This window comes from Haliotis cracherodii, unplaced genomic scaffold, assembly GCF_022045235.1.
Source record: "Haliotis cracherodii isolate W230 unplaced genomic scaffold, xgHalCrac1.p SCAF_10, whole genome shotgun sequence".
In the NCBI taxonomy this organism is placed as follows: domain Eukaryota; kingdom Metazoa; phylum Mollusca; class Gastropoda; order Lepetellida; family Haliotidae; genus Haliotis; species Haliotis cracherodii.
The window spans coordinates 40,445,366-40,567,297 of record NW_027266265.1 but is presented as its reverse complement, the minus strand read 5'-3'; the positions used below and the strand labels follow the sequence as shown (position 1 = coordinate 40,567,297).

At 42.8% G+C, this 121,932-nt stretch overlaps 6 protein-coding genes and 1 non-coding gene across 7 annotated transcripts; 3 read left to right on the top strand and 4 right to left on the bottom strand.

Moving 5' to 3' along the window:
• Positions 1-3,640: 3,640 nt before the first annotated feature.
• LOC139453818 (sodium- and chloride-dependent glycine transporter 1-like) lies at positions 3,641-42,840 on the bottom strand. The gene is made up of 15 exons (XM_071235277.1): positions 42,536-42,840; positions 22,384-22,601; positions 21,407-21,538; positions 20,227-20,424; positions 19,012-19,054; positions 17,590-17,722; positions 15,104-15,238; positions 14,488-14,591; positions 14,162-14,286; positions 13,048-13,160; positions 12,264-12,404; positions 10,716-10,815; positions 9,168-9,268; positions 5,460-5,621; positions 3,641-3,919 (listed from the first exon to the last, which is right to left on the bottom strand). Exons 1-15 carry the CDS (start codon positions 42,838-42,840, stop codon positions 3,641-3,643), a joined length of 2,289 nt encoding a protein of 762 aa, XP_071091378.1.
• A 934-nt stretch (positions 42,841-43,774) lies between these two features.
• Trnaq-uug (transfer RNA glutamine (anticodon UUG)) lies at positions 43,775-43,846 on the bottom strand. The gene has a single exon. It is a non-coding gene; the product is annotated as a tRNA-Gln (tRNA).
• Positions 43,847-43,990: 144 nt separating this feature from the next.
• LOC139450555 (WW domain-containing oxidoreductase-like) lies at positions 43,991-75,666 on the top strand. Its single transcript, XM_071232313.1, has 9 exons — positions 43,991-44,143; positions 53,483-53,547; positions 53,944-54,001; positions 55,454-55,632; positions 57,188-57,383; positions 60,497-60,682; positions 62,516-62,774; positions 67,222-67,430; positions 74,966-75,666. Exons 1-9 carry the CDS (start codon positions 44,040-44,042, stop codon positions 74,967-74,969), a joined length of 1,260 nt encoding a protein of 419 aa, XP_071088414.1. The 5' UTR covers positions 43,991-44,039; the 3' UTR covers positions 74,970-75,666.
• LOC139453817 (trichohyalin-like) lies at positions 75,659-78,216 on the top strand. The gene is made up of 2 exons (XM_071235276.1): positions 75,659-75,693; positions 76,404-78,216. Exons 1-2 carry the CDS (start codon positions 75,659-75,661, stop codon positions 78,214-78,216), a joined length of 1,848 nt encoding a protein of 615 aa, XP_071091377.1.
• A 633-nt stretch (positions 78,217-78,849) lies between these two features.
• Positions 78,850-79,914, top strand: LOC139453816 (putative per-hexamer repeat protein 5). Its single transcript, XM_071235275.1, has one exon. It carries the CDS (start codon positions 78,850-78,852, stop codon positions 79,912-79,914), a length of 1,065 nt encoding a protein of 354 aa, XP_071091376.1.
• A 15,862-nt stretch (positions 79,915-95,776) lies between these two features.
• On the bottom strand, positions 95,777-98,953 carry LOC139453815 (uncharacterized). The gene is made up of 9 exons (XM_071235273.1): positions 98,942-98,953; positions 98,471-98,521; positions 98,191-98,259; positions 97,754-97,809; positions 97,614-97,669; positions 97,075-97,308; positions 96,748-96,981; positions 96,220-96,489; positions 95,777-96,126 (listed from the first exon to the last, which is right to left on the bottom strand). Exons 1-9 carry the CDS (start codon positions 98,951-98,953, stop codon positions 95,777-95,779), a joined length of 1,332 nt encoding a protein of 443 aa, XP_071091374.1.
• A 9,547-nt stretch (positions 98,954-108,500) lies between these two features.
• Positions 108,501-112,888, bottom strand: LOC139454384 (transcription factor MafB-like). The gene has a single exon (XM_071236050.1). The coding sequence runs from the start codon at positions 111,997-111,999 to the stop codon at positions 111,103-111,105; it is 897 nt and encodes a 298-aa protein (XP_071092151.1). The 5' UTR covers positions 112,000-112,888; the 3' UTR covers positions 108,501-111,102.
• Positions 112,889-121,932: the final 9,044 nt, after the last annotated feature.

The following is a 121,932-nucleotide window of genomic DNA, read 5'->3' as shown; positions in this document are numbered from 1 at the left end:
CGACTATATAGGTCGCCGTGATGTAAACTACCGGTCAAAAGAAAGTACACCCCTGGATGGTGGCTAATGTGAAACAGATAGGGCAGCCTAATTGGTCTCCTATGTTTCTAGTTCAGGTGGGTAAATCAGGGGAAGGGAATTGGCTATTTGATTGTTATTGAATGATATCAGATCATCGATAAACCTGAACCTTAGGCTAAACTTCTTGGGCACATAAACCTTGTTTTGACTTTGCCAATCCCAACAGACATTCCGGTTCATATGCATAAAGAAACAGTTCCGCAGGAAGGGGAGCACAATGTGCTCTAGGGGATGCCTACTTCTTGCTGAAATGTCTTACCCCAAAATTTTACATATATGTTGTCAATGAGGAAGTCCAGCATTTCACATATTGATTTCTCAGTAAACTTCAGATGGCATTGGCTTTCATGTTTTACAAAGTGTCCTGAACCTCTGAATATAGATACGTAACTGTATCTGTGGTAACAACCTTTGGTTACAAAAGCCCCATGGATCTAGTTATGAAGTTTTTCCCTAAGTTTGTCATGTGGGATAGTGGTGTACAAAGTTGATAAATCAAATGTTTTGATATAAAGGAACTTGGTTCTTTTCTGAGATTGCAAAATGTTAGGCAAATTCTTCGAGAATTCACATGATATTAATTCCACTTGTCTCAAATACTTTCTGTGAATACAAAGAATGTCCTTCCTTGATTGTATTAAGGATTATGGATAGTCTTTGAGACAGGGATTTAGTGGTACAGTTGCTGGACACAGCAATATACATGTATCTCTCCTTGTATGGAATTTTTATGGAGTTTTGTAATTCAGTACAAACGAGGAATTGACATGTCTTCAGGTTTTAGAGTCAAGTCAAAAGTTGACAGAACTGATAAATGGTTTTGGCAGATTTCTTCCTCAGGTAAGATACTGACCTTATATGTAGCATTATTTGATATGTCATATCAAGTTCTTTCATCAAACAATTAATGTGGTGATTACATATAATGGCTATGTTATTTGAGGCCTTGTCAGTGGGAACAACTACAAATGTTGCATGTAGGGCAGCCAGACCTTGGATGACGACTGGCTGGGACAGAGTGGGTTTATGTCAATTCCATTTCCTCTTTTTATGTTTGTCGCACCTACCTATGACCACATCACATACTGAAACCCACTCTGAAAGACGTTCAACAGGTTCCACTTCTCTTTTGGCCCAATATTTTGGCACATTCTTCGACAGCATCCATAATGATTTTAAAGTTGTGAATCCAATTGGTAGGAGGGTGCTCACAGTATTTTGGTCCATATCTGAATAACTGACGAAGGTTGTTATTGTCAACAATAGAGAAGTCACCTGCAATTATATGACCTACAGGTTGACAGAAGTATGATGAGGCTTGGCAGAGACAAGTAGTAGAATTGACATTCTGCAACACGTGCCTATAATTGAAGAACCTGGATAAAATTGTGTTCGTATAGGAAAATGAAATTGTTGCTTGTTCCTGAAATTTTGGGGAAAATGATTTTTGTCTGATAATGTTACTTAAATTTAAGACATCAATTCCCTTGTTTGCAAATTAAAATTCAAGAACATGCTGTCTTTGTCTGATTTGGTGGAGTCTGTTTCTGGTTTGGCCAAACGTTTGAAAGCGATAACAAGAACTACACTCTATCGTCGACACTGTGGACTGTTTTGTTTGAAGACCCACCCATTTGCAAAAGTTGCTGGAGTCTACTAATTTCTTTCAATGAAACAGAGTATAATCTTGTTCTTACTTTGTAAAAGTCCCAATGGTTCTTGAAGGAGCGACAACAATTCTTCCAAACGAATGATATCATTTGGCCTTCGTCCTTTCTTTCCATGGCTGCGTCGACGTCTGTGAGATGCCGGAAACAGACTCAGTTCATTGACGTTGGCAGTTCCTTGGTTGGAAAGAGTGCCAACGTCTTTTATTTTGTTATTACATCCATATAGCATTGCTGTACACGACAGGGAACAAATGGTATCCAGTTACATCCGAGTAGTACACAGTTGTTCTTACTTATCTTTGCAATTGACTTTTTTTTCAAGTACTATCAATGGTCTACAGAGACAAATTGGTGAACTGGAGGGAATGGAAACTAACAGTAAACAGACATATCAAGAAAGTTTAGAACCCTGCTCTCTCTCTCTCTCTCTCTCTCTCTCTCTCTCTCTCTCTCTCTCTCTCTCTCTCTCTCTCTCTCTCTCTCTCTCTCTCTCTCTCTCTCTCTCTCTCAGTCTCTCTCTCTCTCTCTCTCTCAGTCTCTCTCTCTCTCTCTCTCTCTCTCTTTATATATATATATATATATATATATATATATATATATATATATATATATGTTTACTTTACTAATCATCTTTCTTGGCTATTGCATGCAAGACAAGCATCAGTGCAAGCACAACAGGTGTTGATGGATATATAAAAGTACATAAATATTCTTGGTGACATTACGTACAAATCATTTTTCAAGATATTTCGTCAATAGAAGTCGAGTATAACTACACGGAGCTAAGGCTCAGACTAAACAATTTTGATTTTTTTTCATAAAGTAGGAAATGTTGGAAATGATCCTCTTCTGTATTATGTAACTAACACAAACAGTGAAGGCAATATATTTACAAAATCTTTGTAATTCAGTACAAACGAGGAATTGACATGTTTTCAGGTTTTAGAGTCAAGTCAAAAGTTGACAGAACTGATAAATGGTTTGGGCAGATTTCTTCCTCAGTTAAGACACAAAATCAAAACACATATATAACATTATTCATTTGTTTTAATTGTAAAGAAATATCGTAAAGCTTTAGATACATTTAGGTGTTTTTTTGCATAAACCTCTGATTGATACAGAGCGAATTTGTCTGTTATGAAATTTAAATACAGTCGAGGATGAATATAATTTATCTTCTTGTATGTCTGGACTATGTATCATTAAAGAAATTAGCATATATGAGAATATTACCTTGTCCATTCCAGTGTCTTTAAATTTGAATCTCTGTTACATTACTATTACAGCGTAATTTGGCAATAATTGTCAATGTTTATTTATGATGCCACTCTATAGACTTTATTACTCTGATATATTTTGGTGTACTACAGCCCTGGGGCCTCTTCAGTGAAGTTATACAACATGATCATAATACTATTTACAGCAATAAGACGTAAATACATTTTTGCAAGAGCTGGTTACAAATATTTCTGTAAATGTCCACATAGCATATTCTAAACGAAATTATTTAAAACAAATCATTATTATAAAACATATTATTCCAAGCAAACACAGCAAAACATATATATGTAATATATGCACGCGTAATTAAAATGTTGTGATGTCACATCGTTAATTGGTAGAAGAGTTCCTCATTACAAAGGTATTAAAACAATAAGACGTGAATACAAGTTTGTACAAAAATGGCTATAAAAAGTTCAGAAAAAGAAGAATCAAGAATAAGGTGGTCGTTCTTTAGAGGCGCAACACTGCTATATATCCCCCTGTCGGAGGCTGGCTTAATGGCAAACGCAATCTACAATGTCCACGTCCATTCAGCTTTTATCCAGAAAGTCATTCAGCTGGTATTCAAAAAGTTCAGCAACCCCGATAACATGGTGGGGCATCCCTTACATCTTGGTGAATGTCTCCTGGTAAGACGGGGGCTCGTCCTCCTTGGTATACCCCAGATTGTCCTGTCCAGCATCCTTCTTGTCAAACCTGAGTCTTTCCTGACCACCAGTCTTCGGATCGTACCCGTCCATTTCGCGACTTACGTCCCTCTCGTCATCAGTGTCTTTCCGGATCTCGATCTGCGCAAGCTCACGTGTTCCTGCGTACCGGAACTTCCGGTTCTGTTCAAGAGCAGGGCCCCATCCTGGGAGTGGGATAGACAGCTGCTTCATCAGCTGCAACATCGTAAACGTCACACGTCAGATGTAAAACGCAAACATGTTCTGAAGGGGTGAAAATCAAATAAAAGCATTTGTTATGAATATGTTTCCAGTCGCCGAATGTGCAATGTTACAATATTGCTGGAAAGGCCAAGTTGGTCAAGTCATTATATATTTTTCGTTTGTTTGTTTGCTGTTTAACGCCGCACTCAGCCATATTACAGCAATATGAAGGCGATTTGTGAATAATCAGGACAGGAGTCAGGACCAGACAACCTAGTGACTGACATTATGAGCATCGACCAGCACAACTTGGATAAGAGTCAAAGAGCCTGACCACCTGATCCGGACCAGCATGGTCGCCTTTTACGACAAGCATGGGTTGCTGAAGATGAATTCTGACCCGAATTTTCACGGGTCCAACTGTGGAGAATCCTGGTACGAATATACCGCATCCGTGGTCTAGTTGTAGAGCGTATGCCCGGAGAGCGGAAGATCAGGGGTTCGATCCCCGGCCGCTTCATACCAAAAGACGTTCAAAAAGATGATACTTGTTGTTACCCTGTCTGGCGCTCGGCATAAAGGGGCTAAAACAAGGACTGGTCGGCTAGGAGTCTACTGTGTCTGAGTGGGGTATTCATGTGAAACTGCGGCGAGGGCTAGCACTATGAACTCGGCATTAGTCCGAACTGGCACAAGCACACACACACACACACACACACACACACACACACACACACACACACACACACACACACACACACACACACACACACACACACACACACACACACACACACACACACCATGCACGTCGCTGTATAAGAGCAAGAATCTTGAACGCGACGTTAAACCCAATTTCACGTCCCCTCCCCTCCGGATTAGAATAGGTCCCCAGCAACCTATGCTTGGCGCACTTGCACAAAGCGATCTTATCGCTACGATTATCGTAACGCCCATACTCTAACAATGACTTAAAATAGTCGTAGCGCTAAAATCGCTTTGTGCAAGTGGGCCCTGGTCTTAAGATGCGACTTGATGGATCGGCTGGTCAGGGTCTGTGAATTGGTTGATAGCGTACCTCGACTTGGATTGTTACTCATAATATCAATCACTGGACTGTCGGGACCAGACTCGAGTATTTACAGGCTGCCCTCATATAGCTGGAATATTGCTTAGTGTGGCGATAAACAACAAACAAGCAAATTATATATAACAGTGGTACTGATATCAAGATGCCGACCATGTTCCGATGGGTATTAGATCTTGATTTTGTCCTGGTTAAGTAGACAGTTGTAGTAGATTCCCGCCCAAGTCTGTACCTATCACGAAGTTCACTGTCTGTGTAGTTCATTAATGCAAAATTAACAGCTCGGAATAGCTTCTGTTTAACTTTTTAAAGGGTGTTTAACCAGTCGTTAAAGTTAACCATACTTTGGGAAACAACATAACCATTTGGTTAAATTTAACGGAGAGTTAACACTGACTTAACGGCTGGTTAACACTTAACTGGATTTTCAACAACCCGGCCCAGGTATGTAACCTTGATACTTACATCCCAGCCGCCGTTCCGAAGAAAGTAGAAGAGAAACCATCCGGGGATAGCGCCGATGGGGAAGAGAGCCACAAGCCAGCTCAAAGCCTGCGCCCAGTCCGGATAGACGTAGTCGCCGTAAGTCAGTGGCTTGTACTGGATAGACTTGAACACTATCACTGTCTGCAACATAGGGTGTACTGGATAGACTTGAACACTACCACTGTCTGCAACATAGGGTGTACTGGATAGACTTGAACACTATCACTGTCTGCAACATAGGGTGTACTGGATAGACTTGAACACTATCACTGTCTGCAACATAGGGTGTACTGGATAGACTTGAACACTATCACTGTCTGCAACATAGGGTGTACTGGATAGACTTGAACACTATCACTGTCTGCAACATAGGGTGTATTGGATAGACTTGAACACTATCACTGTCTGCAACATAGGGTGTACTGGATAGACTTGAACACTACCACTGTCTGCAACATAGGGTGTATTGGATAGACTTGAACACTATCACTGTCTGCAACATAGGGTGTACTGGATAGACTTGAACACTACCACTGTCTGCAACATAGGGTGTACTGGATACACTTGAACACTATCACTGTCTGCAACATAGGGTGTACTGGATACACTTGAACACTATCACTGCAACATTGCAACATTGGGTTTACAGGATATAACATAATCTAACGCTCAAACACGATGGGCAGGAGGAAGGTGCCATACTCACAGACAAAAACAACATGGCGTGAGTTAACGCAGACAACATGGCGGTTGTCACAGTTAATGCAGACAACATGGCGGTTGTCACAGTTAATGCAGACAACATGGCGGTTGTCACAGTTAATGCAGACAACATGGCGGTTGTCACAGTTAATGCAGACACATACAACATGGCGGGAGTCATTGTACAACGCAGACAATCAAAAACAACATGACGGGGTAACAATCTAACGCAGACACCCTCCAACAACATGGCGGAGTCACAATTTAACGCTGAGTCTCACAAACTATATGGCAGAGTCACAATTTAACTCAGACTCTCACAAACAACTCGGCGGGATCACCGTCTAACGCAGACTCTCACAAACAACATGACGGGGTCACAATTTAACGCAGACACTCACAAACAACATGGCGGGGTCACAATCTAACGCAGACACCCAACACGATGGCGCCATAATTTAACGCAGACACTCTCAAACAACACGATGGCGCCATAATTTAACGCAGACACTCTCAAACAACACGATGTCGCCATAATCTCACGCAGACACCCACAAACAACACGATGTCGCCACAATCTAACGCAGACACTCACAAACAACACGATGGCGCCATAATCTAACGCAGACACCCACAAACAACACGATGGCGCCATAATCTAAAGCAGACACCTACAAACAACACGATGGCGCCATAATCTCACGCAGACACCCACTAACAACACGATGGCGCCATAATCTAAAGCAGACACCTACAAACAACACGATGGCGCCATAATCTCACGCAGACACCCACTAACAACACGATGGCGCCATAATCTAACGCAGACACCCACAAACAACACGATGGCGCCATAATCTAAAGCAGACACCTACAAACAACACGATGGCGCCATAATCTCACGCAGACACCCACTAACAACACGATGGCGCCATAATCTAAAGCAGACACCTACAAACAACACGATGGCGCCATAATCTCACGCAGACACCCACTAACAACACGATGGCGCCATAATCTCACGCAGACACCTACAAACAACACGATGGCGCCATAATCTCACGCAGACACCCACTAACAACACGATGGCGCCATAATCTAACGCAGACACCCACAAACAACACGATGGCGCCATAATCTAAAGCAGACACCTACAAACAACACGATGGCGCCATAATCTCACGCAGACACCCACTAACAACACGATGGCGCCATAATCTAAAGCAGACACCCACAAACAACACGATGGCGCCATAATCTAACGCAGACACCCACAAACAACACGATCGCCATTATCTAAAGCAGACACCCACAAACAACACGATCGCCATAATCTAACGCAGACACTCACAAACAACACGATGGCGCCATAATCTAACGCAGACACCCACAAACAACACGATGTCGCCATAATCTAAAGCAGACACCCACAAACAACACGATGGCGCCATAATCTAACGCAGACACCCACAAACAACACGATCGCCATTATCTAAAGCAGACACCCACAAACAACACGATCGCCATAATCTAACGCAGACACTCACAAACAACACGATGGCGCCATAATCTAACGCAGACACCCACAAACAACACGATGGCGCCATAATCTAACGCAGACACCCACAAACAACACGATCGCCATAATCTAACGCAGACACCCACAAACAACACGATGGCGCCATAATCTCACGCAGACACTCACAAACAACACGATGTCGCCACAATCTCACGCAGACACCCACAAACAACACGATGGCGCCATAATCTCACGCAGACACTCACAAACAACACGATGTCGCCACAATCTAACGCAGACACTCACAAACAACACGATGGCGCCATAATCTCACGCAGACACCCACAAACAACACGATGTCGCCACAATCTAACGCAGACACCCACAAACAACACGATGGCGCCATAATCTAACGCAGACACCCACAAACAACACGATGGCGCCATAATCTAAAGCAGACACCCACAAACAACACGATGGCGCCATAATCTAACGCAGACACTCACAAACAACACGATGGCGCCATAATCTAACGCAGACACTCACGAAAAACACGATGGCGCCATAATCTAACGCAGACACCCACAAACAACACGATGGCGCCATAATCTAACGCAGACACCCACAAACAACACGATGGCGCCATAATCTAAAGCAGACACCCACAAACAACACGATGGCGCCATAATCTAACGCAGACACTCACAAACAACACGATGTCGCCATAATCTAACGCAGACACCCACAAACAACACGGTGGCGCCATAATCTAACGCAGACACCCACAAACAACACGATGGCGTCATAATCTAACGCAAACACCCACAAACAACACGATGGCGCCATAATCTAACGCAAACACCCACAAACAACACGATGGTACCATTATCTAACGCAGACACCCACAAACAACACGATGGCGCCATAATCTATCGCAAACACCCACAAACAACACGATGGTACCATAATCTAACGCAGACACTCACAAACAACACGATGGCGCCATAATCTCACGCAGACACCCACAAACAACACGATGGGGCCATTATCTAACGCAGACACCCACTCACAACACGATGGGGCCATAATCTAACGCAGACACTCACAAACAACACGATGGCGCCATAATCTAACGCAAACACCCACAAACAACACGATGGTACCATTATCTAACGCAGACACCCACAAACAACACGATGGCGCCATAATCTAACGCAAACACCCACAAACAACACGATGGTACCATAATCTAACGCAGACACCCACAAACAACACGATGGCGCCATAATCTCACGCAGACACCCACAAACAACACGATGGGGCCATTATCTAACGCAGACACCCACTCACAACACGATGGGGCCATAATCTAACGCAGACACTCACAAACAACACGATGGCGCCATAATCTAACGCAGACACCCACAAACAACACGATGGCGCCATAATCTAACGCAGACACTCACAAACAACATTGCGGGGGTCATGAAGCACCAGCAGAACCTCCAGTAGACGGACGGACGTTTCCCCAGCATCATGGAGATGTCCTCGGAGAACCGACTGTAACCTGCAGCAGACACCGCATAGTCAGAGAATTCCATTCCATTGTGTTTACAAACAATTCCTTCGCCCTATCGGCTGTTTTTTTTCTAACTTTAAAGGATCGGGTAGTCAGGCTTGGCGACTTGGTTACCAGCGTTGCGTCGTACCCCAACGGCGTGGGTCATTGCTCATGATGCTGAACTCTGGATTGTCTGGTCCAGACTTGATTATTACGGACAGACGTGGTATAGCGGGGGTAATGCTGGGTGCGGCGTCAGGAAACAAAGGCACACTTACTCTTTTTTTCAAAATTGTGAAGGTAGCTGCCGGAAGAGAAGGACATGCTTACCCTATTTATTTCGCAAGAATCTGGTGTCATCACTGATTTTCAAGGACCCGTTCATATATTTTTCATGACTACTTTACCTTTTACGACAAATGGAATCTGTTTCGGCAGAAATTTATTTGGCTTTGACGTTTCGAATTGTTACATCAATGGTGGAACTTTGACAGACGAGACAAGGTGTATATTGAAAGACTTACTTTGGGAGAGGATATGGGATTGTCTTTGGCTGTAGATCCTGAAGAGTTTTTTTACGGGAAAGATACTATAGTATTTAGGGTTTCTGTAGGAGTAGATATTGGAGAGGTTGTTTGGGGGAGTAGAAATGCGGTTGTCTTTGGGAGTACACATGCGGTTGTATTTGGGAGGACATTTAAAGTGTGGTTCTTTGGGAGTACATAGTGAGAGTGTTCTGTTTGAGTGTTGATATGTAAAGAATAAAACACGACTCGGGGGTTTCAATTGGAATGGTAAAGCCGCGAGCGAGGGAAAAGCCCGATGAGTAACATTTTCAAACAAAACCTCGGTGTCGTATTTTAGCCAAACTTAAATGCAAGAAATACTAGTTAAAATCAGAAAACATCGAGACACCTTATAGAGAAACAATACAGTGTGTCGCGGAATAAAAGGAATTCGATCAAAGTGTGCAAGAGAAAAAACGTGCAGCATGGACCAACTGGAGTCATGACATGTAAAATTTAAATTTTCTTCACCTGCCCTGGTAGCTCAGTGGGAAAACAGTAGGTTACAAAACTTAGCATGATGTGTGAGGTTGCAGGTTCGATTCACGTAATGAAATTTTCATTTAAAAATGACCTTTAACCAACAAAAAATCAACATTATATTAATATCCAAAAGGCCAGTACATAAAACGTCAATTGTAAAAGCTGGGTATTACAACTGTTTTGTAAAAACTAAAATCAGTTTTAGAAGTGACCGTTTGTGCATTGTAAGATGAGCTGGTTACTGATTTACTTCCCAGATTGTCAGGAACCTTCAGCAGTATAGGGTAATAGGGTGACAGGCCTATTAGGATATTGTCTGAAGGGTTAAATAATGATAGTGTTATCTCTTAGGGTACATGATGTGAAGACGAGTATGTGTTCAGGTCCACAAAACAAGCATTTACCGTAGGCGTAGTTGATGGCCATACACTCCAGCAAGCCGACAAATAGGAGCGGGAAGCCACTGACGGTGCTGTCTACAAGCTCCAAGAGGTACATTCCGCCCTATATATCAAAAACATATATCACAATAAGCATTCGGTAAAACGTCTTGTATGCCATACAATTAAAGCCGTCTTGTTTAAAGTTTACGTATTTTGGGGTTGTATACTGAACAAAATATGTAAGGGGCCATGAATAATTTTTTTTTTTTTTTTTGTGGTGAGAATGAGTTCATCTAAATGTGTACGGTATATCGAGATAGGTCATGATCCCACACGTATTTTGTTAAGCATACAACCCCAAAATACGTAAACACGACGCCTCTGTAGTCTGATACAGCTTTGTGGTCGCATGTGGTCCTGTGTTTAGCGCACAGGTCACAAATCATGCGAAATTAAGCAACGGTGGCTGCGGAGAGTAGGTGGATGGGTGACCGTGTTTGGCAGCTTGACTCCTGAGAGTTCCCAGGGTTTCGGTCCTGCCCCACATTTAAGCAACTTTTACCTGTGGTGTCTCCTAAGTGACCTTGTTCGATATATGCCTCTGTTCACCCAGCAGTGAAATGGTACCAGATAGGATGAGATGGTAATGGAACTGTTAACCTTGGGTTGTATACTCCCCAGGGAGCTGATACTGAAAGGGATTATTGCCTAACCGCTTATTTTTGTTCATATTATGTTTTAAGCCATTTTGAATTACTTATCAAACAACCCGTAAAGATACAGGTGGAAAATAGGTCTTCAGCAACCCATGCATGCCGTAAAAGGCAACTATGCTTGTCGCGAGAGGCAACTTGGTTGATGCATGTCATCGTTTTGATGCTCATGATGTCAATCACTGGATTGTCTGGTCCAGACTCCATTATTTACAGACCGCCGTCATATAGCTGGAATATTTCTGAGTACGGCGTTAAACAACAAACAAACAAACTTATGAAACAGTGAGAAATATATCAGTAACTTGATTGTTACTTTAATGGATTATTATACATTCGACAAAGTTTTTGTTATGCGTGTGTCTCCAATAACCAACAATGAGGTCTTCTGTTACTCATCAACTTGCACTATGCCAGAATAGTTTATGGTGGTGAGCTCAGGTAAAATACGACACAGACAATTTCTAGTAGGAAGAGGACTGTGGACCATATTTCATGTGCACTCTTCAAGTACTCACATTTATAGCCATATGCACAGGTAAAATACGACACAGACAATCTCTAGAGGGAAGAGCACTACGGACCATATTTCATGTGCACTCTTCAAGTACTCATATTTATAGCCATATGCACAGGTAAAATACGACACAGACAATCTCTAGAGGGAAGAGGACTGTGGACCATATTTCTTGTGCACTTTTCAAGTACAGTAAAATACGTTTATAACGAACTTATTTTTTGTCCCCGCCATTTGCTGTATAGATGTTGTATGTATGCTTATAACGAACTACGGCTATAACGAACTTAAATAAGTAGTCCATTTGAGTTCGTTATAACCGTAGTTTATTGTACTCACGTTTGTAGTCATAGGCAAAGCCATGAGATAGAAGGCGACACAAAGAGACACACGAAAGAGGGTGGAGTTCCGGAAACTTTTCCGGAGAATCCAGTCGTATTCGTCAGAGATGGACGAGATGATTGTTTCTATGATGGAGAACTGAAACAGATAAAAAACACCAATATTATCACTCGTCATAAGATCATCTAAGACTTGTTAGATCAGGTAATAAACATGACATGCTTGTCACAAGTCATTCAACTCTGATTACCCCTTACCTGCTAGAGGTGAGGTGAAATTGGGTTTAACGTCGCGTCCAAGATTATTGCACTTATATAGCGACTTGCATGCACGTGTGTGTGTGGCTGCTTGTACTAGTCCGGACTGATGCCGATTGATAGTGCTAGCCCACTGAGATACCATGCCGCAGTTTAACATGAATACCCCACTCAGACACAGTATACTGATTCGGAGCCGACCAATCCTTGTTTTAGCCCCTTAATGCCGAGCGTCAGACAGGGTAACAACAAGTACCATCTTTGAACGTCTTTTGGTATGACGCGGCCGGGGATCGAACCCCGGACCTTCCGCTCTCTGGGCGGACGCTCTACCACTAGACCACTGAGGCGGTCCTTACCTGCTAGAACTCATATTAAATATATGTTACGAAAGCCTGTAAGTAGTCTCGACCAGGCAAACCAGTGATCGATAGTTTTAGCACCGTCTGGGTATGATAACTCATACCGTGCAATGTCATGTATAATGGCCCCTTGATCCTTCCCATTGTAGAGTCAGTTCTGACCTGAGAGCTGAACCCGATGATAACCATCATGAAGAAGAACAGGATTGCCCAGACGGTGGGGGCCGGCATGCTGGCCAGAGCCTCTGGGTAGGCCACGAATGCCAGACCAGGACCTGTCAAAGAAAACGTTTGGCAGTTAACACCCAATAGTAAGTGGTGGACATTGACATGTAAGTGGTGGACATTGACATTTTGTTGTCACGGGTGAGTGAGTTATGTTTGACGTCATCTTAATGTAAGAGATTAGGACAAAGTGACGAAGGTCACAACCGTCAACCACTTTGTTTAAACCTATGTGGGTTGGTGATTACAACCCAAGGTCAATAAATAGTCACGACCGGCAGATCCTGCAGCTACCAAGGGGCGTAAGCCTTCAAAGTACACTGTGTCGGATTAACGAAATTAATGAGAGATTTCAGCAATTCGTTGCAAATTAGCTGTGTCGGAGTCGGAGTGCGAGTCTGTCGGATCAACGGGTTTAAATAGCACTGATTTAATCTGTTCCTATCACTAGTGTCGGATAAAGCCGACTGTCGGATTAACGAGCGTCGGATTAACGCGACTTGACTGTGAATGATACAGCCTTTGACCACTGGGCTTCACGTTTCTCGCCTTTGCATAACAGATGTAATATTACATCCTGGAAATTTCACTTCATGAACAATGTAGGGAGACGCTCACAAAGTACGGCAATGAGAGGCCTTTTTGAGAAAGGTAGCAGCACCCTTATCAAAAGGTCTATTTCGCAAATAAACTCACTGATAATAATTAAGTCTGAGTATACCTCTAAAGAGTTAACGAAGAAACTGGTAATTGTAAAGTTCGGTTTTTGAACAGTATTCCAGTTATATCAGGGCGTGTCAGCTTAATGTGGGAGGAAAGCCTGAAGTGATGCAGGTCTCAGACGTTTACCACTTCGGTAAAACCCACGAGCACGGGTATGGTGCTGACAAACCTAGAAACATAATCGGGGCGAATCGGGATTCGAACCCACAATCATAGGTTTCTGGCACTTCATATATTTTATTCATTTGCTTCACCTTTAGCGAACACCTACCATACAAGTAGAGAACACTAACCTACAGCAACATCCATTGCCTGAAGCAACACCTACCTCCCGCGGCAACATCGGCTACGCTGACCTGTTTGTTGTACGCCATGAACCCCAGCACAGTGAACACCACAAATCCAGAGAAGAAGCTCGTGAGACAGTCCACGAGAGGAACAATCAAGGCGTCCCTAGGATTGAAAAAAAACGGTTGTCAAGTGAACGAAATGAACACCATAACAACTAGAGAGTTGGGCATTACTACGTGGAACAGTTACAATGAGGAAGGGAGCCCACGCATCTCAGTTGGTAGACCCAATCATGTGGACAAATAAAGGATCATTATCGGGACGAATACGGGATTCGAACCCACAGGGATACTAGAGGCATACCTCAAGCAATTGTTGTCAAACTTGTTGAAGCTGGCCATGAGTACCAGGCCCCCGGAACACGCACTAAGGGAGTAGAACACCTGAGTGGCTGCGTCACTCCACACCTGGAAGCAGCCATAGTCAGAGGATGAAGATGAACAATGGTGCTCAATCTGACCAAACATAAATTACTGAGCCTTTTTCTTCATTTTCTTCCCTTTCTTTAAGTGTGTGTGTGTGGGTGGGTCGGGGGTGGGGGGGGTGGGGGGGGGGGGGGGGGATGGGGGGTGATTGGGGAGGATGGGAGGGATCTGTATTGAGACAGAATAGTTTTCCCCTGTTCACAGCTGGGTTTTTAGGAGAAGTATCAGCCTAATTCATTTCTCGCATAATGTTATTTTGGTGGCAGACAATTTCAATTTTTCGTCGGTCTGAAGCATAATTATATTTTCAAGCATTTTCTGTGGCTTATATTTTCGATTAAATCCCTTTCCCCCTGCCTCCAGGATATCTAATGGTCTTTGGTGGCGTCTGTTTCATGTGGAATCTGTTCCACCCCCTTCATAGTTATTCGTGTGAGTGACGATGGAAACTTTTCTGATTTGTGAACCACAAATATAACCTAAAGCATCGTCACCTCTGAGTCGGCCAGCCGGCTCCAGTCGGGCGTCAGGTAGAACTTGATGCCATCTGAGGCGCCATCTAGTGTTGCACCCCGGATGAGCAGCGCCGTCAGCAGAAGGTAGGGGAAGGTGGCGGTGAAGTAGACGACCTGCAACATACACCATTCTCAGTCAGGCTAGGACAGGGAACACACTAGTCACAGTCAGGCTAGGACAGGGAACACACTAGTCACAGTCAGGCTAGGAGAGGGAACACGCCAGTCACAGTCAGGCTAGGACAGGGAACACGCCAGTCATAGTCAGGCTAGGACAGGGAACACGCCAGTCATAGTCAGGCTAGGACAGGGAACACACCAGTCATAGTCAGGCTAGACAGGGAACACACCAGTCATAGTCAGGCTAGGACAGGGAACACACCATTCTCAGTCAGGTTAGGACAGGGAACACACCAGTCATAGTCAGGCTAGGACAGGGAACATACCAGTCATAGACAGGCTAGGACAGGGAACACACCAGTCACAGTCAGGCTAGGACAGGGAACACACCATTCTCAGTCAGGTTAGGACAGGGAACACCCCAGTCATAGTGAGGCTAGGACAGGGAACACACCAGTCACAGTCAGGCTAGGACAGGGAACACACCAGTCACAGTCAGGCTAGGACAGGGAACACAGCAGTCACAGTCAGGCTAGGACAGGGAACACACCAGTCATAGTCAGGCTAGGACAGGGAACACACCAGTCATAGTCAGGCTAGGACAGGGAACACACCAGTCACAGTCAGGCTAGGACAGGGAACACACCAGTCATAGTCAGGCTAGGACAGGGAACACACCAGTCACAGTCAGGCTAGGACAGGGAACATACGAGTCAGGGTCAGGCTAGGACAGGGAACACACCAGTCACAGTCAGGCTAGGACAGGGAGCACACCAGTCATAGTCAGGCTAGGACAGGGAACACACTAGTCACAGTCAGGCTAGGACAGGGAACACACCAGTCATTGTCAGGCTAGGACAGGGAACACCCCAGTCATAGACAGGCTAGGACAGGGAACACACCAGTCATAGACAGGCTAGGACAGGGAACACACCAGTCACAGTCAGGCTAGGACAGGGAACACACCAGTCACAGTCAGGCTAGGACAGGGAACACACCAGTCATAGTCAGGCTAGGACAGGGAACACACCAGTCATAGTCAGGCTAGGACAGGGAACACACCAGTCACAGTCAGGCTAGGACAGGGAACACGCCAGTCACAGTAAGGCTAGGACAGGGACCACACCAGTCACAGTCAGGCTAGGACAGGGAACACGCCAGTCACAGTAAGGCTAGGACAGGGAACACACCAGTCACAGTCAGGCTAGGACAGGGAACACGCCAGTCACAGTCAGGCTAGGACAGGGAACACACCAGTCACAGTCAGGCTAGGACAGGGAACACACCAGTCATAGTCAGGCTAGGACAGGGAACACACCAGTCATAGTCAGGCTAGGACAGGGAACACACCAGTCATAGTCAGGCTAGGACAGGGAACACACCAGTCACAGTCAGGCTAGGACAGGGAACACGCCAGTCACAGTAAGGCTAGGACAGGGACCACACCAGTCACAGTCAGGCTAGGACAGGGAACACGCCAGTCACAGTAAGGCTAGGACAGGGAACACACCAGTCACAGTCAGGCTAGGACAGGGAACACGCCAGTCACAGTCAGGCTAGGACAGGGAACACACCAGTCACAGTCAGGCTAGGACAGGGAACACACCAGTCATAGTCAGGCTAGGACAGGGAACACACCAGTCATAGTCAGGCTAGGACAGGGAACACACCAGTTATAGTCAGGCTAGGACAGGGAACACGCCAGTCATAGTCAGGCTAGGACAGGGAACACGCCAGTCATAGTCAGGCTAGGACAGGGAACACACCAGTCACGGTCAGGCTAGGACAGGGAATAGTCCAGGGTTGAATGCAATATTATAACATGAGCCTGCGTTGACCTGAATTTCTTTTCTTTAATATATCATAGAAGAGGTTGTAACGTAGTGATGACAGGGCCTCAAGTAACACTAATTTCGACACCAACTCGTCTCGTAAAAAGGTTAAATCAAGACTCCGTGGTCCCTAGTTTTACAGGTATAAGACACAGATACCACGAAACAGTATAGTCATTCCTATAATAGTAGCATACTGTTTGAATCCATGTATCTTTGTTTGTTTGTTTGTTTGTTTGTTGTTTAACGCCGCACTCAGCAATATTCCAGCTATATGACGGCGGTCTGTAAATAATCGAGTCTGGAACAGACAATTCAGTGATGGACATCATGTGCATCGATCCACGCATTTGGGATACGATGATATGCATCATGACATGACCACCCGTTAGTCGCTTCTTACGAGAAGCACAGTTGACTTTTACAGCAAGCATGGGTTGCTGAAGACCAATTCTACCCCGGATGTTCACGGGTCTCACGATAAGTGTTCGTATATCATATATATGCAGCTACCTTCCCTAGTGACTTGATTCCCTTGATGAGTACTCCGAAGACAACAAACCACGCCAACAGCAGGCACAAACTAAGGCGCCAGTTGAGGCCACCCATGTTCTCCAACCCGTCAGACATCTTCAGCACGTAATTCCTAAAACACCGGGTGTCAGGGTATTAGACACTGTGCAAGAGATAACCCCTGTTGTCATGATACTGCCAAATGTAGGACATATGCAGGCAACGATGGGTGAGTGAGTGAGTTGGCTTTAACGCCCCTTTTAACAGTATTCCAGTTATATCACGGCATGTCAGCTTAATGTGGAAGGAAAGCCCGAAGTGATGCAGGTCTCAGACGTTTACCACTTTGGTGAAACCCACGAGCACGGTTATGGTGCTGACAAACCTAAAAACATAATCGGGGCAAACCGGGATTCGAACCCACAATCATAGATTTCTGGCGTACGCCAGGGGACGCAACTCTGCACAGGGAATCGCGGCGCCTTAAACGACTGGGCCGCCCGTGCCCCCGTCGCAATAATGATAGTTGTAGTAGAGATGCGGGTATGGCATAATATTAGTTATGGTGTTTTAGGTGTCATATACGGTGTCATATTAGGTAAGCCGAAAAAACATTGGGCGAGGCTTCGGCCGAATATATATATTTGATTCCATCGCAACCCTTTGCATATGAGACTCTACTTGGACTCAAATAAGTCGTTTCTTGGAAATCAATATGCCACCTTCCAATGCTGGGCTAACAGACTGCAGAAATGATGACAAAAAACGAAGCTGATTTATTTATCAACAAACTTTTGATAGCCGAATTTCAACCATTGTAGCAGTTGGTTTATGATTCTATAGAATCAGTATAACATATTCAGAATGATCAACTTTCCTCCCCGAACTTTACCTAAATCGGTTACACTTCATTGTCCACCGACACAGTATTTTGTGTATATGTTACTTACCTTATTCGACGTAATAAGCGCCCCGCTCTAATAAGCGCCCACGGCGACATTTGCTAAGATATTGGCTAGTGAACAATCCCAATTAGCACCCCTTCCGATTGATCAACGTACACACGACTTATTTATTCGCGTATAATACGCACTCGTGTGTTATATGCACCCTTAATTATGGGCATTTAATTCTGGAAAAATATATCTGTCGTACATAAACATTTCAGGCTGTCAGCATAAACCACGAAATTTATCTTTCAACTCAACAACAAATATATTTTTTTCAACAAAATAACATTCTAATAAGAGCTCCCTATTTCTAATTTTGAGAGCGCCCTAGGCGCTTATTACGTCGAATACGGTAATTAGATTTCATCATGTTTCAGAGCACGTAGAGCACGTAGTCTTTGAACGTGGAACAGATATTGACGCATGTTCGATTAATAAGATTTGCCGCACATCGGTGCAGGGACATACTCACAGAAAGTAGTCCTCGCTGGCTGAGATGGTTGTGTTGTACATCGCTGTGGAAGAAACATGACACCAATGCTATACAACCATTGTGACTAAACGGTGTTTTCTGTAAGTATGATTGTATTCTACACACAGACAGTGCTACATGAATGTACCGCCAGACAATGGTTAAACTCCACCTACTGACACTGACAAGGTGGTTCCTACACCAGACAATGGTTAAACTCTGCCCTCTGACACTGTCAAGGTGGTTCCTACCCCAGACAATGGTTAAACTCTGCCTTCTGACACTGACAAGGTTGTTACTACACCAGACAATGGTTAAACTCTACCTTCTGACACTGACAAGATTGTTCCTACCCCAGACAATGGTTATACTCTGCCTTCTGACACAGACAAGGTGGTTCCTACACCAGACAATGGTTAAACTCTGCCCTCTGACACTGATAAGGTTGTTCCTACACCAGACAATGGTTAAACTCTACCTTCTGACACTGACAAGATTGTTCCTACCCCAGACAATGGTTAAACTCTACCTTCTGACACTGACAAGATTGTTCCTACCCCAGACAATGGCTAAACTCTACCTTCTGACACTGACAAGGTGGTTCCTACACCAGGCAATGGTTAAACTCTACCTCCTGACACTGACAAGATTGTTCCTACCCCAGACAATGGTTAAACTCTACCTTCGGACACTGACAAGATTGTTCCTACACCAGACAATGGTTAAACTATACCTTCTTACACTGACAAGATTGTTCCTACCCCAAAAAATGGTTTAATTCTGCCTTCTGACACTGACAAGGTTGTTACTACCCCGGGCAATGGTTAAACTCTACCTTCTTACACTGACAAGGTGGTTCCTACACCAGACAATGGTTAACCTCTACCTTCTGACACTGACAAGGTTGTTACTACACCAGACAATGGTTAAACTGTACCTACTGACAAAGTGGTTCCTACCCCAATTAATGGTTAAACTCTACCTTCTGACATTGACAAGGTGGTTCCTACCCCAATCAATGGTTAAACTCTACCGTCTGACATTGAAAAGGTGGTTCCTACCCCAGGCAATGGTAAAACTCTACCTTCTGACACTGACAAGGTGGTTCCTACCCCAGACAATGGTTAAACTCTACCTTCTGACACTGATAAGGTGGTTCCTACCCCAGACAATGGTGAACGGTACAAATTGATAATGACAAGGGTGGGTACCTACTTATATTGAGGGTGGCATTAGAGTTGTTTGCGGCCCGGCTGTCTACGATGCAGTTGGGGCTGTTCCATTCATTGTTGCAGTGAGACCAGGGCAACGTTCCCTGCATCGAGGAGAAGAAGTAGAAGAAGCACCAGCCGATGATGACGTTGTAGTAGACGCCGATGAGACCCGACACGATCACCATGCTGTAGCCGAGCCCTGCAGTGAAGGACGTCACAGATACCTTCGATAATAATATCACAGCCAGCATGGGAAGCGTGCTACATATGCCTATCATCTTAATAACACAAACTATATGGCAATTACTTTACATGTAACACCCATCCTGATAAAACAGTATGCATGTACATGTATGATTTATATTCAGACAGACAACACATACTTTATATGAAGTACGCTACACATACCTACTATCTTGATAACACACAAAGAACACGTAAAGTACCTTAATTATACCTTGAGACAACACAGACGACGTAGGAAGTGTGTTACATAAACCAACAGACTACATAAGAAGTAGGCTGCATGTGCCCACAGACACCATAAGAAGTAGGCTACACATGCCTACAGACTGCATAAGAAGAAGGCTGCATATGCCTACAGACTGCATAAGAAGAAGGCTGCATATGCCAACAGACTACATAAGAAGTAGGCTGCATATTCCTACAGACTACATAAGAAGTAGGCTACATATGCCAACAGACTACATAAGAAGTAGGCTACACATGCCTACAGACTACATAAGAAGTAGACTACATATGCCAACAGACTACATAAGAAGTAGGCTACACATGCCTACAGACTATATGAGAAGTAGGCTACACATGCCTACAGACTGCATAAGAAGAAGGCTGCATATGCCAACAGACTACATAAGAAGTAGGCTGCATATTCCTACAGACTACATAAGAAGTAGGCTACATATGCCAACAGACTACATAAGAAGTAGGCTACACATGCCTACAGACTATATGAGAAGTGGGCTACATATACCAACAGATTACATAAGAAGTAGGCTGCATGTGTCAACGGACTACATAAGACATAAGAAGTAGGATACATATTACATTACATAACAGTATAATTGAAGAACTCCAAAATACAGGCCTGAGCCCAGTTGTACAAAGTGATCGATTGCTTTGTGAAACGGGTCCATACAATGAGTTAGCAGTGATACTACCTTTAAACAGAGGGTTGACCTTCCAGACGGTGATGGGGCCAAGACTGGCGAACTGGCCGAATGACAGCTCCATGAAGAACAGAGGCATCCCCACAAACAGCTGCATGATCCAGTAGGGGATGAGGAACGCACCTGTACAGCATTTGCTGATGAATACTTGAGGCGGGAAAATGGGACTTAGACTAGCGTTTTAGATTCGTTCACTCGTTTAACGACGTGTGTGTGGCTGCTTGCACTGGTCCCGACTTATGTGGGTTTTCTATTGCTAACCCACTGAGATACCATGCTGCAGATTCACATGTATGCCCCACTCACATACGTAATTGACTCCGAGCCGACCAGTCCTTTTAGCCCCTAATGCGGAAAGTCAGGAAGGGTAACAACAAGTACCATTTTTTAACGTCTTTTGGTACGAAGAAGCCAGAGGATGGAACCAACAACCTTCCACTCTGCGGGAGAAGCTCCATCACTACACCAAGGAGGCGTTGCATGAATTCTTGAAATACATCTCTCGCAATCCATCTTGACATAGACTACTCACCTTATGATAGGGATATGCACTTAACATATTATGATGATCAGATGAATCATGGAAGGCTAAAATATCCCTATCAAAAGTAAAGCAGTACACCAAGGTAACATTTCCATCTTATCAGATTTCGACCGCCTCCGTGGTCTTGTGGTCACAGCATCCGCCCGGAGGGCAGAAGGTCCGGAGTTCCATTCCGAGCGTGTCATACCAAATATGGTACTTGTTGTTACCCTGTCTGGCGCTCGGCATTGAGGGGCTTAAACAAGGACTGGAATTCATGTTAAACTGCGGCATGTTATCTCAGTGATCTAGCACTATAAATCGGCATCAGTCCGGACTAGTACAAGCAACTACACCCACACACGGGCATGCACGTCGCTTTATACGTGCAATTTCGATAATCAATGATTACGCAGGAAAGGCCAATAAGGTTTCTGTATCGTACCTCCCCCGTTCTTAAAGGCCAGATAGGGGAACCTCCACACGTTGCCGAGGCCCACAGCGTAGCCGACACAGGTGAGGATGAACTCCAGCTTGCCGCCCCAGTTGCCGCGCTTCATCCCTTCCTTCCCTGTCTCGGAGTCAGCCACGCCCCCTTCCGCAGTCGCCACATCTTTGGGTGTCTTCTGAAAGAGTGAGTGAGTGTGTTCGAATGGACTGTTCCTGTTTGTTGTTAACGATCAAGCCTGACATGCTCATAAACATCAACCAGGGACAGATAGCTCCAACCACTCGCTGCTACCGACAGCGCTCGACATTTTACTACCACTTCAATCAATCCGCTGCCACTGACTATCACTACAAAAACATTTACAACAGTTTCTACTGTCACGAATATTATTAACACATAACAATACAGTAAACTACGGTTATAACGAACCCAAAGGGAACACTACTTTTAGTTCGTAATAGCCGTAGTTCGTTATAAGCATATATACAGCATATATACAACAAATGGCTGAGACTGAAAGATAGGTTCGTTATATCGGTCAGTTCGTTATAAGCGTGTTCGTAATAAACGTAGTTTACTTTATGTTATAATTAAACACGAGACTTATGCAGGCAAATAACACCATAATATTGTAATCAAGCACGTGGAGGATATCGCATGTACTTTTAAGTGGTTATTTATCATATCAGAATATTATTAAGACAAAAGATTGGCTTCGTAGGCCATTAAGACTTTTGAGGTTTGGTTTGAATTGACTTTCAAAGAAACGCAAGTGTTCTTTTACATGCCACCAGGACGTGTATGTTGTGTCCTGGTTCTGCATACAAGCTTCGTTATTTCCAATTCAAATCAGCAATATGGTACAGTTTGAAAGCGAAAATAATTTCAGTTGGGACTTTCTTCTTTACACAAACACACCTTTAAGGGTCCTTGAACTATTTAAAAGTTTGTTGGTGTTTAACGCCGCACTCAGCCATATTCAACCTATATATGACGGCGGTCTGTAAATAATCGAGTAAAGACCAGACAATCCAGTGATTAACATCATGAGCATCGATCCATGCAAGTGGGATCCGATGACATGCATCAACCAAGTCAGCGAGCCTGACCACCCGATCCCGTTAGTCGCCTCTTACGACAAGCACAGTCGCTTTTTACAGCAAGCATGGGTTGCTGAAGACCTATTCTATCCCGGATCTTCACGGGTCTATTTTGACAAGTGGTACAGTGTACCGAGTTAACGGTTGACAAAGAATTATGATCAAAATTAGTGTTAAATGTTCAGTTATTAGCTCAAATCAAGTTACTGTTTCCGCCAGTAAATTATTGTCATCCCAGTTATATGTTTATTTAGTGTCTACGCAACTGTCGAGCATAATGTATTTATTGCTGTCGTTATCTTCCTTATGACATTTGAATCTGACCACACAGATGTGGGTATGTGTGCTTTATCACCTTTATCAGGGTGAATGATATACACACAGATTGTCCCGTCTGAGGAGGTCTCAGGGTGCTTGGAACAGCTTGTACACCATGTCATAAATACATTCCATTGTTCTCATACAGGCACAATGAGGTCAGCACATTCTAGTCAAGGTGCTGCTTCTATATGTATAACAGTCGCACTTTTCAGCAGCGCAGCAGGAACAGAATACATTGTTCTCATACAGGCACAATGACGTTAGCACATTCTACTCAAGGTGTTGCTTTTATGTACAACAGTGGCACTTTTCAGCAGCGCAGCAGGAACAGAATACATTGTTCTCATACAGGCACAATGACGTTAGCACATTCTACTCAAGGTGTTGCTTTTATGTACAACAGTGGCACTTTTCAGCAGCGCAGCAGGAACAGAATACATTGTTCTCATACAGGCACAATGACGTTAGCACATTCTACTCAAGGTGTTGCTTTTATGTACAACAGTGGCACTTTTCAGCAGCGCAGCAGGAACAGAAGACATTGTTCTCATACAGGCACAATGACGTTAGCACATTCTACTCAAGGTGTTGCTTTTATGTACAACAGTGGCACTTTTCAGCAGCGCAGCAGGAACAGAAGACATTGTTCTCATACAGGCACAATGACGTTAGCACATTCTACTCAAGGTGTTGCTTTTATGTACAACAGTGGCACTTTTCAGCAGCGCAGCAGGAACAGAAGACATTGTTCTCATACAGGCACAATGACGTTAGCACATTCTACACAAGGTGCTGCTTTTATATGTATAACAGCCGCACTTTTCAGCAGCGCAGCAGGAACAGAATACATTGTTCTCATACAGGCACAATGACGTTAGCACATTCTACTCAAGGTGTTGCTTTTATAGACAACAGTGGCACTTTTCAGCAGCGCAGCAGGAACAGAAGACATTGTTCTCATACAGGCACAATGACGTTAGCACATTCTACACAAGGTGCTGCTTTTATATGTATAACAGCCGCACTTTTCAGCAGCGCAGCAGGAACAGAATACATTGTTCTCATACAGGCACAATGACGTTAGCACATTCTACTCAAGGTGCTGCTTTTATATGTATAACAGTGGCACTTTTCAGCATCGCAGCAGGAACAGAATACATTGTTCTCACACAGGCACAATGACGTTAGCACATTCTACTCAAGGTGTTGCTTTTATGTATAACAGTGGCACTTTTCAGCAGCGCAGCAGGAACAGAATACATTGTTCTCATACAGGCACAATGACGTTAGCACATTCTACTCAAGGTGCTGCTTTTATATGTATAACAGTCGCACTTTTCAGCAGCGCAGCAAGAACAGAATACACTCCAATGGAGGATCTTGGATGATACTATCATCTTGAAATGCGGTGTCGAAACATAACGGCTCAATACAAGTTTGATTCAAAACTATAAATGTGTGTGTTTCTATACATTTCCATCTGTCTATATAATATCGCGTTGCAAACAAAATATTGTTTTCATTTTCTAATTTCACAATAACCGTGGCAGCTGTAAAATGTAGTTGATAAATAGCTTCTTCCTCCGAAAACTATTAAACAATATGTTTAAAAACGTTGGTGGGATGATTATAAAATATAACATATTAAATAGTATTAATTATATTTAGGGGATTCCACGACAGTTAACTTTAGTTATTTATTCGTCAATTCCATCGGATACATTTCCTTGATTTGATAAATTGACGATTGAGAGATCATCCTGTGATAGTTTTAAACACCCACATCAGCCATGTATCATGCAAGCGTCAAAACAATGGTCTATTACAATTTGAACGAAAATGGGGGAAAATCCTACACAAATTTAAATATTAATCATGCCCTGTACAATAATGCTATAGATCAGTAACGCCTCTAATAGCAATACTATCATTACTGTAGGTACAACTTTTCATGTTTTTCTTGAAACAGATCATGTGTATAAATATATATATATATTTCAGTTATACATGCTATATTTATATCACAAGAAAGAAATGTACATCCATGTAACGTAAGTTCACTACAATTGATTAAACCTACTATACAACCTTGGAAGCTGATGTGCAACCCTCTGAAAGGAGTAATAATTGTCAACAACAAAAAATCTTATCTTTCCGGTGAAGTGCTAATATATGGACAAAACAAGTTGGCTTAGTGTAGTTATACATTTGGTTATAGTTCTGGCATGCAAGATTTTAAAATAACGGGACTCGAACCCAGAGGCAGCAAATTCCGATATTTTGAGATTGCACCACGGTATAGATGTACAAAAGTCGGGTCAGTATTGTTGAAGGCAAACTGGTAACACACCGTCAATATAATTCCATTTTTTTAAAGTTATTTACGAGTAGTACAATAAAACACTTTAGGCAGGGCGTTGTTATCACTTGGTCAAAGTCCAGTCGTTAAACTTATTTCAGTAGAGAAATACACACCAAACTAGGAGAGTGAGTGAGAGAAAATGGTTTTACGCCGCTTTTAGCAATATTCCAGCAGAACATGATTAGGAAAGTAACATTTGTCTTTTCATTTTTAAAGATACATATTTATTTTATTATTTTATTATTTCGTCAAAAGAAGAATATGTTATGAGATGACGCAATAGATTGATACATTAGTAGTTTGAATCCATAATCGGGGTACCGTTTCACAAAGCAAAACTTAGGGCAGCGAGCGTCATTACTCCCAAACTTTAACATAAACTTACGATCGTATTGAGCGCTAAGATCGCTTATGCTACTATTCCACACAGAGCACGAATCCCACGAATCACCACGATTTGTAAATTTTAGGATTCGTGGAATTTAGCAAATATTCTGGTTCAATTCGTGACGCTCTACGATCTAGTCACGATAGAGTTACGATAGAGTTACGAATATTCGTTGGATTCGGCTGGATTCGCATGAATATTTTCAAGAATTCACTACGATTTACAAGAAGCTATTACGAATACTGCACGAAAGTTAGGAATCAGTTACGAATCAGTTAAGAATACGCCGAATGCATGTACGAATAAGGTACGAATAAAAATGACATCGTGACTATTCTTGATAAATTGTGGGGTTTTCCCTCAAGATATCTATAAAAAGTCCCCCACCCATGGTCGGGCATCAGCTTTAAAATGGATGTCCAACGTAGAGCAGCTGTATTATTGGCCCTGGAACTGGAGTATCAACAATCGCCAGCAGCTAATGACCTGAAATCAATGTTAATTTCCTTATATGCCCAATTTGCCGGCAATCGTAGCTGATTCGTGATTGGATCGTGAGCTTCATACCTGCTTCGGCGTGTATTCGTAGGATTCGTGACAGATTCGCAGCCGATTCGTCGTAAAGCCACGAATTCACGAATCCCCGAATGAGTTAAGAATACCTACGAATGCCTACGAATCGATAACGATTCAGTTATGATGCCTAAGAATGCATTACGATTTTCTTACGAATTAACTAAGATATTTTTGAATCGGGAGTGGCCAAAACTTGAACAGCTCAAAACTTTTGCCACGAATTCCCGATAGCTCAAGAATTGTAAGAACTAACTACGAATATATGCAAATCAGTTAAGAATTTCACGAACTGATAACGATTCAACAACGAATCCTAAAATTTATCAATTCCTGGGATTCGTCGTATGTGTGGAATAGTAGCATTAGCCGCAGATCGGTAAGTAAAGAGCTTTACGAAACTATGCATCTGCTTTGCCTAAACGTCCATTCGTGACCATTTCGTGCCATTCCGGACAAGACGAATGAACAATCGTGTCTCTCTTGAAGGATTTCATATTGGCGTATGAACAGTAAAAGCTTTTTAAACTTGTTTGAAGACCAGGATTGGCAATTCGTCTTGTCCAGGATTGGCACGAGTTTCTGTTACATGTGAGATTACTATTCAAATAAGATCTGGAGTTTTCATCATAAGATTTCGTATTTATATGCGAAACAAATGTACGAGGCCTCAATTAATTTAACTTTTTTGTTCATTTGTTGTTTCATGCTGATATCTACGAAAATCAGTGATTTGTGTTTCAAATATTTATAATATGGAATTCAATTTGAGATACCGCTACTTTATTCATGTTTTTATCATATCATAATCATACATATGCCGCCACCTTGATACTTAGAAATAATGTGTCACCATTTTCACTGCAACAGATGTTTTATCTTGGCTCTTTTCTCGAGGGACCATTGCCTAGTCTTGTTACGCATTCATTGTCTTCTCATTCGATCAGTATATGAATAATATTTCGGCAACGAACCTTCCTAAGAACATTTATTTGCATTAGTTTACTTTTCATCTGAAAAGTTGGAGTAAACAGCCCAGGTGTAATATATAGACCTTTGTACTTGGAGCATGTCTTGTCTGTGATAACATGTGCTTACACCGTCATGCTTACCTCCATCATGTGAAAGCGCCTGCTCCTCGGGATACCTCAGTACGTCGACGGGCACCTGCTGACTCAAGACGCAATACTTCTATCAACGGGCACCTGCTTACTCGGAACACCTCAGTACGTCTAGGGGAACATGTGACAGCACCGGATGGAAGGAGCCGGGGGTTGTGTGTCGACACCTGTAGCGTTCTCCACGTACTGTCGTCTCGCGCAGTCTTCTGTCCATAGACAGTCAAGAGAAGAAACAAGAGGGGTATAAATCAGACCTCAATAACAGGCAGCATGGTTCAATACAAATTCTACCTAAATCGGGGTGCATGGTGGTTAGCAAGCGAGCATGCCGGGTGCTTTGAGTGGAAATAGAAGGTGGAGGGGGTGCAAAAGCTTTTTGATAATGTGGAAAATGCACGTACATTTTTTTAATTTATTTTTTTGGCGAGGGTGTTGTCCCATTGATTTCCCTCACCTTCCATAAATTATTGACATTCGGACATGGTTCAATCAAGTGACTGAGGTTAACGCCGCTTAGGATAGTATTTCAGTTATACCACGGCGGACCAGCTTACTGTGTGAGGATCGCTGTAAACAATGCAGGGGTATCCGTACAAAATAACTACATGCGGAAATCACTGCAGTTTAAAACAACAAAGTTAATGGTCCAGTGGACAGCTAGTCCCCTGCCTGTTCCCTTTATCCCCCAGTGGACTGGTCCATAAAGATGAATTATTTAAATAGAATGACTTATTGATGAGTCAGAAGATTTTCATATTACATCTCCGGTATCTCGAATTTAAATGAGTTTAAATTCGTAAAAATTCAATGCGAGCGAAAATTTGATATAAAATCATTTACAAACTCGATAAACAGGCGATAAATTTTACCCAAATTAATTATCCATGTACATTATTATAGAAAATAAAGTTAGATATTTAAAAGGATTGTAATAGCGGGATCACGATGCATGTGGAGTTTACCGCGTTGCCATGATTGTATCCGTTTCATCCAATCGATGATGTATCGATCCAGATTGTTATTGTTTATTATTAATTTAACCGAAAGTTGCTTATTTTCAGAAATAAAGAACCATGAGTGTTTTCTTTTCATCAACAAACAAAATTTATGATCAAATGAAAATGATAACATTTTAAAGAAAATATCAGTCTCCATGCCTCAACTCAACAATGGTCGTTGTGTGCCTAGATACTTTTTTAACTTTTCTTTTTTCGGTACATAAACTACTTGAGCGAGCGTTTATGCATACCATAAATAATTTAAAAGATATTTTAAGCTTCTTGGTAAACAGTTATTGCGAGTTATTTACGGGTGTCCTTATGCTTTTTTCCAGTCGAATAGCTTCAATAGTAGCGGCACGGCAAGCGAGTCGTTGTGCGACTTAAATACTGTTCAAAGCGGCCTTAAATCACTCCGCCTACAATTATGACGATGTTATTTTATAACAGTTAATACAGAGACCACATCATATCATATGGTCTCTGGTTTATAATATACATTTATTTCTGTTATATTAGTTAGTCAAAATGTGTAGGTCATAAGTCTGTTAGTTCAACGCTACATACTGTTACATACATCGTAGATACACCCAGCTTAATTTCAAAAGGCGTGTAAATAGAATGTTGTGAAATTAACTATTACATATTTTCAAATGTTTATTTAACCCTTAAAGTTTAGAATATAATAATGGGGTGTTGCAGAATGTTACCAATAACGGTGGTCGTGGAAAAGCAATTAGAAAACTAAACGTACAGGAGACTCATACAAGTCTTTCATCAGGCCTCATAACTGCATATTCGCTCGCCACGCCGAAGACCCGGGTTCGATTCCCGACATGGGTACAATGTGTGAAGCCCATTTCTGGTGTCCCCCGCCGTGATATTGCTGGAATATTGCTAAAAGCGGCGTAAAACCATACTCACTCACTCACTCACTCATAACTGCATATCACCACCATAATTGTTGATACAAAATATTGATACTATCTTGTAAATAAATTTAGTACCTCGCGGCGGAGCTTGGATCACATGTATCAACTGCATAACACACATTTTACATGCATCAACAAAGGACGACTTACACATCAACCAAGGACGACTAACACATCAACCAAGGACAACAAACGCATCAACCAAGGACGACTAACACATCAACCAAGGACGACAAACACATCAACCAAGGACAACAAACGCATCAACCAAGGACGACTAACACATCAACCAAGGACGACTAACACATCAAACAAGGACGACTAACGCATCAACAAGGACGACTAACACATCAACCAAGGACGACTAACACATCAACCAAGGACGACTAACACATCAACCAAGGACGACTAACACATCAACCAAGGACGACCAACACATCAACCAAGGACGACTAACACATCAACAAAGGACGACTAACGCATCAACAAGGACGACTAACGCATCAACCAAGGACGACTAACGCATCAACCAAGGACGACTAACGCATCAACCAAGGACGACTAACACATCAACAAGGACGACTATAACATCAACCAAGGACGACTAACACATCAACCAAGGACGACGAACACATCAACCAAAGACGACTAACACATCAACAAGGACGACTATAACATCAACCAAGGACGACCAACACATCAACCAAGGACGACTAACTCACCAACCAAGGACGACTAACACATCAACCAAGGACGACTAACACATCAACCAAGGACGACTAACTCACCAACCAAGGACGACTAACACATCAAACAAGGACGACTAACACATCAAACAAGGACGACTAACACATCAACCAAGGACGACTAACACATCAAACAAGGACAACTAACACATCGAACAAGGACGACTAACACATCAACCAAGGACGACTAACGCATCAACCAAGGACGACTAACGCATCAACCAAGGACGACTAACACATCAACCAAGGACGACTAACGCATCAACCAAGGACGACTAACACATCAACCAAGGACGACTATAACATCAAACAAGGACGACTAACACATCAAACAAGGACGACTAACACATCAATCAAGGACGACTATAACATCAACCAAGGACGACTAACACATCAACAAAGGACGACTAACACATCAACCAAGGACGACTAACACATCAACCAAGGACGACTAACACATCAACCAAGGACGACTAACACATCAAACATGAACGACTAACACATCAACCAAGGACGACTAACACATCAACCAAGGACGACTAACGCATCAACCAAGGACGACTAACGCATCAACCAAGGACGACTAACACATCAACCAAGGACGACTAACGCATCAACCAAGGACGACTAACACATCAACAAGGACGACTATAACATCAACCAAGGACGACTAACACATCAACCAAGGACGACGAACACATCAACCAAAGACGACTAACACATCAACAAGGACGACTATAACATCAACCAAGGACGACCAACACATCAACCAAGGACGACTAACTCACCAACCAAGGACGACTAACACATCAACCAAGGACGACTAACACATCAACCAAGGACGACTAACTCACCAACCAAGGACGACTAACACATCAAACAAGGACGACTAACACATCAAACAAGGACGACTAACACATCAACCAAGGACGACTAACACATCAAACAAGGACAACTAACACATCGAACAAGGATGACTAACACATCAACCAAGGACGACTAACGCATCAACCAAGGACGACTAACGCATCAACCAAGGACGACTAACACATCAACCAAGGACGACTAACGCATCAACCAAGGACGACTAACACATCAACCAAGGACGACTATAACATCAAACAAGGACGACTAACACATCAAACAAGGACGACTAACACATCAATCAAGGACGACTATAACATCAACCAAGGACGACTAACACATCAACAAAGGACGACTAACACATCAACCAAGGACGACTAACACATCAACCAAGGACGACTAACACATCAACCAAGGACGACTAACACATCAAACATGAACGACTAACACATCAACCAAGGACGACTAACACATCAACCAAGGACGACTAACGCATCAACCAAGGACGACTAACGCATCAACCAAGGACGACTAACACATCAACCAAGGACGACTAACGCATCAACCAAGGACGACTAACACATCAACAAGGACGACTATAACATCAACCAAGGACGACTAACACATCAACCAAGGACGACGAACACATCAACCAAAGACGACTAACACATCAACAAGGACGACTATAACATCAACCAAGGACGACCAACACATCAACCAAGGACGACTAACTCACCAACCAAGGACGACTAACACATCAACCAAGGACGACTAACACATCAACCAAGGACGACCAACACATCAACCAAGGACGACTAACTCACCAACCAAGGACGACTAACACATCAAACAAGGACGACTAACACATCAAACAAGGACGACTAACACATCAACCAAGGACGACTAACACATCAAACAAGGACAACTAACACATCGAACAAGGACGACTAACACATCAACCAAGGACGACTAACGCATCAACCAAGGACGACTAACGCATCAACCAAGGACGACTAACACATCAACCAAGGACGACTAACGCATCAACCAAGGACGACTAACACATCAACCAAGGACACTGACTAACACATCAAACAAGGACGACTAACACATCAAACAAGGACGACTAACACATCAATCAAGGACGACTATAACATCAACCAAGGACGACTAACACATCAACAAAGGACGACTAACACATCAACCAAGGACGACTAACACATCAACCAAGGACGACTAACACATCAACCAAGGACGACTAACACATCAAACATGAACGACTAACACATCAACCAAGGACGACTAACACATCAACCAAGGACGACTAACGCATCAACCAAGGACGACTAACGCATCAACCAAGGACGACTAACACATCAACCAAGGACGACTAACGCATCAACCAAGGACGACTAACACATCAACCAAGGACGACTAACGCATCAACCAAGGACGACTAACGCATCAACCAAGGACGACTAACACATCAACCAAGGACGACTAACGCATCAACCAAGGACGACTAACACAGTATAATAACGGGATCGGGTGGTCAGGCTCGCTGACTTGGTTGATGCATGTCATCGTATCCCAATTGCATGGATCGAAGCTCATGATGTCAATCACTTGATTGTCAGACTCGATAATTTACAGATCGCTGTCATATAGCTGGAATATTGCTGAGTGCGGCGTTAAACAACCAACCAAACAACCAACCAACCAAACCAACACAGTATAATACACACAACTACGACATTTTATCAGTTACAGGATGCTGATGTAATTAAAAGTTGCTATTTTTTACATCATAACTAGAATTACTGATATGAATTGGATTAATGATATCATAAATTGATAATAACATATTTAATTTCAATTCATCATTAATTAATTGGCTATTAAGACTACCGTACGTTCTCGCCGCCCTGATAATCGTCTGTTGATAAGCGAATATGAAATTTTGGTTGGGAAACGTGCGGTAGTGACTGAAATACTGAAATCACGAATTCCTTCGTTTTATATATCAGTAATTCGTTTATGTCATATCAGTTATTCAATAAGGGGCGGTGTGTTAGCCTAGTGGTCCGCTCGTCACGTCGACGATCCGAGTTCGATACCATTCATGGGTACAATGTGTGAAGCCCATTTCTGATGTCCCCCACCGTGACATTGCTGGAATATTGCTAAAAGCGGCGTAAAACTATACTCACTCACTCACTCACCCAGTTATTCAATTAATCAAATTACTGATAATTCATGTAAGGATATCAGTATATAGATAATTATATCGATAAAACATTATTGATATCATGACAAGAATTAATGAATCGGTAATAGATGTTTGCTATACGTCATGCTGACGTTTACAACACCGTCTGTCGAGTAGTTCTATAATATGACCTGCAATATAACGGTCATGTTTCAAACTGGAATGCCCGAGCCACTTGTCCAATTTACAATGTTACCTGCAAGTAATGTGTAGACTCTGGTTACGTATGCTGTGTGGTGTCTGCATCTCCCGTACCGGCAAAATTAAGTCAAGAGTTTACCCTACTCCATACACTAAGTGAAGAATTATACTGCTTGTCCATCTTGAAACCACCACACGCCCACCCGCTGCGTAAGGCCGACAGGAAGGTGGGGACGGCTAAGGTACGTATCGTTTAGAAGGTTTAAGATTCATAAGGTTCGTTTTGTGTTGCCTGTGTGTAGACATGAGCTATAAATAAAATAGGAAAGAAAAGATTATTTTTTTTAAATCTCTTTCGTTAAATTTGTCTTCTAATAATATAATACATTTCGATAGGAGCCCACAGAATCGCTTCCTTGTCACAGGCCGAATCTAGACTTGCCAAAGTATTGTCTACTTGGGTTCGAATGTTTTGAATATTTCTTTTTCCTGGATCTGTATGAGAGACTGCCCTATGGACGGCATAGGCCATTGCCTATTAAGAGGTCGGGGGCACGGGTTGCCCAATCGTCTAAGGCGCCGCGATTCGCTGTGCAGAGTTGCATCCCTGGGACACGCCAAGAAACCTATGATTGTGGGTTCGAATCCCGGTTCGCCCCGATTATGTTTCTAGGTTTGTCAGCACCTCACTCACTCACTCACTAACCCAAGACCAACCCACACTCACTCACTCCAGGCATTTTTTACATCTGGCCTACCCACCCGCTCCTCTAGGTTGAGCTCAATGATTTACTGTTTGACTACTACATGTTTGATTGATCTATTGCTGACAGTGACTTAAGGGTGTGGTCTGACTCGGCGTTACCTTCAACAGTACAGCAGTATAACACTCGGGACAAAAACTCTGCTTCTGTTGTTCACGTTGAATAATATATCCATGGCACAACCAGTGTACACTGATATTTAATTATCATACCACTCAAATTCCGTCATATAGTTACAGTTAATCTGTCATGCCATGCCAGATTAACCATAATATGAAAGAATCGGTAATCCTTAACTTCTTTTGAGTAGTATATACTGAGAAAATTCTATATCGAACTATGGACAAATTCAATGTAGATATATTCATAACAATCGTAATACACATATGATACATATGTTTCCATGTGTTGGTGCGGGTGAGGTGCGTGTGTGTGTGTTGGGGGGGGGCGGGGGGGGGGGGGGGATATGCTGGGCGGGAGCATGGGTTACTATGGAGGAGAAGGAAAGGGGGTAATAAATGTATAGTAATTTTATATCAAGTTATTCCAGTTTCATAGGGTCTTCTTATTTATTAATCTCATTTGGGGAGGAATATAGGATTATATTATTGGAGATATTGTTTTCGGTCACTTCTTTAAAACATACAATTTGTGTTCATAACAAATTCTTGCCAGACTGCCAGCATATCCTCCGTTCAATTATATTATTTTTCCAGTATTTTCGTTAACACATTATGTCCACCCCGCATCCACAGCCATCCCAATCCCAACTTGTTTAGGCCTCACGCACGCGTTTAAATTATGGGACAACAACATTTTTTTTAAATTGTTAGAATGTAAATATTTGTACCGTGTTGTGCTGCGTAGAATAGATATATAAATTAGGAACAAAAACTTAGCGATGCAACTCACACACACATAACTCAAAACGCGAACAAAGTGCGGCGTTAAACAACACACACACAACTCAACACGCGAACACAGTGCGGCGTTAAACAACACGCACATAACTCAACACGCGAACACAGTGCGGCGTTAAACAACACACACACAACTCAACACGCAAACACAGTGCGGCGTTAAACAACACACACATAACTCAACACGCGAACACAGTGCGGCGTTAAACAACACACACATAACTCAACACGCGAACACAGTGCGGCGTTAAACAACACACACATAAATCAACACGCGAACAAAGTGCGGCGTTAAACAACACACACATAACTCAACACGCGAACACAGTGCGGCGTTAAACAACACACACTTAACTCAACACGCGAACACAGTGCGGCGTTAAACAACACACACACAACTCAACACGCGAACACAGTGCGGCGTTAAACAACACACACACAACTCAACACGCGAACACAGTGCGGCGTTAAACAACACACACATAACTCAACACGCGAACACAGTGCGGCGTTAAACAACACACACATAAGTCAACACGCGAACACAGTGCGGCGTTAAACAACAAAGAAAACAAAAAACTTGGTATCGGGAATAACTGAATATCAAGCAGTGAGAGTCGTTAGCTTATAGATATATTCACATACTCGGTGGACGAAGTATGCATGAATCATGTGTGTACAGGTACCTTGTGATTCACACCCGCACATAGTATTACAGATTGAACAGTATTTGTGACAATGAGTGAAGAGTTTCTGCCGGTTGTGAAAATTGTAAATTCAAACTTATTCCGAGATAAAATACTGATCATCAGATGATAATATTGAATTGCAGGGGAACGAATTTCAAAAGTGGGATCAATAATTTGTTGTCAAAGAATTAATTGAATTCGTTGACGGTCGTATCAGAGAAAAACAGTATGTAGAAACTGGCAGAGGACTCGACGCATAGAGGCGAAGTGAAATTGATTAAACGTCGTGTTCATGATTATTGCGCTTACATAGTGATGTGCATACACGGGCGTGCAGAGGGGTGTGTGTCTGCGTGTACTAGTCCGGATAGTCCTGCACCATGACCGTGGAATATATTTATTTTATGAAAAAAAATAATCTAGAAATGCATACAAAAGCAAGTCTAGCCAGTTCAAGCTAGCTCTATTTTTTTAATTTTTAGAGTCAAGAAGGATATTGTGTAATATAAGATTTCAGAGACCAAATGTTAGTCTATAGTCCGGACTAATGCCGGATTTATAATGCTACCCCAAAGAGAGAGCATGCCATAATTTAACACAAATACCCCACCCAGACACATATATTCTGACCCACTTGCTTTATCCCCTGAATACCGAGCGCAAAGCAGGGTGACAACAAGTTGAATTTTTTCACGCCTTTTGGTATGACGCGGCCAGGGGATCGAACCCACTACCCTCCGCCCTCGGGGGAGGCCGAGGTAGGGTGAAGGGGTCGGGTTCTACGCCAACTAAGATATTCCTGCCATATCACGGCGATGGACACCAAGAATGGACTTCACACCTTGTACCCATGTTTGGAATCGATCCCGGATATCTGGCTTGAAGAGCGAACGCATCATCCTCTCGACTATCCCCTCAGCCAAATGTCAACTTAAAGACATTGGTTAAACAATACTAGACATTGACCTACCTCCCTGAAATAAGGAACTTTATTTTTTAACATCATGGTGGACAACAAGAAAAAGAAAAGCTATAAAAAAGAAATGGAGAAATACATAATGGATATTGACTCAGATTTGACAAAATCACTTTGTAAAAAGGAGAAGAAAATCTTCTAGACGTGAAGGGGAAGCCAAAGAAACAAAGGAGTGAGTGAGTGAGTGAGTGAGTGAGTGAGTGAGTGAGTGAGCGAGGGAGTGAGTGTAGGACTAACAAACCTTGGCAGTGTCCCAACAATGGAAGGAATATGCCTGCTGTATTCGTCAGCAGTATTCATTGACTAATGTATGATGACTATAGGCACTGGATACAGTAATAAACCAGTGAGATATATTCCATGACGTGACACGACTTTATGAAAGCCATCACGAAGATACAATCGAGGCCGATGCAGAATGACAAGAGTCAAAATGTCTAGCAGGTATGGAATACTGTAAGGGACACTCTCGCGTAACAGGTATGGAATACTGTCAGGCGCATTTTCGCGAAACAGGTATGGAATACGGTCAGGCACATTCTCGCGTAACAGGTATGGAATATTGTCACGGCACATTCTCGTGTAACAGGTATGGAATACTGTCAGGCACATTCTCGTGTGGCAGGTTGGAATCCTGTAAGAGACACTCTCGTGTAACCGGTATGGAATACTGTATGAGAAATTCTCGCGTAACAGATATGGAATACTGTCAGACACAATTTGGCGTAACCGGTATGGAATACTGTCAGGCACATTCTCGCGTTACAGGTATTGAATACTGTCAGGCACATTCTCGTGAAACCGGTATGGAATACTGTAAGAGACATTCTCGCGTAACAGGTATTGAATACTGTCAGACACATTCTCGCGTTACAGGTATTGAATACTGTCAGGCACATTCTCGTGAAACCGGTATGGAATACTGTAAGAGACATTCTCGCGTAACAGATATGGAATACTGTCAGGCATATTCTCGCGTAACAGGTTTGGAATATTGTCAGACACAATTTGGCGTAACCGGTATGGAAAACTGTCAGGCACATTCTCGCGTTACAGGTATTGAATACTGTCAGGTACATTCTCGTGAAACCGGTATGGAATACTGTAAGAGACATTCCCGCGTAACAGATATGGAATACTGTAAGAGACATTCTCGCGAAACCGGTATGGAATACTGTAAGAGACATTCTTGCGTTAAAGGTATGGAATACTGTCAGGCACATTCTCGCGTAACAGATATGGAATACTATAAGAGACATTCTCGCGTAACCAGTATGGAATACTGTAAGAGACATTCTCGCGTAAAAGGTATGGAATACTGTAAGAGACATTCTTGCGTTACAGGTATTGAATACTGTCAGGCACATTCTCGCGTAACCGATATGGAATACTATAAGAGACATTCTCGCGTAACCGGTATGGAATACTGTAAGAGACATTCTCGCGTAAAAGGTATGGAATACTGTCAGGCACATTCTCGCTTAACCGGTATGGAATATTGTCAGGCACATTCTCTCGTAACAGGTATGGAATACTGTCAGGCACACTCTCGCGTAACAGGTATGGAAAACTGTCAGGCACACTCTTGCGTAACCGGTTTGGAATATCGTCAGGCACATTCTCTTGTAACAGGTATGGAATACTGTAAGGGACACTCTCACGTTACCGGTATGAAATACTGTCAGGCACATTCTCGCGTAACAGGTATGGAATATTGTCAGGCACATTCTCGCGTAACAGGTATGGAATACTGTAAGGCACACTCTCGCGTAACAGGTATGGAATATTGTCAGGCACATTCTCTTGTAACAGGTATGGAATATTGTCAGGCACATTCTCTTGTAACAGGTATGGAATACTGTCAGGCACATTCTCGCGTAACAGGTATGGAATACTGTCAGGCACATTCTCGCGTAACAGGTATGGAATATTGTCAGGCACATTCTCGAGTAACCGGTATGGAATACTGTCAGGCACATTCTCACGTTACCGGTATGGAATACTGTCAGGCACATTCTCACGCTACCGGTATGCAATACTGTCAGGCACACTCTCATGTAACCGGAATGGAATACTTTCAGGCACACTCTCACGTTACCGGTATGGAATACTGTCAGGCACATTCTCGCTTAACAGGTATGGAATATTGTCAGGCTCATTCTCGCGTAACCGATATGGAATACTGTCAGGCACATTCTCGCTTAACAGGTATGGAATATTGTCAGGCACATTCTCGCGTAACAGGTATGGAATATTGTCAGGCACACTCTCGCGTAACAGGTATGGAATATTGTCAGGCACATTCTCGCGTAACAGGTATGGAAATTCATACTATCAGGCACATTCTCGCGTAACAGGTATGGAATACTGTAAAAGACAATCTCGCGTAACAGGTCCCACTATACATGCGTTTTACAATTCACAAAAGTTCTAAATTATATCTGCAGTCACGCAGGGTCTCCTAACAAAAAAACTTGGAGACATTTCGACCGCTTGTTGGGAAATGTGAAGGCAACTGTATAAATGTGGAATATAATTGCAATTGAAATAGAGAATACTAAACGAGCTCCCGTGTAATACCCTATTTTATGAAACGAGTGAATAGTTCTGGTATCCGACGAGTCCGTTTCAAAACACGACAGGAACTTCCATGCATCATCAGTACACAAATATCAAAATAATCCTGGTAGACACCCCAACAAATCTCTTTTCATAAGGAACCAATCACTGGACATTGTGGAATAGGAGTGCGGATGGGGTAGGAGATTCTCTATTTAATTGGTCGACTCCTCCATTAAGCGAAAAAAATGTATGTCTTGAAGCAGAAGCCGACAGCATTCCTGTCTCACAGGCACCCGGAAAATAAAAAAAATAACCCACGTTTGATGTGGCCAAGCATGAAACAAACAAGAAATGGTTATTTGATGGTGATGTATGTGATACGGGTGTCATATAGTTGTGTTTTGGACTTTAAAGTTGTTATGTTTCGGCGACTGCTTTCAGCCTTTTAACGTTTTGACAACGTTTGAAACTTTTTTGTCAAATCCAATTCTCAAATCTATACATTCTAATACATTATCTTGTTTTTTGTTCTAATATCTTAACTTCAAAACTATTACCGTTTTGCTTTTTTTAGTTGTTTGGGAGAGACACAAGATCTTATCATGAGGGAGAGACATCGCTCTCGACAAAAGGAGAGACATAACTCACCACTGAGTCCCGTCCAGTACAATGTCCGCTCACCGCTCACCACTTCGTACAGTGTCCATACGTTGTCCGCTCAGCACTTTGAACACAGTGTTCCTCTCAGCGACGTGATATAAGGACAAATCTTCATCAGAGTGTTTTTACCTGGCATTATGTACTCGCTACACGTATGAAGCTTATTAGTATGCCCAGTACATTCACCAATGACAAATGTCTAGAAACAGGGATTATTTATCTATGGTCATAGGCTCTTCAAAAACGCCGTGTACTGGAATACTGTTAAAAGCGGCGTTAAACCCAACTGAATCACTCACTCTTCAAAACAAGTAGGACATACTCGGAAATGACTTAAAATTTTCGCAATTGTAAGAGATATTTGTTTCTAGTAATAATTGTTTGAAAATAATAAATGAATTGGGAACACGTTACAACCGGTCGTAAAGTACGCCAGTCGATGTTATGACCGCCAACTATCATTTAGGACGATCGGGGTAGGATGAGAAATTTCAAAGTTTTTGGATCAGTACGTAATACCGCCACGATTTGTAAACATTCATTCACTCGACGAGGCATACTGCGTATGAGTCTCCCAATGGTAATTTGATGGAGTCTGTTCCACTCCTCTTGCAGCGCCTGGCCAAGTTCGGTGAACGATGGTCGGCGGTCTATGACGTTGACGCACATGTTTCCTTATCATGTCTCAGGTGTGTTCAATAGGAGAAGGTCTGGGCTGATTGCTGGCCATGTCATTCCATAGATTTTGTGCTGCTGGATGTGAGCCTTGGCGATTTGTGCACGGTGATCACGGGCGTTGCTGTCATGAAAGAGGTGAGGTTTTACGTTGCGTTCAAGATTATTGCCCGAATATAGCTACGTGCATGCAAGCCCAGTGAGATATCATGCCGTAGTTTAACATGAATACACCACTCAGACACTGAATACTAATTCCGAGTCGAGTGCTTGTTTTGGTCCTTTAATGCCGAACGCCAGACAGGGTAACAACTAGTACCATCTTTTTTACGTCTTTTGGCATGACGCGGCCGGCGATCGAACCCCCGACCTTCCCCTCTCCGCGGGCAGACGCTCTACCACTAGACCACGGAGGCGGTCCCAGTCTGGAAGACAAAACGCCGACCCACACGGCTCACATCTTGCAAACGGAACAGAAAGGGTGCCAGGGACCCTTCATTGCACAATATGAAGTGGGGTTCGGTCAGTCGAAGTGAAGCCATCCCACACCATAACCGATCCACCGCAAAATCTGTCGTTAGGTTTTAGGTTGACTAAGCTAGACGTTCACTTTGACGTCGCCAAACACGACCACGCCATTACAGGAAGTTCAAAGGGAAGGACCGGATACATGACACGTGACTAGCGACGATTCTTGATAATGTCAATACATTTAAAGATGTTTGGATGACTTGGGTCCGATTTCTTCAGCTTGGAGTGCCAGCCAGTGATTGGTTGTCCTGGAACCCAGGGTCCCAAAATGGTTCCACACGTCTCTCCTGTCAGCTTCCATGCACCCACCCATAATCCTCAAACTTAAGGATTCTTTCATCTTCAAGATCAGCATCTTGTAATGCATTCAGCCAAACGTCGTCTATGTCACAAGGTCGGAGTAGAGGCTCGTTGAACGAAGAGCTTGGTTCTCGGGTCTCTCTTGAATAGTGTCTGCAGTCCACATTTTTGGGCGTTTCTCCATGTCAATACTTTCACAATTATTATATGGAGTGATAAGACTAACTGGACTATCACTAATATTTGACACTTACCAGTCAGCTCTTCTTGGTAGATGGTAGGAACAGGTCTGCTCTCTGTCCGAACTGTCATTCAGATTTGCCAGGAACTCTTGAACGACAACATCTTTGTTGTCTTCTGGGTGGTTCTGGACGTCACGATAGATGGTGATGATGTTGTGTGCAGTGTTGATTGTCGCCGGACAGTCCTTCCTGCAGCAACGCCAATGTATGGTGGTGTTTCTTCTGTTCTTAATTCGGAATCTGTGTTCGTTGTAAACTAAGTTCTCTACACCTTTGGAGTAAGCAACAAATGGAACATTAACTTGAGCATTAGCCATTTTGTTACGGCAGTATGACTTGCAAATGCCATTTTATACACTTCCAAGATTGACATCAATCACTCATATATAATTTTAATCATCCATATGCATTTAATAATGTACATGAGAAAGCTGTTCACCTATTATCATCAAATAACAGTTAGACACTAGCTGAACCGAGTTCACACTCAGAAGAGGGTTCACTTTAATGACACAGACTATACCAAGCGATTAAGTGATCTGTGTCTCTTAATCCCCTATAATCCACGATAACAACATTTGAGGTGAGGGCACAGTGAGGTTAAACCAAATAATTGTGAATTGTCAATCGCCTTAAAACAAGTTTACATTAGAAATTAGCTTCTACTCAAATTTACTCGCCGACTCTGATTGGGAGGCGCAACTAAACTTATTGTGAAAACATAACATGCTTTGAAGTTTTAAGTACCTTTACTCAAATTAACTCAATGTCAAGCTGAAACTGTATTATCTATTATTATATAATATCTGTTATTTATTATTTTATTATGAAACTGTGAATAACTGTGGAAGACAAGACAGTGAAAATGTAAATAAATCATAAAGACTACAACACAACATAAGAAAGCGTGTAAATAAATACTACATAAATCGTTCTTATAGTTATTGAAAATAGAGGTACCATTTTCGCACGACAATTAGTAGCCGTTTTCGTCAAATGAGGACGTGCCGTTTTAGCTTGCATCCCAAATTCCCCGGCCATTTAATGATATGGTAATGAAATATTAATCAAAAGTACGTTATAACCACTCTCTCATCTTGCGAATTCGAACGAACCACCATTATGTACCATTTTGTCAATGGCCGCGCCATGTGTTATTCACAAATTTCAGAACTGCAAGATGACCTCATTTTTAGGTATTTACACTAGATATGTTTGATGCGATTGTTGTGTTTAAATGAAAACCAAAACAGGTCCCACCGAGATTTGAACTCGGATCGCTGGATTCAAAGTCCAGAGTGCTAACCATTACACCATGGGACCGATACTCCTCGCAGTGCCCTAATGTGTGCTATAATCCCGCAAATTGTTCAAAACTTCACACACTGCCATAGTTTCTTGATCTTCTTTATGTATGAATATCGCTGTGTGGAGTTATGCAGCTCCTTGCATAGACCTTCACCTGCTGATCAAAACACAGCCAGCAAGATTCGACTACCTCATCTTACGGACGAAGATGTCTCGTCCAGCAGCCGAAATAATGGACACTGACAGCGAGGACGAGTTACCTCCTGGCTGGGAGGAGCGAGTGACGCTGGAAGGAAAAGTCTACTATGCCAAGTGAGTGCAGTACTGTACCGTCACTGGCGTTCCAACTTGATGATCACAACACAAGCAAATCTTGGACTATTTCCGGAGAGCGGGTGTGGGGTGTTGCTGGGGTAGGGAGGGGGGTGCGGGGGGAGAAGGGAGGGAGGGAGGTGATAATTCAGTTGATGTAATAAGACGTTATACGTTTTCATTTACGAAGAACAATACTTGACGCCACGAGATATTATCGATAATAATACGTCATCGCATGGAACGCTATATTAAAGCAGTTGTTAATTCATAAAGGATCGTAATGGTAAACGCTTACTAACTTATTGACTGCATTGATTGATTGATCATGATTTTCTTTATGGAGTTTGGTAAACAAAGTACCTGTCATGAGCGACTCAAGGGCAGGCAACTATATTATCGCGGTATCACTATTTTGTGGTTTGATATGTGTGGATTATGTGGTTTACATCACTTCCTGTTTTGGATTATGCATAATCACTATGCATACGACCTAGGTTGGGTAAAGGGTCATCGTCCAAACAAATGGGTTCTTTTCTAACAAATTTCGAGTGGAGGTGGATTAAGAGATTTATAGATACCGTGATAATATGGAGGACGTGATACTATAATTGTTGTCATACTTCCAATATCTATTGTCATGGTACCATTACCTCGGGCAGAAATGTGGTAATAATCATGGTGATATTTAGCCGAGAGCTGCGATGGGGTCATGTCTTGACTGTAGGACCCCATCACGACTCTCGGCTAGGTGATATTGTAATTAAAGTTTGCATAAACATTTTTACGAAACTAATGTAAACTCCGAGTCCTGTGAGATGAAAAGTATTGTTTCAAGTTGTAGTTTTGTGGGTTCCAAGCACAAGTACATTGTCACCAAGGAAACAGTAGTAGAGTTAATCAGACAACTTTTCTCTGTACCGTGATATGATGGAGTTCTCTCCCTTGTCAAACAGAGTGCGAGGCCCGGCTTTTACTCGAGCTACTAATGTAAATAATGAACTTTTATCAGTAAAATATGCATTGTTTGATAACATGAATGATATCTGATACAGAGAACAAGAATAAACATAAAGGTTAGTGAGTGCATTTTGTTCCGTTTAGCATACATGACAAGTACCGCGATACCCCGAGGTTGCAGGCTACAAGTCAAAAGGAATGTCTGCATCGTCAGAAAGAAATGTGAACATTAGCGACTTGTAGTAACCACTGAGTTTTTGTCATTAAACAATATATCACGTGACTGACCACGGGTCCGGGTAGTCCTCTGAGTACCCGGGTCTTACTCCGAACCCACCTGACCCGGGTACCCGTCCCAGCCCTACACCCAATGGGCAGTTGCACAGATTGGGTGTAACATATGCGCTGCCTAGCCATCAATGAAAGTGACGGAATTCTAAATTTGCAACTTTCTTTTGCAGTAATTGTAATACTGAAACACCCCAATGTGGCAAGTAAAGTCGAGCAAGCGCCCTTGTTTGAAATCTGGATGTCCAATAATTCATACAATTGACAAGTTCATATCCTGATGATGATAGACATATAATTATATGACATTTATGTCAAAGTACACATTCATTGAGAATTGTCCATGAATTTGGGGGCGGTCAGGTAGCCTAGTGGTTAAAGCATTCGCCCGTCACGCCGAAGACCCGGGTTCGATTCCCGACATGGGTACAATGTGTGAAGCCCATTTCTGATGTACCCTGCTGTGAAATTGCTGGCAGTTTAATTTACTGATAATGAATCCTGATCAATTGTCAGTGCTTTTGACGTCAGAACAAAACTGACGGAAGTGGTCGTGATAAGTTCATACTCAGACTGTTTCAAAGATTATGTTACAATACGAATCACAGTTTGGATTATTTATCTTGATGAAAATAAACTGGTTACGTCCAGATGGGTTTCAGGGCCAGTGATCTTTCATAAGTGATAAAAACAACTTCGGTGTAACTGGCATCGGACATTTTCAAAGGACAAAATGTGAAAGATGGCTAAGCAGCCCTAACAATCCTCAAATTGACTTTGTTCAATATCGGTCATCATTTTTATTTCTTAATAATTAACAACATTATAGTACCATACTATTACCCAAGAGAAAGTACACGTACATTAGATAGATCCTTGCAAAGATTTACTGTAAACCTTCCAACCCCAAATGCTGCTATATATAGTTTGCATACCATGACAGATGTTTTTGAAGACAACTTATTTGTTCTTGTGAGTGAGTGAGTGAGTGGCCTTTTACACCCCTTATAGCAATATTCCATGGATATCATGGCGTGGGACACAAGAAATGGGCTTCACATATTGTGTCCATGTGGGGAATCGAGCCTGGGTCTTCGGCGTGACGAGAGAATACCTAACCACTAGGCTAACCCTCCGCTCCTAGTTGTTCTTATGAGAAATTATGAATTCACTACAGCCCTACTCCTAGCCTTGCTCCATTTCCTGAGAGACTTGTAGAAGTCTACCCTACACCCTGCAGTACTAGTTCCAGCAATAGATTTCTAGGAATGGGAGGAAAACCAGATTGTTGCTATGATAAAAAATAAAATAAATCAGAATGAATCATCCTCACTACACTTTAGAATCAGCTGTGTGCCGTGAGCCGGAAGCCGGGAGCCCTGTGCCCTGTGCCCTGTGCCGTGGTTATTAATGACATTTTGTCTCATTCAGTGAATATTCATCATGTTAATGGGTTTATTATGTATTCATTGGAAGGATGGTCTCATAGATATTGCGAATACAGATTAAATGGAGAGTACTTGATCTCGTCATGTTTTGTACTCGTTTCAAAATTACAAGCAGGTTTGTTCGTAAGTGTATTTGTACTTATCTTTGTCTTGAATAAGGGTGTTAGGTATTACCAGTATATAGGTAAATTGAGGTTCATTCTTTCCACGATACGTATCAGAATATCATTTTTTCCTGTTCGATATATTGTTTGATTTCAAATTGGGCTTTTTATCATTTGTTTAATGTTATGTACTTGCAAAATGCCTTGGTGCCCAGGCGCAAGCTTCCTTGGCCCCAAGATGGCAGCGCCTTTTTTGAAGGAGGAATCATTATGTTGTACCAGCATCTTGTTTTGCTCCATTTATGAACTTCAGTTCATACCTTAATGTATCAGATTGCTTCTCAATTAAAAATTTAGAATTATACAATATATTGTGATACGTATTGCAATACAGCCCTGTGCATTGGAGAATATTGTGATACACTTTAAACCTCCAATACCCATCCCTAGTCTTGAAGTGCGCTTATAGGAAAGTTGATTTAGGTGTTGTACCTTCTGTACATCATGGTACATCAAAGAGAGCTTTAGCATTTAGTTTGATACTTGTAAGTTTTATTTGAAACTTCTAAACTGATTGCAGAGATCACTGGCTACAACTGCAGTGATAAGTGAATGGTTGTTTTTATATGCTCGTACAAACCAGGGGGCAGGGATGGCCCAGTCGTCTAAGACGTAGCAATTCAATGTGTAGAGTTGCATCCCTTGGGCACACCAGAAATCTAGGATGGTGGGTTCAAATCCTTGTTCCCCCTGATTATGTTCCAGGTTTGTCAGCACCATGCTTGTGGGTAAATGCTAAGACCTGCGTCACTTCAGGCGTTCCTCCCACATTAAGCTGACATGCAGTGACATAACTGGAATACTGTTCAAAGCAGCATTTAAACCCAACTCACTTGCTCACTCTCTCACTCAACAAACCATAATTTTCTCCTTTATGCCTGAAACTCACATCAATATACATGATAAAAGGTAATATACTAGGTAGCACATAGTCGGACTAATGGCAAAGAGTAGTTTTTTTGCAAGTGGTTGTCAATTAAACCAAATTTGACTTTGAACAGAAATGGTTCAAGCAACATTAGAAGAGCTGTCAGTAGGATGGTGAAGGAAAAGTTTCTCCTCATGATACAGGAGTGAATGAGTGAGTGAGTATTTTTTTTATGCCGCTTTTAGCAATATTTCAGCAATATCATGGCGGGGGACACCAGAAATGGGCGTTTGACTCTGTAGGTAAGCTATCTATTTGCTTAAAATATGCAAAATAAATTAATTCGAGTTGCTTGCATACACATACAAAGGAGAAATTCTAAGACCCCAATAGTATAACAACAACTTGCATGCCTGTATTTCCTACAGATCTTTATATACAGGAATCACACATCAATGAACTCTACAGTGAATAAGACACTTTATCATGCATCCATGTCAGAATGATAAGATCTGATTGGTCCATGTGATCTTGATAAAATACTGTGTAACCAGCCTTGGAGGGGAATAAATTTCTCAGGTGGAGGGGAATAAATTTCTCAGGGGGGAATAAATCTTTTATTCCGCGCCATGAGCAAATCAGGCTGCACATGGATATCTGAGAGACAGAATAAATGCCATATATCCAGTTTCGGGGTAAATGGGCCGCACGTGAGTCAATGGAAGACACATGACATTGCGCAAGCTAACCTCAGCTTAATCAAACAGCTTTTTTCTATCAATTTGGAATTTGTTTGGATTCTTTTACAATGTCATAAATTCCTGCTCATATAAAACCTAAACGCAGGCCGCATAAAACCCCATGTACCCCTCGTAATCATGCAACAACTTATGATGCCTTTCTTACTGTTAATTAGTCATATATACTCAACAACAAATGTTCCTGTGACACCAATATTTTAGTGTATTTTTCAAACAAGTAAAGTTTGGATTTCAATATTGTAGTACGTGTATGGAATCAGGTCACAAAAACGCAACTGCTACAGAAAAGCATGCATTCCATGCAAAAGTTGACTTTTATGCAAGCCCCATGCATTTCACTACCCAAGCATAGGTATAAAAACATGTGCGTTAACGGGATTCCATATGCATTGTTTAGCATCATGCTGACAACAACCACTCAGAAAAACAACAAAATTACGCAATTTTTCAACATTACAAAATGCCACGCCTGTCCGAACATGAGCGTCTGCGAGCTATTGGTATGCTTGAAGCAGGATTGAGTAAACGTGATGTCCACAGTAACACCATTTGGTGTTTATGGCAATGTTGGCAACAGACGATTGCAGTCAGAGACCATCCTCGGAGTGGCAGGCCATGCGTAACCAATAATCGACAAGACAACTGGATTCAAACAACACACCTATGAAATCGATTTCAGCCAGCAACAGTGACTGCAAGAAGCATCCCTGGCCTTCGACGAATATCTTCACAAATCATACGTTGTCGCCTCAGATGTGCAGGGATTGTCGCCAGAAGACCCGCCAGACATCCCATTTTGACAGGAAATCCCCATCAAGCACGTCTACAGTGTTTCGAGTGTACCGATGTCGAGGTGAACGTTACGTCAATCATTGTGTCATGGAAGAACATCGGTTCACGGGCGGCAGCGTTATGGTATGGGGTGGGATTACAGCAAGACAGAGGACCCGTTTGATAGTGGTAGAGGGAAATCTCAATGGACAGCGCTACCGCAACGAGATCATCGGCCCTGTTGTTCTACCGATTTTGCATCGTCATGGCCCAGGCATTACCTTTCAACATGAAAACTCCTGGCCTCATATTGTTCGACTTGTTCAGGATTCTCTTCAACAAAACAATGAATGTCATCCCCTGGCCGGTTCGCTCCCCTCATCTCTCACCAATCGAGCACATGTGGGATGAGATGGATCGGCGCCTAAGACGTCAAGCACGTGTTACACAGACACTCCAGGAACTTCGAAACATGCTCCAGCATATATGAACAGATATCACACAGGACTTTGTGCGACACCTGGTCCATTCCATGAGACGAAGGTGTGTTGCTTGTATTGCAACCAGAGGTGGAAACACAATGCTGTTGATTTGTAAATTGACATTTTGGCATGTTCATGTTTTTTTATGAAATCACACATTTTCAGAAGTCAGTATGGCAAATTAAACCATTTGAACACTTACAGGAGTCTTTTATCCGTTGCAAACAAAAAGTGTTTCAGATTTGGTAAAAAACAATAAATCTTATTCAATGTCACAGGAACTTTTGTAGTTAAGTATATATGTCATTTATGTTTGAATAAAGATAAAGCTTCAGTCAAATTCAGATTGTTCTATTTGTGTATCTAAGTGCATTTTGCTAGGGCAACGACCAAACTAGTCTCAATTGACATTCCGTACCTATTACTTGAGACCTACCACAGGTACCTAGATAGGGTCGGGTAATAGGGTTGGGTACCCGGGTAGTAGGGGGTTGGTACCTAGGTAGTAGGGGGTTGGGTAATATCCCTGTTGTGTGTTTAAGCGACGTGTTACACACTTTGGTCAGCCCACAAACAGATACAACTTAGAAGTCACCTGAAACAGCATTTATGCAGAATTTTTTTCAAAATGCCAACTCACTTATGTAAAAATACCCAACAGACTGGCCCAAAGGGAGAACAAGATATTGAATTTGTACCTAGTGGAAACTATCAACACCTAATGTGAATGATAACTTGTGAGTAAATACACAATGACTCAAAAAAGGATCTGAAGCCCTATCACAGTTTTGATTGGTTGGCATACATACACTGTCAAAAAGTGGGGGCACGGGTGGCCCAGTCGTCTTAAGGCACCGCGATTCGCTGTGCAGGGTTGCGTCCCTTGGGCACGCCAGAAACCTATGATTGTGGGTTCGAATCCTGGTTCACCCCAATTATGTTTGTAGGTTTGTCAGCTAGCACCATACCCGTGCTCGTGGGTTTCACCAAAGTGGTAAACGTCTGAGACCTGCATCAATTAGGGCTTTCCTCCCACATCAAGCTGACACGCCGTGATATAACTGCAATACTGTTAAAAGCGGCGTTAAACCCAACTCACTCACTCACTGTTCAAAAGTATGAGGGAGATAAGTGAGTTTGTGTTTGCATTCCAGTGGTGGAGGACAGATCAATGGTGGCTAACTCTGATATATCTATATACATTATAGATTATAGATATCACACAGTTGAACTTGCACCAACCTTCAATATACTATGGACCATTATACCCTTATTCATTACCAAATCATTTATCTTTAGATTGAAAATATTTCAAGTTAAGAATTATGAATGTTATGAAAAGCGAAGAACTCAAACAGTTTAAATGCCACTGTATTCTCAAATTAACAAACGAGGCTAGGAACACCCAATGTATTTGTATGCAGCTATATTCTCTTGAGGTCATAACCTATTCATGTCACACTTGCTACGGATCAGTACAGTCTCTGACATAAAGGTCGAGTGTTGTTGACCTACTAAAGGACACAGTGTAGTCCAAACTAACTCACCTCGTGAATTGTTTGATAGGCATTACTTAGAATTACATATCAGCAACTGCCCCAATCACATCATCACCTGGTAAAACGTCCAAATCCTCTCCAACAACCTCCATGACTTCACTAAAAGAAAACTAACACTTTCACTGCCACAAGCCATCAATCAACAGAGATCAAGGCTATTTCATCCCATCCTCCTACTACGAATTTCTTTAAGCAATAATCACCCCACCTATGTATACTTATCCTGTTACGGGCGGTCGGGTAGCCTAGTGGTTAAAGCGATTGCTCGTCACTCTGGAGACCTGGGTTCGATTCCCGACATGGGTACAATGTGTGAAGCCCATTTGTGGTTTGCCCCGCTGTGATATTGCTGGAATATTCCTCAAAGCGACGTAACCTCACTCACTCACTCACTCACTCACTCACTCACTCACTCACTCACTCACTCACTCACTCACTCACTCACTCACTCATCCTGTTTAATTGTTTTATTGGCTTCCCGATCATGTGTTCTCTGTCCATCATGTTGTTACAGTATTATCCTTCTGTTGTCATTACTTAACTTACTCATGATAATCTCTACCTTGTATGCAATTGTTGTTATTGTTAATCCTCCACTTACTATATATATTCTGTACCATGTTCATCTTTCTGTCTTGCTTGACAACGGTATGAAGATCTATACTAAAACGTTGCCTTTACAGTAATTGAAGAAGTTGTTATCCATAAACTGTGTCTACGTTGTAATTCAACTAGGTTTCTTTTGTTTCCTGCGGGCACGGGTGGCCCAGTCGTCTAAGGTGCTGTGATTCGCTGTGCAGAGTTGCGTCCCTTGGGCACGCCAGAAACCTATGATTGTGGGTTCGAATCCCGGTTTGCCCCAATAATGTTTCTAGGTTTGTCAGCACCATACCCGTGCTAGTGGGTTTCACCAAAGTAGTAATCGTCTGAGACCTGCATCAATTTCCTCCCACATTAAGCTGACACGCCGTGATATAACTGGAATAATGTTCAAAGCGGCGTTAAACCCAACTCACTCTCTCTCTTTTGTTTCCTGAGCTCCAAACATGTCATATATCATAATTATACTCCTCTATATTTGCTGGTAAATCATATCATATTAAACAGACAGGAGGTGAACGGGTGTGATAAATTAGCCCTGATGTCCATGTTGTAAATTAACAATCACGTAACACTCTCTATGTATCTAGCGGTGATAGGCAAATCTGTCTGTGACAATAGACTGATATCATCAATCTAGAGAGTGGTGATATCATAAATTGCCACTGGTCAATGTTCAAGGTCACTTGTCATGGCTCAAGGTCAGGGTCAGTGAAGCAGCTCTATAATATCAGGACTCGAGAAGCCTTGCCATGGCACTTGATGATTGGAAGTTGTCTGGCCTGTTGGTGTGTTCCTAAACATTTACTGCCAATTTTAATGTCTGTCCAGTTTTGTTTATATCCGATCTTTGGGAGTTAACTCACTATAAAAGTCCAGTTTCCACCCTTGCCCAGCTTGGCTGGAATTTCAGAGTCTATACACAGTCCAATCAAAATTGCGAAACAAAATAGACATCTGGTTCCTAGACAGCTGGGTGACTGGCATGCAGATTTTGCATAGCATGTGCACCGTCAACTGGCCGCCAATAGATATTTTCCAAATCTTTGCAATGTTTTTAATCAAGGTGGTCAAGTGATTTCATGCTCTTTGGGAGGTAAGACCCGTTGTATTACAACATAGATCTTCACTATTGCTGTGATTGTCGTGACAGGCCGATGCCATTTTGTTTGAAGCAAATGCAAGTGATATGAGAGGTGGAATCTGATTGGTCAATAGGAGGAACATAGATGGGACATAACTTGTAATAACTTGCGCTATGATCGAACTATGAAATTCCAGCCTAGTTCAGCAAGGGTGGAAACTAGACTTTTAGTCAGTTAACTCCCTGATTTAAAAGCGGCTACCCAGGTCTGCTACCCAAAACCTAAAGCATCTATTTGCTGCTGTATTTGTAACCATGATTATTTCATTTACTTGCCACTGTATGCTTTTGTAGCCACGAGTCTGCCAACACACAGTGGGACCATCCTTGCACTGGCAAGAAGAAGAGAATAAAAGGAGGTAAGCATGATTGTGACTTCATGGTAACCAATGATGTCACAATGGTCTGCAAAGCATTGTGATGCAATTTCAGTGTAGCAATGTCTACAATGTTAATATGGCTTGATCTCACCTAAGTGATATCTCCTGTGGGAGCCAGTTTTGGATGATATGTGAAATTATCTTGAACATGTCGTTAAATCCCATTTCACCTCACCACCTGTTTATTTATGTGGCCAAGCTCTAATATCTACACCTAAAAATACTAACACTGCAGCTACAAATTTAACTTCCAAATTCAGTTTAGCTCTACACTGAAAACACAGTATGTTTCTCTCTTAACTAAACCCAACTCACTCACTCACACATTGTGGGAATGACAGTCTGAAGCTACAAGTTACATTTCTGTTACCACAGAGCTGCCATATGGTTGGGAGATCAAGTTTTCAGAAGATGGAAATGTCTATTATGTCGAGTAAGTACACACCTCACTCTGATAAATGTTGAGTCCATGCCGATTTTCATCTTCTTGTGTGTGTATCTTTGTTGTTGAGGAGATATGTTTATTACCATGCCATGTACAAAGTGATCTTGCATAGCGACTGGTCATTTATTTACAGGGCGTCGGGGTGGGGCTGATGGAAATGAAAAAATATGGCATTTCTATATTTTCAAACATAAATTTGAACGCTATTTGGGGAATGGACATTTATTATAAGGGTGTGAGTGGACGGGTGGGGGTGGGGGTGGGGGTGGGGTGGATTGGTGGGGGTAAGGGGGGATTTGTGTGCATGAAAATATGTTTCATGAATGGGGGGTGATATATATGGCAAATTGTTTGTTTCCCATACATTTTGATAGGTTTCACACCTGAATCTCCAGGGACTGAAACTGTGCCTTCGTATGGATTACCCCTGCAATGGTGTCTGAAAGCAAGTTCACAGGAATGGAAACCATATCTCATGATATTTTTTAATGTGATAAGTGGCCTGATGTGTGATATGGCATGCAGTATGTGTAACTGGGCCTCTTCTATACATACAAAACACAGCCCTTAAGCATGGTCCACAGAGCAGGCAAAATCAGGCCCGTTTGAGATTTTACAAAAGTACATGTGTATTATATCGCGGCCATTTCCTTACTCGTCTAAGCAGCCAATGTGACCAGCATATCAGAAAGTAATAACCGAGAAGAATCATTTAAGCATGCTTTTTTAACTGTAAAATGGTTTCGGAAGATGATCTGCCTCAAATTGCTGTCAAGAGTTGCCCCCCTTTGTCATGCCAGCATATGCTGCTTTTCGGTTGAATCCCACATTCACCCCCATTGTGATTTTTTGTCTGTCAGCAGTGTATTTGCTGTTTAACACCACACTCAGCAATATTCTACTAAGCGTCTTTTACATAATCAAGTCTGGACCAGACAATCAAGTGATTCATTCTGCGAGCAATGATCCATGGCATCAGGGTACAATGACATGCAATCAACCAAGTGCCTGACCACTCGATCCTCTTACACTGCTTACAACAAGCATGGGCCGGTGGGGACCTATTCTTATCTGGGATCCCCACTGGGCCCACTGGGCCCGAGACACAATCGGTTTAGCCCTCCGTAACACGCCATACCTCTCTCAGCCGTTACCCAAAACTAACTGCCCCCCTACATTACACAATTACATCACAATCTCATAGAATTTATATACATACACAACCTAGAATGTAATGAATGCAAGGATACAAACAAACCTTGACCGACAAATAAAACCAGAAGTGATATTGTGTTGAATCTGAAGGGAGATAACTCTGTCATGGGATAAAGTAAAGGCAACTAGAAAATATGGTCAGAATATAACTTTACAGTGCTTTATTATAACAGAAATACTGTAAACCCACCTCACTTACTGATGATGAATGTGCATGTGCAACAGCCACATCAACCTGAAAACGACGTACACGGACCCAAGGCTGGCATTTGCAGAGGAGATCAAAGACTCACCCTTGGACTTCCGTCAGAAGTTTGACAGTAGCAGCAGTGCACTACATGTCTTGCAAGGTCGAGACATCTCGGGCAAATATGCCGTTATTACTGGAGCCAATTCTGGAATTGGTGAGAAAAATGATAAATCTTAGTTGGAAAACTTATGCCCTTCGCTGATTTCCAGGTGAACCAAGATGCTTACAGGCCTAAGCTCTAAATTATATGTGATTTGAATTTTCTGTTTTAGAGTGATATAATATATATACATTATACATATGTGTATCCATTCTCTTGCAACTAAAGTTCATTTCAAGGCATCAGTAGCGGTAATCTGACCGTGGTTGCTGTTAATCATAACGATGAGTTGTGCAATCTACCGATCACTTCGCATGCGATTTCGCCAAAATTATTGTTAATATTATTATAATTATTGAATGAAATTTTGAATATAATCAAAATATATTGCAAACATTGGTCCAGATAAACAATGAAATATTTTTTTTACCAGATATTATAATTATAGGATTAAATTGCGTACTTCAGTTCGGATTTGTTGAAAGGTATTTCCGGTGTTATGTGATTGCGGTGATCAGCTGATAATGTTCTCTGAGATGGGGGAAAACATCGTGTCATTGGAAAACTTGCGTTTATTGAAAATGTTCGTAAATTTTGGGAGCCATGCTTTACCGCGCGCTATAACCGAGTTAGCGCTATATTGAGGGGCGCAATAACAGGGGAACACTGTATAAGAGAACCAGGCTTTATGATGACTGCATGCTGATGCCAATGTCCATGTGAGAACCATCTACAGATTACAGCAACGACACCAGGTCACCATCAGCATGCAGTCATCCTAAAGCCTGGTTTCTCTGATACTTCGTAAGACTTGGCATGGCGTAATGGGTAACGGTAATAAAGAAATTATTACAATCGCATGAGTGTCATACTGATTTTTTTACGAAATTTGTGTAAGGATTCATGTATTATCCTCATTCTCACTCAAGAAATAAAAGAATTCTCACACTCGTTTCGGAAAATCAGTGTGACACACGTTTGTATCCTATTGACTCTGTTTTGGAGCCCCTGTGAAGTACTTTCATTATGTGTCTAATAACAATTGCAATGCACTAAAATTAAGTCTTACCTTTGAGAATATTTATTTCTGCTTACAATTGGATAGTCAAATGATCACCTATTGTCAATTCATTCATGATTATGCCTCACCAAGCGAGACAAGTCAATCAGCACCATCTTGTTACCATCACCTGATTTTGGGCCCCTCCAATTTAAAAATAGATGCACAACATGATAAGTCATGTGATATTACAGACAGCAAGTTTACAAACAGCAGCCAATACATCATCGGTGCATACGATTGTTCTGATGCAAAATTATCTTCAGATCAAGTTTGATTGATATGTGCAACAGTGAAAAAGTAACTTTTGGGGTATGTTTTCAGTACTTACTGATTATCTTACATCGTGTAACTTAATTAAAAAAATAACTTCAGCGACAAGTGGTGAACACTTTGATGTCTTCAGTGAGCTTTGAACTCATGGCTCAATATGCTGATGGTAACATATTGAGGCTCGAAAACATGTTACGTGGGGATATAAGAATCGCTATTTATTTCAGAGATGATATGTTAGTCTTCACCCCTGATCCACGCCTTTCTTGTCTACAGGTTATGAGACCGCCCGCTCACTGGCTCTACACGGTGCCACGGTAGTCCTGGCCTGCCGCAACATGGAGGCGGCAAATACATGTCGTTCACAGATTCTGGCTGAGAGATCCGAGGCAAAGGTGGAGGTGATGCACATTGACTTGGCATCACTTGCGAGCGTCCGTCAGTTTGCCCAGCAGTACATTCAACATGGCTGGTAGGTACAGCTGGTGGTGGGGGGGGGTGAGGGAGGTTCCCCACTGGGAGACCTTGAGAGAATGGCCCTCAGTTCGACACGCTTGTTTCAAAACATACAATTTGTTTCTCTGTCAGGAGAAACTCAATATCAGTGTTTTGGTTACAAAAATCATCAGCTTAACTGGCAAAAATGTTTGGGGAAGTGTGTGTGTAAATCCTAAGACAAACGTTCTTCTCCAGTATTTGCTAGAACAAGGTATTTTTCAATGAGTCCGGAGAGTGGAAGTTCAACTCAACTCAACTCAACTCAACTCAACTCAACTCAACTCAACTCAGTCCTAGGTGCCCCAAGAATATAAAAAAGTTCTGTCCCTGATTAGTTTAAGAGTTGACTAATGATGATCTGGTTACAATGTGTGACTGGGGTGATTCTTGGTCATCAAGTCCTAAGGTGAACATTGTAGCTCATGCTATCAGCCCCTTGTGTTCCTGGCCCAGCTTCATGTACATGCTGTGAGGATGTAGCTGGATTACTGGCATTAAACAGCGTTCCCCCACCCACTCCTTCACATGTGGACCTCTGCTGCCTTCCTCACAGGATGGGGGCAGTCGGGTAGCCTAGTGGTTAAAGCGTTCGCTCGTCACGCCAAAGACCCGGGTTCGATTCCCGACATGGGTACAATGTGTGAAGCCCATTTCTGGTGTCCCCCGCCGTGATATTGCTGGAATATTGCTAAAAGCAGCGTAAAACCATACTCACTCACTCATCACAGGATGCCACTGATATTCTGAACCAAAAGGCTTTTTTGAGTAATTTATGTGGTCTGGTACTATTATATCCTGAGTTACTTCCCTTTGCATGGATTCCCCATGACAACACATAGGCTAAGTACCCAATATAAGTATTTTTATTATACAATGGATAGTGCTATCGATGCGATAAACCTATCCAGTAAACTCTAGATTGGATAAATATGCAAATGGAGTCTTCCAAAAGGCATCTATTTTTAATAAGCTACATTGATGCAATGCCAACTTGATCCTAAATGTTTGTATAACGTTCCAAAAGAGTTGATCTAGATTTCCCCATGTGTGTGAGTGCACATGTAAACAGAAATGGCTGCAAATCATTTGATACTTTAGAAAAAATGGGGTGGTTCATTCACATTGTACTTCTCACTATCTCCACAGTAAGCTTTGATTTTTTTAAAGAATGACATTATATGCTAAATAAAATATGCTAAATTATATGCTAATTAATTTTCCAACTTATCTCACACTATGCATTTCTTCTTTCTTCCGAACACATCCCATCATCATCATGGTGATCACACAAGCAAATGGGTCATGCACTGTAATCCCGTGCGTTGTGAGCTTACTCGACTTGATCACCTGACTACCCCTGGCACATAATTCTCTTTCTCATCACCACCCTGTGGTGTTGTGTTTTACATTTTGTTTAACTTTTTTTGTGTAGGTTACTTCCTTTTTCGTGTGAACTTTTTTATAGCTAACCTGAAGAGAGAAGGGGTATAAAGCATGATACTCCCGACTTGTCTAAGTTGCAGAAGTACTTACTCAACTGCTGATCACTGTTGTGAGTGTTGTGGCAGTTTCTATTAAGACAAAAGATGTCTCCAGTGTTTCCACCACACGGAGGAAGCTTATACCTACACAACTGCCACAAGCGTGATGTTGACCTCCTGTCGAAGTCAAAGGGCATGGAACATGGGCCTTCCTCTGACAAGAAGCCCAAATGGGTCACAAAGTCTGCAGTCCCCTCCATCGTTCCAGCCAGGAAACTAACTCCAGCCTTCTACCATACACTCCTTGTCGGTTGAAGATGACGATCTCAAACAGCTCCCTCACTGACAACATTCCCGCCAAACTGGTCCAGCTGTCTGTTTCCAGTGCGCCCGTCCATGCCTACATTTGAGCAACCATCATCCTCGGATGTGCGCGTGGTTCTCTCTCATCATGACTCGTCTCAAAAATATTTGACCTTCCTATTGCTTCTTGGTTGTCAAGTCGCAAGTCGCTTATTGTCCCCCGCTCATCCACGTGATGTTCCAGTTGTCTAAGAACTGGACATTTCGTCTTGGGACACAGTCGATCCCAAGTCGGCAGTGAAGATTCCAACTTCCCCGGGCGATAGTATGAGTTCATCATCTACTCCTACTGAGGAACAACTGAGCCAGGAATGACTGAGCCAGGATCTCCGTTGCGCCTCAGACAAGGGTCGCCATGCTTCCTTGAAGAGTCGCAGTTCCCGGGATCAACGCTCCTCAAAGGATCATCATTCCGAGGATCGACGTTCCATATCTGCAGGTGGTCGTCCTCGGGATTGACACTCATGCGATCAGTGTCTGTTAGATCTACCTACCGAGGATTGTCGCACTACTGATCGACCTCGCAATGAGCTACTGATTCATCATGGACCACTCCTGTTTCACATGACGATTGCCGTCATTCGGAGGAGGATTCCTTGACAGATTCTGCATATTCAGATTCCTCAGCCTGTCCACTCTAAGAAAAAGAATTATGTGCCAGGGGTAGTCAGGTGATCAAGTCGAGTAAGCTCACATCGCACTGGATTTCAGTGAGTGACCCATTTTCTTGGGTGGTAACCATGGTGATGCTGGGTTTGTTTTCGGGTGAATTGTTTTTAAAAGCTGGAAACTTTGTTTAAGCACTTTAAGGATTGAAAGAAGAAGGAAGAAATGCATAGTTAGAGATAGGATACGTATATTATACAATAGTGGAAAATTACAATCACCATCATGTCTCCGTATCACATTATACAATATGTATTCCTTACATAAGATTTTTAACTTACAAAACAGATGTGGCTAATATCTCTGTTTATATATTTTCTTTAACTTCTATTCATATATATTGTAATTTACCAGAAATAACCAATAAACATAATAAAAAAAAAATTCAAATTACTGTAGATTTTAATTGTATGAGAGAGTGCAAGTATGTAATATTTCTAATCCTTGTGATTAGTCACAATATTCAACTCATGAAGTAATCTTATCAATCAGCCTTTCAACAGACAAGAAATATACCATTCTGTATTGACAAAGAAATGTACGGATGTTTATTAGTGTGAGTTTCTGCATTGTCTAGGCCTCTACACATCCTCATCCTAAACGCAGCAGTGTTCGGTCTGCCATATACACGGACAGAGGATGACCTTGAAATGACCTTCCAAGTGAACCATCTGGCCAACTTCTACCTGCTGCAGCTTCTTGAAGAAACCCTTGTCCAGTCCCGGCCAGCAAGGGTGGTGGTTGTGTCCAGTGAGTCTCACAGGTGGGTCAACAGGTGCTCTCCGCTTATTCTTCTCTCCATGCGTTTATTGGGATATTGAAACAGTAGTAGAAGTACTAGACTCTCTTAGCTTCCAGTTACAGGTTAGCCTAGATGTTAAAGTGGTAGCTTGTCATAAACAGGATCCAGGTTTGGTTCTCCAACATTGTACTATGTGTAAGCCGAATTTCGGTTCGCCCCGATTATGTTTCTAGGTTTGTCAGCACTATAACCATGCTCGTGGGTTTCACCGAAGTGGTAAACATCTGAGACCTGCATCACTTTCGGCTTTTCTCCCACATTAAGCTGACACGCCGTGATATAACTGGAATACTGCTAAACTGCCACTCACTCACTATGTTTATGTCAAAGGACAGTTAGAAGCCTAGTGGTTAAAGCGTTTGCTCGTCACACTGAAGACCCCGGTTCGATTCCCCACAAGGGTACAATGTGTGAAGCACATTTTCCGGTGTCCTCTGTCGTGATATTGCGAGAATATTGCTAAAAGCGGCGTAAAGCCATACTCACTCACTTATTCACTTTTGCCATAAGCACTGCGCGGCCTGTCATAAAATCGGAATACACTTTCTTGTTTGGCATGTTATGTGGTATAACCAAAGACGTATATACGTCTTTGGTATAACTGACTTACAGTCTATGAATCACGGCTTCACTGATAAATTCATGGATACATTATTATGTAGTAATAATTGGGTGTGAAATGTTTTATGGGCCGGGGACAACTTGGCCAAGCAACATAAACCTATATCTTGACAGAGTTGCCTCCCCTCATCTGGTATTGGTACAGCTTTGTTTAGGCTGCCCATACGAACACTGAAAACATTCTACAGTAGACAGAGATATTATACTCAGCCATATATTTCTAAAACAATTCTCAGTAAAATAATAGTCATCTACAAACTGATAATATGCAACATGTCTATAGCACCAGGTCCAATGTTCAATCTAATTATGTATTGGTGTTACCTTGAACTGACATAGACATTTATCAGTTTTTCCTTTTAATTATATGTGATATATCCCTGCAGTAATTCTTTAAAATAGAGCATTGTATATGTATATTTAAAAAAAAAAAAGTATAGTATATTTTGTATCAAGAGTTCATGCGTGTATCTTATGCAGCCTTCGTCAATGCTGTGATGAATGGGAGATAACTCTGATTCCTGGAAAGCCAAGACGATGTAAACACTGGAGAATAATGAGCTGAAATGTTTCTTCACGTTGCTAGGCATTTTCAGGAAGGTCATTATTAGGTAATGAAGGAAAGACAAGCTGTTTATTTCTTTTATCTTTTAATCAACAAATACCATTTAGGGATCTTGGACAAGTCCAAATTTAATACCAGGGTAGTACCCCCTATTACCCAACCCTCCCCGGCTACCTGTTGTAGGTCTCAAGAAATGGGAACAAAATGTCTGATTGGGAATTGTTTTGCCGCAGCCCTGGCAATAAGATCCATGAATCAAACATGTGATCATGCGTACACTGAATTTGACTGAAGCTTATCTTTACTCTACCATATACAAGTCAAAAGGAATGTGTGCATCGTCAAAAAGAACTGCGAATATTATTTGGGAAAAGTCGTTTGTGCGTGTTTTCACTATACAGAAATCAGATGTGTTCATTTTACTGCTTCGCTCACTCATACCACAAATTTTGAAGTCCCAACAGTGATTGATTCTTCAGAAAGAGCAGCTGACGTGACCTCCTCTAGACATGTCCTCAGATCGTCACACAGAGAGTATCATATCAGAGAAACAGATCTGATTTTTATAAGGTTGCCCCATGAATATTAAATGTTCAGGATTCCTTTAGGTTCACAGACCTGGATGTAAACAATCTGAGCGAGAGCAAGCTGTCTCCTCCGAGCACCCACTACCAAGACCTCAAGGCCTACAATCTGTCCAAGCTGTGCAATGTTCTGTTCTCCAATGAGCTGAATGCCCGGCTGTCTGTGCGGGGTGTAACGTGTAACTCGCTCCACCCTGGCAACATGATGTCCTCCAGCCTGGCCAGACACTGGTGGTTCTACAGACTCCTCTTCACGCTTGTCAGGCCGTTCACCAAGTCTATGGTGGGTCACATTCATGTTTGTATGCAACGCTTTCATTGTAGCCCTACAGTGCCTAACAATATTTTCATTCTCGTGTTAATTCAGATTCAAAGGGCTGCCATAGCCTGTGTCAGGTAGAAATACAGCATCCTGTATATCTTCTAAAATGTGCCCAGTCTCTAATAGGCACTGGCTTCCAATAAGCGCTGGGTACAAAGTATCGTACAACACAATAAGCGCCAGGTACAATTAAGGATTGACTTTGGTTCATTGAGGTATGAATCGAAAAACTGATGTGCAAACAGTATGAATCCGCGTAGTTGATTCTTACAAAAGTTTGCACCTCGGTTTTTCGATTCATACCTCATTGAACTGAAAACAAGCCACAGTCAATCCTGATACTTAAATTCGACAATTATCTACAATAGTTTAACCAAAAACAGTTGTATATATATTAATAGAAAAAAATGATGAGATTGATAAACCTTCCAGGTGTAGGAATACATACTGTGGCGTACATGAATCCGGTGATTGTTTAATTTATGAACATAACTTGACATACCCACAAAATCATTAGCCTATCAACGGAGAGTAGGACCAAAACAAAGACCTGCAACAGCACTGAACAGTCAGACCGTAACGAGCTGGAACAAATATGTTCAGTTACCGCCAGATTCAACCATTAGTTTCCTGGGAACAGGAAGACACAGTTGGAAAATGGCGGTTATTGGTTAGAAATGAAACCCGAAAGACATGAAATTTGTTGAAAAACAGGCGAGCAAGCCTAAACGTTCACTGTTCCATTCCTTCTTGGCCTCGGTTTCAAAGAGTAGTTTGGACAATGAATGTGCATGAATTTCATTAAATGTCCTGTGCATGACGATACACATGAGCAAAAAGGGAATTAATATGTAATATGTAATATTGGGATTTCCCAATTTTCCATAGTAATAAAAGTAATCCGCTTCGGTGGGCGTGGCCTAATTTTTTACATTCTTTGGGAAATGAATGCAATAACACATGACCAATGCAGCTAATCATGATGCAGGAATTACAATGAACACAACATAAATTTAATTATAGCAGCATACAACACAATAAGTGCCAGGTACGAACCAGCGAACAACACAATAAGTGCCGGGTCTCTAAGAACCGCGAGGTATGTTAGATTTAAATACTGAATCAAGAACATAATTTTTTAACTTACCCTACAATGCTCTTTCTACCGAAGTCCTAACTGGAAATGACGATCTAGTAACTTGAGTAACTCTTTTGCCCAACATGACCTCCATGACCCTCGTGACGTTTTATTCCCCATATGTCATTATCCCCTTCTTCACTAACTAAGGATGTGAGAGAAGATATCCTTGCTGGTTTTTTTGAAGATTCTATCCTTTGCTGGTTGAATTTAATACTGCTCTGAGCTTAGTTGTTGTTTTATCCATCCTTTTTAGCTCAGCTTGGAAGTAAAAACATCCATGCTTCCACCTCGGGTCGTTGTTCGTGTTGGCCGCCATTTTTAATCTGTTGGTGGGTTGGTTATGTCGCAGATGGTTGACAGTGTGATTATCGACAGCGTAATTTATGTTTAATATGAATGTTTTTCACTTTTGCTGCATTTACCCTATATGTTATCATGTAATCAAACTTATTTGATGTACAAAATATGTTTCACATACTCGTAAATTTATCATTGTGACATCACATCACAGTACAAATAGCTAGACTTGAGCAGGCTTTTATGTCGTTTATGGGGTTACATATTACTCCCATGTTACGGAGGTTTGCTGCCAAGTGCAGTTTATGTAGCAGCAAGAAAATCATCGTTAAACACAGTACCTTCCCATCCCAAGATGTCCAGAGTGCTCTTCCTTCCAAGTGCGACTTCCTCACCTATATCAGAGTTGTCGCGAAGAGGAAATGACAACAGTCTTTTTGCAGAATGTCTGACCACTCCTCAAGTTTAGATTTCATTACTCTGCCACCAGATCCTTTTATTTCAGAAGGCTTTGGATAACTTGGATAGGGACTTTATCAACTTGGAATCCCATAACACCTCGAAAGCATTCTGAGAGGCAACCAGAACATGGCCCAAACTATGCAGACAAGGCCCCCTCCCTTGACAAGGACTTGTCACAAATGACAGGCTCTACCAGAGTGAGCTCTTTCAAGATTTCTGACTCGCGGATCCTGGACACTGAATTGAAAAGGACTCTTCCCAATTTTTTCTTGTTGGCATCATCCCTTGCAGTCATGGACACTCGCCTCAGAGAACGACCATCTGATGCAAAACAATAGTTACAGTCAGCTCAGCCAACTTGGTTACATGAGGAACCGCGTTCTCCACACCACAGCCTCACTGACCCTCTTCGGGAGACAGAGCAACCTATCTGCCTCCTCTTGAAATCCTCGCTTCAAGGTGTCTTTGGTAAATCAACCTTGGACTGCATCGACCCTTTTTAATATTGCCATAAGGTTACTCGAGTTGACAGACCATCCAGCAGGCGACTGTATGATGATGAATGAGCATGCTTTGAGATTTTTTGTCAATAACATGGCATTCACCCCCACAGATGCAATGTTGCAATTTGTGGTGGTTTACTTGTACCACCTGAGAACAAAGAAACACCAAGCTAGCTGAAGTTTTTTCCTCCCGCATGAGATTTGAATGTCGCTCTCACTCACCCGGACAATGCCCCTATGAACTTGACTCAGAAGACCATCTTCCTACTAGCTCTAGCTACAGCAGCCAGTGTTAGTGAGCTCCATCCTCTGGATGCCACTCAAGTCCAGTGGGAACAACACTCCTGTGCTGGGATTTTATAGCCAAAAACAAACAACCTGACCAACAAGATATTTTACCATCCCACCCCTCTATTACATTGAGCTTCTGCTATGTCCCGTCTGTACCCTCAGAGCCTACATAGAAGCAGCAAGGACCAGGAGGAGCTTCTGCTATGTCCCATCTGTACCCTCAGAGCCTACATAGAAGCAGCGAGGACCAGGAGGAGCTGCTGCTATGTCCTGTCTGTACCCTCAGAGCCTACACAGAAGCAACGAGGATCAGGAGGACCTGCTGCTATGTCATGTCCTTACCCTCAGAACCAACACAGAAGCAGCGAGGACCAGGAGGAGCTGCTGCTATGTCCCGTCCTTATCCTCAGAGTCTACATAGAAGCAGCAAGGACCAGGATGAGCTTCTGCTATGTCCCATCTGTACCCTCAGAGCCTACATTGAGGCAGCGAGGACCAGGAGGAGCTGCTGCTATATCTCGTCTGTACCCTCAGAACCTACATAGAGCCAGTGAGGCCCAGGATGAGCTGCTGCTATATCCCGTCTGTACCCTCAGAGCCTACATAGAGCCAGTGTGGCCCAGGAGGATGATTGGCACTGCCTGTTCATTCCCACCTCACTGACTTGTAAAGGAGAAATCTCCAGGAATACCCTCTGACGTGGATGACGTACATAGTCTTGGGCCATTGGGGGTCGCAATCCCGAGAAAGGCTCATGGAGGTCATGTTGGGCCAGTGAGTTACTGAAGATGCTGATAGATGTAATATCAATCATTTATCATCAAAACTAGCCACAATTATATAATGAAAGTGCTATAACAGGGATTTCTGTTGTAGAAATTAATGTCAATCAGACGGGAGTGTCAACATTTGTCGTTTTGCTTTAAATGGGTTGTTGTACCGATCTGTGCTTCATCGACACATCTCATAGGCCTAACACAATATAATCGTATTATCATAATACTATTATGCCAATGTTGTCCAACTTGGGCATTTGTGACATGTTTCAAGGTCCAATGGGCGAGGGGATGGAAAACAGATCTCAATATAAAACCAAATTTGCCGGAATTTTGTCCGGTAGTTTTCTTGGACCCACTGGAAGTACTGGCTTACCTGACTTAGCAGTTTATTCATCACAACCATCGTCACAGATGACCCAGGTGGGTGCAGTAGTAGGTCATGCAGAGTTGTGTCCCTTGTCCTTGGCAATCTTCCTGATTATGATCCATGGTCAGCACCATACCCATGCAAGTTATAATTGGCCTCCAGCAACCTGTGCTTGTCATAGGAGGCAACTGAAGGGAACGAGTGGTCAGACTCCCTGACTTGGTTGATGCTCATGATGTGACTCACTGTATTGTCTGGTCCAGACTCGATTATTTACAGACAGCCATCATATAGCTGGAATATTGCTGAGTGCGGTGTTAAACAACAAACAAAACAAAAAACAAACATGGTTGATGCATGCCATCATATCCCAATTGCGTAGATCGTTGCTCATTATGTCAATCACTGCATTTTCTGATTTAGATTCGATTTTTTACCACCAGACCACAGACCGCCAGCTAGAATATTGCTGAGTGTGGCTTTAAAGAACAAACAAAAATTACTTCCCGCAATCTACTGCCATGCCATGATATGACTGAGATTGTCACAATCTCTGTTTTGTGTACAGCAACAAGGAGCCTCAACTACCGTATACTGTGGCGTGTCCCTGGACCTGGAGGGGCTGGGAGGGATGTACTTCAACAACTGCTGCAGGTGTATGCCCTCCCCCGCCTCATGCGATGACAAACTAGGCCGGGCATTGTGGGAAATAAGTGTGAAACTCCTCGCAAGCAGGACTATGGGTGTCACAACACAGACTGAAGATCAGGAAGATAGGTGAGTGTCAACGCAGATTTGTTTCTCAGAGAGTGTTTTAAGATTGACAACTTGGACCCAATCTCTTACATTGTGAATAAAATATGCTTAAACCAAACTAACAAAGAAACAAATGAAGTTAGTGTTGAGATAGGTAGATGTCAAACAGGTATGTTTTTGTGCTGAGATAGGTAGGTGTCGACACAGACGTGTTTCTGTGATGAGATAGGTAATGTCGACACAGATATGTTTCTGTGCTGAGATAGGTAGGTGTCGACACAGACGTGTTTCTGTGCTGAGATAGGTAATGTCGACACAGATATGTTTCTGTGCTGAGATAGGTAGATGTCGACACAGATATGTTTCTGTGCTGAGATAGGTAGGTGTCGACACAGATGTGTTTCTGTGTTGAGATAGGTAGGTGTCGACGCAGATGTGTTTCTATGTTGAGATAGGTAGGTGTCGACACACATGTGTTTCTGTGCTGAGATAGGTAGGTGTCGACAAAGATGTGTTTCTGTGCTGAGATAGGTAATGTCGACACAGATATGTTTCTGTGCTGAGATAGGTAGATGTCGACACAGATATGTTTATGTGTTGAGATAGGTAGGTGTCGACACAGATGTGTTTCTGTGTTGAGATAGGTAGGTGTCGACGCAGATGTGTTTCTATGTTGAGATAGGTAGGTGTCGACACACATGTGTTTCTGTGCTGAGATAGGTAGGTGTCGACAAAGATGTGTTTCTGTGCTGAAATAGGTAATGTCGACACAGATGTGTTTCTGTGCTGAGATAGGTAGATGTCGACACAGATTTGTTTCTGTGCTGAGATAGGTAGGTGTCGACACAAATGTGTTTATGTGCTGAGATTGGTGGGTGTCGACACAGATGTGTTTCTGTGTTGAGATAGGTAGGTGTTGACTTGTAGATGTCTGATGGACTAGTTACTGTCTCGTAGGTAGACACTGAGGGTTTTTTCCCTGGCTTTTTACAACAAGATTATCATGGTTATTCCTTTTTTCATCACAAAAACATTTTTACCTCCCCTAGATAATGCAGGCCTAGGACATCACTAGCTCTGGTCATGGAAACCACTGTGACAATAATACATACTGGTTCATTACTGGTTGTAATGTGTTCACAATGCATTCATTATTACCATTCAACTATTACAAGAAACTAATATCTCTTACAATTTTGGGAATTTTAATTTATTTCCAAGTATCCCCAATTTTTTTTAAGAGTAAAGATCACACGACTATGTGTTTAGCCATTTTGACTCTTAGGGTGTTAGGGGCGGTTGGGTAGCCTAGTGGTTAAAGCGTTCGCTCGTCACGCCGAAGACCCAGGTTCGATTCCCGACATGGGTACAATGTGTGATGCCCATTTATGTTGCCCCCCACTGTGATATTGCTGGAATATTGCTAAAAGCGGCATAAAACCATACTCACTCACTCACTCACTCACTCTTAGGGTGTTGTCACATGATCACCAAATGGACAGGAAAATCCAGTATTACTGATCGTCATCACATGTCCAAACACATGTCCAAACACATGATAGAAGACTGACACAGGTTGCCTTTTTGGAAAAAAAAAATGGTTGCCAGAAGTGGGGATGAGTGTGCACCACTTGACTCATTCTCTGGTTATAAGGTCAACCTTGCGGGATTTCCTTCAAGTAGCTGGAATATTGCAGAGTGACGCTTTGAACAACAAACACACACAAACAGATGTGTCAAACCACATCCTTGGGATTCTGTCATATGTTCCATGTGTCTGTGTAACATCTGTCTCTGTGAAGCAGTGCGTGATTGCAATTAACCTGTATTTATTGTGTTAGTTTTTTGGGACATCATTGGTAGACATTCAGCCTTGGTGGTTGCAGATGATGCAAAAATAACAGACCGTAATATGCAGGGACCGAATTGGATTTATGCCTTTTGTAACTGGGATGCTTTTATGTTTACAACAAGCAACTGATGTGGCTTCTTTTGTGGATATTTCTAATAGTTGAAATATGCGAAATGATGTATAACAATGGAGCTACTACAATCATTGTTCATTTTGTGTTTGCTCGAGTTCAGGAACTGCCCTTCCTGGCTATAAAAAGTGTTCTTTGTATATCTGGACTTATGTTTGTAACTTATTTTATTAATTTTATTCAAAATTCCTTTTAATATTGTTTGAATGAATTTCGGCGAAATCGTGTGTGAAGCGATCGGAAGATCACACAACTCACCGTTATTAACAGCAACCACGGTCATATTACTGCTATTGACGCCTTGAAACAAACTTTAGTTGACAGAGAATGGATACATATATCATAAATGCCATACTGTGACTCGTTAAAAGTCATATTTGTTTTTGTTGGACGATTCTAGGTCAACACGTAATTCTCGCGATCACGTGCATGGGAGCCTTGGCGGTGACTGGTCAGACTGGTTCCATGTAAAAAATAATACCCGGCAATAGCAATCAACTGCTTCACTTAGGGTTATTTTTATTTTAAATATGTTTAGTAAAAGCTGCATCTAAATTGCATCTACAAGATATTGGAATATATTATTCCTGATAAAAAAATAGTTTCAGATACAATTTCTGCCGATCCTTGCATTAAAATCGTGTAAAGTTATATCATTGGGTGGTGTCTTGACCGAATCACCGGTAGATTCCAAGAAAACGTGTGTACAGCTGATTGCTGTGTCTGACTTAGTTTACGAGAAAATACACATGGTAATCTTAATCCCTGGATATAAAACAATGCCTAGCAGAACAAAAAATACAATTTAAACGATAAATCAACATGTCAGATGATTTTTTATCTCAAATTTCAAATTTTTACTGACCAAGTTTCTCATCACCCGCTCGTTTATTGGACTTCGTTGAAGGGGTACGGTGTAGTTTTTTTCTGCGCTTGGTATTCGAAAAAAAATTTCTCCAAAATATTGAATCCGCTAGAGGGGTGTGCGCATTATACATGGGTGCGCACTATACTCAAGAAAGTATGGTAGGTATTTTGCACTCTGGTTAAATCCACGAGTACAGATATGGTACTGACAAACCAATGACATAATGAGGCCTAATATGGATTCAAACTCATGTTCATCAGATTCTGGTGTGACTGAGGTATCCAACTCTGCACAGCTATTGGTCCACTGAGACAACTGGGCCACCAATCCTCATGAGCAGAACAGATCTGTAATGAAGTTTCAGTCTGTCAGTGTTGTAAGAGTGTGTAGACACAGGGCATTAGTGAGGGGCAGTTTCTCACAATGTATTGATTCATGGCCTGAGCTCCTAACAACAGATGGCCAGTGCATTCTTCACACACATCCTTGACAGTCTCCATTACCTAGGACTGGTCTGAAAATTTAGAGCGAGTTAATAAAGTTGAGATATTGTCAACTTAATCTTGATCTACCAGTTCGCAATGAATATGTTCCTAAAAATATGTATTTATATACCACTGAACTTTGAATAGGGGACTCTTTTATTCTATGATGTACCAAACTGATGACTTGTATTATGTACTGTAAATTATGAAATTAAAGAGTTCAAAATTAATGTGAATGTCCCTTGCTCACATTAATATAGTAAGGCATGTTTTTCTGGACATGTATTGGAGTTTAATGTCATGTCAGGCTCACTAAACATGGGAGAAAAACAATAACATACATCACAAAAGATTGGTACATGTAGTAACTTTTTTACATATTTCATACAAGGCATCAGTACTTGCCTTCTCTTTTGAATGCATTAATTTTGTGATTTGAGGTGAAAGTAATTTTCTGAAAAGCAGGGTTAGAAATTGGCTCTAGTCCTAGAGTCCTTGACAAACTGCCCAATGGTAAAGGTATCATAAGGACTAGAAGAAAATTGCCATTATTAAGGGATTTGCTATATGTTATCATTATAAGGACTAGTGGATGAAAACTGTAAGTTTCTAACGCTGAAAAGTATGATTCTTTCATATTCTCTCACTCACTTACTCAAAATAGAGAAGAAGCATTCCCTTTTGATTAGATTTGTTCAGATCATATGGAAAGTCTCAGTCGATTATATATACATGTACTAGAAATGTTGAATGCTGTAGGCATGTGGATTTATTCATGAACAACTTACATTAACCACAATAACCTGTGAAAGAAAACAGATGTCGACCTTGTTCATTTTTATTGCTCATTCACTTGTTTGTACATGATGAGATAGCAGCTGTGTGTGATCCTATAGCCACCATGATTGATTTGGAAGTGAGACTCAATAGCCACCATGACAGGGGGGAGAGTCAATAGCCACCATGACAGATAGGAGACTCAATAGCCACCATGACAGATAGGAGACCCAATAGCCACCATGACAGGGGGGGAGACTCAATAGCCACCATGACAGGGGGGAGAGTCAATAGCCACCATGACAGATAGGAGACTCAATAGCCACCGTGACAGATAGGAGACTCAATAGCCATGATGGCAGATAGGAGACTCAATAGCCACCATGACAGATAGGAGACTCAATAGCAACCATGACATGGGGGAGACCCAATAGCACCATGACAGATAGGAGTCTCAATAGCCACCATGACAGATAGGAGACTCAATAGCAACCATGACACATAGGAGACTCAATAGCCACCATGACACATAGGAGACTCAATAGCCACCATGACACATAGGAGACTCAACAGCCACCATGACAGATAGGAGACTCAACAGCCACCATGACAGGGGGGAGACTCAATAGCCACCATGACAGGGCAGAGACTTAACAGCCACCATGACACATAGGAGACTCAACAGCGACCATGACAGATAGGAGACTCAATAGCCAACATGACAGCTAGGAGACTCAACAGCCACCGTGACAGATAGGAGACTCAACAGCCACCATTACAGGGGGGGAGACTCAGTTGCCACAGTGATAGGGATGAGATAGCAGACTCAATAGACTAGGTTGGGAGATTCTAATATCAACACTCAGTAAGTGGTAATTATTCATCCTATAATAAATTTCTATGAATAACAGTGTGTTTCAATAATACAGTGATGTGTTTGCACCTTTTTAGCAACAGCTGCCATGTTAGCGTTATGCAATCTCCCCCCAGCTGTTGACCAGTGGCAGCAGTACACAGTCAATAAGTAGAGGTATTTGTCAGGCTGATCAATACTGTATACCCCTCCTTTCATAACATACCTATGCAGTTGACTTATCTGCCTACATCAATACCTCCTTTACAGCACTGCCATTATGAAGCAGTGTCCTTTTGTTGGTTGTGGAATATTTAATAAGAATGTTATTCTCAACTCCCCACCCCCTCTGAGAGAGACAGCTGTACCAAGGTCAAACATACAGGCTGACGGATTTCATTGAATTGTGTGAGTCTGTTTCTAAGACACTTATGCAAATCTAGCTGTGTCCCTCTCCAATGATGATAGATGTGTCCCTCCCTTGTGATAAGACTTATCTTTCACTAATGAAGAAAGCTGTGTCTCTCTAATGGCAAGGGATGTGTCTCTCCAAAATGATGACAGTTGTGTCTCTCCTTACAGACCAGAGATGTGTCTCCCTAATGAACAGAGCTGTGTCTCTCCAAAATGATGACAGTTGTGTCTCTCCCTAATGACCAGAGCTGTGTCTCTCCAAAATGATAACAGTTGTGTCTCTCCCTAATGACCAGAGCTGTGTCTCTCCAAAATGAAGACAGTTGTGTCTCTCTCTAATGACCAGAGCTGTGTCTCTCCAAAGTGATAACAGTTGTGTCTCTCCCCAATAACCAGAGCTGTGTCTCTTCAAAGTGATAACAGTTGTGTCTCTCCCTAATAACCAGAGCTGTGTCTCTCCAAAATGAAGACAGTTGTGTCTCTCCCTAATGACCAGAGCTGTGTTTCTCCAAAATCATGACAGTTGTGTCTCTCCCTAATGAACAGAGCTGTGTCTCTCCCTAATTACCAGAGCTGTGTCTCTCCAAAATGAAGACAGTTGTGTCTCTCTCTAAAGACCAGAGCTGTGTCTCTCCAAAATGAACACAATTGTGTCTCTCCTTACAGACCAGAGCTATGTCTCCCTAATGACAAGGGATGTGTCTCTCCAAAGTGATAACAGTTGTGTCTCTCCCCAATAACCAGAGCTGTGTCTCTCCAAAGTGATAACAGTTGTGTCTCTCCCTAATAACCAGAGCTGTGTCTCTCCAAAATGAAGACAGTTGTGTCTCTCCCTAATGACCAGAGCTGTGTCTCTCCAAAATGAACACAATTGTGTCTCTCCTTACAGACCAGAGCTATGTCTCCCTAATGACAAGGGATGTGTCTCTCCAAAATGATGACAGTTGTGTCTCTTCCTATTGACCAGAGCTGTGTCTTTCCAAAATGATGACAGTTGTGTCTCTCCCTAATGACCAGAGCTGTGTCTCTCCAAAATGATGACAGCTGTGTCTTTTCCTAATGATAAGAAATTGGCTCTCTCATTACAGACGAGAACTGTGTCTCTCCCTGTTGACATTCATACATTCATATTAGCTACAGAATACTACTTTCTTCCCCTTCACAGGGGAGCACAGGTGGCCCAGTAGTCTCAGGTGCCACAATTCTCTGTGCAGAGTTTCATACCTTGGGCACACCTGAAACCTATGATTGAGGGTTCAAATCTTGGTTTCACCCAATTGTTTCTTGTTTTTTCAGCACCGTACCATCTTCCTGAGGCAAAGGGAGTCAACTGACTGTAAAAGTCCAGTTTCCACCCTTGCCAAACTAGGCTGGAATTTCTGGGTTCGATCGTAGCGCCACCAGTGGCTTTTACATATTATGTCCTTTCTATGCCTCTCCTATGGACCAATCAGAATCCAATTCAAGACGATCTGATCGATAATCAAGATCTATATTGTAACAAAATGGGTGCATCAAATCACGCGAGCACCTTGATTAAAAACATGAAAGATTTGAAAATTATCTGTTGACAATGAGGTGGCAGTGCACATTCTTTGTAAATCCTGCAATCAACCGAAATCTGCATGATGGTTTACAAAACTGATTTTGATTTTGTTGTGCGATTTTGTTTGGACTATGCATAGACTCATTAGTCCAGCCAAAATGTAACTCCATAATACCAGCCTAGTTCTGCAAGGGTGGAAACTTGACTTTTATACTCTGTTAGTTCCCCTGCATTGGGAAGATGACACCATACTCATGCTCGTGGGTTTCCCCAAAGTAGAAATCGTCTGAGACCTGCATCACTTCGGACTCTCCTCCCACATTAAGCTGACATGCCATGATATAACGGGAATACTGTTAAAAGTGGCATTAAACCCAACTCACTCACTCACTCACTCACAGTGTCAGAAAGCAATGTTTTAAAGTTCACAATTTGTGAGCTGACTAAGTGTAGGCATGCACTGTGGCAAAAAAGCAGTCCACTCATTTAATTAAATTATGGACCAAATTGAACTAAACAACAGAAAACAATTTCTGACACTCATGAAGAATGATATTCCATAGGGAATCTAGGACCTCAATACTTTTTTATTTCTTCGAGAGTCATGAATTCCTTTCTGTTATCCTTTCAGGTGAGATTCAGACCAGAACTGAAAGTGACAACAGAGGGAGACAAGATGGCCGACACGGAACAAACGTGGCAAACACAGTGTTTGTTATATGTTCAGGACCTTCAAGCCAACAGTGACACAAAGGTGGGGTCATTTTCAAGAAGCTGATGGATCAAAGACAACGATCAGTCCCAGATGATTCTAGGACCACTGAACTATCACCAACTGTAGCTTGTTTTGTGGCTCGAATCAATAGGTACTCAACAAAATATTGCTGGATCAAATTCTTAAAATGCGTTGTCAATTTCTTTATTTGTGAATAAGAGATCTGTAAAACAACTGAAACAATTATTAATACCGTATTCAACGTAATAAGCGCCCCACTCTAATAAGCGCCCACGTCGTTATTTGCACCCCTTCCGATCAATCAATATACACAAGTCTTATTTATTGGTGTATAATACGTACTCATGTGTTATATGCACCCTTAATTATGGGCAATTGAATTCTGGAAAAATATATCTGTCGTGTGTAAACATTTCAGACTGTCAGCACGAAATTTACGATTTTTCAACTGTTTTTTTTTTCACCAAAATAATATTCTAATAAGAGCCCCCTATTTTTAATTTTGAGAGCGCCCTAGGCGCTTATTACGTCGAATATGGTATGTCGATTAACTGATTCAAGGGTAGAGAGCCAGTCTTGCAGCCTTGCATGTCGGCGTATCGGCGTATCGACTTCGAAGCTTTGTAACAAAGCTCATGACACCAGTACCATGTTCCAGTCAGGCTAATCTAGTAGAGTAAGGAAGAAGTCACACAATGCTATGGATGGGTATTGGATGTTAAAAGGGTACCACAATTTTTTGCAATGCACATATCACGATATATTGTATAATTCTTTTTTTATCATTCAGAAGTAATCTGATACATTGAGGTATGAACTGAAGTTCATATATGGAACAAAACAAGATGTTGGTACAACATAATGTTTACTCATTCACTAAATACACAGTCATCTTGGTGCCAGGACAAGTATTGTACATTTGACAAGTATATAACATTAGACACATGATAAACATCCCAATTTGAAATCACCCGACATATCACACATGAAAAAATGCTATTGTGATATGTACCGTGGACGGAATGACCCTCAGTTTACCTATATGCCGGATACACCTCACAGCCTTACACAGTGCTGTGGAATCCATGGAACATGCTTCATGATGTCGTATAAACATTGCCCCTATCTGGTGTGAATGTACCAGCAAGTTGAGCACTTTGACTGTTACAAGTGCATGTTGTGTTAAAATATGGGATTTGCATTTGAAACAATGCACAGGACTAAAAGCACTCGGGTTATGTGTCTTGCATCATAATTGACATACCTGTGGCAATGCTGAACTCTAGAATGATCACACTGGTACTGTGAGTTACCATTAACCACTACATGGCAGGGAGAGACTCAAGATACAAGGGACAGACTCAAGATACAAGGGAGAGACTCAAGATATAAGGGAGAGACTCAAGATACAAGGGACAGACTCAAGATACAAGGAGAGACTCAAGATACAAGGGACAGACTCCAGATACAAGGGAGAGACTCAAGATACAATGGAGAGACTCAAGATACAAGGGGGAGACTCAAGATATGACCAACAGACTCAAGATACAAGGGAGAGACTCAAGATACAAGGGAGAGACTCAAGATACAATGGAGAGACTCAAGATACAAGGGAGAGACTCAAGATACAAGGGAGAGACTCAAGATACAAGGGAGAGACTCAAGATACAAGGGACAGACTCAAGATACAAGGGACAGACTCAAGATACGAGCAACAGACTCAAGATACAAGGGACAGACTCAAGATACAATGGAGAGACTCAAGATACAAGGGAGAGACTCAAGATACAAGGAGAGACTCAAGATACAAGGGAGAGACTCAAGATACAAGGGACAGACTCAAGATACAAGGGACAGACTCAAGATACAAGGGACAGACTCAAGATACCTCAAGATACAAGGGAGAGACTCAAGATACAAGGGACAGACTCAAGATACAAGGGACAGACTCAAGATACAAGGGACAGACTCAAGATACGAGCAACAGACTCAAGATACAAGGGACAGACTCAAGATACAATGGAGAGACTCAAGATACAAGGGAGAGACTCAAGATACAAGGAGAGACTCAAGATACAATGGAGAGACTCAAGATACAAGGGACAGACTCAAGATACAAGGAGAGACTCAAGATACAATGGAGAGACTCAAGATACAATGGAGAGACTCAAGATTCAAGGGAGAGACTCAAGATACAAGGAGAGACTCAAGATACAATGGACAGACTCAAGATACAATGGACAGACTCAAGATACAAGGGAGAGACTCAAGATACAAGGGAGAGACTCAAGATACAAGGGAGATTTAAGATACAACAGACAGACTCAAGATACAACCGAGAGACTCAAGTTGCAAGGGAGAGACTCAAGATACAAGGGAGAGACTCAAGATACGAGCAACAGACTCAAGATACAAGGGAGAGACTCAAGATACAAGGGAGAGCCTTAAGATACAACGGACAGACTCAAGATACAAGGGAGAGACTCAAGATACGAGCAACAGACTCAAGATACAAGGAGAGACTCAAGATACAAGGAGAGACTCAAGATACAAGGGACAGACTCAAGATACAAGGGACAGACTCAAGATACAAGGGACAGACTCAAGATACAAGGGACATACTCAAGATACGATCAACAGACTCAAGATACAAGGAGAGACTCAAGATACAAGGAAGAGACTCAAGATACAAGGGACAGACTCAAGATACAAGGAGAGACTCAAGATACAAGGAGAGACTCAAGATACAAGGAGAGACTCAAGATACAAGGGACAGACTCAAGATACGAGCAACAGACTCAAGATACAAGGGACAGACTCAAGATACAAGGGAGAGACTCAAGATACAAGGGACAGACTCAAGATACAAGGGAGAGACTCAAGATACAAGGAGAGACTCAAGATACAAGGGAGAGACTCAAGATACAAGGAGAGACTCAAGATACAAGGAGAGACTCAAGATACAAGGGACAGACTCAAGATACGAGCAACAGACTCAAGATACAAGGGAGAGACTCAAGATACAAGGGAGAGACTCAAGATACAAGGCACAATCTCAGTACACCAGGCACAGACACAATATACAAGATACAAGACACAGAGACAAGATACAAGACACTGACACAAGATGCCAGACACAGACGTAAGATGCCAGGGACAGACACAGGATGCCAAACACAGACATAAGATACAAGGCACAATCTCAATACACCAGGCACAGACACAAGATACAAGACACAGATATAAGACAGAGACATAAGATGCCAGACACAGACTCAGGATGCCAGGGACAGACACAGGATACCAGAGACAGACACATGATGCCAGGGACAGACACAGGATCCCAGGGACAGACACAGGATACCAGACACAGACACATGATGCCAGACACAGACTCAGGATGCCAGACAAAGAAACAAGATGCAAGACACAGACACAAGATGCCAGGGACAGACACAGGATGCCAGGCACAGACACAGGATTCCAGGGACAGACACAGGATACCATGGACAGACACAGGGTGCCAGGGACAGACACAAGATGCCAGGGACAGACACAGACTCAGGATGCCAGACACAGATGCAAGACACAGACACAAGATGCCAGGCACAGACACAAGATGCCAGGCACAGACACAAGATGCCAGGCACAGACACAAGATGCCAGGTACAGACACAAGGTACCAGATACAGACACACAAAGCCAGGGACAGGCACAGGATGCCAGACACAGACACAAGATGCCATGAACAGACACAGGATGCCTGACTAAAACACAAGATGCCATGGACAGACACAAGGTACCAGGCACAGACACAAGATGCCAGTGCCAGACATGGGATACCAGAGACAGACACAGACACGAGATACCAGGCACAGACACAAGATGCCAGGCACAGACACAAGATGGCAGGGGCAGAAACAGGAAGCCAGACACAAGATGCCAGGCACAGACACAAGACGCCAGACACAGACACAAGATGCCAGACACAAGATGCCAGACACAGACACAAGATGCCAGGCACAGACTCAGTATGTCAGACAAAGACACAAGGTGCAAGACACAGACAGAAGATGCCAGGGACAGACACAGACTCAGGATGCCAGACACAGATACCAGGCACAGACACAAGATGCCAGGCACAGACACAAGATGCCAGGCACAGACACAAGATGCCAGGGACAGACACAGGATGCCAGACACAGACACAGGATTCCAGACACAGACACAAGATGCCAGACACAGACACAGGATGCCAGACACAGACACAAGATGCCAGGGACAGACACAGGATACCATGGACAGACACAGGATTCAAGACACAGACACAGGATTCAAGACACAGACACAAGATGCCAGACACAGACACAAGATTCCAGACAAAGACACAAGATGCAAGACACAGACACAGGATGCCAGGCACAGACAAGATGCCAGGCACAGACACAAGATGCCAGACACAGACACAGGATTACAGACACAGACACAGGATTACAGACACAGACACAGGATTACAGACACAGACACAAGATGCCAGGGACAGACACAGGATACCATGGACAGACACAGGATACCATGGACAGACACAAGGTACCAGACACAGGATGCCAGATACAGACACAGGATTCCAGACACAGACACAGGATGCCAGACACAGACACAAGATGCCAGGCACAGACACAAGATGCCAGACACAGACACAGGATGCCAGGCACAGACATGAGATGCCGGGGACAGACACGGGATGCCAGACGCAGACAATGGATGCCATGGACAGACACAGGATGCCAGACACAGACACAGGATGCCAGGGACAGATATTATATAGCAGCACACACAGGTGAAGGACAAGAGACAGTCAGAGCATGCAACATGCGGTATGTCAGATGCAGTACTCTGATACACACGTGAAAGCCGGTTGGTGTACTTGCACAGGATTCTGTGAGCCAACAAGTTATCAGACTCAGACTTCACTAGACACTATATCTTTGTATAGCATGTCTGAGTGGTACATATTGATTCTGATAAAAGCGTAAACAGTGTCATCTTCTACAACATGTGTGTGGCTCTGAATGATAACACTGCATTGCTATCTTCTAAGAGAACTGTAGACTTCCCATGAGAACACTTGGTGGATGCTGTCATTGACATCTGATGATTGATACCAGCAGAAATAGGGTTTGCTGATACATTCAAACACACAAGTGCACTCAGGAATATCAAAGGGCACCACTGGTTATAGTTTAATACAAGATAACTATGTGATAATTCACAAAGAACAATGAAGAGCGATGTGTGGTTTATTTCACGATAAAACATCGTTCTATCTTGAGATTCAAACATGAGCTCGCAACTTGATGATGTTGTATATTGAACATATCAACTGGTGTGATCTTTGAAAGTTTATAATCTGTCATTTTTTGGACCTGTGATATCCAACATTCACAACATGACATAACAATCATCATCAGCAGCAGCAACAGCCTCATATTAAATTTGTCGAGAAATATTGTGAAAATGAGATACGAGTGTGATGATATATTGTTTCAATGTGTGAGTTATTTTGACCATTTATACTTCAAAGGACCAGATATGATGAAAACATTTTGTCCCAAGAGATTTGAATAATTGGAGGAACTAGGAAAACTCCACCAATCATAATGAAAGTTATCCTATCTGTCATATGAATTAGCATTTGTTCATTTTGACACTTCCATGTTTTGGACTTTGTACTTAGTATGTTTGTTTCTATGTTTGTTTGTTTGTTGTTTAATGCCGCACTCAGCAATTTTCCAGCTATATGACGTCCATCTGTAAATAATCAAGTCTGGACCAGATAATCCAGTGATTGATATCATGAGCACCAATCCACGCAATTGGGATACGATGACATTACAAGTAAGGGAGCCTGACCACACGACCCCGTTAGTCGAATAATCAGAGCTGAAATTTGTCAAAAGAGTTAATTTCATAAGTGTTCAAGTAAGCATTTTCCTAAATTATTAACATGAACAAGTATTTGGCCCTAGCTGTTGCTCTTTGATGTAGATAAAGAAAGTGGAACTATGTTATTATCATATAGACATGTTGTGCCTTTGATCATGTGGGGGCAGTCGGGTAGCCTAGTGGTTAAAGCGTTCGCTCGTCACGCTGAAGACCCGGGTTCGATTCCCGACATGGGTACAATATGTGAAGCCTATTTCTGGTGTCCCCCGCCGTGATATTGCTGGAATATTGCTAAAAGCGGCGTAAAACCATACTCACTCACTTGATCATGTGGGAAGTAAAAGAATTGCAAGTGACCCAAAAAGTGTCACTTTTCCAGTGTGCCAAACGAGGGTCCTGCTTACCCAGGTCCAAATTTGCTGGAGATTCTTGGTGTCTTCAGCCATGGGAAGCTGTGTAGAGCATCAATAATTCAGTAGCCGAGGCAAACCTGTGAAAGTATATTGTCGGAAATGCTAGAAAAATGCTTTTCTGGCTTCATGTAATAAATATGAATCATACGTCTATGAAAATAGCATTATGAAGATTATGACCTCACACCAGCCCAAGCATTCTCACCGGTATTGAGATATGTACTACATTGTATTTGCTTCGAAAAATTAGAAGCATATTTAAAAGCTATGAGACTGGATGAGTATTGGAAGTTTTGTTTTTTTAATCAAGAAGTACGGTATTCTACGTAATAATCGCCCCTCTCTAATAAGCGCCCACGGCAATATTTGCTAATATATTGGCTAGTGATCAATCCCAGTTAGCACCCCTTCTGATTGGTCAATGTACAAAAGACTTATTTATTCGCATATAATATGCACTCGTGTGTTATATGCACCCTTAATTATGGGCAATTAAATTCTGGAAAAATATATCTGTCGTATATGAACATATCAGGCTGTCAGCATAAAGCACGAAATTTATCTTTCAACTCTGTTTTTTTTCTCCAAAATAATATTCTAATAAGAGCCCCCTTTTTCAAATTTTGAGAGCGCCCTGTGCGCTTATTACGTCGAATACGGTATGTGTTGTTCTACAAAAAAGTTCTTAAGCCAGCATCTGACTCAGCTGATGACGTCTCTGAATCTGTACTATCACCAAAAGGTATGAAGACTGATATCTACGCCATCATGTTGTCAGTACTGTCGTTATTTTTCAAGACTGTGATCTTCAGCCTTGTGCCATACCTCCAGCTATGGCTCCGTTGTTTAACCCCTTGACATGTCTCATTCTGAATGTGGAGTTGAACTTGGTCTGAAGTAGACATTGCAAGATGTCAGGGATTCCTACATGTCTGCCTCCAGGCTGCTCATGGTTGGCGCAACAGTATCTGGTTCCTGAACCTTGTGATAACAGGCATTATACCCGGTAGCTGAAATGGGTTGAGTTATCATTAAACAACCCGCATGTTATCAGAATTGAGCGGCTCACTGTAACTTGATAATGGTCTCATATTGCTTGACGGCGAGCCATTATCACACCCGTATGAAGGTGACGTCATATTGATGTTCAATAGTGATGTCATATCGTTTGTTCTGTGAAGTTGACATATTTGTAAAAGTGGGTCAGCGACGTTCCTTATGTGTTGATTGCAGTAAATGTTTCAAAACCGATAATGTTGTTTATTTTTATTTGATAAATAGAGGTTATCACGCGAGTGTGTTTGTGGATGGTAAATATCCTGCATTAGGAATAAACATTGTATTTAGCGAGCCTTGGCGAGCTAAATACATAGTGTTTATTCCTAATACAGGATATTTACCATCCCTAAACACACAAGCGTGATAACCTCTTTATCATATAATGTCATTCTTCAATTCTGTGCTTGAAAATCGCTTCCCCTCACTCACAAACATTACCTAAACATTGCGAGTTTTCCTGGAATGCGCGCATTAATATTTATTACGTCACAGGGTAGGTGATGTGTCAGTCGGACAGTGACAGTAGCCAATATAGTTCAAACTGAAATCTGTTTCTTATACAGTGGCGAAGCAACATATACCCAAAACAACAATTGTTTTAACTTGCCTTTCGCGACAATCCATCGGTCTGTCCGCTAGAGTAACTGCCCTTTGTCAAAGGGAAGCTACTCTAACCCTAGTCTATGAGACATCACGGCCAGTGATTGTTCACAGTCGGCCTGTTCTGTCCTAACATTAAGAAGTATAGTCAGATGTATACACAGCGCCAAAACGAAACAAGGTAACAATTCATACATATTTCGCCTAAACCCAACTATTTTTATTTGTGGAAAAGGTTTCAAGCCGCAGAGGTCTACAAGCACAGATATGGCTTCTGATCCCGCTCGGCTAGGCCTAGTGCCCTCGCACAATTGTTTCGAACTTATAAAATTCCTTAGTTACGTCGCAGTTCGACACTGACTTTCAGGAAATAAGACTGTTTTTTTAATAATTGTATCAATTATCCCTGTAGTTTATCCAGATTCACGATGGTTAATTCTGACTCGATCGCCGAATGACAAGTGCGACTCCCATGTTTGTTTATAAACACTGAAAGTAGTCCCTACTTGACCTTTGATATTTGCATCTCTATCTGCATATGACCCCAACGGATATCGTTTTTATCTGTTGGCTTTATCCTGCCGAGAAACCTACCCATTATATGATAACAAATTCTATCTGTTTTAGCTACAATAATGGTACCACTATTTTTCCGGGCATTATCATTTGCAGAAGCCCTCGGTCCTTTCAAAAGTTAATGGAAGACCCTGGGCTTCTACAATTGATAATGCCCTGAAAAATAGAGTTACCCTTATATTATCCTTGACAATGAAGATTGGTCAGTAGCTGATGTTTCAACCAGTTTATGAACACATCACCATGATTTCCTTAGGACAATTGCCTCGAAACCTAGCTCACATCCTTCAATAAGCCCCAGATCACATGTTCCGGTGTGCAAACCAAAGACATGAAGACCTTCAGCTGATGGTACTATGGATGCTTTTCGTCCATCTGATGGTAGAACCATGTAGTCAGTGGAATGACCTTAGCCCACTAGCACAAAGCGATTTTAGCGCTAAGATGATCGTAACTCCCATACTTTAACATAGGCTTATGATAGTCTTAGCCCTAAGATTGCTTTGTGCAGGTGGACCCAGGAAGCCCTGACTGGGAAAGTCATGACTGGTGCAAAGGTAAAGTGACCTCATAGACAGGATGGGAATATCTTTTCCTCAAAACTGCTCGGTCATCGCCACGTGCAGTGAATCAAAATCTCTTCTCATGGAGGACATTAGTTAACGTAATCCAGGACACATTAATTGTGTCTTTTATTTCTTCCCGAATTCGACTACAACCCGGGGGTACTTTCTGCTCCTAAAGCTTGTACGCTGTATGCCTTATGACCCCTGTATCAAAGCTGTCTAATATCCTTTTACGTCACGTTTTTTTGTGAGACAATTCCTACTTTCTTTGTTTTACGTATCATACCGAAGACTTATTGGTATGAAGGCCCCTGTAATACACGCTATTTAAACTAATAAATGGTTTCCACTATCTTTCTCAAGTGTAAAGAACGTGTACATTTCCTAGTAAAGACTCCATGTCATGTACCATGGCTATGGCTATGCAAGTGTAATGCAACATGCATCATGGGAGCAGTGTTGACAAAACAAACGCAGCGTCAATTTGTTATTTTCTGAGATGCATATCTACAATTGACCGCAATTGACTTATTTTCGGTGGATTAGATGTTTTATGAAGATAACATTATTATTATTATCGGTGTTGTTGTTGTTGTTGTTGTTGTTGTCCTAGGCGGATACAGAGGGGGGGTGCGCAGCCCCCCTTTTTTTTTCGAAAAAAATCTTTATTTCTGTATAAATTACCACCAAAGACAATAAATAGATCTTAATTGTGCACCCCCCCCCCCCCCCCCCTTTTCAAAAAAGCTGTATCCATCCTCCTATGGTTGTTGTTATAGCATTTGTCTTGCATTTCCAACAGTACTTTAGATGGTGACGACGAACAAGCAATGTGTGCTCAGGGTATTTATCCTAGTAGAATGGATACATAGTACGCTGGTCATGCAAAGTTACTATGCACACTCTTCAACCAGGTAAGCAGACCTTGTGGACCATGGAATCCAAACTCGCTCACTCACTCACTCAGAATAGGTCTTCAGCAACCCATGCTTGCCGTAAAAGGCGACTATGCTTGTAAAAGGCGACTAATGGGATCGGGTGGTCAGGCTCGCTGACTTGGTTGATGTATGTCATCGGTCCCAATTGCGTGGATTGATGCTCATGATGTCAAACACTGGATTGTCTGGTCAAGACTGGATTATTTACAGATCGCCGTCGCTGGAATATTGCTGAGTGCGGCGTAAAACAACACTCACTCATTCACTCACTCACTCACTCACTCACTCACTCACTCACTCACTCACTCACAACAAAGGTGAGGGACATGATCAGATGCAGCAACTAAACATCCCAATCATCCCAACTTTAATCATGTGATTACATCACAATTTTTAGTCGACACTAATGAGTATTTTCAACACCTCAAAGTTCAATGATTGATAAAGGTAAAGGATGTTATCTAAATTTTCCAAGATGTTTTAACATGTCAAGGAGAACTGCTACATATGGACTATCTATACATCTCTATGGAAAATCCCCATCCTCATCTGCAAAGTCAAGGTGACCATTTCTATCAAGAACTGCTTGCTATTCCTCCGTTATTGAGACCCATGAAGATTTGGGTAGAATAGGTCTTCAGCAACCCATGCTTGCTGTAAAGGGCGACTATGCTTGTCGTAAAAGGCGACTAACGGAATCGGGTGGTCAGGCTCGCTGACTTGGTTGATACATGTCATTGATTCCAATTGTGTGGATCGATGCTCATGATATCAATCACTGGATTGTCTGGTCCAGACTCGATTATTCACAGACCGCCGTCATATAGCTGGAATATTGCTGAGTGCGGCGTTAAACAACCAACCAACCAACCCACCTCCATTATTGAGGCCATGGCATGTTCAGATGTCCACTAACTTCAACATTGAAATAACATTCTACATTGGGGATAATTTTTACGACCGCTATTTTTAGTTTAGGCTTCAAAAAATGCATTGGTGATAATTATTTAATACTCATTGTTTTTGGAAAATATAATTTTAAGTTTATTTTAAGGTGAGGTGAGGTGAAATGGGCTTAAACGTCACGTCCAAGATTATTGCACTTATATAGCAACATGCATGCACGTACATGTGTGTGTGGCTGCTTGTACTAGTCCAGACTAATGCCGATTTATAGTGCTAGCACACTGAGGTACCATGCGGCAGTTTCACATGAATACCCCACTCAGACACAGTATACTGACTCCGAGCCAACCAGTCCTTGTTTTTGCCCCTTAACGCCAAGCGCCAGACAGGGTAACAACAAGTACCTTCTTCTTTGGGTTTGACGCAACCGGGGATCAAACCCCACACCTTCCGCTCTCCAGGCGGTCGCTCTACCATTAGACAATGGAGGTGGTCAAATTTTTTTTTAAATCTTACATTTGTCCCTTACTGTATTTAACAATGTATATAACAAATTATGAAATATTTGAGTCTTAGTGTTCATTTTTGATGCCAAGTTCAAAGGGATTATCCAGGATTCTAACCTAAGTGCCCCATGAGTGAGTGAGTGAGTATGGTTTTACGCCGATTTTAGCAATATCATGGCGGGGGACACCAGAAATGGGCTTCACACATTGTACCCATGTCGGGAATCAAACCTGGTCTTCAGCGTGACGAGCAAACGCTTTAACCACTAGGCTACCCGACCGCCCCAAGTGCCCCATGAAGGCAAACTGGGAAAAGAATATATCGGTAGATATTTTGTTCTTATGTTTTTAAAATCAAATCATATTAACAGATAACATCGTATTTGAGATTGTATTGTATTTCTATATATTGGTCCTCTTATCAGTGAAATACAGGCTATTACAGTTATCAATTATATAGATAAACATAAATTGGGAAATTTTAATGACACTTGCTGCAGACTTGGGGCCGAATATCTGGCTCTGAGCAGGTCTAGATAAAACCCTGTGTTTGCCTTTTTTAAGATTGTGGTTTGGGAGGATTTTTCCTCAGTTTAATAATAGCTTTATTGTGGTCATTTGACCTTCCCATACTGCCTCTGTTATACTGTTACACGTCTTGTGGTAGAGCGTTCGCCCTGAAAGCGGAAAGATTCGGGATTTGATCCCCAGGCGTGTTATACCAAAGGACGTTAAAAGACCCTGTCTGATGCTTGGCATTAAGGGGCTAAAACAAAGACTGGTTGGCACAGAGTCCGTATACTGTGTCTGTGTTGGGTATTAATGTTAAACTGCGTCAAGGTACTTCAGTGGGCTAGCACTATATAATCGGCACCAGTCCTGTAATATTGATAAAAGTGGTGTTAAACCAAACTTACTCACTCATTCGAGCAATATCTGCTTGTCGTAACAGGCCACTCAATTGTCTAGTATGGGATTGTGTATGTACTTGTCCTAACAGGCCACTCAATTGTCTAGTATGGGATTGTGGATGTGCTTGTCATAACAGGCCACGCAATGGTCCAGTATGGGATTGTTGGCCTGCTTGTCATAACAGGCCACTCACTGGTCCAGTATGGGATTGTGGATGTGCTTGTCATAACAGGCCACTCAATGGTCCAGTATGAGATTGTTGGCCTGCTTGTCATAACAGGCCATGCAATGGTCCAGTATGGGATTGTTGGCCTGCTTGTCATAACAGGCCACTCACTGGTCCAGTATGGGATTGTGGATGTGCTTGTCATAACAGGCCACGCAATGGTCCAGTATGAGATTGTGGATGTGCTTGTTATAACAGGCCACTCAATGGTCCAGTATGGGATTGTGGATGTGCGTGTCATAACAGGCCACGCAATGGTCCAGTATGAGACTGTGGATGTGCTTGTCATAACAGGCCACTCAATGGTCCAGTATGGGATTGTTGATGTGTTTGTCATAACAGGCAACTCAATGGTCCAAGATTATTGCACGTGCATGTGTGTGTGGCTGCTTGTACTAGTCCGGACTAATGCCGATTTATAGTGCTAGCACACTGAGGTACCATGCCGCAGTTTCACATGAATACCCCACTCAGACACAGTATACTGACTCCGAGCCAACCAGTCCTTGTTTTTGCCCCTTAACGCCAAGCGCCAGACAGGGTAACAACTAGTACCTTCTTCTTTGGGTTTGACGCAACCGGGGATCAAACCCCACACCTTCCACTGTCCAGGCGGTCGCTCTACCATTAGACCATGGAGGTGGTCAATTTTTTTTTTAAATCTTACATTTGACCCTAACTGTATTTAACAATGTTTAACAAATTATGAAACATTTGAGTCTTAGTGTTCATTTTTGATGCCAAGTTCAAAGGTATTATCCAGGATTCTAACCTAAGTGCCCCATGAGTGAGTGAGTGAGTGAGTATGGTTTTACACCGATTTTAGCAATATTCCAGCAATATCACGGCGAGGGACACCAGAAATGGGCTTCACACATTGTACCCATGTCGGGAATCAAACCTGGGTCTTCAGCGTGATGAGCAAACGCTTTAACCACTAGGCTACCCGAAGGCCCAAGTGCCCCATGAAGGCAAACTGGGAAAAGAATATATCGGTAAATATTTTGTTCTTATGTTTTTAAAATCAAATCATATTAACAGATAACATCGTATTTGAGATTGTATTGTATTTCTATATATTGGTCCTCTTATCAGTGAAATACAGGCTATTACAGTTATTAATTATATAGATAAACATAAATTGGGAAATTTTAATGACACTTGCTGCAGACTTGGGGCCGAATATCGGGTTCTGAGCAGGTCTAGAACAAACCCTGTGTTTGTCTTTTTTAAGATTGTTGTTTGGGAGGATTTTTCCTCAGTTTAATAATAGCTTTATTGTGGTCATTTGACCTTCCCATACTGCCTCTGTTATACTGTTACACGTCTTGTGGTAGAGCGTTCGCCCTGAAAGCGGAAAGATTCGGGATTTGATCCCCAGGCGTGTTATACCAAAGGACGTTAAAAGACCCTGCCTGATGCTTGGCATTAAGGGGCTAAAACAAAGACTGGTTGGCACAGAGTCCGTTTACTGTGTCTGTGTTGGGTATTAATGTTAAACTGCGTCAAGGTACGTCAGTGGGCTAGCACTATATAATCCGCACCAGTCCTGTAATATTGCTAAAAGTGGTGTTAAACCAAACTTACTCACTCATTCGAGCAACATCTGCTTGTCGTAACAGGCCACTCAATTGTCTAGTATGGGATTGTGTATGTACTTTTCCTAACAGGCCACTCAATTGTCTAGTATGGGATTGTGTATGTGCTTGTCCTAACAGGCCACGCCATGGTCCAGTATGGGATTGTTGGCCTGCTTGTCATAACAGGCCACTCAATGGTCCAGTATGAGATTGTGGATGTGCTTGTCATAACAGGCCACTCAATGGTCTAGTATGGGATTGTTGGTGGGCTTGTCATAACAGGCCACTCAATGGTCCAGTATTGGATTGTAGATGTGCTTGTCATAACAGGCCACTCAATGGTCCAGTATGAGATTGTGGATGTGCTTGTTATAACAGGCCACTCAATGGTCCAGTATGGGATTGTAGATGTGCTTGTCATAACAGGCCACTCAATGGTCTAGTATGGGATTGTAGATGTGCTTGTCATAACAGGCCACGCAATGGTCCAGTATGAGATTGTGGATGTGCTTGTTATAACAGGCCACTCAATGGTCCAGTATGGGATTGTGGATGTGCGTGTCATAACAGGCCACTCAATGGTCCAGTATGAGATTGTGGATGTGCTTGTCATAACAGGCCACTCAATGGTCTAGTATGGGATTGTGGATGTGCTTGTCATAACAGGCCACTCAATGGTCCAGTATGGGAATGTTGATGTGTTTGTCATAACAGGCCACTCAATGGTCCAGTATGAGATTGTGGATGTGCTTGTCATAACAGGCCACTCAATGGTCCAATATGGGATTGTGGATGTGCTTGTCATAACAGGCAACTCAATGGTCCAGTATGGGAATGTGGATGTGCTTGTCATAACAGGCCACTCAATGGTCCAGTATGGGATTGTGGAGGTGCTTGTCATAACAGGCAACTCAATGGTCTAGTATAGGATTGTAGATGTGTTTGTCATAACAGGCCACTCAATGGTCCAATATGATATTGTTGGTGTGCTTGTCATTGTACTGCGACAGCATGAATGGTTATTCATGACATCAATCACTGGTTTGTCTGGTTTAGACTTGATTATTTACAGATTGCCATCATAAGGCTGAAATATTGCACAGTGTGGCATTAAACAGAAGAAAGCACAAACATAGAGCAGAGAATAAGAGGATTCGACAAACTTTACTTATACTTAGTTCAGCCCTATCCCATACTGAAACAAGTACTGTATAATATAGTCTTGATCCGTGAAGATCCAGGGTAGAATAGGTCTTCAATTCAAAATTTTAAATATTTTAATTGTAATCGCCAATCTCAGCATATTGCATCCTTTATGTATGATGGCTGCGGCCATGACCTACTTTTGAGTCAGGTTTGACACACTTTGTATATAGAGTATCTCCAGGCATGTTTTTCGGCTACATTATTCTGTGTTGAGAGTATTTGACAGTTAATCACAGTAACAGATGCGAGGTGCTGTGCATTCGGTTGTGTTTCTGCATCAGATACCCACTGTACATGAGGGAGGAACTAGGGGAGATGCTCATCACGTCACCATGTTTCTGTAAGAACTAGGTGTGTTTATTTGGTTGGTTGGTTTGTTGGTTGGTTGGTTTGTTGTTTAACACCACACTCAGCAATACTCCATCTATATGGCGGCGGTCTGTAAATAATCGAATCTGAACCAGACAATCCAGTGATGAATATCATGAGCATCAATCCACACAATTTGGATCGATGACATGCAACTTCCAAGTCAGCGAGTCTGACCACCCGATCCCGTTAGTCACCTCTTACGACAAGCAAAGTCGCCTTTTATGGCAAGTATGGTTGCTGAAGACCTATTCTACCCCGGATCTTCACGGGTCAAGTGTGTTTATTTCCTTTGGAAAAGAATTATTCTTTAGAGAACATAATGATTTCCATTTGTTATTGCGGGTAGAATAGATCTTCAGCAACCCATGCTTGCCGTAAAAGGCGACTATGCTTGTCGTAAAAGGCGACTAACGGGATCAGGTGGTCAGACTCGCTGACTTGGTTGATGCATGTCATCGTATCCCAATTGCGTGGATCGATGCTCATGATATTAATCTTTGGATTGTCTGATCCAGACATGAATATTTACAGACCGCCGTCATATAGCTGGAATATTGCTGAGTGCGGCATTAAACAACAAACAAACCAATGTTATTGCGTCCATAACTTAGAAAATAATTAAAAACATGCATGTAGAGTTATTACCTTCAGTTAATGTGCATTCCTGTTCAGTGGATAACTTCAGGTGCTACTATGACTTTATACCACCAAGTTGCGATGTAGGTGAGGTGAAATGGGGTTTAACGTTACGTTAATTATTATTGCACTTATATTGTGACCTGGAATGGATGGAATGGAACAATTTTTCTTGAATAAACTTGTAAAAACAGCAAATTGTTGCTGGGCATGCCAGATCTCCTGAAAAAGATTTTTCTTTTGTTTTTAATATATATTGCATGTTTTCAAGCAGTGACTGTCAGTCTCAAACATAACTCCCAGACACCCACCCACAGAATATTAAAGGTTGGTTCCAACGGCTGCGTCTAACTCTTCGCTCACAGTAAATCACATTAGTGCATCCATTTCCCTGAACCCACCAGTAGCCTAGTGGTTAAAGCGTTCCCTCATTACACCAAAAAGCCAGGTTCATTTCCCTACATGGGTACAATGTGTGAAGACTTGTTCTGGTGTGGCCAACGTGATATTGCTAGAATATTGCTAAAAGCGGTATAAAACCATACTAACTCTGTAACCCACCAACAAAACACAAAAGCCAATATTTTGGCCTATTTGTTGTGTTACCAATGTAGATATTGCCACGGAATGTGCAGTGAGCACTTCCAGAGTGAGGCCTCTTACTGCCAGGGGTCAATGTAGTGATACTGCAGGAGGTCGATGTCAAGAGGTCGTCAAGTAGTGTGAGGTTCAGTAAACTTCAAAGTTCAAGCGGCGCAGTTGGGTAGCCTTGTGGTTAAAGCATTTGCTCGTCATGCCAACGACCCAGGTTCGATTCCAAACATTGGTTCAAAATGTGAAGCTGCTTTCTGGTGTCCCTGGCCTTGATATTGCAGGAATATTTCTAAAAGTGGCTTCAAGCAAAGTTCAAGTCAACCAATGTACGATACTTAACAGAGGTGTTTTGTGCCCTACCTTAACAGGTTAGAGAAGTCAAAAATATGAGCACATGTCTCCATACTTTTCTGAGGAATACTTTCTTTGATCATTGATGTGTCCTGATGATCAATATACGCTATATATCACAATTCAGTAAAGGATGTGTTGCCATCAATAACTTCAGATCATTGAGTTTGTTCCATGGATCATTTTGGAGGTGTTCATAGTGTAGCCCAGTGGTTAATGCTTTCGCTCATCACACTAAAGAACTGGATCTTTTCCCCACTTGGGTACAATATATGAAGCCCATTTCTGGTGTCCCTTGCTGTGATATTCCTGGAATATTCTTTCTAATATTGGATAGTCAGTTTTGGAGTTGTATGAGTGAGTGAATATGGTTTTATGCCGCATTTAGCAATGCTCCACTGTGGGGGATACCAGAGAAAAGCTTCACACATTGTGGCCATGTGGGGAATCAAACCCGGGTCTTCAGCATGACAGGCGAACGCTTTAACCACTAGGCTACCCCACCGCCCTTGGAGTTGTATGAAGATAACTACATCCTCAGTTATCCAGGTAATATATCTCCATTGTTTTGTTATAAATTATGGAACAGAAATAATAGACCAGAAGTCTCCAATCATGTTATTTACAATAATCTCTCTTCAAGTGTATCCAAAATACACTTTGATGTTGATGCATCTTGTGTCAACATATTCCCGCCATGAAGGTCAGAATTGGTCCTAAGCAACCTATACTTTACATAAGAAACAACTAAAGTGATCGGGTGGTCAGACTCTGTGACTTGGTTGATGCATATCATCATATCCCAAATTTGAGTCTGGGTCACACAATCTAGTGATTGACATCATGAGCAGCGATCCATGAATTAGGGACCCAATGATATGCAGTCACCCAGGTGACCAAACCTGACCCTCGATCCATTTCGTCACCCCTTACAACCAGCATTATATATAAGGTGGGTGCGGACCTTTTGTCTTACCCAGAATGCCCACGATGGGATTTTAATAACTAAAGAATGTGATGTTGCAAAATTGTGCACACAAAACCAAAAAGACCAAAAAGTGCTGAATTAGTGCTGTAGTCCCTGGGTGCTGATGCTGATTATGCAAGTGGAATAAAACCTATATCACTCACTGTAAGGCGCCATTGAGTCATCTGACAGCATGTTAAACCATCAATGTTTATATTTGTATAGAAATGTTGCAGCGTTAGATTCTAGGTGGGACCAAACCAAGGATGTCCCATGAGGACCCTGGTGTCGTGGATGAGCAGGCAGGTTAACTACTGACAGGATAATAATATGGATGGTAGTCTTGCCTGGTTGTCTGTACCAGGGAAGGCTTTTGTTTACCTGTCAGTGTTTTGTCCGATTACTGCATGGATGAATGCTGCTGGTGTGACACTGCTCTAATTCTCTTCACCACATCACACACAAAAAACAATTTCAAAAGAGAAAAATGCAAGGTCTGACCAAGTCTACTCAAATTTTGCAAAAAAAATTATTTAAAATCTAAGGAAAACAAATCATTTTGCATTCTGTTTGGCATGTTGAGAAATTCAAAACCATAAGAATTTTTTTTAATTTTTTATTTCTGTTCTGACGTATTTCCAAAACAAATACACTCTGTACACAAAATGTTAGCAAATGTTGAACGATTAAATTTATCATCCCCTTGGGAGGAGATGGATGGTCTGTTTTGTGCCTGTTATAGCATGGAAGCCCAGTGACTGCCTATGCGGAGATGTTGCAGTAGATGGTATATTTGTACAGGAGTAGATCCACACCTGGCCACAGGTATTGATAATACAGAATTATTTATGAGATGAATTGATTACCTTCTGGCTTACAAGCAGCATTATCTACATCTGATACAGCGGTAGCTTTAGGATCTGCAGCTGTGATGGAAATGGCTGTCTACCAGTCTGGTGCTAGCAGCATGTCTGTCAGTTGAGTTAGATTGGGATGTATTAATGCAGAGAGATTCTGAAACAGGAGTCTCCAGTACACCATATTTTAAGATTTTTTAAAATTTTTAGTTTTGAATTTGGTTTTGTTTGGTTAGTTGTTTGTTTAACACCTCACTCAGCAATATTCCAGCTATATAACGGCAGGATGTAACAAATCGAGTCAGAACCAGACAATCCAGTGACTGACATCATGAGAATCAATCTATGCTTTTGGTATAAGATGACATGCATCTGCCAATTCAGCGAGCCTGACCACCCGATCCCGTTACTTGCCTCTTACGTAAAGCAGGGCGGTCAGGTAGCCTAGTGGTTAAAGTGTTAGCTTGTCACACCAAAGACCAAGGTTCGATTCCCAACATGGGTACAATGTGTGAAGCCCATTTCTGATGTCCTACGCTGTGGTATTGCTGGAATATTGCCAAAATCAGCGTAAAACCAAACTCACTCACTCACTCTTACATCAAGCACGGCTTTCCGAAGATCATTTCTAACTGTGGGGGAGGACTGAAGAGGGGGCTGAGTGGTTAGAATGTGTGACCCGGTTGATTGTATGTCATTGATCGGGACCAAGTCTATGTTCATGGGGGGCGGTCGGGTAGCCTTGTGGTTAAAGCGTTCACTCGTCAGGCCGAAGACCCAGGTTTGATTCCCGACATGGGTACAATGTGTGAAGCCCATTTCTGGTGTCCCCTGCCGTGATATTGCTGGAATATTGCTAAAAGCGGCGTAAAACCATACTCACTCACTCCATGTTCATAGTTTCACGAACGTGATAAACATCTAGGACCTTGATCACTTCAGGCTTTCCTTCCAGATGAAATTAACACGCTGTGATTCTAAAATATTCACTCACTCATTGTGAGTAAGTGAGTAGTATTTTACGATGCTTTTAACAATATTCCAGCAACATCTCGATGGGGGACACCAGAAATGGGCTTCACACATTGTACCCATGTGGGGAATCAAACCCAGATCTTTGGCATGAGGAGCGAATGCTTTAACCACTAGCCTAACCCACTGCCCCCCACTCACTCATACATTGATCAGGACTGTGGGTTATTGCTCATGCTATCAACCCCTAGTCTGCATGGGTCAGATTATTCACAGGCCCCTATGATATAGCTTGAAGATGGCTGACTGCGGCGTAAAACAACATTCTCCGACTCACTTGTTCCCGACCAGTGAACATTTGTCACGATAATTTGCTTATGAAAAGCGGGCCTGGTTAGGGATGCCTTATGTGCTTGAAGTTGTGTTGTTGTATGGAGTAGTCTCTGAGTCCTTAATGTGCCCAGTCAAGTTTGTGACCCAGTTTTATTCAACTGTTTGTAGATGTGTCTGGAGCTGACTTGTGTCAAGTTGCAGGCCCAGTTAAGTCCTGCCAAGAGATGATGAGGTAGTCTGGCTCCTCTTTGGGTGGTATGGTGAGGTAGTCTGCCTCTTGTTTGGGTGGTATGGTGATGTAGTCTGGCTCCTGTTTGGGTGGTATGGTGAGGTAGTCTGGCTCCTGTTTGGGTGGTATGGTGAGGTAGTCTGGCTCCTGTTTGGGTGGTATGGTGAGGTAGTCTGGCTCTTGTTTGGGTGGTATGGTGAGGTAGTCAGGCTCCTGTTTGGGTGGTATGGTGAGGTAGTCAGGCTCCTGTTTGGGTGGTATGGTGAGGTAGTATGGCTCCTGTTTGGGTGGTATGGTGAGGTAGTCTGGCTCTTATTTGGATGGTATGTTGAGGTAGTCAGGCTCCTGTTTGGATGGTATGGTGAGGTAGTCTGGCTCTTATTTGGGTGGTATGTTGAGGTAGCCAGGCTCCTGTTTGGATGGTATGGTGAGGTAGTTTGGCTCCTGTTTGGGTGGTATGGTGAGGTAGTCTGGCTCCTGTTTGGGTGGTATGGTGAGGTAGTCTGGCTCCTGTTTGGGTGGTATGGTGAGGTAGTCTGGCTCTTGTTTGGGTGGTATGGTGAGGTAGTCAGGCTCCTGTTTGGGTGGTATGGTGAGGTAGTCAGGCTCCTGTTTGGGTGGTATGGTGAGGTAGTATGGCTCCTGTTTGGGTGGTATGGTGAGGTAGTCTGGCTCTTATTTGGATGGTATGTTGAGGTAGTCAGGCTCCTGTTTGGATGGTATGGTGAGGTAGTCTGGCTCTTATTTGGGTGGTATGTTGAGGTAGCCAGGCTCCTGTTTGGATGGTATGGTGAGGTAGTTTGGCTCCTGTTTGGGTGGTATGGTGAGGTAGTTTGGCTCTTATTTGGATGGTATGGTGAGGTAGTCTGGCTCCTGTTTGGGTGGTAGGGTGAGATAGCTTGGCTTCTGTTTGGGTGGTATGGTGAGATAGCCTGGTTTCTGTTTGGGGGATATGAGGTAGTTTGGCTCTTGTTTGGGTGGTATGTTGAGGTAGTATGGCTCCTGTTTGGGTGGTATGGTGAGGTAGTCTGGCTCTTGTTTGGGTGGTATGGTGAGGTAGTCAGGCTCCTGTTTGGGTGGTATGGTGAGGTAGTCAGGCTCCTGTTTGGGTGGTATGGTGAGGTAGTATGGCTCCTGTTTGGGTGGTATGGTGAGGTAGTCTGGCTCTTATTTGGATGGTATGTTGAGGTAGTCAGGCTCCTGTTTGGATGGTATGGTGAGGTAGTCTGGCTCTTATTTGGGTGGTATGTTGAGGTAGCCAGGCTCTTGTTTGGATGGTATGGTGAGGTAGTTTGGCTCCTGTTTGGGTGGTATGGTGAGGTAGTCTGGCTTCTGTTTGGGTGGTATGGTGAGATAGCCTGGTTTCTGTTTGGGGGATATGAGGTAGTCTGGCTCTTGTTTGGATGGTATGATCAGGTAGTCTGGCTCTTGTTTGGGTGGTAGGGTGAGGTAGTATGGCTCCTGTTTGGGTGGTATGGTGAGGTAGTTGGCTCCTGTTTGGGTGGTATGGTGAGATAGCCTGGTTTCTGTTTGGGGGATATGAGGTAGTCTGGCTCTTGTTTGGATGGTAGGGTGAGGTAGTCTGGCTCCTGTTTGGGTGGTAGGGTGAGGTAGTATGGCTCCTGTTTGGGTGGTATGGTGAGGTAGTCTGGCTCTTATTTGGGTGGTATGGTGAGGTAGTCTGGCTACTGTATGGGTGGTATGCTGCCTGTCCCAAAATGTCACACGTACCTAACCAAGTAGTGACACACGTACCTGACATAAGATGTAGTGACACAAGATGTAGTGACACACGTACCTGACACAAGATGTAGTGACACACGTACCTGACACAAGATGTAGTGACACACGTACCTGATACAAGATGTAGTGACACACTTACCTGATACAAGATGTAGTGACACACTTACCTGATACAAGATGTAGTGACACACTTACCTGATACAAGATGTAGTGACAAACGCACCTAACACAAGATGTGGTGACACATGTACCTGACACAAGATGTAGTGACACAAGATGTAGTGACACACGTACCTGATACAAGATGTAGTGACACACGTACCTGATACAAGATGTAGTGACACACTTACCTGATACAAGATGTAGTGACAAACGCACCTAACACAAGATGTGGTGACACACGTACCTGACACAAGATGTAGTGACACAAGATGTAGTGACACACGTACCCGACACAAGATGTAGTGACACACGTACTTGACACAAGATGTAGTGACACAAGATGTAGTGACACACGTACCTGATACAAGATGTAGTGACACACGCACCTGACACAAGATGTAGTGACACACGTACCTGATACAAGATGTAGTGACACACGTACCCGACACAAGAAGTAGTGACACACGTACCTGACACAAGATGTAGTGACACAAGATGTAGTTACACGTACCTGATACAAGATGTAGTGACACAAGTACCTGACACAAGATGTAGTGACACACGTACCTGATACAAGATGTAGTGACACAAGATGTAGTGACACACGTACCTGATACAAGATGTAGTGACACACGTACCTGACACAAGATGCAGTGACACACGTACCTGATACAAGATGTAGAGACACACTTACCTGATACAAGATGTAGTGACACACGTACCTGATACAAGATGTAGAGACACACGTACCTGATACAAGATGTAGTGACACAAGATGTAGTGGTGTAGTGACACACGTACCTGACACAAGATGTAGTGACACACGTACCTGATACAAGATGTAGTGACACAAGATGTGGTGACACACGTACCCGACACAAGATGTAGTGACACACGTACTTGACACAAGATGTAGTGACACGTACCTGATACAAGATGTAGTGACACACGTACCTGATACAAGATGTAGTGACACATACCTGACACAAGATGTACTGACACACGTACCTGATACAAGATGTAGTGACACAAGATATAGTGACACACGTACCTGACACAAGATGTAGTGACACGCGTACCTGACACAAGATGTAGTGATACAAGATGTGGTGACACACGCACCTGACACAAGATGTAGTGACACACGTACCTGACACAAGATGTAGTGACACAAGATGTAGTGACACACGTACCTGATACAAGATGTAGTGACACACGTACCTGACACAACATGTAGTGACACACGTACCTGATACAGGATAATACAAGATGTTGTGAACATTAAACACGCGTGACCTGTGAAGATCCGGGTAGGATAGGTCTTCAGCAACCCATGCTTGCCGTAAAAGGCGACTATGCTTGTCGTAAGAGGCGACTAAAGGGGTCGGGTGGTCAGGCTCGCTGACTTGGTTGATTCATGTCATCGTATCCGAATTGCTTGGTTCGAAGCTCATGATGTCAATCGTTGGATTGTCTGGTCCAGACATGATTATTTACAGACCGCCGTCATAAAGTTGTAATATTGCTGAGTTCGACGTTAAACAACAAACAAATCAACAAATCCAACGGGCGTAGGAGTGATGGCCTTGTACTTTACCCCTATGTATAACCCGAGTCTCAACAAAACTAAGCCTTAACTAGGACAAGGTTCGCACACTCGCTTGGTAACAATTGTTAGTTCACCACCTCACAGTGCATCGCCACATACACATTTGTGCAAATTTCAATGCCCTGTATACCTTATTACATGTGTCGTGTATTTTATGTTTGTGTCGCTGAACACGGACTTTTATATGGTCCTTGAAATAAAAATTATATGTATGACAAAGGCGTATTCAGAATTTCAGAGTACGAGTATAGGCTGCTAGAGCTGAGTGGGATGGGTTGAATGTTTTAATAAATATGTACGCAGAGGTCTGTAAGAGAGACTAGCTTTAGGCCAGATGGGTTGAGATGAACCTGCAAGCGGTCCTCCGTATATACCCAAGTCACAACATAATTACGCCTTAACCAGGACACGTTCTGGCAAAGGGCTGGTATAGTCGTTCCAAGGACGCGTCATACCAAAAGACGTTAAAATATGGTACTTGTTGTTACCCTGCCTGGCGCTCCACATTAAGGGGCTAAAACAAGGACTGGTCGGCTCGGGGTCAGTATATTGTGTCTGAGTCGGGTAGTCATGTTAAACTGCGGCATGGTATCTCAGTCGGCTAACACTATAAAACGGCATCATTCAGGACAGCACAAGCAGACACACACACACACACACACACACACACACACACACACACACACACACGTGCATGGACGTCGCTATATAAGTGCAATAATTTTCGACGCGACTTAAACCCGATTTGACCTCGCATCCATCCTTTTGTATGAGCCGACGTATGTGGATCGGCTGCATGATCACACTGAGATGTGGCCAGGCTGGAGGTGCCTCAACATGCTCCGTGAAGATCCGGGGGAGAATAGGTCTTCAGCAACCCCTGCTTGCCATAAAAGGCGACTATGCTTGTCGTAAGAGGCGACTAACCGGATCGGGTGGTCAGGCTCGCTGACTTGGTTTTTTGATGTCATCGATCCCAATTGCATGGATCGATGCTCGTGATATTAATCACTGGATTGTCTGGTCCAGACTCGATTATTTACCGGCCGCCGTCATATAGCTTGAATATTGCAGAGTGAGGCGTTAAACAAACAAAGCGATTGAACATATATATTTGTACGCCCATGTTGCAGTACTATGTATATATATCTTACCTCTAACACCGCCCACGCCTTAAAGGAACACTAAGCTGTAACAGATCAAACTGGGCTGGCGTTTTCGTTTGTATGTTTGAATGGTGTCAGACAACATATATTAGACATTCAATCTCAAAGTTTAGACCGAGATCGACCTTGTTCTATCAACACAAAGAGCAGAACACCACTTCCCAGCGACTGTATGTTTCTATCCCACCATATCGATTACAGTGTTACAACAAACAGCATCTAATGGACGTCCACAGCTCTTGTTATTGTTTGAATTAACGGGAGCCCTTTGTAATATTTAAACCATGGTCTCACAATCAACGTTCTGAGTGAGTGAGTGAGTGAGTTTGGTTTAACGCCGCTTGTAACAGTATTCCAGTTATATCACGGCGTGTCAGCTTAATGTGGGAGGAAAGCCCGAAGTGATGCAGGTCTCAGACGTTTACCACTCCGGTGAAACCCACGAGCACGGGTATGGTGCTGACAAACCTAGAAACATAATCGGGGCGAACCGGGATTCGAACCCACAATCATAGGTTTCTGGCGTGCCCAAGGGACGCAACTCTGCACAGCGAATCGCGGCGCCTTAGACGACTGGGCCACCCGTGCCCCCATCAACGCTCTGAAGTGCATACATGTACCTTGCCTCGAGGGGCGGTCGGGTAACCTAGTGGTTAAAGCGTTCGCTCGTCACGCAGAAAACCCGGGTTCGATTCCCGACATGGCTATAATGTGTGAAGCCCATTTCTGGTGTCCCCCGACGTGATATTGCTAAAATATTGCTTTAAGCGGCGTAAAACCATACTCACTCACTTTGCCTCGAAGACGGTAGCCCGGTCTCTTCTTTTTGTCCGCTTATTAATAGCTGATGAGCAATCCTCGGTTATCCAGTTTATCATATCTCCATTCTTGTAGGATAGGTACCCTGGGCCCATTGACAACCATAGCAATTCAAAATACACGATAGTCCAATCATAATACAATTATGACAGAGAGAAACTGTGTGCTAACCAGGTGATAATGGAATGGAGATGCTGACGTCATTTCCGAAACAAAACTTTGGTTTGAATGTATTTATCATGGTTAGGTGAAATGGGGTTAACGCAGCGTTCGAGATTATTGCACATTTATTGCAGTGTGTGTGTGTGTGTGTGTGTGTGTGTGTGTGTGTGTGTGTGTGTTTGTGCGTGTGTGTGTGTGTGTGTGTGTGCGTGTGCGCGTGTGCGTGTGTGCGTGCTTTTACTAGTCCGGACCAAGCCAGATTAGCATGGCTACCCCACTCTGACACAGTATACTGACTCCGAGCCGACCAGGTTTTAGTCCCTTAATGCCGAGCGCCAGGCAGGGAAAGATTTAGCACCATCTTTTAACGTATTTGGATATGCCAAGGGTCAAACCACAAACCGTCATCTCTGGAGCAGACGCCATATCCACTAGACCACGGAGGCGGTTCATTATAAAATGGAGATTTATTACCCTTGATAATCGAGGATGCTGATGTGCCTCAGTGGCCACAAGTAGTGGTGGATAGAAGCAACAGCTGCAGAAGCGGAAAGGGTTCACCTGTTGTCGGGGCCACACTAAGAAGTTGAGAAAGTTTAACTGAAGCCCAGATCACACTCCGACACTGGGGAAAGTCTACGCGTATATATATATATATACATCCCCGCTATAACGCTGCACAGTAAGACCAAAGTATTAACCAGTAAACCATGTCTGTCGGAAGAACCGACTGCAGTATGACAGAATGACTAACGCTTTGCCTCGGAAAATGTATTGGCCAGCATTTTAATTAAAACGGAGCCCCAGTGAGATGTAAAATTCAGATCCTGAAGAAAATGTAGAGTTGCTTCTTTTAGGCCTATAGCACAACCGTTAGGAATGGTCGAAAGGGGAAATAAAATGGCTCAGTGACTGACTATATATGTCTGACTGTGGTGTTAACAACATTCACTCACTCATTCCAACGTACCCAGTGTATCTATCCTTACTGTAGTGAGTGAGTATGGTTTTACGCCGCTTTTAGCAATATTCCAGCAATATCACGGCGGGGGACACCAGAAATGGGCTTCACACATTGTACCCATGTCGGGAATCGAACCCGGATCTTCGGCGTGACGAGCGAACGCTTTAACCACCAGGCTACCCGACCGCCCCTATCCTTACTGTAGCCTCGACCAATAGGGAATGTTCCATTGCCACTATATTAGTGAGTGAGTGTGTTCGGTTTAACGCCGCTTTGAACAATATTCCAGTTATATCACGGCATGTCAGCTTGATGTGGGGGAAAAGCCTGAAGTGATGCAGGTCTTAGATGTTTACCACTTTAGTGAAACTCACCAACACGAGTATTGTACTGACAAACCTAGAAACACAATCCGGGATTCGAACCCACAATCATAGGTTTCTGACGAGCGAACGCTTTAACCACTAAGCTACTCGACCGCCCCCTTCCAGTGGCTGTGGGAAAAACGCTACATCAACTTCAAGACGTTGCGCTAGCATTGAGCGGCAGTATTATACACGCTGCAATGTCGTATAATAAATAACACTACAAAAGGGATCAGTCATGCATTCAAAAGGAGTCGTCATTATTTAGTCTGATAGGAGTTTTGATATTTAACACAAATAGCTGTGTTATAGTGTGTGTGTGTTTATTTCAACAACATATCAGAAAGCAATTAAAACTTTAAGTTTTCTATTTATGATTCCATGCTATCCACCATATGATGTATTCCTACGCGATCCTATAGTGCACGGCTCACAATAAACACGCATACATCTATTTCCAATACAGCATAATGAACCAATAGTTAACACACAATTCGAAAATAAAGCATTTAGCAAATATTCCACATTCAAACATAATATATATTGGCTTGCAAACCATATACGTGTTGACCGTCAATTTGTGGAAGTCGTCGTTACCGGAATAGACTTGCGCATGCGCGTCGATTTGGGAGTTGAAATGTATGTATGTTTGTTTGTTTGTATATTTGTTGGTTAACGCCGCACTCCACAATATTCCAGCTATATGACGGGGGTCTGAAAATAATCGAGTCTGGAAGAGACAGTCCAGTGATTGGCATCATGAGCATCGATCCACGCAATTGGGATACGATGATATGCATCAACCAAGTTAGTCAGCCTGACCACCCGGTCCTGTTTGTCGTCTCTTACGACAAGCATAGTTGCCTTTTACGGCAAGCATGAGCGGGCCCATTTGTGGCAGAGGATATTATTCCCCTGCCAACTGATGTCAGATTGTCAACTGTTCTTTCAAGTTCCTCAGAAGGAAATCAACTTCCAACAGCATATGATGTGTGTGTTGCGAGTGACTGAATGCTGTTTTACGGCGCCGCCTCCAATATAATCGTTATAACACAGCGACCTTCAAACGACCATAGACAGACCACGACCAATGGTCCACTCCATCGGGGTATGAATCACTCTATGGGCAACCATTGTGCCCAACCATTGTGCCCGCCCAATCCCGATTTAGTGGGATCTGACAACAAGCATGGGGTCCAAGAGGCGCATTATTACCGGAATCCCAGAAGTGACGTCACACACGCTTCAACGAAGCTGTCGAATAACTCTTCTTCGTGATCTGATTGGTGCCGTATTCCTATCGTGAATGATAAATGGACTGTTTTTGTATGACGTCACTCTATAGTTGTTCTTACCCTGCCTGACGCTCAGCATCAATGGTATAAAGCAAGGACTGTCGGCATACTGTGTCTGAATGGGTATCCATGTTAAACTGCGCAATGGTATCTCAGTGGGCTAGCACTAACATTAGTACAAACAACCAGACACAGACACACGTTTATGCACGTCGCTATTTAAGTGCTATAGTCTTGAACGCGACGTTAATCCCCATTTCACTTTACCCATTTCATTAAGATATATATACCTAGGAGACCCGTGAAGATTCCGGGTTAGAATATAGGTCTTCAGCAACCCATGCTTGCCGTAAAAGGTGACTATGCTTGTCGTAAAAGGCGACTAACGGGATCGGGTGGTCAGGCTCGCTGACTTGGTTGATGCATGTCATCGATTCCAATTGCGTGGATCGATGCTCATGATATTAATCACTGGATTGTCTGGTCCAGACTCGATTATTTACAGACCGCCGTCATATAGCTGGAATATTGCCGAGTGTGGCGTAAAACAACAAACCAACCAACCAACCAATATATACCTAGGACCCATTCACACCAAAGCTTTGTTTCGGAAGTGACGTCAGCAACCCCATTCTGTAACAGAGTGTTATCACTAGATTAGCACACAATTTCTCTCGCTCATAAATGGACTTTGATTGGATGGGTCCAGGACTATTACAAGCAGCCATACACAGACACGCGTGCATGAACGTCGCTGTAAATGTATTAATCTTGAACACGGCGTCAAAGCCTTTTCACCTCACTCAACCTCACCTCACCTCTTCTCGTGATACTCAGGAACTCGCACTGACAGTGACAACACACGGTCTCCCTCGACTTAGAGAATATCTTCCACTAAACATCGTGGAAACATTAACCTATGGAATCATATTTTCTGGTACACTGACCTGAGCATCGATTTTATGAACATTATTATTTCACGAAAATACAATATAAAAATAATTTCATTCACATATTCCTTTCCCATTACAAAATTCTATTTGAATTTGGCTGAATCAATAAACTGTAATTAAACGTCATTTGTTTGGGGGGTCGTTGAATTCTCATTCGAAGGAGAAAAACAAATGCGGCCTTTGTGAGAGTTTAAGGCCGCTCACGTTGTAGGTCGGTGAACCCAATATCCCCGCTTCGCTCCAGCTGTGGTAGAGTGCAGAGACCCCAAGGTCCTTTACAGAGTTAGGGAACTATATACATACAACTTTTGTTATTCGTTACACACATACACACTACTAAAGCGCAAACCCAAATATATGCTGTCAAAAGGTATAATATCTACGCAGACATTACGACACAAAACATTACTTTTCTCAAGCTTCAGTGCATGGTTGAGTCCATTCCAACCAGCTAGTGGGGGTGGGAGGGTCTAACCTCAGACAACAACTCTGTTCGAGTTCCGCCCTGTACTTGCCACATGTGAGACATATTATACATAACAGGGGCTGCAGCATATCGCGAGTTTGTTGCTGGTGACACACGACTCCGTGGAATACTATACGTTTCCATCACAACAAAGGGACAGTCCATGGCATGATGTGGAAAGCGTTATGGTTAATATTCCCACCCTCGATTATCCAGTGTGGGATAGCGCGATTATATAATGATTTGTGGTAATAAAAAGAAGATATATATAATACACGGAGAAATCGAGTAAAGATAACATTTTTTTTAAATGTAATGTTACAACGAAAAATATCCTAAAAAGATACAATTCATTAGCTTCAAACTCTGTAAGTATGTGTACAAGGAATGCTAGACTTACATAGTCGTGAGAGTACGTATGGTTTTACGCCGCTTTTACAATATACCAGCAATATCACGGCGGGGGACACCAGAAATGGGCTTCACACATTGTACCCGAGGAATCGAACCCGGGCCTTCGGCGTGACGAGCGACCGCTTTAACCACAAGGCTACCCGTCGCACTATAGTTGTGTATTATATGCCATTTTTGTGACACTATCAACAACATATGACCAGCTCGTATCCTTACAGTGAGAGACCCGTGAAGATTCGAGGTAGAATAGGTCTTAAGCAACCCATGCTTGCTGTAAAAGGCGACTATGCTTGTCGTAAGAGGCGATTAACCGGATCGGGTGGTCAGGCTCGCTGACCTGGTTGATGCATGTCATCGTATCCCAATTGCGTAGATCGATGCTCATGATGTTAATTACTGGATTGTCTGGTCCAGACTTGATTATTTACAGACCGCCATGGGATTATGTGCAATATGTGGTTTAGGGAAAGGACCACTGATCAGCTCCGATAAACGCCAACATGTTTACCAGTACTAACAAGACCACTATAACGCATGCAAGCACCCTGACACAAGTGTAGGAAACCCTATATCGCCCCACTCATTTCACCCCAGGTCGACCTAAATCTATGCTGGAGCTAAGCCTCTTCACTGTATGTATATGGGGAGAGTTGTGTATGTCCTCACGGTGCTGTCTTGGGGCAGAGCCGTTTGTATCACTTGTTGGAGGAGGGGTTAACGCCAAATTATTTCAATTACAGTAAACTACAGTTATTACGAACTCAAAGGGACCACTAATTTTAGTCCGTTATAACCGTAGTTCGTAATAAGCATAACTACATCATAACTACAGCAAATTTTAGGGACAAAAAAGTAAGTTCGTTATATCCGTCACTTCGTTATAAGCGTGTTCGTTATAACCGTAGTTTACTGTATATCACGGTGTGTTAGTTTAATATTGGAGGAAAGACCAACGTAAAACGTCACAGACCTTTACTACTGAAAATGAATATTGGCAGGCTACGACGGAGCATGATCGGCGCAGATATTGGATTCGAACCACGACCAGCGGATCAAGGGACGCAAATGTGGACGAGTTAAAACACTAGTTCACGCGTGGCCATTGGGTTATTTAACATCTATAGCAGCAGTGCTTGTCTATACAATATCCCAGTATCGACCATCCCAAACTGAAATGTAATTGCAGCACTTAACGCCATGGCCCGTTTATAATAATCCATATTTAACATATGCCTATTGACACAGCTTGCCACAAACCGACACTGACATTTCAGCAACGATAGTCATTTTCCTATCAAAATTATCAAACTAAAGTTGTTTCAGAATATAGTTCTAACTCATTTTACTTTTGACTGCTCCTCACACGGCGAGATTTTAATAAAATTAGTCTGGTAACGTTTGACAAAGCTTGTTTAGAATCATACATCGTACAACGACACTAAAATGTGTGTGTCCTAACTGTACGATCTACTATCATAGTATAAATACTAAAACACAAGCATAACGAATCCGCAGTTGTCGACGCCCCTTTTAGCTCTTCACTTTCTTCAGTACTTGAAGGCCACGGGCCTTTTTGTACAGACGAAATACAATTAAGGTGCAAACAGTATAAGATATAATACACATTTGTTGTTTTTTAACAAAAGCAGTTTTAACATAATTGCACATTATACATGTTGGAGTATTTGTGTGGCATAAAACAAGTACTTTGCTGTATTCATATTGATAATAGGGTCTTGCGATGACAGTATCGTATTAAACTTCAGAATATTTGGAAAGATGTAAAATTTAGATTTTATTTAACTTTGCCTAAGATGGCTATAAGCTGGACAAATTAACAAAAAGTGATATTCATTTTCAATATGGTTTAAGTTACAAACTTTACATTTTCTAAATTCACGAGGAATATTAATTATAATGTCGTCCACGTTCAATTTCTAAATTGTGAGAACTAAGCCGAAAACGAGTCAATGTTGTTCTCAATGTATTTACTTTTAGCAATATTCCACCAATAAGAGTGTCAACCTCCTTTAGGTACGACGGATGTCGCAGTGCATAACGCTTGATACCATGAAATATTTATCTTGAATGCGGATGCCAATATTTGAATGGTGAAACTTTTCTTTTCTTTTCCTCCCTTTTTTGTGCAAATAGTGACAAATCAATAAAATATTTAACTCGCAGCTTATGAGCACGCGTGGTGATGCGTTCTGCGTGAAAATCCCAGTCTAAATTGTTCGTACATTGACACTAGAAGCCATGAAAAAATTAAGAGTTATGCCGCATGCCTAGAGCGTGGGGCTGGCACCCTCTCATCAATATCCCAGCGGGAAGGATCAGCTGCATATCCATGAAGGGAATCGAACCTGCTCTTCGGGGTTATTAGCGAACGCGTACACTACTGGGCACCTACCTTAAAATAGTATCTCCAATGTTGAAAACACGGTGCTATAACCTATTTCAATTAACTGCGTTGACCCACGATCACATGTCTCTCGCACGCCTAAGGACGCAACTCTGACGGTGGGTAAGCCCAGTGTCACCGTAAGCTACATCACAAATACAAGACAAAACGAGAAAATCATTTTTTTTATGCTTTAATGCTTTAAATAGGTCAGCTGACAATCTGAACCATAGGTAAAGCTAATAGCAACAAATGCAGTGAACAACGCGCCCCCTGGTGGGGGTCACGCTCTGAGACATACGTGATACACTCTTGACAGGTCATTCAGTCTGACGCCTACTGACATAACAAGGGGAGGTAACTCCCACGTAACAGGTATGTACACTATTTACAGCAAATGGTAACATGTTAACATAAGTGTCAGTGTCATAAGCAATATCACATTCTTTCAGTTTCAACTAAGAGCTTTACTTACGACAGTTTGCAACAATGAATCAACACATCACTGAACCTGACAAAAGGTCCCACCGAGGAGGTGCCTCGAGATGACAATATGGTGGCGACTCGCTCGGCAGACATGGGATTTACATCATTCATGACAACCCCTTCAGCCTGCACGTGAGGATGGAATTCACGCGAGGCCAAGGGAGGTAACCGACCTGGTCAAGCCTTGGTCACACCTTGTTGGGTGAGATTGTCCCAAATGAGACAACAAAATTTGACTGGCAAGTTCGGGAGCTGGACCCAGCAACAGTAGTGTAACATCTGCTCGTCCAAGCTTTTTTTTATTTTTGTATATTTTTTTTCTTTTGCTATTTTTTTTTGCCCCATTCCACAGCAAGGAATAAGATTTTTTTTCGGTTTTTTTTTCATACATACACATACATACAAGTAGATAAACGTATACAAGGTATTTGGTTGTTGTGGCCCTTTTTATGTTAGTTTTTGCTTTTTTTGTCGTTTTAGTCTTATATACTTCATACATACACACACAGTTTCATAGTCAATTGTCGTCTGCCGGTTTGTCCGAGATCAACCCCTCCCCAGCACTCAGTCGGGGGGAGAAATATAAGCATTACAAAATAGGCTTACAAGTCCGGTACACGTCAGTCGCCTTCAACCGACAGTATATTGGTATAACAGCACATTCCTGCAGTAAAGATTCATCACCATGACAACATGGCTGTCAGTGCACTGACATTTACATATATCACAGTCAAGAAGGTGTCCCGCGTGCAAACTACTGAGTTGTCTGCCCTTGGTCAGGTCTTCACACCGGAGACATCCAGCAGTGTTTCAGCACTATTTGGTGAGAGAATGCACAGGAGATGTGACAGAATGGGACACACGCACGTGTGTAACTGTATACGTGCAGCAGTGAACTATGTACACGTTTAACACGTGGATATGTTCAGTGTTATTATCAGGTTAGTTCTGCAACAGTCGACACGAACATCAAACATGCAGTGAACTAAAACAGGTTAAATTACAGGAATAACCATAAAAATATCAACTACTAAATAGTATCAATTAACAATATAAACATTTAAACTTTCATATGGTGTAACATAGGTATCTACAATTGAACCTTGTTGCCTCGAACACGTGAGGACCGGGGAAAAAGTTCGAGTTATCCGGGGTTCCAGACATCAGGAAAATGTTAAGCTTAATGGGATACTTGAGGCTCCCAAATGAGTTCGAGTCCACCGGAATTCGACACAACTAGGTTCGACTGTACTAACAAATAAGTGGAGACTGCTGTACGCATGTAAAAGTGTCACGTGACACGCTATCACACAATTAACCATGAAACTCAGCACTAAATACAGCAATAGCACAGCTTCAGTCTGCTCGAGGCAGAATATTCTTATCACAAGATTTTCAATGATAAATTGCCAGCTCGTTAGACAAACATCATACTATTTGAGACATGACTTTGAAAACTATTGAAACAATAAACATGTGTTTGATATGATCAAATAGCATGATGTCTGCATTCTGGTCTTAACACTCAACAATTAATAAAATTGAAGAACAATTTCAACAATTCATTGTAACAACAGTGTTTTTTTAAGTTATCAAAAGCCACTACATTACTTTCATGATTAGAGCACTATTTAGAAACTATAGAGACCAACTATTGGATTATTTGCCAGTGTGCAGCTGAACATCTGTGGAACACCGGCATAATCGATAACTCATCGAAGCGTTCAGTTTGTATGTGGGTTCGACACAAAGAAGACACATCGACTATATGTTGCCTACCTAGAAAATCAATACACTTCCAGCAAGCGGGAGGCGCCGTGAGTCGACCAACAGCATATGGCATGAAGTCCATGGTGAATTGTGTAGTCGGTAGGCCTAGTTGCACAGTCATTGCAGTAGATACACTTATTTTGCATTGTAGAGGAGACTGATGAAAAGTCTAGCAGAATATATAACGTATTTGTAGTGTAGTGAATGTGATGACCTAGTTTCGCTGAGGCAGGACTGGTTAGACGATCAGCTGAGCTGGCAAGTATCCAAGTCTTGAACAGCGAGGTTTCCATGTCGGCTGCACGCTGCCGGTCTTAGCTAGCACTCAATCCTCGTTCTGGCAACATCAATTCACGTGCACCGGGCACGAGCACTCCTTACTTGCACGCACAGTCTAAATATAATCTCCATGTAGAAAAAATGAATTAGCATTAGAATCACAGAATTTAGGCACAGCATGAAGTCCCCATCTGTCAGCTTGGGTGGAGGGAGGGTGGAGGGAAGTTGGGTTAGAAGTTGTCGTCGGGAGAGCTAGGGTAGCTACTGCTGACAGAGCCATCCCGACTCCCCCGGGGGGGTGTTGCTGCCTTGACCTGTGACCTCAGGAGGCCACACTGCTGCTTGTACAAGTCTCGTTCACGTGTCAAGTGGTTCACCTGACGCTGCAGGGATGTAATCTGCTGCTGCAATGTCGTATTAGTGTTCTCTAGTTCGTATTTATGCTGCAGACGTTTAGAGCGACAGTTTTGTGCGTAGCCTCGGTTTTTAAGTGTCCTGCGTTTTTGCTTGAGCCTGAGAACCTCATCTTTAGGGAACCCTTGCAGGCGTCTGTTGAGCTCCCGCACCGGTAATGTCACCAACTCCTCATCACCAAGACGAGTCGCACGCTCTCCACGAGCATGTTTCGCACGTGACTTGGACTGGGGCACCTGAGACGAGTCGTCGAGTTCTTTTTTCACCTTCTCGTCAACGTCAGAAATGTCATCAAAATCGGTAATCAGGTCGTCATCGTCGTCGTCGTCGTCTTCGTCATCGTCTTCCTCGTCGTCCGCTATCGACGTTGCAACAGACGGAGGAGCACTTTCCACTGAGTTTATGATTTCCTCTAGGGCATGTTCTGGCGAGAAGTCAGGAGCACACAGGGCGTTCAGTTGCAGACCTGCACTCCACTGCAGCCAGTTGAGATCTTCCAGCAAAGATTTCTGCTCCTTGGGGCTGGGAAGATCGTCCGTGAGCGCGGGGGAGGGAGGTAGACAGCATTCGGGGGTTGCAGGGCTCACTGGGCCAGGGGCATCGGCTACACAACAAGCCGACCGGACCCTCCCGTCAAACTCACGCTTGATTTCAGCAAAGTCCAACTGGTCCAGATCGAATGTATTAATGTACTCCTCAGCTAAGCTCTCCATGTCTGCCGTCTGTTTGTACCCGAGTTAAGAGCAATGGCTGTCTGACTGCCGGGTGTTGCCGTGCTCTCTCTCTTCTCTCCTGTGTAAGTAGGTCACAGGCGACCTGACGGCTAGCAGATCAGCTGGCAGCCGGCGAGCAGCAAGACAATACGAGTGAAGGCCGTGAGCAAGCTAATGAGTGATCCCAACACTCCGACTAGCCTCGTTGTTCACCTAGAGTCTGTAAGTTACGCAGTCCTCACAGAAGCGGCGTGGACAACAACTTGGGAGCCTCGGAGTCCAATCGTCGGTGGTTCAAGGGCCTAACCACCACGATGTGCACAGTCCGATCGAGCAGGCAACAACAAGTGGCCAGGGGAATCCCACTTGCTTATATACTAACCGTCACGTGACCAGGTTCGTTTTAGAAACCCGTCACTGTGGACCAATCGCTGCGCTTCAGTGTTACTATTTCTGGCAACTTGCGTGTCAGTTTCACTTCGAGGCCGAACTATTCGATCCAATATGGCGCACCGTTGTGCAATAGCACATGGAGCCGGTGTCGAAGTCGCTCTCAAAACTATTTTTCAGAGCTTGTTTTGCCAGGTGTTATCAAGTCTTACACTCATTCAAATACACATGTACTGACCCGAATAAAGCTGTTTCCCGAATCCAAAATCAAAATCAACTGTCACAAATTCCTAACCGGTGAATTTTGGAAGGAAACCTGACAGACTGGGTGTCAAAATGGAGAGTTTCGCTCCGTGGTTAATCGCTACTTCCTACCTTGTCCGTACCAGCCAGTTTGACAACTCGCGTACTACATGGGTTCATAATCTGTTAATCTTCCTTCAGACCCAGCAGTGCAAGTGCTACAGTCGGTACCCCTCATATGACAGGCCTTCACAGAGAACAGTCGGTGGGAAATGTTGGTCGTATCGAGTGAGCATGCAGCCAGCTTCACAAGCCTCACTGATGCAAGCAGGAATGAGTGACCCTCATCCGCCAAGCTACAGACTTGTCTCAGCCTGTCCTAACCCATAACACAGGATGCTAGACCCACTCTGTGTGTTCTAATGTACCAGGGGTATTTTTTCAATGTAATTTCCATACATTCAATTCCTTGAAATCGCCAACATTTAATCAATAGAATATCGATAATTTAAGTAGATGATGTACATTACTTGTTCTGCATCTGTGTTATTCGGGACAATATTCAGTCTTTTCTGATCAGATAAAGTTTATGATTTTAAATAAACTACATCCCTATAAGGCTAAAAAAACTTAAAACTGGATGGAACCAGATTGACCAGGCTATAAATAGAGATTGCTCTCTACCCCTAAGATGGTTGACGATGATTGGCGGAGGACATCCCCTTACAATATTCGTGTAGCTCACCAACTGTAAGTGATAATATTCATATCAATATTTCCGAATTTCCTCATCTTGGTACTAACAATAACATCACCATTGAAGGAATGGTATCGGTGCCATTATTTCAGTAGGCCTATAAAGCACCGTTTACAGTTTCACACGGAAACTTACGCATTAAAGGGGTACAAATCACGGGTTAGTATGCAGTGTTAGGTTGAGTCAATTCATTCAAACACCAGTTTGTTTGTTTGCATGCCAGCTCATTTTTTAATGTAATCTGCCAGTTAATTACACACGATTTCTTAGTTCCACACAAGGCAGTAATTATAAAGTCTAGACCCAGACTGGAAATGGGGACAAGGCTCTGCAGCCCGACCCGTCCCTCTTTAAAGCGGCCTGGAATCTTTCAGCGTGGCGGGATGCAATGCGGTCATGGATCTGCTGCCTCCATCTGTTTTAGCCATACCGTGTTGACATGCCACCCTGCTTAAAGATTCTGCCAAGTACACCTGTTGCCTATCCCTCTCACATTAAGACTATCGAACATCCCAATCTGTGGACCCCGAATCACACAGCCTGCTATGCCACCGTAACGACACAAAACGTCTACGTCTAACGCCAATTTTATGACCATAGCCTAAACACACCTATCAAACACACCTCAATGAACAACCACCACCCCACACACCGTACGCACACATACACGTGTAACAAAGGAGGGACAGGAATCTCTATGGATGTCGGCCCTCAGTCTGCCCTCTATCTATCAGATGGCTGGTACAGGCGAACCAAAGCAGGTCCTAGCTCTTAAGCTATTTCTGATCAGAGGATGTGCCTTCTAATCGATACATATGGCGCTCCCTGTCCCTGCCAGCAACACTATTAGAATTTGTTTGATAAATAGACTGAAGTTAGTTGTCCTATCTTGCTATGGGACACACGTTTATGTGTTATCAGTTCCTTGAAAGGAGATACATCAGCTGGCCTGCACCCTTAAGAGCAAACCCCCCCACCCCCACCCCCGCCGCCCTCCCAATCCCCAAACCGTCCCAAGCTAAGCCCTTTTCTCTAACCACATTGTAATTAAACTCCCCTCCCAGCAACCCCGCCTCTCCCAACCCCCCCCCCCCCCCCCCCCCCCCACAAGGCCACTCGCTATACATACGCTGTTGACATGGCACATCTCCATAGACCTATACTCAAGTGTCACGTGACAACCCTCCCACGACCCCACGACTGGTGTTGTCAATCAATGTGTTCATGTCACACAGTCAAAGAACTTAACAAAATATTCAGCGAGTTGCGGTTTACTACGTTTTGCTTGGTCTTCATTATACCGCGAGGTTCCAATGCCCCTGTATAAGACGCGTAGACTATGCATGGCGGCCTAACTTGTATTGTAGTCCTTTTTTTCCTGTACGCGCAATGTGGTAGATATTACAAATAATTGTGTAATTGTGTTCAGTTCAGCTGATACATTCATACACACATAAAACATATACATATATATTATATTATAGCTCCCCGTGTAGATGTATTCCTCACGTGTAGATTCAGACAGGTGCCCTGCGTATACCCACAGAAGCCATTTCGTACTTAACCATCGAAATGCACGGGAACCTGACGCCGTCATAATACAGCAAAACAACAGCACTTGACGTCATAATACAGCAAAACAACAGCACTTGATGTCATGATATAGCAACACTACAACACATGCCATCACGATACAGCAACACTACAACACATGCCACCACAATACAGCAACACTACATCACATGACCTCATAATACAGCAACACTACATCACATGACGTCACAATACAGCAACACTACATCACACGACACCATCACAATACAGCAACACTACATCACATGACCTCATAATACAGCAACACTAAATCACATGACGTCACAATACAGCAACACTACATCACACGACACCATCACAATACAGCAACACTACATCACATGACCTCATAATACAGCAACACTACATCACATGACGTCAAAATACAGCAACACTACATCACACGACACCATCACAATACAGCAACACTACAGCAAACGACACCATCACAATACAGCAACACTATTGCAGGCGACAACATCAAAGCAACACTACATCACACGACACCGTCACAATACAGCAACCCTACAGCACACGACACCATCACAATACAGCAACACTATTGCAGGCGACAACATCAAAGCAACACTACATCACACGACACCGTCACAATACAGCAACCCTACAGCACACGACACCATCACAATACAGCAACACTATTACAGGCGACAACATCATAGCAACACTACATCACACGACAACATCACAATACAGCAACACTACAACACATGGCACTATCACAATACAGCAACACTACATCACGTGACATTATCACAATACAGCAACATTACATCACACGACACCATCACAATACAGCAACACTACAGCACACGACACCATCACAATACAGCAACACTATTGCAGGCGACAACATCACAGCAACATTACATCACACGACACCTTCACAATACAGCAACAATATAGCACACGACAACATCAAAGCAACATTACATCACACGACACCTTCACAATACAGCAACAATATAGCACACGACAACATCAAAGCAACATTACATCACACGACACCATCACAATAGAGCAACACTACAACACATGGCACTATCACAATACAGCAACACAACATCACATGACACTATCACAATACAGCAACACTACATCACATGACACTATCACAAAAAAGCAACACTACATCACATGACACCATCACAATACAGCAACACTACATCACATGACCCCATAATACAGCAACACTACATCACATGACACCATCACAATACAGCAACACTACAGCACACGACACCATCACAATACAGCAAAACTACAGCACTGCAGCACAGGTGTTTGTTCGACAACTGAAACATCAAAGACTGTCAGATTGTGAGTTGAAGTACGGCAACATTGAACAGCATGTCCCCAAATCCCAGTGAAACAGGTAGGGTATGTCCCTCAAGGAAATGCAACAGTGAACATTTATACAACACGTTACATTACTTACAGCACTGGAAGGCTTTAAGAGTGTCTATCGATTAAGTGCTATGATAATTGGATAAACTTGTTTTGGAACGTAGTGTCCATTAATGTATCGTTTGCCAGTGCATGAACTGTGACTGTAAACATTAAAGTGCCTGCCACATAGACGACACCATGCCTGCTATACCGCAAGTATCAGTCACTAATGACGTAGCAGTATGACAAATGTTCGTTATATTAACGAAGGCCATGACATGTCTATCACTAGACGTAGCTGTATGGGGAAATTATTCGGTATATACTTATAGCAGGTGTCCCTCACTAAGAGTTGCCATGTGGCAGGTGCCCGTCTTTAGACGTAGCTATGACAGATTCCCGTTACTGCACGTTGCTATGGCAGACGCCCGTTACCGCATGTGACTATGGCAGGTCTCCGTCTTCAGACGTAGCCACGGCAGATGCCCGTTTCTGCACGTAGCTTTGGTAGGTTTCCTGACTAGACGAAGAGAGGGCAGGTGTTCGTCACTAGACGGAATTAGGACAGGTGACTGTCACTAGACATAGAAAGGGCAGGTGTCCGTCACTAGACGCAGATAGAACAGGTGTCCGTCACTAGACGCAGCTAGAACAGGTGTCCGCCACATCAGACGTAGCTAGGACATGTATCCGTCACTAGACGTAGCTAGAACAGGCGTCCGTAACTAGACGTAGCTAGGGCAGGTGTACATCACTAGACGCAGCTAGAACAGGCCTCCGTCACTAGACGTAGCTTGGGCAGGTGTACATCACTAGACGCAGCTAGAACATGCATCCGTCACTAGACGTAGCTAGAACAGGCGTCCGTAACTAGACGTAGCTAGGGCAGGTGTACATCACTAGACGCAGCTAGAACAGGCCTCCGTCACTAGACGTAGCTAGGGCAGGTGTACATCACTAGACGCAGCTAGAACAGGCCTCCGTCACTAGACGTAGCTAGGGCAGGTGTACATCACTAGACGCAGCTAGAACAGGCCTCCGCCACTAGACGTAGCTAGGGCAGGTGTACATCACTAGACGCAGCTAGAACAGGCCTCCGTCACTAGACGTAGCTAGGGCAGGTGTACATCACTAGACGAAGATATAATGTAGTTAACCCTCACAAGACGTGCCCTAAATTATACACGAGTACCTATTTCTCTGTATTGTTCATCGTCTCTGTCTTTTGTAAACGACTTATTTTGAGGCCGCTCTGTCTTTCCCAGAAAGTGGAGCGGAAGCTTTGTCCTCACAAGCAAGACAAGGCGGAGATGAATGGAGTGAAATAGCATGGTATCATAGACTAAATGCAAGATGTGTGTGTGTGTGTGTGTGTGTGCGTGCGTGCGTGTGTGTGTGCGTGCGTGCGTGCGTGCGTGCGTGCGTGTGTGTGTATGTATGTTTGTATGTATGGAATGAATGAATGAATGAATGGAGAGAGAGGGAGAGAGAGAGAGAACGACACCGAGAAAGAGATGAAACTTCAAATTATAATGATATTTATTTTATTATTATTGAAGTTTAACCATATCTGTGGATCTGTGAACAGATTAAGTCTCGTAGTGGCCCTCGGTCACTTGATGCGTACTGTGTTCATGTTTTACTTTCCAACATGTAGATGTTTATGTCAAGGCGACAGTGACGGCATTTCCTAGTTCCTCAACTGGAGCCCGACCCCTACCCGGAAGTGGGGCCCGGGGGAAGGGGAGCCAGTGTGAGTACATCTGCGATGTGGTGGCATGCTGGGTAAACTCTCAGTGTTGAATCAAACTCCGCCAAGTGGAATACCAGTGAGAAAATCTTCTGTGAGCCGCGCTATGGTTGGCTGAGATATTTACAATCAGGATGATGATTGGTTAAGAAGCTGTATCGATCTTCAGAGCTGTGACCCTTCTCGTGAGTTTGCTCTTCGCGGGGACAACGTGGTTCTTATCCGAAGTGCAAATTACTCAGGTATTAATAGCAATTAAACCAACATTTGCGAAGCAATTAAACCCAACCAGGAAACAATTAAAGGAAGTGATTTGCTTTGGTAAATTATTGCAACAAACAATTTTAACAAGTGTATGGTGCGTTCAGGTTAAAATTGTTAAACATATAAACACAATTTTATTAAGCATATATATCTGATTTTTTTTCTGCAGATTTTGTACCGAGAACGTCTATTGGTAAGTGTAATTATTCACTGTTACGGGATAGACTTTTGAAGAAACACCTTAGAAGCCCTAAACGCAATGACAAACAGTCCAGTGGCATGATACTGGTATATATGTAAGTGCACATTTGATGGCCTATATATTAGCCTATGTTAACACGGCATCAGTCTTCACATTATTGTGACACTGCCTACACTACAACCTTGTATCACTGGTCTTGAACACCCACTGCCTGCACTACAACCTTGTATTACTGGTCTTGAACACCCACTGCCTGCACTACAACCTTGTATTACTGGTCTTGAACACCCACTGCCTACACTACAACCTTGTATTACTGGTCTTGAACACTCACTGCCTGCACTACAACCTTGTATTACTGGTCTTGAACACTCACTGCCTACACTACAACCTTGTATTACTGGTCTTGAACACTCACTGCCTACACTACAACCTTGTATTACTAGTCTTGAACACCCAGTGCCTGCACTACAACCTTATATTACTGGTCTTGAACACTCACTGCCTGCACTACAACCTTGTATTACTGGTCTTGAACACTCACTGCCTGCACTACAACCTTGTATTACTGGTCTTGAACACACACTGCCTGCACTACAACCTTGTATTACTGGCCTTGATCACCCACTGCCTGCACTACAACCTTGTATCACTGGTCTTGATCACCCACTGCCTGCACTACAACCTTGTATTACTGGTCTTGAACACCCACTGCCTGCACTACAACCTTGTATTACTGGTCTTGAACACCCACAGCCTGCACTACAACCTTGTATTACTGGTCTTGAACACTCACTGCCTACACAAAAACCTTGTATTACTGGTCTTGAACACTCACTGCCTGCACTACAACCTTGTATTACTGGTCTTGAACACTCACAGCCTGCACAAAAACCTTGTATTACTGGTCTTGAACACTCACTGCCTTCACTACAACCTTGTATTACTGGTCTTGAACACTCACTGCCTACACTACAACCTTGTATTACTGGTCTTGATCACCCACTGCCTGCACTACAACTTTGTATTACTGGTCTTGAACACCCACTGCCTACACTACAACCTTGTATTACTGGTCTTGAACACCCACTGCCTGCACTACAACCTTGTATTACTGGTCTTGATCACCCACTGCCTACACTACAACCTTGTATTACTTGTCTTGAACACCCACTGCCTACACTACAACCTTGTATTACTGGTCTTGAACACTCACTGCCTACACAAAAACCTTGTATTACTGGTCTTGAACACTCACTGCCTGCACTACAACCTTGTATAACTGGTCTTGAACACTCACTGCCTGCACTACAACCTTGTATCACTGGTCTTGAACACCCACTGCCTGCACTACAACCTTGTATTACTGGTCTTGAACACTCACTGCCTGCACTACAACCTTGTATTACTGGTCTTGAACACCCACTGCCTGCACTACAACCTTGTATTACTGGCCTTGATCACCCACTGCCTGCACTACAACCTTGTATCACTGGTCTTGATCACCCACTGCCTGCACTACAACCTTGTATTACTGGTCTTGAACACCCACAGCCTGCACTACAACCTTGTATTACTGGTCTTGAACACTCACTGCCTTCACTACAACCTTGTATTACTGGTCTTGAACACTCACTGCCTACACAAAAACCTTGTATTACTGGTCTTGAACACTCACTGCCTGCACTACAACCTTGTATTACTGGTCTTGAACACTCACAGCCTGCACAAAAACCTTGTATTACTGGTCTTGAACACTCACTGCCTTCACTACAACCTTGTATTACTGGTCTTGAACACTCACTGCCTACACTACAACCTTGTATTACTGGTCTTGATCACCCACTGCCTGCACTACAACTTTGTATTACTGGTCTTGAACACCCACTGCCTACACTACAACCTTGTATTACTGGTCTTGAACACCCACTGCCTGCACTACAACCTTGTATTACTGGTCTTGATCACCCACTGCCTACACTACAACCTTGTATTACTTGTCTTGAACACCCACTGCCTACACTACAACCTTGTATTACTGGTCTTGAACACTCACTGCCTACACAAAAACCTTGTATTACTGGTCTTGAACACTCACTGCCTGCACTACAACCTTGTATAACTGGTCTTGAACACTCACTGCCTGCACTACAACCTTGTATTACTGGTCTTGAACACTCACAGCCAGCACAAAAACCTTGTATTACTTGTCTAGAAGTGTCACCCACTGCCTACACTACAACCTTGTATTTCTTAGATTGAAGTGACACCCCCTGCCTACACTACAACCTTGGGGTACGTCTGCCAGAGACAGATATATGGAAGGGACATGTGTTTGCTGATTGTCAAAGATATGCCGCCTCCACGAAAACTACTCAGACACTATCACAATGGACTGTATATCTGGATAAACGACTGACGGTTCTGCGAAACGGTTACATCAGTTTAACGCGTGACATAATTTCATAACGAAAATAGATCTGGTGCAACTGTTGACAAGTTGATATATGCATCCGCCATGATTTGTCCAATCATTCAGAAGCGCTGACGTCATAACTGATCAACTGTTATTTTGGACCACCTGATCATCATACATCTTCATGTCCCGGCCTACTTTGTAATTCGTGAGTGAATGATTTGGCCTACTTTGTAATTCGTGAGTGAGTGATTTGGGTCTGACGCCGCTTTTAACAGTATTTCAGTTATATCACGGCGTGTCAGCTTAATGTGGGAGGAAAGCCCGAGGTGATGCAGGTCTTATAGTTTGCCACGTTGGTGAAACTCACGAGCAGGGGTATGGTTCTGACACACCTGGAACACAAGGAAACATTACAAGGGCGACTCAACGATTCGAATTCAAGATCGATCATTGGGTTCTGGCACGTGCTTTTTGACGCCACTCTGCACACCGATACCTCGCGGTGCCTTAAACGACTAGGCACCCGTCTCTCACCTCTACTCCCGCCCGATATGCTATGTATAATGCATCCGATATAACAAAAAAACTGCCTGTATTATATTTCGTATAATGTCTGTACCGGATCAACTTTACTGTCTGTATTGAAACTTATATTCTGTCTGTATCGAGTGTCATAAACAGTAAACAAGTGTGACGTGAAATTGGGTTTAACGTCGCTGACTGTACTAGTCCAGACTTATACTCGTATCATAGTGCTTGCTCACTGAATACCATGCCGCATTGTATCATGTATATCCCAATTAGGCACTCCGAGCCGAGCAGTCCTTGTTTTATCCCCCTAATGCCGAGCGCCAGGCGGGATAACAACCAGTACCATCTTTTAACGTATTTGGTGTGACGCGGTCAGA

Coding starts and splice junctions, on each gene's coding strand:
- LOC139453818 (XM_071235277.1), bottom strand. CDS start 42,840: ATGGCTAATGCTCAAGTTAATGTTCCATTTGTTGCTTACTCCAAAGGT. Junction 12,405..13,047: donor TCATCGGGTTCAGCTCTCAG/GTCAGAACTGAC, acceptor TATCTGTTTCAG/TTCTCCATCATAGAAACAAT. Junction 10,816..12,263: donor CTTTGCCTATGACTACAAAC/GTGAGTACAATA, acceptor TTTGATATATAG/GGCGGAATGTACCTCTTGGA.
- LOC139450555 (XM_071232313.1), top strand. CDS start 44,040: ATGTCTCGTCCAGCAGCCGAAATAATGGACACTGACAGCGAGGACGAG. Junction 54,002..55,453: donor GGAAATGTCTATTATGTCGA/GTAAGTACACAC, acceptor CATGTGCAACAG/CCACATCAACCTGAAAACGA. Junction 55,633..57,187: donor TGGAGCCAATTCTGGAATTG/GTGAGAAAAATG, acceptor TCTTGTCTACAG/GTTATGAGACCGCCCGCTCA.
- LOC139453817 (XM_071235276.1), top strand. CDS start 75,659: ATGTCGGCGTATCGGCGTATCGACTTCGAAGCTTT. Junction 75,694..76,403: donor CGTATCGACTTCGAAGCTTT/GTAACAAAGCTC, acceptor ACTACATGGCAG/GGAGAGACTCAAGATACAAG.
- LOC139453816 (XM_071235275.1), top strand. CDS start 78,850: ATGCCATGGACAGACACAAGGTACCAGGCACAGACACAAGATGCCAGT.
- LOC139453815 (XM_071235273.1), bottom strand. Junction 98,260..98,470: donor GTCACTACATCTTGTATCAG/GTACGTGTGTCT, acceptor ATCTTGTGTCAG/GTACTTGTGTCACTACATCT. Junction 97,670..97,753: donor GTCACTACATCTTGTATCAG/GTAAGTGTGTCA, acceptor ATCTTGTATCAG/GTACGTGTGTCACTACATCT.
- LOC139454384 (XM_071236050.1), bottom strand. CDS start 111,999: ATGGAGAGCTTAGCTGAGGAGTACATTAATACATTCGATCTGGACCAG.